Source organism: Pyrus communis, chromosome 3 (genome assembly GCF_041283825.1).
Source record: "Pyrus communis isolate YQ-2024b chromosome 3, ASM4128382v1, whole genome shotgun sequence".
Lineage (NCBI taxonomy): Eukaryota > Viridiplantae > Streptophyta > Magnoliopsida > Rosales > Rosaceae > Pyrus > Pyrus communis.
Genome location: NC_142567.1, coordinates 555,679 through 680,547, shown reverse-complemented (window position 1 = coordinate 680,547; position 124,869 = coordinate 555,679). Strand labels below are relative to the sequence as shown.

The 124,869-nt window shown below is 38.1% G+C and overlaps 21 protein-coding genes and 3 pseudogenes across 34 annotated transcripts; 9 read left to right on the top strand and 15 right to left on the bottom strand.

The window, feature by feature from the left end:
- Nucleotides 1-2,664: 2,664 nt before the first annotated feature.
- Nucleotides 2,665-4,828, bottom strand: ATOEP16-4 (Mitochondrial import inner membrane translocase subunit Tim17/Tim22/Tim23 family protein). 4 transcript variants are annotated; one of them, XR_011065626.2, is made up of 7 exons: nt 4,578-4,828; nt 4,432-4,483; nt 4,309-4,340; nt 4,187-4,220; nt 4,042-4,109; nt 3,199-3,402; nt 2,665-2,982 (listed from the first exon to the last, which is right to left on the bottom strand). XR_011065626.2 is itself a non-coding variant. In XM_068455428.2 (6 exons), exons 1-6 carry the CDS (start codon nt 4,647-4,649, stop codon nt 3,268-3,270), a joined length of 393 nt encoding a protein of 130 aa, XP_068311529.2. In that variant the 5' UTR covers nt 4,650-4,828; the 3' UTR covers nt 2,984-3,267. The 4 variants fall into 4 exon arrangements, 2 of the variants coding, with proteins under 2 accessions (XP_068311529.2, XP_068311530.2); XR_011065628.2 differs by having other exon boundaries at nt 2,930-2,982; nt 4,038-4,109; XM_068455428.2 differs by lacking the exon at nt 2,665-2,982 and having other exon boundaries at nt 2,984-3,402.
- A 105-nt stretch (nt 4,829-4,933) lies between these two features.
- On the top strand, nt 4,934-6,436 carry LOC137714835 (large ribosomal subunit protein eL22z). Its single transcript, XM_068453966.2, has 2 exons — nt 4,934-5,238; nt 6,063-6,436. Exons 1-2 carry the CDS (start codon nt 5,006-5,008, stop codon nt 6,205-6,207), a joined length of 378 nt encoding a protein of 125 aa, XP_068310067.1. The 5' UTR covers nt 4,934-5,005; the 3' UTR covers nt 6,208-6,436.
- A 2,519-nt stretch (nt 6,437-8,955) lies between these two features.
- On the top strand, nt 8,956-12,722 carry MHX (magnesium/proton exchanger). Of its 4 annotated transcripts, none has more exons than XM_068454277.2 (9): nt 8,956-9,282; nt 9,736-10,161; nt 10,730-10,905; nt 11,032-11,150; nt 11,277-11,437; nt 11,517-11,650; nt 11,734-11,950; nt 12,062-12,191; nt 12,298-12,722. In XM_068454277.2, the coding sequence occupies exons 2-9, from the start codon at nt 9,801-9,803 to the stop codon at nt 12,590-12,592; spliced, it is 1,593 nt and encodes a 530-aa protein (XP_068310378.2). In that variant the 5' UTR covers nt 8,956-9,282; nt 9,736-9,800; the 3' UTR covers nt 12,593-12,722. The 4 variants fall into 4 exon arrangements, with proteins under 4 accessions (XP_068310378.2, XP_068310380.2, XP_068310379.2 ...); XM_068454279.2 differs by having other exon boundaries at nt 9,065-9,282; nt 9,761-10,161; XM_068454278.2 differs by lacking the exon at nt 8,956-9,282 and adding an exon at nt 9,523-9,596.
- Nucleotides 12,723-13,047: 325 nt separating this feature from the next.
- PHR2 (photolyase/blue-light receptor 2) lies at nt 13,048-15,648 on the bottom strand. Its single transcript, XM_068454281.2, has 4 exons — nt 14,347-15,648; nt 13,688-13,917; nt 13,500-13,589; nt 13,048-13,359 (listed from the first exon to the last, which is right to left on the bottom strand). The coding sequence occupies exons 1-4, from the start codon at nt 15,328-15,330 to the stop codon at nt 13,284-13,286; spliced, it is 1,380 nt and encodes a 459-aa protein (XP_068310382.2). The 5' UTR covers nt 15,331-15,648; the 3' UTR covers nt 13,048-13,283.
- Nucleotides 15,649-17,059: 1,411 nt separating this feature from the next.
- On the top strand, nt 17,060-20,079 carry LOC137715241 (S-adenosyl-L-methionine-dependent methyltransferases superfamily protein). Its single transcript, XM_068454494.2, has 7 exons — nt 17,060-17,526; nt 17,709-17,860; nt 18,683-18,803; nt 19,086-19,210; nt 19,316-19,444; nt 19,537-19,701; nt 19,831-20,079. Exons 1-7 carry the CDS (start codon nt 17,331-17,333, stop codon nt 19,900-19,902), a joined length of 960 nt encoding a protein of 319 aa, XP_068310595.2. The 5' UTR covers nt 17,060-17,330; the 3' UTR covers nt 19,903-20,079.
- Nucleotides 20,080-20,184: 105 nt separating this feature from the next.
- GCP4 (GAMMA-TUBULIN COMPLEX PROTEIN 4) lies at nt 20,185-25,063 on the bottom strand. Of its 2 annotated transcripts, XR_015960417.1 has the most exons (17): nt 24,721-25,063; nt 24,357-24,627; nt 24,132-24,268; nt 23,920-24,018; nt 23,643-23,763; nt 23,192-23,464; nt 22,938-23,018; nt 22,780-22,863; nt 22,506-22,592; nt 22,344-22,399; nt 22,027-22,203; nt 21,614-21,839; nt 21,332-21,420; nt 21,069-21,222; nt 20,737-20,859; nt 20,487-20,646; nt 20,285-20,451 (listed from the first exon to the last, which is right to left on the bottom strand). XR_015960417.1 is itself a non-coding variant. In XM_068454493.2 (16 exons), exons 1-16 carry the CDS (start codon nt 24,876-24,878, stop codon nt 20,578-20,580), a joined length of 2,205 nt encoding a protein of 734 aa, XP_068310594.2. In that variant the 5' UTR covers nt 24,879-25,063; the 3' UTR covers nt 20,185-20,577. The 2 variants fall into 2 exon arrangements, 1 of the variants encoding a protein (XP_068310594.2); XM_068454493.2 differs by having other exon boundaries at nt 20,185-20,646.
- Nucleotides 25,064-25,848: 785 nt separating this feature from the next.
- Nucleotides 25,849-30,885, bottom strand: LOC137715337 (uncharacterized protein C57A7.06). Its single transcript, XM_068454628.2, has 11 exons — nt 30,449-30,885; nt 30,011-30,152; nt 29,358-29,827; nt 28,720-28,941; nt 28,240-28,581; nt 27,727-28,098; nt 27,556-27,636; nt 27,379-27,462; nt 26,909-27,292; nt 26,592-26,723; nt 25,849-26,375 (listed from the first exon to the last, which is right to left on the bottom strand). Exons 1-11 carry the CDS (start codon nt 30,764-30,766, stop codon nt 26,196-26,198), a joined length of 2,727 nt encoding a protein of 908 aa, XP_068310729.2. The 5' UTR covers nt 30,767-30,885; the 3' UTR covers nt 25,849-26,195.
- A 1,035-nt stretch (nt 30,886-31,920) lies between these two features.
- Nucleotides 31,921-34,012, top strand: LOC137714957 (large ribosomal subunit protein eL13z). Its single transcript, XM_068454139.2, has 5 exons — nt 31,921-32,098; nt 32,541-32,656; nt 32,767-32,900; nt 33,376-33,534; nt 33,625-34,012. Exons 2-5 carry the CDS (start codon nt 32,548-32,550, stop codon nt 33,844-33,846), a joined length of 624 nt encoding a protein of 207 aa, XP_068310240.1. The 5' UTR covers nt 31,921-32,098; nt 32,541-32,547; the 3' UTR covers nt 33,847-34,012.
- A 6,289-nt stretch (nt 34,013-40,301) lies between these two features.
- PARP2 (poly(ADP-ribose) polymerase) lies at nt 40,302-47,729 on the bottom strand. 3 transcript variants are annotated; one of them, XM_088690460.1, is made up of 19 exons: nt 47,516-47,729; nt 45,297-46,229; nt 44,911-45,208; nt 44,640-44,758; nt 44,457-44,538; nt 43,892-44,115; nt 43,596-43,722; nt 43,352-43,407; nt 42,862-42,935; nt 42,589-42,635; nt 42,450-42,499; nt 42,237-42,299; nt 42,052-42,132; nt 41,836-41,946; nt 41,614-41,689; nt 41,334-41,476; nt 40,980-41,053; nt 40,584-40,692; nt 40,302-40,470 (listed from the first exon to the last, which is right to left on the bottom strand). In XM_088690460.1, exons 2-19 carry the CDS (start codon nt 45,378-45,380, stop codon nt 40,378-40,380), a joined length of 1,911 nt encoding a protein of 636 aa, XP_088546586.1. In that variant the 5' UTR covers nt 45,381-46,229; nt 47,516-47,729; the 3' UTR covers nt 40,302-40,377. The 3 variants fall into 3 exon arrangements, with proteins under 3 accessions (XP_088546586.1, XP_088546587.1, XP_068312118.2); XM_088690461.1 differs by having other exon boundaries at nt 44,917-45,208; nt 47,516-47,727; XM_068456017.2 differs by having other exon boundaries at nt 45,297-46,220; nt 47,516-47,687.
- A 369-nt stretch (nt 47,730-48,098) lies between these two features.
- Nucleotides 48,099-51,849, bottom strand: LOC137715675 (U1 small nuclear ribonucleoprotein A). The gene is made up of 4 exons (XM_068455009.2): nt 50,139-51,849; nt 49,496-49,589; nt 49,262-49,350; nt 48,099-48,607 (listed from the first exon to the last, which is right to left on the bottom strand). Exons 1-4 carry the CDS (start codon nt 50,424-50,426, stop codon nt 48,320-48,322), a joined length of 759 nt encoding a protein of 252 aa, XP_068311110.2. The 5' UTR covers nt 50,427-51,849; the 3' UTR covers nt 48,099-48,319.
- A 2,108-nt stretch (nt 51,850-53,957) lies between these two features.
- Nucleotides 53,958-55,043, top strand: LOC137715583 (protein SENESCENCE-ASSOCIATED GENE 21, mitochondrial-like). The gene is made up of 2 exons (XM_068454926.2): nt 53,958-54,205; nt 54,576-55,043. Exons 1-2 carry the CDS (start codon nt 54,132-54,134, stop codon nt 54,805-54,807), a joined length of 306 nt encoding a protein of 101 aa, XP_068311027.2. The 5' UTR covers nt 53,958-54,131; the 3' UTR covers nt 54,808-55,043.
- A 7,004-nt stretch (nt 55,044-62,047) lies between these two features.
- Nucleotides 62,048-62,762, bottom strand: LOC137715453 (uncharacterized protein At5g01610). The gene has a single exon (XM_068454789.2). The coding sequence runs from the start codon at nt 62,751-62,753 to the stop codon at nt 62,244-62,246; it is 510 nt and encodes a 169-aa protein (XP_068310890.2). The 5' UTR covers nt 62,754-62,762; the 3' UTR covers nt 62,048-62,243.
- A 1,357-nt stretch (nt 62,763-64,119) lies between these two features.
- Nucleotides 64,120-64,948, bottom strand: LOC137714666 (uncharacterized protein At5g01610). Its single transcript, XM_068453821.2, has one exon. The coding sequence runs from the start codon at nt 64,793-64,795 to the stop codon at nt 64,283-64,285; it is 513 nt and encodes a 170-aa protein (XP_068309922.1). The 5' UTR covers nt 64,796-64,948; the 3' UTR covers nt 64,120-64,282.
- A 35-nt stretch (nt 64,949-64,983) lies between these two features.
- Nucleotides 64,984-65,852, bottom strand: LOC137714668 (uncharacterized protein At5g01610-like). Its single transcript, XM_068453822.2, has one exon. The coding sequence runs from the start codon at nt 65,798-65,800 to the stop codon at nt 65,318-65,320; it is 483 nt and encodes a 160-aa protein (XP_068309923.2). The 5' UTR covers nt 65,801-65,852; the 3' UTR covers nt 64,984-65,317.
- Nucleotides 65,853-67,368: 1,516 nt separating this feature from the next.
- Nucleotides 67,369-70,864, bottom strand: SEC15B (exocyst complex component sec15B). 4 transcript variants are annotated; one of them, XM_068454675.2, is made up of 2 exons: nt 68,354-70,848; nt 67,369-67,673 (listed from the first exon to the last, which is right to left on the bottom strand). In XM_068454675.2, the coding sequence occupies exons 1-2, from the start codon at nt 70,745-70,747 to the stop codon at nt 67,665-67,667; spliced, it is 2,403 nt and encodes an 800-aa protein (XP_068310776.2). In that variant the 5' UTR covers nt 70,748-70,848; the 3' UTR covers nt 67,369-67,664. The 4 variants fall into 4 exon arrangements, with proteins under 4 accessions (XP_068310776.2, XP_088546584.1, XP_088546585.1 ...); XM_088690458.1 differs by lacking the exon at nt 67,369-67,673 and adding an exon at nt 67,721-67,913 and having other exon boundaries at nt 68,354-70,849; XM_088690459.1 differs by lacking the exon at nt 67,369-67,673 and adding an exon at nt 67,828-67,872.
- A 774-nt stretch (nt 70,865-71,638) lies between these two features.
- On the top strand, nt 71,639-73,508 carry LOC137715503 (large ribosomal subunit protein eL18y). The gene is made up of 4 exons (XM_068454849.2): nt 71,639-71,770; nt 71,875-71,964; nt 72,069-72,380; nt 73,141-73,508. The coding sequence occupies exons 1-4, from the start codon at nt 71,768-71,770 to the stop codon at nt 73,297-73,299; spliced, it is 564 nt and encodes a 187-aa protein (XP_068310950.2). The 5' UTR covers nt 71,639-71,767; the 3' UTR covers nt 73,300-73,508.
- Nucleotides 73,509-74,759: 1,251 nt separating this feature from the next.
- LOC137714082 (alpha/beta-Hydrolases superfamily protein) lies at nt 74,760-77,241 on the bottom strand. Its single transcript, XM_068453370.2, has 3 exons — nt 76,700-77,241; nt 75,316-75,554; nt 74,760-75,206 (listed from the first exon to the last, which is right to left on the bottom strand). The coding sequence occupies exons 1-3, from the start codon at nt 77,162-77,164 to the stop codon at nt 74,960-74,962; spliced, it is 951 nt and encodes a 316-aa protein (XP_068309471.1). The 5' UTR covers nt 77,165-77,241; the 3' UTR covers nt 74,760-74,959.
- A 2,297-nt stretch (nt 77,242-79,538) lies between these two features.
- Nucleotides 79,539-82,496, top strand: LOC137714669 (RING-H2 finger protein ATL5 pseudogene; annotated as a pseudogene).
- A 3,178-nt stretch (nt 82,497-85,674) lies between these two features.
- Nucleotides 85,675-86,490, top strand: LOC137715783 (putative invertase inhibitor). Its single transcript, XM_068455130.2, has one exon. The coding sequence runs from the start codon at nt 85,743-85,745 to the stop codon at nt 86,334-86,336; it is 594 nt and encodes a 197-aa protein (XP_068311231.2). The 5' UTR covers nt 85,675-85,742; the 3' UTR covers nt 86,337-86,490.
- A 3,187-nt stretch (nt 86,491-89,677) lies between these two features.
- On the bottom strand, nt 89,678-91,911 carry LOC137715781 (putative pectinesterase/pectinesterase inhibitor 7). The gene is made up of 2 exons (XM_068455129.2): nt 90,801-91,911; nt 89,678-90,528 (listed from the first exon to the last, which is right to left on the bottom strand). The coding sequence occupies exons 1-2, from the start codon at nt 91,816-91,818 to the stop codon at nt 89,837-89,839; spliced, it is 1,710 nt and encodes a 569-aa protein (XP_068311230.2). The 5' UTR covers nt 91,819-91,911; the 3' UTR covers nt 89,678-89,836.
- Nucleotides 91,912-98,389: 6,478 nt separating this feature from the next.
- On the bottom strand, nt 98,390-100,761 carry LOC137716103 (putative pectinesterase/pectinesterase inhibitor 41). Its single transcript, XM_068455498.2, has 2 exons — nt 99,535-100,761; nt 98,390-99,231 (listed from the first exon to the last, which is right to left on the bottom strand). Exons 1-2 carry the CDS (start codon nt 100,445-100,447, stop codon nt 98,540-98,542), a joined length of 1,605 nt encoding a protein of 534 aa, XP_068311599.2. The 5' UTR covers nt 100,448-100,761; the 3' UTR covers nt 98,390-98,539.
- Nucleotides 100,762-113,233: 12,472 nt separating this feature from the next.
- On the top strand, nt 113,234-116,221 carry LOC137715788 (endoglucanase 17). Its single transcript, XM_068455136.2, has 8 exons — nt 113,234-113,860; nt 113,985-114,191; nt 114,290-114,490; nt 114,599-114,691; nt 114,790-114,951; nt 115,081-115,192; nt 115,282-115,445; nt 115,580-116,221. The coding sequence occupies exons 1-8, from the start codon at nt 113,600-113,602 to the stop codon at nt 115,910-115,912; spliced, it is 1,533 nt and encodes a 510-aa protein (XP_068311237.2). The 5' UTR covers nt 113,234-113,599; the 3' UTR covers nt 115,913-116,221.
- A 2,431-nt stretch (nt 116,222-118,652) lies between these two features.
- LOC137714670 (sucrose synthase 3-like) lies at nt 118,653-120,231 on the bottom strand (annotated as a pseudogene). The gene is made up of 4 exons (XR_015960273.1): nt 119,960-120,231; nt 119,225-119,869; nt 119,004-119,142; nt 118,653-118,876 (listed from the first exon to the last, which is right to left on the bottom strand). The product of XR_015960273.1 is annotated as a sucrose synthase 3-like (transcript).
- A 245-nt stretch (nt 120,232-120,476) lies between these two features.
- LOC148697701 (sucrose synthase 2-like) overlaps nt 120,477-124,869 on the bottom strand; it is a 10,188-nt pseudogene continuing 5,795 nt past the window's right edge.

Sequence of the window (124,869 nt, the reverse complement as noted above, 5' to 3'; positions counted from 1 at the left end):
TTATATTTTGTTAAATTTTTGTATTTCTTTAATATTTTTTTGTATGCTAACAACCTTAGAATTAGTTTTTGTATAATCTATCTTCTTTTATTTTACGATTGTTTTGATGTAAAAAATTCAAATTCTAAAAATTTTCTGTGGAACTTTTTATGGATTACATACAAATGGATGGGTATTCATAAATTTTTTATGTTGGATCTAATTTAGATTAATTAATAGTATTATTTTAACTATTAAATTTAAATTTGAGTTGTTGGATTTTTTTATTATTGTTAATTGATTAAAATGTATTTTTGCCATTGGATTTTAAAAGTAACCCAAGAGGCAAGGCTCATTGAATCATAACCCAAGAGGAGCGACAACCGATGAGTGGCAATTGTTAAGAAATCACATCCGCACATTATTTTAGTCCTATTGTGTGCCGCGCCACACTGGATTAGCCCGCGTCAATGGAATTGATGCGTAGGCCCTGCTATCCCCTTTTTTTACCTGGATTCATTGCCATAATGGCCTCATTTTCCGAAAATAGATCGTCTCCGGATCTCTTGCATCCAAAATCTTATCCACCCTAGGTGGACGCAAGACCCAAATACTCACCACAATCACAAAATCTTGTTTATTCCACCCCCAGAATACACCTCTTTTGATATTCTTTTCCACCGATGGGTTGGAGATAGTTTAAAGGCTTTATAATACAGTAACATACAATAAAGATGTTTTGTGCATTGATGTAATAATAATGCGTTTCTTAAAATGAAAGATTTCAAATTTTACTCATATAGAACGAGTTTAATATCTAATTATACATAATGTACTGATAGTTAATCTAAAAGTCACTTCCTCCATTGTCGCTTCATTTGGACCCAAAAAGGACAATGTCTTTTCCTCCATTGTCGTTTGTACAAAAAAAACTAAGCATTAGTGTCGTAACAATTATGTGTTTCGACGTTTGGTGCATCACGAGCCGTGAAAAAGTTGATAGTAAAGTTCACGGAAAAAAGAAAGAAAAAATCCTTAAAAATGTATAATTTGTATAGTTGGATATACGGGAGCACCATCTTTTACTTTTAGGTGATATGCATTTTGCTTTGATACCTATTTATTTATTTGTGTCACCAACCACGCACCAAACTTTTTAAAGTCATTTGATATAGTTGCTTTGTGCCTAATTAAATTTATAACATCATTTAATTTTTAGGGCACTATTTTCTACTTAGGTAGGATTCTCTGCCCTTCTATCCCCTCCTATTTAAACAGTTGCGATTACGCCACATCTACATCTTGTTTTGAATTTTTTATATGGAGAATAAGACAAAAAGAAGAGTGTGACATGAGAGGATGGAAGATGATGGTAATAGGAGGGGAGAGAATCATTCTCCCGCACCCTGTCCACTTAGGAAGAGGATTCTTTACCCTCCTATTCCCATCTCCTTTCATCCCGTCCTCTCAAACATTGTTTTTTGTGTCTTATTATCTCTATAAAAAAATCAATATAAGATGTTGACGTGGTTTAACCGTAACCGTTCAAATAAAAAAAACATGAAAGGGTAAAGAGATTAGGAGAGTAGAGAATCGTAGAGAATCCTGCTCCATCTACTTTAGGGCACCAAGAGATTCTGATAAGACTTTAAAATGACTTTAGGGTACCATCTACCATTTCTACTTTAGGGTGCCCTGTTTAATTTTGAATGGCGAGGAGTCCACCCACCACTCTTCTCTTTTTTACCCACCTTGTATTTTTAGTTACGCCCTCTTAAACTGCACTTTAATTTTATTTTGTCATATAACTTAAAAATCATTACTTTATTTTCTAAAGCTCAAAATACGTTTCATTTTGACTTGTATACTTTCTCTTCTCCTTGAAACTTATAAATCGCATCTTAAAACATATGTGAGATCCAACACCCAATAAAACTATGCCACATATGCAATAAATTTGATTATAAATCTTCATGAGTTAACATCCAACAATTAGAGAATATTAAGTTAAAAAAAAAAAATTTGAAGAGATAAAAAAATTAATTAGCCTGCACACCCAACTTAAACGCACACAAGAAACTAACAGTAAGGCATTGTGGAGCTAATTTAAAGTTTTATTGAAACGATTTTGAAATTTTAGAGAGCAAAATGAGATCAAAATCGAGTTCCAAAATGCAAAGTGGAGCAAACTATGAGTTTCAGAAAGTAAAGTAGCGATTTTTGAGTTACATGGAGCAAAATAAGATTAAAATCGAGTTTCAAGAGACATTGCTAAAAATAAACCTTATTTCTAATATCGGCCTAAAATATCTTTGTATAATATGAAAAGAGAAAAAAATACTTGAAATTAAATTTGATAATCTTTCATAAATACTTTGATATTTCACCAACCGCATAACCCTCACACCCAAAATAGGAACCAAATTATTGAGTCGTCACCTAAACAATTGACCTCGTATTCATTCATTCAACCAGAGACTGACTTCTCATGCTTTCTTCATAAAATTAGGTTAACAGGTAGAAGATAGTCACTCATTATCTTTCACATAAATAGCCTAGGCCCTCATTGGTTCCTAATTACCAAATTACAACCTACTCATCTGCTTCTTGTTAATACTTACATATCAAGCAAGAATCGTATCGAAGCCAACTCAAACAGAATCAATGATGCACGAAAACGCAATGTTCAAGTGTAAATAGTTATTTTATGCACTTGGTTTTGAGATGCTATGAACCTACGCGGAGTAGAAACTCCGTCTTTTATGCAATCACAAATAAACTTACAGACAAACGAAGATAAAAGCTCTATAATATTGCAGTAATGTCTAAGTTGACTAATTATAAACAGAGATTTGCCTATTCTTTCGTGTGTGTTTTTTGGTTTTTCGGGTATCAGCATGTACAGTGCTCACCTGGTTTAGTTTCACCCAGAATTCAAAGACTAAAGGGGTTTATCGGTTGAAGGGCATTCATTCTCGATTAAGTATGCATTAAAGGGAACATCTGCAACAACACTGAATCTTTATTATCCCCTCTACAGGTGTACAAAACAAACAAAAACTGAAAGGCATACAAAAGAATTGAATCGTCAATCAACAGTCGCTTGGTTCATAGACGCTAAACCTATAGACATAACAGAAAGCATTTCTTTGCTTAGTCATAACTAATGCTAGTGACACAGACAAATGGATCTAAGCAGGGGATGGAAAAGGAAAGTACATGATGTAAGGAGAGGAGAACAACCTCCTCTCAGATGCGCTCCTCCGCAGTTTTCCACCAGGAGGTATTTCAAATTGCTCTAGCATAGTCAGTGGCAACTTTGAAAGCAGACACCAGACAAGCCATAGGAATCACCTGCGTCCAGCTTCGTGTCATAGCAGCAATGGCTCCCCCTGCTACTGCACCAGCAACCAAACCATTCACCTGCCAGAAGGGGAAAAGTACAATTCTTTTAGCAGGCCATCATGCTTCTGCACATCATAATATTCTTCAGGTTATTATTGTCCTACTCCTACATATGCAAGAATATCAACGAGCGTGTCTAGCGATAAACATACAATCACAATCATACAAAAAATGTAAGCTGCCATTTCATGGGATGTCAGAGTTTTAAAGCTTGCTTGACATGTCCTTTAGCTTAAAGAATTAGCATTTCAAACTTTATTCTTTAGAGACTCAATGAAGATTCAAAATCCGGTTGCACCACCAATATAGACAAATTATCAAGTGCAACCTTTGCAAGTTTTACATAGAAATCCACTATCCAGCTGGCTAGCTGGTGAATCTAGTGTTGCCAGGAAATATGTTAATGCAGCAGCAATGGTGTGTCCTGGATACAATATAGAACTCGAGTGCAAGAGCTTATGAGCAATGCAAGTTGGATTACATTGCGCAAATTACTAACAATTGCTTCGTTTGAATTAGTAACCATAATCACGATTATCGTTATTTGGACTTTCCAAAAGCACATTTAGATCACAATGACTTTCTAAGAATTGGGTTTCTTCCTAAAACACAGATTACACACATTCGAAGGCAATGTCGATGGATATACTCACTAACCCAATCACTCTTTCCCCGATATCTTTGAAGCCCGCAATGAGTAACAGTACATATCCCAGCAACGAGTCCTGCAACCCAATGCCGCTCAGAACAATACAAACAGAAAACAAAAACAAGCAGCAGGATTTATACATCTGAGCTTTACCATATTGCACTCCACACGCTCCAGCCGACCTCGCCTGCTCACGGAACCAAAGAAAACGTATAACTCAAAGCTTTTACTAACAACACAAAAGACAACATATTTTTTCACGAAAGAATCTGTACCACAAAAGCCGCCTGAGCTGCTCCAGTCAAGCCTAAATCCGCGGCAAAAAGATACAGTGTAAAAAACCCAAAATTAATTTGCCATTTTTGAGCCAAGAACAATTGAAAAGTTCGGTACTTTACCTTGTTTACGAGCATCGTGGGGACCGGAACATAGGCCCCAAATTGCACCGGCCTGAAATTAATGGTATTTTAGAAGGAAGGACTTGGGAGAAATAGAAATTAGAGTAGATTGTTTACCACTTGAGTTCGGAAGGGGTTGGGTTTACCGTTCCGATGCGGAGGATGGAATCGACGGCGACGGAGGAGCAGGGCACGACGTCGTACGGCTCTCCCTCCATCTATCAGTTCCGCTCCCGCCTTCACAAGCAATACTCCGTTACTCAGGTGCCGAAACGACGCCGTGGACCCTTGACTCATCGTAACCAATCCGAGACGAAACGAAACGTGGGAAGAGAAACCACTAATACGACAGCGTTAAACCCATCCGGGCTTATGAGATGATTGGGCCGGGGTAGACAGGCCCAGACGTGTTTGTAGTTAAGTCTTATACTCGGGCTTTGGGCCCGTACCCGAAAGATAAATTAAAAACCCGCGAATCCAAAACCCTAGCACCTTTTATTCTACTGAGGGCTAACCCTAACATACGCAGCTCCCACACGCAGAGAGAGAGAGAGAGAGAGAGAGAGAAGCAAAGATGAGTCGTGGGGCGGCAGCAGGGACGAAGGGAGGGAAGAAGAAGGGAGCCTCGTTCACGATAGACTGCGCGAAGCCGGTGGAGGATAAGATCATGGACATCGCCTCACTGGAGAAGTTCCTCCAGGAGCGCATCAAGGTCGGCGGTAAGGCCGGCGCTCTCGGCGACTCCGTCACCGTCTCCCGCGAGAAGAACAAGATCACCGTCACCTCCGACTCCAACTTTTCCAAAAGGTACCAACACACACTCTTACCTTATTTTATTTATTTGTTTGCAAATACCATTTTGCTTTATACCCATTTGCAGATCTGAATTTTGATTAAAACCCAATGATTTAAACCTCATTTGCTTGTAATTATTTGTGGAATATGTTTTTTATTTGTATATTTTTGAGCAAATATTTGATAATGCGTTGGTTTGTTCTTCAATTTGAAGTTTTAATCTTTTGAATTAGTCAAGGTTTTGGATTATTGCATTTTACATGAGTGTACATTGAGGCCGAACGTAAAATAATTAAATTTTTCGCACCTTGATTAGTATTAGTTGCAATTTGGAACTTGATAATTTGCATATGTTAGGCTAATTGATGCAGGTGCTCACTTGTTTGTAACTAAATTTTTTTTCAACAATCGATATTATCTACACTAAGGGGAGGGAGTGGGCTTAGCCTCACAATGGGTTAGCAATAATGTGGTTCAAATTTGCATTTGGCGAGAATCGAACCTAAGATGTTTGTAACTAATTAACTCTTTGTAAAATGATATTCGTAAAATGATATTGTTTCGGTGGTTGGAAATCTTTGATGCCGGGAGTAGAATTTGCAATGGCTTATTTTCTCCATATCTCGGAATTTTAGATTTCTTTTCAATTGTATTTTTTTGGTTTGTTGCATTTCTATGAATGTAAATTGAAGTTCAGCTTAAAGTGTGTGAAAGTCTTATATCTGGACTGGTAACGGTTTCAGTTAGAAAAATGGATACTCTTATGTTGATTGTTGAGCAGTAATTGTCTTCTCTGTTTTCTTTTGTGAGTAACCTTTGTATCGCTCGTTTATCAGGTATCTTAAATACTTGACAAAGAAGTACTTGAAGAAGCACAACGTGAGGGATTGGCTTCGCGTGATTGCATCCAACAAGGACCGCAATGTTTATGAATTGAGATACTTCAACATTGCTGAGAACGAGGGTGAGGAGGAAGACTAAATACTTTGCCTCCTGTTTTGTGGCATTTCCGGTTGAGCGTAGTTGTTCTATAGACCGTCTTTTGCTTTTTAACCTGTCTTATCTATCAACTTCTGTTTTAGCTTGTTTCATGATTGATACTTCCTATGAAATTAAGCTTCTTTGAAGACTTTGTTTTGAAATTTAGAATCTGGTTGTTACATTATCTATGTGCCTGGTGCAATACATATTTCCTCGAGGAATTTGGTTATGGCGGATTGAATTTATCTACGGTGTTTTATGTACAAGATCTGTGAAAATTTTCACCTTCATTGAACTTCAAGTCGTTAATTGTAGGGATTGAGTTGGACTCTTCTTATCTGGTCGTTAATTAAACTCATGTTTAGTTGAGAGACTGAAATTGGCGTTATTCAATCATGAATCCGAGACCCCAAGTTTGATTATCTCATTCTCCAATATCTCTTGTATAAAAGAAAACATATATATAATCGTGATGTAGACATAAACTTAATCAATCAGATTGATTAAGTTTAGGTCGCTCGTATAAAATAAAACATATATATAATCGTGATGTAGACCTAAACTTAATCAATCAGATTGATTAAGATTATTGCTCGTATAAAAGAAAACATATATAATTGGGAAATTTGGAAAATTAATCAAAATTTGAATTATAGCTATCTTTTTAAATTTATAATACGTATAACTAAAAATTGGTATGAAAGTACTAATATACCCTTTATGATTAAGAGTTTTTACAAAATAAATTCAAAGCCTCACCTCAGCAACCCGACAATTCCAGCCCTCTCAAAAAACTCAGCCAATTTCTTATTATCAACATCAAAAGCTAACTTTCCAACAAATACCTTGGCCTCCTCCTGTGGCTCGACATTCGAATCGTCCTCTCTCTCTCTCTCTCTCTCTCTCTCTCTCTCTCCCCTCAAAGACCCGTTTTCCTCGTTGCCGTCGCTCCGTCAATGGTGAGCATGTTGTCTTCTCCACCCCAATTCAAGGTCTGGGCTACGAAGGCGACGGAGGAGAAGCGGGTTTTGCTCTTGAGGGATAGCTAAATTTCAGTCCTTTGTTTTCCACTCTAAAGTTCACTCCTTTTTCTTCTTGAGAGATTATATTCACACGATCCAAATTACTTGTCCCACACTTTTTTACTTTTTAAATATTTTTTAGATATTTTACACACAACTAACACTTGATAAAAAAATATTAAAAAATTAAAATGGTACGAGGGAAGTAATTTGGGATGTGTGAATATAATCTCTATTCTTCTTTCCCTTCTATAGACCAGAAAATCACTCAAATCACACGCTTCTTCCGAACTTAGCAACCAAGATTCAAATATGCATAAGGAGTTTCAATCAAATGAGGAAACCTTCAGTCAATTGAACCACATTCGCTTCACCCAAGAACCCACATTTACAAAACTCCAACTCTTTCCTTCTATTTTTTGGACTAAATTTTGTGTTGAAAAACAAGAACAATAAGAATCAGGTGTGAAGGAAAACATTGAAGATCGGGAAGCGTGGAGCAGCAAAATCATTTGAGTTTTGAGTCTTTGGATTTGTTTTGTAAAAAGTTACAGTCATTAAGGGAATATTAGTACTTTAGTATCAACTTTTGGTTATAATTATCATAAATTTTAAAGGTTGACTATAATTCTATATAAAGTTTAAATTTTGGTTATTTTTCTAAATTTCCCTATATAATCTTGATGTTGACCTAAACATAATCAATTAGATCGATTAGGATTGTGTGTCCACCGCATCATGTTAGTTTAAATTTTAGTTCGGCTAATTGCATTAAATTAGTAATCGCTTGAAAATATCAGATTAAAATAAGAGAGTTTTAACGAAACACTCTTTATATTGTTCACTTTTAACGAAATGAATATTTTTACTCTAAAAAGTCACTTCTGGTACCATTCACTTACAACACATTTTTATCATTTTGATTAAAACTCAAAGCTTTCAAGTTATTTTCATTAGTTTTCCTTTAAAATAACTACATTACCATGATTTCAGCTAATAATGAAACAAAAAAAGAAGAAAAATACATCTTTGGTGCCGCAACACTTTGACCTGATTCTTGCCTGCCTTTTTCTACGTTGATGCATCTGAAAAATGCAAAACAACACAAATCACAAGTACAGGTTGAGGCCAGACGTCAACAGAATAAACCCAAGCAAATAACACCAAAATCATTTAAAGTGTTTCCTGAAAGAAGCACATACGTACATACTGATTTTTCTTACAAAAATCACTTTAAGTGTTTTTTCAGGATTTACTTACATCTTTACTAAAAATTGGTTCTAAAAATATTTTCACCAAAAATGTTTTCAATCATTTTAATAGTATATCAAAACGAGCTTGTCTTACCATGATTTCAGCTAATAATGAAACCAAAAAAAGAAAGAATAAAAAGACATGTTTGGTGTCGCAACTCTTGACCTGATTCTTTCCTGCCTTTTTCCACACGATGCATCTGAAAAATGCAACACAAGACAAATCACAAATACACATGGTTGAGGAGAAATTTTTAGTTATGACGGGAATACAAGTGGTATACTATGTATTTTAATAAGAATGGTGAGAAATTTTATTTTTTAAGTTATTAATTTTTTTAGCATATATATTCCACCATTTACATAATAACACATAACGTACTATCCATATACCGATTTCCCTGAAAAATGTTGAGGCCGGACGTCGACAAAGTAAAGTGAATAACACCAATTGGGACAGTTATAAATTCTTAATCATTCGACTTAACAATTAATCTTGATTAATGGGGAAAGGTTGGGCCCAAAACCATGCACGTTTTCGTTTTCCGACTCCGACAAAAACCTAAAATAACAAAAATGGTCAACAGTAAAAATATCTGTTCATTTCACGGATTCCCAAAGCTTTCCGCCGATTTGGGAATTGAGACATTGATATCCCTCGTGACACCATTCATTTCCTATCGCAAATCTCCAACTTTTGATTTGGATTCGCACGCTGCCACTCGCCGCAGGAGCTTGGGCCGTCGGTTGCGGCGGCGCCGACAAGCCTCCTGCGATCCGATCTTACGTATGCTCCTCAGGTTCGTCCGTACATGTATTTATTCTTTTCCTTGTTAATTTAACTTTAATTTGTTTTTGTAATCGAACCCTTTTGTGAGATTCAGTTGTATGTTTGATTCCATAGCTAAAGTTTCTTACTTTTCGCCGTTCGATGATATCTCATGGATTTTAAATTCGTGGTAATGTTGGGTTTTCTGGGAAAATTGCATTGAGATTTATGTTGCGGAATTCAATTTAAAACTTGTTCTTCTTTTGTAACGGAGAAGGACTTAGGTGGTATGGGTACATGTAATCTTGAGTTTTTATCCACAATGGCGTGATGTACCCGTGTCATGTAAGTTGTACTTGTTGAGATGGTAAAGTGAAGCAATGTTGATTTTTGTGTATTAAGAGCTGAATTGCTCAGATGGCAGCTGCTTAACAGTATCTGATGTGCACCAATTTTTTTTTCCTTTTCTTTTTCTGATGATTAGGTTTTCTTACTTCACTGCTCTGTAGTTTCTGAACTTGCAAGCAATTTGACCAAACAACACAAACCATGTCTGGAATTTCGAGTATAGTTGCGCGAGAAAATTGCGAAAGCTACTTGATTTTCCAGGGTGAAACAGGCCTCGGGGCTGGTTTTCGGACTTTCTTATACTTTCTTGGTCTTGCGTATTGTTTCCTTGGGCTTTCTGCTATAACTGCTCGCTTTTTCCGGTCTATGGAGAGTGTTGTGAGCCACTCGCGGAAGGTGGTAGACATCGATCCTTGCACTGGTGCTGAAGTTATTAGGTATGAGAAAGTGTGGAACTTCACAATTGCAGACATTAGCCTGCTGGCCTTTGGGACTAGCTTTCCTCAAATATCATTGGCCACGATTGATGCTATAAGAAACCTTGGGAACCTCTATGCCGGAGGTTTGTTTTCCAAAACTTGCTGAGTTATTAATCGCATTGCTGACTTTGAGATTTTCGCTTCATGGTTCATATTTTAACTTTTTTCCCCGATGGACTGTATACTCTTTTCGTTGTTGCATGATTTTTCATGCCACTGTTTATGTATTGCTAATCATGGTTACTTTGAACATGTTATATTGTCAGAACGTTGAGTTACACATATACGAGTATACACTGGACGAAGCATGAGTTTTCTGGTAGTAGGTAGGATACTAACTTATGAGTTCAGTAGAATAGAGTTCTGTTGAGGGAAGTTCATGGTTTGTTATTCTTGTTCAGTTTCATAGACGTAAGGAGAAAAAAGGGAAGCACATTTCATCCCTTTCTGATGAACATGATCTCCAAAATCTTCCTTGTGGTTAGAGTCAGTGAAGGATGCACTGAAATGGTCATAAGGACAATTACCGAACTATGTTTTTTGTTTCTATTGCGTGTTTCTGCAATGATTTCTCAAGTTTTCCTTTTCCTCCAACGTAAGGCTGGTTACAAACATTATCCTCTACCACAGTTTTTCATACTTGATTTATAGGTTTGGGTCCTGGAACACTAGTTGGTTCTGCTGCATTCGACCTTTTCCCCATCCATGCTGTATGTGTTGTCGTTCCTAAAGCTGGAGAGCTGAAAAAGATAGCTGATATAGGAGTCTGGCTAGTTGAGCTCTTTTGGTCTTTTTGGGCCTATATTTGGCTATACATAATTTTAGAGGTAATTTAAAGGAATCTCTGTATGTTAATCATGTTTTTTCTTTCGTTTTGTCTATGAAAACATTTTGATTTATGACTGACATGTATTCAGAACTCTGTATTGAAATGTTTTTACTTAACGCTGCAGGTGTGGACACCGAACGTGATTACACTATGGGAGGCCTTATTGACAGTACTGCAATATGCATTTCTGCTGATACATGCTTATGCTCAAGACAAGCGTTGGCCCTACTTTTCTCTTCCTTTGTATGTTTAAATCTTTAGCATTTGAGATCTTTGTTGTCTTTCTGATTTTTCTTGGCTGCTATCGAAAAAAATAACTGGTTTAACGTTCTCTGTATTCTGCCTTCATTTCGTGTTGTATTTCCTAAGCCCAAGAAGTGAGAGACCAGAGGATTGGGTGCCAGCTGAGGTTGTTACGGGCAAGCATGATACTTATCCTAGCAACGAGTACTGCAATATACTTGAAGTTGATGAAGATGAAAAGAAGAACGTTGTTGACATTTTTTCCATACATTCAGAAAGTGGTTTAGGTACTAGACTCAACATTTCAGCAACTCACAAGGCAACTTTAAACTCAACATTTCCAATATGAGGATCTCTCTTTTGCAGGTCCAAAGTATCAAAAAGTTCCTGGAATTGATGAAACTCCCAAATCCTCAAACAAGGATTTCCAAGAGAATATGATATCACAAGACCATCATGTGTTTGCAATTTGGAGACAACAGTTTGTGGACGCAGTCAAGGTGTTGTGTTCTACACTGCATATGTTTAATTATCTGTATCAACATAGGCGTAGTTTGTGGTAACTTCCTTTTTTCTTCAACAGTTAGAAAGTACGGAATCAAGAAAACTGAAGAACATCTATTTGCGACTAGCCAGAATTTTGTGGCAGTTACTTCTTGCTCCATGGAGACTACTATTTGCATTTGTGCCTCCTTATCATATTGCTCATGGCTGGGTCGCCTTTATCGGCTCCTTAATTTTCATCAGTGCGATAGCTTACGTTGTAACAAAACTCACAGATCTCATAAGCTGTGTCACAGGTTTCTAAGATTTCAAACGATAACTTTACAGTTGACGATCAATATGATTTTGTTCATGATCTAGCTAGTTCTCTAAAAATCTGTCTTTCCTTTACTTGCTTCTTTTTTCAGGAATAAACCCTTACGTCATAGCATTTACTGCATTAGCAAGTGGAACTTCGTGGCCGGATTTAGTTGCAAGTAAGATTGCTGCTGAACGTCAGATTACAGCTGACTCTGCCATTGCAAACATTACTTGCAGGTTCACTCTTGATCATATCCATTCGATTTTATTTACTTCTTTTCAAGCAGTAGAAAGTACATCATGAACTCAACTTGCCTTTGTGTTTCCTCATGTTATTTTGTAGCAATTCGGTGAATATATATGTTGGCATTGGTGTTCCGTGGCTGATTGACACTGCATACAATTTCTTCGTATATAAGGAACCGCTGCGGATTGAGAACGCAGCGGGTCTTAGCTTCTCGCTGCTTGTATTTTTCTCGACTTCGGTGGGCTGTATCGCGGTTCTGGTAATTAGGCGTCTAACGTTGGGTGCTGAGCTCGGAGGGCCAAGGCTTTGGGCGTGGATTACCTGTGCGTTTTTCATCTTGCTTTGGTTGATTTTTGTTGTGCTTTCTCTCAAGGTTTCTGATATCATATGAAAGATTTTGGTTTTTGTTTTTCAATTATTTTTTGTAGAATGTATGTTACAATCTTATATTGTTTTTCTTTTCTTGATACAGTTGTATACCATTGTAACATTAATGAATCAAAATACAGAAATTCGCAAAATCAATGTTTTTGTTTTTCAGAAAACATTGACGGTAGGAGAGTTTTTGCAAAACCGATTCAAAACCGTGACATTTTCTCCTCACACCCCCTTTCAGCCTCTTACACACCCTTGTTTAACATTTGGTTTTCTTTTATTTTCATTCATTCTCTTTATATTCTTCCCCTTTCCGCATCACCCCCTTTCGTCCCTCCATTTTCCGCATAAACTTTCCTTATTTCTCCAGCACAAGGTTAAAAAATTAAAAACTAAAAACGAGATGATTATCAAACGAGTCTTTGAGTTGTACAGTTTCCTTACATCGGTCGATGAGTACAAACCAAAGAATGTAGAAAGCAGAAGTAGAGATGTGTTATTTATTCACAAGACAAGATATGAAGAATGGGGGAGGCAAATCTCCACACTCTAAACCATCTTATTTGGAGATGAAAACAAAGTTCAACAAGGAACAACTCTTTCACAGGAACCCTACTACAACATCTAACTGTTACATCTTGGAAAATTAAAAAGAGATGAAAATACGCCATATCTCACCATTTCCTCGTCCGATTTTAAGTTCTTCCTTAAGCAAGGGCACCCGTACACGCGGTGGCTGGAGCAGCGCTGAGCTGTTTCTTTGCAGAACTGCAAGTGACAAATCTGCATTGGCCAGTCGTGCAAAAAATTCAGTACAGAATACGCGTAAGAGCCAATCCGGTGGGGTTAGAATTTGAAGATATGGAAGACAAGATGAAATAATAGTTTCATGTGATTTGAGCTTTCGTGGTCTTTTTATTTACCTGAAGAAATCCCTCCACAGTAACTCAAACATCAACCAGTTCATTCCACTGCCACCGTCATCATTTCGGTTTGATGAAGCAGAAATGGTTCTATCAATCATAAAATATCATGTAGTAGTGAGCAGAGTAAATATCGAATATAACTTTTAGAAACTATAACACCGTTCAAAAGAAAGGCATTTGCACACCTGCTAGCCGTTTTCTTTAGCTCATCAAACATACTGCGAGGAGAAAGGCATCCCAAGACCAACCACGGCGAGACTTTGCACGAAAAGTTGGCACCATAGATGCTATCATGGCTTCCATCTTTACCCACCTTCGGTGGCTGTGCTTGGCATTCAGCAGTATACTTTTTTAGCCTTTCTAGGGCTTCAGTTTCCCCTCCCACCGCGGAAGCAATGGCAGCAGGCCTTCCATCCTACAAGACAATAGAAGAAAACATTGTCACTTTCTTCAGGGACATGTCAAATAACTCTATTAGAACTAATGAAATCAGAAACTAAAAGTTTCCAACAAATGGCGATATTTTTGTTCTTCGAATCTATTTTATGCTGACCAGCAATGGAGAAAGATCGAATTGCTATACAAATTTACAGAACAAGCTAGAGCCGAACAAGATGCATGGTTTTTTACAAATTCGATCGATACTGCCCTTTTCGTGCAACAATTGTTAGAAATAACTCAAGCTGCTGTGAAAGATTGCTCATTTCTAATTAATTTACAACCTCGACATCATACATTCCAAAACACAACAATCTCTAATCCATCCAAATCACATTACACGAAAAAGTACATGATCAACTTAAACATCAATTCATACAAAAGCTCCGAAACCGAAAACACATACCTGAGACGTAGTAGCAGAAGGATTAAGCCCCAAGTCCATCAATGTTGGAATATCACCAGGCTCCACGTCCCCACGAGACGGCAGCCCCTTCATCTGATCCAAAGCCTCAATCGTCTTCCTTACCTCCAATCCCTTCACCTTCTCTCTGAAATCGCCGTATTTCGTCGGCATATCCTCCAACTTAAACGGCAAATCCTCCGCGTGGTACAGAGTGCTTCCCCAAAAGTACTTGACCTCCACATTCTCCTCCTTCATCGCTGCCTCAATCTTCTCCTCCTCCTTAACCTCGTCGCGCGAAACCTCTCTGTGCGCATAAATGGCGTCAGCGCCGATCGCCTTCGCCAGCTCCACCAAAACCGTCTCGGGCTTCCCGATTCTGACCACCAGATCGGACCCTCTCGCCTGGAGATTCTTCCGGAGGTCCGCCACCGATTCGACCAAGAACGACGCCCGGTACGGGCCTGCCTTATCGAACCCAGAAGAGGATTTCCCGTAGTCCTTCGGATCGAAGCAGTAGACGGGCAAGACCGATACGGACTCGTTATTGGCCGAGTTGAGGCACTCGTTGTCGTGGACTCGTAAATCGTTTCGGAACCAGACGATGGAAGCTCGACGGATTGCGGCCCCACTGGAGGGGTCGAGGGGGCGGCGCGGACCCAGAGAGAGGGGGCTCTGCAGAGGGTTGGCGGAGATGGTGGACTTGAAGGAGAGCTTGGGCGGAGTTACATTAGCCGTGGAGAGAGAGAGATGGGTCAGGGACGATGCCTGCGTGGGGACCTTGACATTGGTCGGCTGGGAAGAAAACAATGTGGAAACTTTGGGTTGCTGGAAGAAGTGGGTGGGGAGAATCGTAGAGAGAGAAAGTGAGAGGGAGGCAGTGGCGAAGGGAGGAAGTGCGGCGGCGGAAGGCACAATGGCAAGTGGGTTTTGTTCCTCCTGCGATTTGGATTCTGGGTTTTCTGGGATTTGGGAGTTGGTGGCCATTTTGCTAGGCTTTTGGTGGAGAGACTGAGAGCTGGACGTTGAAGATAAGCAAATGGCTGCCTCTGGTTTGCTTCCTCCGTCTCTCAGTCACTCCTCTTTCTCTCTCTAGATTGTATGACTCTGTGTTTTTTTCGCGGTTGGTGGCATTGTGTGATTTTTGAAGGGGTTTATAAAGGATTTGGTCAAGAAATACATCCAATGCGTTGTCTAATGTGCACTTTCATATCTGCCCGCACACCTACCACTTCTACACTTTTCAACTCAAGCAGCCCCTCAGTCTAATTTGAATGGTTAGACGGGTGTTTACGATTTGGCTTCGATACTTACTACTAGGACCAGTATTATAATTATTTGGTGGTTAATTCTATTGGCCATCGTACTAATTACTTGTAAGTACTGTGGGCAGTTTCGTGTATTTTATAATAACTTGTTCGTTAATCTTGTGTAATCTTATGTTTTTTTATTTAGGATTCAACTGCGATAAGAATGAAACTTATGTTTCGTCTCTTGAAAAATGTAACGCAAGGGGTTCACACACTGTTTATTTGTTGAGTCATTTTGTAATTAGTACTTGATATGTGTTTGTAGAGTAGAAAGATCAATAAATCAATTTGTCTACGTAATACGTGTTTGTATTGTACTTAATATAGTACTTGTAAGTATTGTAGATAGTCTCGTATTTTTTTATAATAACTTATCCATTATTCTTGTGTAGTTTTATGCTTTCTTATTTTGAATTCAGGTACGATAAGAATGCATATATTTCGAAACTTATGTTTTGTCTATCAAAAGTGTAGCGCAAAGGGTTCATATACCATCTAGTTAGACTATTAGTACATTTGCCGGGTCATTTTTCGTATTTAATACGTGTTTGTAAAACAGAAAGATCGTTTGATAAATTAATCTATTTACACAAATTTGAAATTCAACTACGATACAAATACATACTCAATTGTAATATTTACAAACACCATTATCGTAGCTCGTTGGTTTTTTTTTTTCCCTTTTGAAAATTTTATCACCACTTCAAGGGCTATTATACAATCAAGTTCAATAATTCACTATCCGCTTAGTAGTTTGTAAATGCTAGTATTTAATGCATGTTTGTAGAGTGAAAAAAAAAAAAAAAAAGAATTGATCGATCCCCACAAGATTTGGGGTTGTGGATCAGGTATTTGTTCACTGGGCTAATTGGTTGCCAAGTCTCTCAAAGTGTTAGGTGCATTATTTATTTATTTTTGAGTCGAAGTGTTAGGTGCATGTCAATTCATGAATAGACATTTTAGGTATCCTAATAACTTTCCTCACAACCAAACATCGTTTTGGACACTCCAACCCTGTAAAATGGTTTGAGAAATCTTTTGAAAGTGAGAGTCTACGTAAATTTTAAGGAATTTTAACTAAAATTTTTTAGTATTGTTCATTTTAATGAAAAATTATATTTTTATACTAAAAAGTTAATCCTGATATAATTCACTTTATCTTATATCTTATCATTATCATTAAAACTCAAAATTTTCAAATCATTTTCATTAGTTTTTCCTAAATTTTATGCAAGCTCTTAGTTTAACATTAATTTTTACATTAATATTATAAAATATTATGTAAAATATATGAAGTAACGGAACGTTTATTATAGCCGCAATTTTAAAAGAGCCCTCTTAATATTTATCCTCTAATACTATATTTAAAAGAGAGAAATATAATTGAAATTTAATTACTAATCTACACTCTTGACAAAAAAAATAAAAAAATAAAAAAAATAAAATTACTAATCTATACTCCTCTGATTATCCCAAAACCGTTTGATGGCAGTTAAACGCTGTGTCGTTTTGGGCTTTGTTGACCGGAGGTCGGGTCGGATGCGCGCATCTCGCTGAGGCGCTCCTTGCGCAGATTAAGAGGCTGATTACGACTGCAACTCAATACTGAGCTCATCGTGCGGACGATGATCGCTCCCATTCTTTCGTAGGCGGAGACTGAAGACTAATCTGAATTGTATGGACTGTTTAGCGGGTTTTTCACATGCTCCGGCTACTGCTATCTTGCGCCGACCACTACTCTACACCGCTTTAAGAAGAACAGGTAGAAATGGCGGGTTGAAATTGCGAGCCAAAATCGTCGAGGAAAACGACCCAATACTGAAATCCGCCATTGATTCAGCTTCTCTTCGTTTCCGAGAGACCCATCGACCAGGTAAACCCATATCCTAAAGGATTTCGTATTTGTTACTTTGTTTTTTTCATTGGGGAATTTATCAAACAGTTGGATGGTTCGTGTTGTGGGGTTTCGTTGAGACGCAGAGTTTCGAAAGATGAATTTTTTTTTATTTAAATTTGTGTAATTTATAAGTTTTTGATTAATAATTTCATGTGCAGAGCCTCTGTTTGTTGATCCGTATGCTGGGTGCTTTGTTCCTCCTAATGTTCAGATGGATATGAAGCAATGCTCACATCATTATTGCGTTGCTACCAAATTCGTGGACGATAAGTTGCTTCGAACAGTAAACCATATTGATGGACTTAAGCAGGTAAATTCATGGACGATAAGTTGCTCCTATCGCAGTTTGGCACGCGTTCAGAAATTTAGGACATTTTTGGTATTCTATTTGAAATTTTTTATCATTTCACAAAATTTTAAGAACATTTCTTGAAAACAATTTTCTTTAAGACTCAAAAATTTAATTGGTTTGTAATTTAAAAATTTTATATCTTACGACTTAAACTAGATAAAGAGATCTAAAAAGAGGGGGTCACATGAGAGGGAGAAAGAGGAAAGAGGAGGAAAGAAAGTAAGCGATGATCGAAGAAAAGAAAAAGAAGAGAGAGGATCAGACGAGATAGAGAGGAATATGAGTAAGAGAAAGAATCGAGAGAATGAAGAGAGTGGATTAGAGAAGAAACGAAAAAGGTAAAAAAAAAAAAAAAAAAAAGAAAAAAAAGGAGAATAAAGAAAGAAGAAAAGAGAGAGATATATTTGGAGTGAGAAGGGAGGAGGGAGAAAAAAGAAATGAGTGAATTTAAGTTTAAAAACTCAATTTTTATGTTTTTAGAGAATAGATTATATCTTTTAGATAATCTTAAGTTCAGTTTTTGAAAATAGTCCTACAAACAAGTTTTTAAGGTTTAAAACTTAAAAATTATTTTTGAGTTTAAAAAGTTGGATTCAAGTAAAGTACCAAACAAGCCCATATCTTTTCGTGTTTTTGATGAGTTATTTCTACATATGTGGCAAAATGCGTCTTTAGAAAGGAGGAAGGGCTCCTTGAGTGTCCTTTTTGGTTGTTTATGTGGAGATAGGTGAAACTTCATGGACTTCTTCTTTATCACTCGTAGTGTTCTTGGTGATGCAGGTTGTTTTGCTAACCGATGGAATGGATACCCGTCCCTATAGGCTCAGTTGGCCAACTTCAACCATTATTTTTAATGTTTCTCCGGAACGGGTGTTCAAAACAGCAACTGAGAAGCTTCGAGGTGATTGCAAACTTACAATATTAACTATATGACAATTTGGAGAAGTTAAAGATTTTGCAGGCTGATTGAAAAAGGACATTATGTTATTGGCATAGTCTTGAGTTCATTCGCTTTTGCACGTCTTGAAAAGTTACTCTAATATCATGGAAATCGATTATTTTGTTTATGCAGACCTTGTTGCATTCTAAATCATCGGATAATTTTTTTACTATGCATTATCCGCTTGTAAGTAGGCATTAAGCAGTGCAAAAAGTTCTTATCGCACTGTCTTTAATCCCTCAGGCGTTGGGGCTAAGATTCCAAGAAGCTGCTTATCCCTTCATGTTCCTCTGGAATCCTCCAACATACAGGAAAGTCTGCGTGCTAAAGGGTTTAATGGCAACCGGCCTAGTATTTGGGCCATGCAGGTATCTTGATTTATCTGCAAATCATTCATTAGTTATATTCTTGTGTGTAGCTATAACTGTTAGTGTTTTCGCGAGTAGGAAAATCATGTCGCTGTGTTATTGTAGGGGCTGCCTTTGATGACATTAGCAAGTTTTGAAGACATTTTGCTTACTGTAAGTGGTTCAGCGATGAACGGATGTGTTTTTGTGGGAGAATTGCCGGCTTGGTTGGCAGAAACTGAAGTAGGGACCAAGGTGAGTTTGCTTATATTAAGTGTGTTTCAATATCGTAATTGCTTCTCTGTCAATAAATAAATACATCGCCTGTTTCCTTCTATCTTCAACAGACTAGTGCAAGGACATGGTTGGAGAAACTATTCATGAACAATGGCTTTCGGGTGGACATGGTTTGCTATGAGGAAGTTGCAAGGAGTTTAGGCAAGGATTTAGCACCAGGAAGCTATAAGAATATACTATTTTCTGCAGAACAACTGCGGTTTTCTGATGATCAGGTAACAAGCTTCTCAATTCATCCTCTCTTCATATTCCGACTTTATATGTTTTCCCGCATTTCCTCAAAAGTTACTCATTCGAATCAGTACCGTTAGTCCATGAAATCGCTGTCCTTTTATCGTTGACAGATGGAAACTTGGAGGAAGGAATTCCGAAGAACCGAGGAAGAAGGAGATGAGGAAGGTTTCGAAGAGCTCTAATATAACTAGGTATTTTGGGCTACAAGCTTAAGATGACAGATTTTGCTTCTTAATTTATGGTCTTGCTTTTAATTTAGTCACGCTACGTTGTAAATTAATTTTTAATCAAATTTTGGTTGATCTTTCTCTTGCTTTCTTGTATAAGTTTTGATGTGAATAAAACTTGCTGGTACACTATTTGTTACACGTGTACAACAAAATCTTATATGTAACGTACACAACGGACGTTGGAGTCGATTTCTTAATTGTGCTACGAAAGGAATTAGGAGAATATGCACAAACTGAACCAGTTACAAACCCGTTTACAACCCAGTAAATTCGTTCTCTTACAAGTCGTTCACGCATAAATATACAACGATTCTGAAGTGTATAACTGCAAAACTGGAAAACTGCATGCAGCAACGTTGGACTGTTAAGCGCCCCACACCAATCAAAATCACCATCCTAATTGCCATTTTCCATAAAGTCGAGAAGCGAACGACACAAAGAAACTGAGTCTCGGAGCTTACCAGAACCGTTCACTCCCAAGTCAACGAGCATGGAGTTAACAAGAACACCCTCAAGTCAACGAGCACGGAGTTAACCAGAACACCCTATAACCCCACCCCCTAAAAAAATATTGAAACTGTAGAAACTAGCAGGAGGCACTTTTGAAGCAGTTGAGTAGAAACGATGCTACTGTTGATTCAAGACAGAAAGTGTAGGCCGCGGTCTGACAACATTCAGCACGCCTCTCGCTGTTGCCTGTGAGAAGGAGGAAGAATGAACGCTTAGGAAACTGCGGTGCGAAAATTGAAGAATCTAGGATGAGCGACGTGGTATGGGATTGATTACCTCAAAGAAGGAGTTGAAGTTGAGACGCATCAGAAACCGCCTCAGAAATGGGGCTCGCTGGCTCCCGACAAGCCTACTACTGCGCAAGATCGTGTATAGGGAGTTTGATTTCTTGTTAAATTCCTGAACAATGGATAAGAAAACGAATTGTATATGAGTCCACATATACATATAACGCTCAAAGCTATGTCCTTAGTACACTATGAGTCTGGTGAAAGCAGAACTTGTAACCTAACCATCAATTTATGCAGGGTTAGTCAATTCCCAGGATAGTTGCAGTAATATGTGAAAATTATTCTTCACCATAATTTCAAGAGAATATTTTCGCAAACCTCTATAATGTGTTCCAATTCAGATGTATTTGCACTGCTTTCTTGGTTCTCGATGTTCCAGCAGAACTGAAGGCAAAGTTTCATTATGCTGTCCAGAATCCTTGATAAGGAGCCAATGTCCAAGAAAGATTGTGAAATTAAAGCTGATAAATACCTGTATGAAATATAAGAATTCCGTGAGCATATGCTTCAATATAAAATATGGACACAGTATGACTAAGGGAAATCATACCAGGAATGACGAAATCATTTATTCGACTTACTCCTGATGGATGGCCACAAGTCCAGTAAAGTCGTGAGAGTCTTGGATATGCTCTTGCAAAACATTCCATTGGGATTCTATGACATCCACCTGAAAAACAGAAAATACTATAGGTTCTGCACTGATTCTGTTCTATACTGCTTCGTTTTCTACTTCAGTTAACATGTAAGGTGAGAATAACAAGAGTGAAGAAAGTATGAAGCACTTTTCCTCTGCATGGTTTGTGTGCAACCAAACAATTATGACTATCCGGAAGTGAAAGTTATATGGAATAAACCATAACCTGTATATAAAATTGAAGATTTCTAATCAAGAAAGCCATGTGCTCTCTAATACGCCACATTGGTCTAGATCGCTGCCTTCGCTGCTGAGATACTGAGCACTTTTCATGATCATTCCGATGTTTGGCAAAATCTGTGTGATCTTGTTGCATCACAGAGGCCCATGATTTCTCCAATTCCATTTGTGTACGCTTGAGCCTCAGTAGATATTGGAAGACCCTGCAGTATCTGGGATACATTTGCTGTTAGCATGCATGCACATAAAAGAAGTTCAATAGTTCAGATAATAATCAAATATTTCAGCGAAGAGAAAACTATTGTAAAGTTTTAAGGACCGTTCCCCAACGATATTGAAACTAAAAGAATACAGAAGAAATAATGGCATCCACAGGTAGCACTAGCAGTAGAGTCTTACTTAGAGAGCACATCCGGAGTAAAGAACAACTGTAAGGGCCAATCAACAGAGTATTCAAGAGCAATTCCATCCCAACAGTCAAGAGAGATTTCTGAGGAAGCACTTGGGCCTGAATTCCCATCTGCCTTTGGTAAATCTCCTTGGGAGGATCTTACTGTCATTCCAAATGAAGGCATCCTAGCAGATACAGGACAGTTAACTGACTAAACACCTTTTATGAAACCTCAAAGTGAAATGACTGGACTGGTAAAAAAAATGGCTATGTGATCAAAATTTATTTAATTCAGACGCTAGAACAATCAAATGTGGAGTCTAACCTCAAGGATACTCTTGAGAAATACTTGTCTTCCTCACATATAGTCTTAATTGCAGCCTGCATTGGAAGTAGAGCCAAATAATTTGATTCAAATGACTAGAATTCATTTGAAAATGAGCCATGTTGACGCAATTAATACCTCACAATTTCATAGTAATCTTACCAGCTGAAATGGGACCATAAGGTCAGCCTCCGCAGTTGACTGGCGAGGAGGTAAGCGCATCAACTGGCGACTCTCTTCAAGAAAGCACTGGCATAATGAATCAGGTCTAATTAGGAAACACTCTAGGTGTTCACAAGAATTATCAGAAATAGCAATTTCCAGTTTCGTTTATATGTTCAGGGAAGGAATACACCATCACCCCTGCCAAAATAAAATTTGAACTTTGTACTTAAAACATAGAAGTCAGCAATCTTTATATATATTCCAACCTTACCTGAAAGAAATCTCCTTTTGCCAAAAGAAAATAGTCTTTCAGTGCCTTCAGATGGCCATTTAAGTCAGCGCGCACAACCACAAGCTGCAGAAATTGAAGGAATACATTAAATTTTTTGTTCTACGACATGGTAGGACCAAAATTTTCACATTCAGCACCTGCCAAAGATGACTGGCAGCAATAGCCCTAATTGAATCAACAGCACATTCAAAAGATCTTTTGTGAAACTCAGATGATTCCTGCACATAATGAACAAATAAATTTACCATAATTGAAATTCCTATTAAGAGAGATATATCTTACATAAGGACACGAATATAAAGATTGTCAATTACATCTCACACCTTATTTCACATAAGCGGTGACATGATAGAGTTAGTAAGCATACGAAATAAAGATACAAATGGAAAACCTTTAGTTCCAGAAGCATAGTTTCAATCTTATCAGCCTCAGACTGTGGAAGCAATTCTTCTCCAATCAATTCTTTATCCGCAAAAGGGTCCTTGAGGAAAGGAAATCGTCCTGAAAATCCTTGAACTTTCTGAGAGCCTTTAGCCACCTGTTGAGGATATACAATGTCCTGGAACCGAAAGGCATGGCTAGGATTGCGAAGAACCCTGATGGCCTTTCCAGAAAATAAAATTGATTCTGCAACACGCATATGGATATACTCGGGCAGCATATCCTACGAAGAGAAAAGGGAAGATTATGCAACGTGTAAGTAACAAAGTTCCACACTTCGGTTTCTCTTTGAGGCAGTCATAACAAAAATTGAAGTCCTTGCTAAAGGGGGAATAGGAATAAAATGTCAGTTCTGCCACGCATATGTATTGTATAAATGCAGTAAACCAGGTCAGCCATACCAAATAAATATGAAATCCCAAGTGCCAATCTGTTAAAGATGTATCATCCGTTGACATCCGTGCCAACTTTTCAGATATGTCTGGATGAGATGAGCCATGCCCTACATCCTTATCTTCCTGCCTGAAAAGTGATACAACCAGCCATATAGGCCATTTGAAGTTGTGTACTTTTGAAAGAAATATCAGAAGGGAAGAACAAATGCATTAGAAATATTGTGGAAGTTTCACAAATACGGACAATGCCAATTTTCTAACAAAGAGTATCTTCAGTCTCTACCTCCTAATGAAAAACTCTCCATGCTGATCTTGAAGAATCCCGTACACCACCCACGCTGCAAGCTGGTTGTACATGACCTGATGTGCATGCCAAAGAAGCCTGCGATACCAACATAGAGAAATAAACGCATCGGTAACTGATCAGCTAACAATCCCTTTTCCACTAAAACATAAAAAACAGTTACTGACAGTTATTGTCAAGGAGGCATATACCTTTGAATGCACGTTTGCAACTCGGGAACTCCACAATGGCATCTTTTGTGCAAAAGGTTAAGAAGCTGACCACCGCGAATGTCATCCCGCTCAATCTCCAGAACGAGCTCATATAACGGCGGCAAAAGCACAAAAAACTAACAAAACCCAATTGATCATAAGAAAACACAAACAAATATTGCCATCAACAAACAATGTAGCAGCATACAAATTCAAAAATTCAACCTTGTTGAGTCCTTGAGTGACGGTTGCCAGTATGGGGACGGAGTCCGCCAACAGTTTCTGCTCAATGTGGAGCACAGCGGACCGATAGACAGACAGTATCTCCACAATGCCATTGGCAATGGCCCTCCGGTAAACGCTAGGCTTTTCGGTATCGGAGGCCGCAGGACTGGCATTTGCAGACCTAATCCAGCTCAAATTCCGGCACCTGACAGAGAAGCGGTCGAGCTCCCTGTAGTAAAACCCTAATGTGATGATCTTCTCTACGAGATCCCTGCAAAAAGTGAAGCAGAAAATGATGGGTGTGAAATTGGAATATGGGAAAGTTGGAGGGGTTTAGGTGAAATATATTTGGGGGTGTATGCACCTTTCGCTGGGTTGGATGAAAGAGATGTCGGAAGCGAGCTTGAAAGTCGGCGAGGAGGAAATCGGAGCGTCGATTCCGAGCGACTTGGAGTGCTCTCTGTCGTCGATTATCAGATCGCCGGTGTAGCCCAGCAGCGCGAGGAGCAACTCGTGCAGCATTGTTGCTTCTGCTTCCTCTGCGAATTCGAATTGAGCGATTGGCTGGACTCGGACACTGGGCAGCGGGAAGATGGAGACGTACGAAACGGCGCCGTTCGCCGGCTAGTTTGGCGGGTTCGTGGGAACTGGCCGTATTTTACTTGATTGAAAAGACGAGGGAGGGCTTTTGGATTTTCAACCATTTTGAGCGGGTTTATTAGGATTTTAATTTATACTTCTTTCGAAATTTGTTTTCTTTAAAACTAACTAGCAAAGGTCACTTTTTTTTTTTTTTTTTTTTTTTTTTTCAAATGATAGATTTTGTTAGATTAGTTACCGACAAAGTTTGAACTCACATCGTCATATAAAAGGCTCAACATCTTTCTACTATTGTGATAAAGAGTCACTTGTGCAAACTGCAAAGATCACACACTCTCACACTCTATGTGTTGAGAAATATATTTTTTATATTTTTAAATAGGGGTTGGCAATTAGAGAAGAGAGAGAATGAGTTGAGAGGTACTGATAAAGTGATAAAAACTTGTTTGTACCAAAATTACTTTAACGCTTCTTATTCTTTTTCTTTTTATTTTATTTTTATTTTTTTATCTTCTTTCATTTTTGTATTAAAGAGTAGTAACTTTATTAGTTTTTGATTGACAAATATTTTTTTTTTTGAACAATTTATATTATCTACAAGAGAGGGAGTAGACTTAACCTTACAATGAACTAGCAATAATATAGTTCAAATTCACTTTTGACGAGAACCGAACCTAAAACCTCTCACTTAAAGTGAAGAGGAATAACAGTAGATCGTATTACTAACAATATTTTATTCATATGTAGTTTAAATATTTTCTTCTAAATCGATTTACAAAAAAAGATTCGAACTTGATAACGAAAACACACTTCCCTAATCAACCGTTTACTTAAAATTTGAATTCAAGAAAAATAAATTAATGAAAACATGTAAGAATTAAGCGATTGGTCATACGAAGAAAGATACAAGTGACGGATTTATTTTTTCCTCTTGTAGCGGCAATCGAGTCACAAGGGCACCCCAACCAACCCACAGGGGTAGCAAGCTACAACGACTAACGTGTTATAACTTAAACAAGAACAATATACTGTTTGCATCACAGGAGAAATGAAAAGAATAAAAGATACAAAAGTTATGGCAACTAAATTTCAACCGGCACGTATAGCTTAAGTTTCCCTGCTCAATCTGTCCTCTCTTCTCATTCTTTCATCTTCCACGACGTAGAAAATTGATGACGCTTACGCCATGGAAAGAATGGAACTGGAAAAAAAATGTACCCGAAAATAGTTTTGCATTATTCAACTCTTGAGCTTAGTCTTCACCTTTGTCACAATTTTGTCGCTGCTGCTTCTACTCTTATTACTCTGATTCCTCTTTTTCTGTTTCTTTCCAATCTGTTTGTGATCCTCTACTTTTCCTTGAGGATTCACCTCCTCAAACTCGACCGGTCTTATAATTACACCAGGTCTCTTCATCACCTGCACACAATTGCATTTAAGGTAAGGAATGAGAAGCGTCGTAGCATCCAACAACGGGGCCTAAGGAAACAAAAGACAGATGAAATTTGGTATTGCATAACTTCATCATTGGATGCAACCTCGAGGATATCCTTATGGCATGGTAAAAGATGTAAAAGAATTACAATTCACTACAATAATTGTCGATCTTCAGAAGAATTGTAGCGAGGCACTTACTTCAGGCCGATTAAGAGCTCCAACCGCACTTGCAGGGTTGAATTCAGGACCCAGGGGCATGCGAATGCTCTGTTCAAAAACTTCTTTGGATGTGAAAGGGTAAGGTAATGTTTTTGTAAAAAGTTTCTCCGCCTGTCAAATTCAAATACAAACAACCAGTTCAGCACCAAAGCAGAATCGCAGACACTTGACCATTAACCATTGCTCTCTGTCTACTAATTCCTATCATTCAATGTTTCCTGTGAATTCAAACATTAATTTCTATGCGATATCACCAATATAATGAAAAGCGAATGCTGCTAGGAAAAATTCCGAACCTTTTTATCCAACTTTTCCGAGATAATAACACGTTTAAGATGTGCATCCTTCCTTTTTTTAAGGGTTTCTTCTCTCTTCTTCTTGGCATCTTCGTGTTCTTTTTGCATCCAAGAAGGTAAGCCTTTCTTTTTCTGTACATGAGTCCACTGACCCCAGCCAGGGAGTAAAGTAGGCTTTTCAGGTTCAGGGTTTTCTTCATTCAGAACTTCCTGTTTCTCCTTCTCAAATTCATCCTCCACATCATCCGCCGCAAAGGCTTGACGAATTAGCTCAGCTTGAGAAGGAAGGCGGTATTCATCTTTTGGATTTGAAGAAAGAATGCCATCTACCATCTGCCCCTCGCTATCTGCATCACTATCCTCATCCAAATCCTCCACAGGTTCCTGTAATAGGAACGTGTTTAAAGAGTTAAGCAGGGCAATCAACCATAAATGTAGGATATCTAAATTTTATAAATGCAAAGTCATACTTGCAAATTTTGATTGCGCTCAACTGATTCCACGCGACAAGTAGACTTTTTACCATTTGCATCCGCACTATTGCTACTTTTTATCTGCACACATCACACAAACACTGGTAATTACCAAAAAGCCCCCGGGGGGTGGTGGGGAAGTGCGCATATTCATCAATGAAAGACAAAACTAACCTTTTTCCATGAGCCTGAAGCAAAAATAGAAACCTCATGTGTTGTCTTTGGACCTGGGTCTTGAACAATATCACCGAAGTTCTGTTGTAAACAACACAACATAGCAGATTTCATGCTCATGGATGAAAAGAGGGGTGTTCAAGGATAGGAAAAATTAAGAAGCCTCATTACCTTGAAAAGAGAATCTTTATGATTTTGAGAATCTTCATGAAGTAACGCAGTACTAATGTTGACATCCTTGTGAAAATCACTACTTCTGTCATTCTCGACATCAACATTTTCTTCGGGCTCCAAGTCATCTTCACTATCACTGTTAGCATAATAATTATCTGTTCTCATTTTATTGTCTGTTTTGGTCTTATTACTTGATTCTGGAGCATTCTTTTTAGATCCATTGAAGACCATTCTACCACTTGGAAGGCCCACATTCAGATTATCTGCCCCACTTGAATCCTCCAACGGGTTTGACCATGATTCGTACTCTTGAAGAGCAAGTTTAGCTTCTTCAGCAGCTGCCTCATTCCTTTTTTTCAATCCACGCACCTATGTCAAAACAAACCAGGAAGATATTTTAATTTACACGCATAAAAGCATCCGACTAACAGCCCTTCGTTCTGTGGTAGTTGTAAATTGCTACTAGATTTTTTAATATTCTGAAACTAGAAAGAAAATCCAAAGCTTTACCATGAAAGGTAATGAAAGCACTCCTGAGTTAGGCACTTCATTTTCATCATTATCTTTTAGCACATTACGTGTCTTCTCCTTGGCTTTTTCTAACAACTTCACTGCCCTAGCATGGTCTGAACCAGGTGAATATACATCTATATCATCCTCATCACTACTGTCATCACTGCTGCTACTGCTACTACCATCTTTCATAGAATTCATTTTTCTTGTCAGCTGAGCGTGCAGGTGCTGCTGTTCAGCTATAGCAGCCCGAGTACCTTCATCTTGGACATCTATACCACGCTCTTTGATGCGCTTTGTCCACTTGGAGGTACCTTTATGCCTCAGAGTCATTCTTTCCTGGATCAAGTTGAAAAGGGCCAAAAAGTTAACACATGCCTTGTTGCTTCAATAATCAAGAATGTTTCTTGAGGAAGTAATTCAGTAAAGACACAATACAAATAATCTACCACCTATATATGGGGAAAAAGCAATCACCTTTGCTCGTTCATACTCTTGCTTCATTGCAAGTTCTTTAGCAGTGTCTGGATCCATTTGACTTTGTGCAGATGTTGCTTTCACTCTATCTTTCTTCAACAAACGATGATAAGTTTTGGATTTGATCTTTTTTATGTGCTTTGACTTCATTTCATGACGGAAGAGAAGGCTGCGCATTTTGGCCATTCGATTATGGCGGTCTCTTTCATCTTCAGCAGATACCTGCCAAGCAAACAAGAACAAGAAACGTTCAAGGAATTTATATTTAGGTTGGTGCAAGCATAGACTAGTTCATTTTCAATAGAGATCGTAAAAGACCAAAAAGTAAAAAATAGTCATATGAACATGAGAAATTATTGACAACCATACAGAGGATACAAAAAGCTGAAAAGTAAATTAATACAAATCGTAGTTAAAATCGAGGAAGAACAGGTGCCACTTTGTTACCGATCAAGTTAACATGAAGGTTTTATCAACTATCACAATCTCATTTAAATCATCTCATAGAGCTTTAGTGTCAAGTCAACAGTTGCCAGATGAATTAACAACTGTGAAAACAATAGGTGACACTTAAGTTTCCGAAAATTATCTTATAAAACAATAATTAAATCAAGTGTACTCGCCTGTGAGATACATACCTTATTTAATTCAAGAAGCCTTGAACCGTCTTTTAGGTGAGCATCTTTAACCTGGTCATCATAAACTAATGAAGCAATTTTCTTCTCAAATTCAGTTCTAGGTTTGAAATCAGATGCCCTTGAAGACCGTAAATCCATATCATCATCAAAATATATGGTAGGCGCCTCCCTGTTCCTCTTAATGATTGGTTCCCACTTTCGCAGTTCTTCCTTTGATTTTTCATGTGCTGCCATCCTCTCCAATTTCTCTTGATCTGCTTTTGGAAGTGGAGCTGGAGTAGGAACGGATTTCTTTTCAAGATGATGTATTCTCTTTCTCAGTTTGCTATAACCAGATTTTCCGTGTAGAGGATTCAAAAGGTCTTCAATATTAACGGGCCCTTCACCATCCAAAGTATCACGAGTAGGGTTATACTCAGACTCGGGATATGCCTCTGATACAACAACATTGGTATTCCTCTTCTTCTTCCCTGACAAAGACATTATATTCACAGGCAGTCAAGTCACTAACAAATATCCTCAAGTCATGAGTAGTTAACTCTGAATTCATAATCAAAGATTTTAAACAAATCCTGTCTTCGAAATTGCATCCATTTTGTTCTAAAGCATAAACACAAAGTAAATTTGGCTGTAAAGTGTAACCATTGTCTTACCTTCAAAAGCCGGAATACGTGCGATTCCTTGCCTTCCATCATCATCATCATCATCATCCTCATCCTCATCCTCATCCTCACCCCCACCCTCTCCAGCGTCCCCCATGTCATTGTCATCATCATCAGATGACACATTTTCATCCTACAATCAATACAGATGGTATCAAGGACAGAAATTCGAGAAAACCGAGCTCAAATTCTTGCTATTATACAACGCAAGAACAAGCTCTGCAAAATAAGATACATTCTCGTCTTCGAAGAACATATTTTCCTCCTATCGTATAATTATAAATACAGATAGTATTGATAACAGAAATTCAAGAGAAAATAGCACAAATTCAAGGTACTATGCAAATCAAGAACAATCACTACAGGGCAAAATATTACAAAAAACACACAAATACACGAATGAGAAATTATAAACCAAAAGTAGCGAACCTCAAATTCTTCAGGAAGCTGGTACTCGAGGTTCTCGACCGGGTCGAACCGGCGGTTCTTCCTTTTCTCCTCCTCCGGTAGCTCCTCTTCGTACTCGTAAAAGTCCCGGCCATAAACCTCCGCCTCATCGGAATCAATCTCTTCATCTTCGATAGGGTTTAAGCGTTCGACCTCCTTTCGGAGAACGTTGGGCAAACGAGGGCCTTTTCTCTCTCTTGCATCGGCGCCTTTCTGCTTCTTGCCGCCGGGCTTGTCTCTCTTTCCCTTTGCCTTGTCTCCGCCGCCACCGTCCCTGGATTTTCGCTTCGTCTGCGCCATGTCGTCAGTGTGAAGAAAGGAAGGCACGGTTTCGGGCGGCGTATTTGCAGCTTATTTGTGGAGTGACGGTGAGCAGTGAGGACTCGGCAAACCTATTACTTGGAAACAGAGTCAACAGACCTCCAATAAATTTAAAAATTAATATTAAAAGTAGAAGAAATTTTATATTCACATATTTTAAATTACTTTTTTCACACATTTTTAATTTTTTTAATATTTATTTATTAAGTGTTAATGATGTGTAAAAAATATTTTAAAAAAATTTAAAAATAAAAGAAATAATTTTGAATGCGTAAATATAATCTCTCAATAAAAATTTGACCCAACCTAAAGAAGTGGGCCTTCTCAGACTCATCTAGGCTCGTTTTTTAGGCTCACATCTCGGCCCATGTATTTTTCCCTTTTTAATAAGAACCCAAGGAAGTTCTGTCTTGTTATTTACTTCTTTTTTTTCTTTCAATAGAACTACATCATCGCCGCGTCAGTGATTTAATGGTAAAATATAACGGAATTCGGATCCCTTATTCTTAATCCACCAAATCAAAAGATCTGTGTTGTTGAAATTTGATATAACGGCTATAAACATGGGCCCACTTTAAAAGTTATAATAATCAAATTTTAACAGCACGGATCCCTTAATTTAGTGGATAAGGAGAAAGGGATCCTCTCATCCCTTTCCAAATATAACGGATAAGAATTTCCAGAGTGGAAGGCATGATTAAGTTTATTTTGTGAAGTTCACATTGTATAGTTAAAAAAAAAAAAAAAAAGTAATATATTTTGGAAGCGGGAGGGGGTAATGGTCACCTTGGATTAGGGAATGAGTGAATTACATATATTTCCATAGTAAAATAAAAAATTTAGTAGCGGATTAAATAAATAAACATAATCAATAGCGCAACAACAACCACTAAACTTTATCTCATTAAGTGGCGTCAGCTGTATAGATCCTAAAACGTCACTGCACTCGATTTTGCACCAAGTCCTCCGTTAACCATAATGTTTTGCGCCAAGTCTCCAGAATCAACAAAATAATTAAACAGCGTGTGTGTATAAAGTTGAAAGAGAATGTGTATTTCATTTTCCATCACTTGAATTGCAATTCACTCTGTACAGCAAAAACAAACGTAGTATATGTTTTGGACCATCTTTGTGTATTGGGCCTTCATGGGCCTTAATCAACTGCAATTTAAACTGTCATGAGCATCAAAGCCTGGCCCATGACCCGAAAAGACTCAATGCCATCTTTATAAAATCCAAAAACCCTAGCACACCAGTCTTCCTCACTGCCGCGCGAGAGCGAGAAAGAAGAACATCCGGCGATTTCATCAGGTTCTCCCTCTATTTTCTCTGTCCCTATCTATTTTTCTGTAGAAATCTATGACTATTTCTGTCTCGATTCAGTTTTATTTTCATTTCGATGTGTTTTTTGGGTCTCCAAACGAAGATCCAGGTGTTTTAATTTGCAAATCTTTAGGGTTTATTGTTTCTGTAATCTTGTGTATTTTCCTTAATTTTAGTTTTGTATCGGTTAGGGCACTGAGCTCTTATCAATATATTGATTGAACTGGAGAATAATTTTATGTTGGAATCTGCTTCTGCTGGAAAATGTATTGCATTTTCTGAAATTTTTGTTTTGTTTTGTTTTTTAATATTCTGAGCTTTTTGCATGATTTGTGCATTTGGATTTCTTTGTGAAGTTGCAAAAATGAAAATTATGTATTTTGCTTCCATGGAGGTTGGTTCTGAATTATGAGATTCGATTGCGTTATAGGTAAGCCATGGTGAAGCACAACAACGTTATCCCAAGCTCTCACTTCAGGAAGCATTGGCAGAACTATGTCAAGACCTGGTTCAACCAACCTGCTAGGAAGACCCGCAGAAGAACTGGTGAGTGGCAGTATATTTTTGTCAAATATAACACGAAAGTCAAGTCTGCTGAACTTTGTGAACTGTAATTTGTAGTACGACTGACTTTGAGTGTTCTGAAATTTCATCAGCCCGACAGAAGAAGGCTGTGAAGATCTTCCCCCGTCCAACCACTGGTCCGCTCCGTCCCATTGTTCATGGACAGACATTGAAGTATAACATGAAAGTGAGGGCTGGCAGGGGCTTTACTCTGGAGGAGTTGAAGGTCGGTTGATTTTACGACAATGCCATAACTTTGTGGAACTAGTGTTATTTCTTATGGGTTGCTGATATGTTGCTTACAATATGCATGTGTTATTTCTTATGGGTTGAAGATATGTTGATTTTGGTATGCATGTCTTAACGTGAACTGCTTCATTTCGTTCTTTGGTTTTTTTCCCACGTCAATTATGAAAACCAGAAGTTTAAACATATCTGGGGTGTATTACGTTAGGGGAATGATTTTCTTTGGTTTATTCAATCTAATGGCTAGAAATTGATAGGCAAGTGTAGGAGGTATGTGGAGATCACTTCCCTTACATTTCAGTTCCATTCGATTATTCAAGAATGCATGCTATAAATATGGTCTAAAAATTGGAATTCGCAATTCAACTTTACTTTGGTTTAATTTGCTTAAGATTTCAACGAATGCATTTTTATATGATGGTTTTAACAAGTTGTTTACCTTTCTTGCTTATCAGTCTGCTGGGATTCCAAAGAAACTTGCACCAACCATCGGAATTTCAGTTGATCATCGCAGGAAGAATCGTTCTCTTGAGGGACTTCAAGCTAATGTGCAGCGCCTGAAGACATACAAGGCCAAATTAGTGGTCTTCCCAAGACGTGCTAAGCAGTTCAAGGTGATGTTAAGTGGTTGATGTAGATTAATTGAAAGCTCTTTTTCCGTGTGCATGGTATCTTATCTACATGTGTAATTTTTATTGTTACAGGCTGGCGATTCTCCTGCAGAGGAGCTTGCCAATGCCACCCAGCTCCACGCCCCCTACCTTCCAATTGCACGCGAGAAGCCTACAGTTGAGCTTGTGAAGGTTACTGATGAGTTGAAGTCATTCAAGGCATATGACAAACTCCGTGTGGAGAGGATGAACAAACGCCATGTTGGTGCCAGGCTTAAGAAGGCAGCTGAGGCCGAAAAGGAAGAAAAGAAATAGAGAACTTTTACCCTTCAACGAGCCACTAGAATCGTCATCTGTTCTCGAAGGAGTTTTGTTTTAGTTAATTACCTGTTTTCTGAACTTTTTACTTGGATCCATTAATGTTAGATTTTGTAATGTCACTTGAGTTGGTGGAATTTAAAGAGTTTATGCTTTATGTTTATGTGCTCGGTTCTTATCGTCAGATTTGGCCTTCTGATTGCACCTGTTTTGGATTTTGATATCTTGAATGCATTAGTCTGAATATGTATTGAATATATATCGTTTTAAAGCATTTTAAGTGATTTTTGGATGGAGAATGACTTATACTGAACAAGTTTAGTTATTTTTCGCCTTCGGTTTGAATAAATGTCATGCGTAAAAATATTTAAATATGACATTATATAACTCACTCACGTTTTCAAAACGATTCTGGGTTATCGTCAATTGTAAAGTTATATTAAAATGTCTTGCAACATTTTCTTAGTTCCCACGCAAAGAACTTTCTAAAACTAAATATTTTATTTTATTTTTTTCACAAAAATTATGAGATAAGTTATGACCCATGTTTTGATAACGATTCTGGTAATTTTTATAAAATTCATTATAACTTAAAATTGGAGTCATTCTTGTTCATGTTTCCTCAGATTAGTTTAGAACGTTCCAAAGATTTCGACACATAAAAATATATTTGGGGGGCCCTCTATTCGTTTATATATTTTTTTTTTATATATATTTTTCAATTTTAAAAATCAATAAAAAATGGTTTCAAGACCACATAAATAGTAGAATCAAATCCAAAGTTCTTATAACAATTTCCTTAGTCCTTGTGTCCCACGCAAAATGGTTTCTTAAACTAAAAATTTCAATTTTTAAGTCAAAATTCAAGTCATTCTCTTCGCACCACCTGTTGCCTATTATTTTAATTTAGAACATTCCGAAGTTTTTTTTTTCTCATAAAATATATTTGGGGGTCCGTTGTTAGTTTATATAATTATTTCTACTTTTCAACTTAAAAAATTAATAAAAATAGTTGTGGGATCTAACAAATTGTAGAATCTCATCCAAAGATCTCGCAACATTTTCGTTAGTCCCCACGAAAAGCATTTCCTAAAAATAAAATTTTCTATTTTTCCCATAAACGGTGAGTTATAACCCACATTTTAAAAGTGATTTTGGGAATTTTACAAGATTTATTATAAGTCAAAATTCGAGTCATTCTATTTCTCGTTGCACCACATGTTTCGTGAAATTACTCAAGAAATTTCAAAGATTTTAGAGAAATAAAAATTTATTTATTTGTTTATTTTATTTTTATACTGTTCAAATTAAAAAATTAGTAGAAATTAGATTTAGGATCTCATAACTTGAAGAATCACGTAAAAAAAAAAAAGTCTTGCAACATTTTCCTTAGCTCCATAAAAGTATTTTCTAAGACTAAAAATTTCAATATTTTTACAAAAAATCGTAAGTTATAACCCACATTTTTAAATTGATTTTGGGAATTTTTACAGCATTCATTATAAGCCAAAATTCCAGTCACTATTGTTGCACCCCATGTTTCTTGAAATTAGTTTAGCACAATCCTAAGATTTTCGACACATAAAATATATTTGGTGGACCCTCTATTTGTTTATATTATGTTTTTTTATTTTCCAACTTTAAAAACCAATAAAATTAGTTTCCAGCCCACAACATTTTTCTTACCTCCCAATCAAAAATTTCTTAAAATTACTAAAAAAAAATTTCACAAAAATTGTGAGTTATAACTCATGTTTTCAAATAGATTTTTGTAATTTTTACAAGATTCATTATAAGACAAAATTTTAGTCATTCTCGTCGCACCACATGTTTGCTAATATTAATTTAGGACATTTCGGTTTCGACACCTTAAAGATTAAAAATATATTTGGGGAGCCCTTTATTATTTTATATAATTTTTAAAGTTTCAACTTTAAAAATCAATAAAAAATAGTTTTGGGACCACATAAATGGTAGGAATACATCTAAGGGTCTTACAATATTTTCTTTAGCTCCCATGCAAAATATTTTTTTAAAACTAAAAATTATTATTATTTTTTTTTCGCAAAAACTGAGTTAAAACCTGCGTTTTCAAAGCGATTTTGGAAATTTTTACAAGATTTATTATAAGCCTCCATTTTTTACAGTGCTTATTACAAATCTTGACATGCAACGATCATGTCAATGGCAGTAGATCCTTTCTTCATGGAGACATTCATCACTAGCTAGGTTTCAAACAAAATGCTAGAAGATCCCAAATTATTTATGATTCAATCCCATCCTAATGAGGTAAGGTGAAATCCATCTCAAACAAGCAAAGTTTTAGTTTATGATCCAACGAAAGAGGAGAACACCAACCTCTCTTGTTTTCTTATTCCACAATACCTGGCCTATACAACCTGTATAAATTCTAATTAATAGTCAATCTTTTACATTAGTCCTTGTATAAGTACATAACTTTATAGTATAAATACATCAAAATAACATGAACTCGTCAAAAAAGTTGAATTATATCTACAATCATCACGCGGTGTTAATTTGTTTGAACAAATAGAATTTATTCCAATCGTAAAGATTACCACTTGAATTGCATTTCACATTGAAAATCACTTGAAATTTTAAAAAACGTCTGGGACATCTTTCTTTGTTCTTTGAAGTGCTCCAGAATCTTACAATTTACTGGTCGGTCTACCAAGTCACAGTGCAGATTAATAAGCTAGGGTCCAGAAAGTTGTGTACCAGTAAACAAGTAAATGAAAAATGTAAAGAAGAGAGGGAAAAAAAAGACAATTGAATTGCATGGGGCATACGCTTGCATGCATCCGATAGTAAAAAATGCATGCATACACGATAAAGAAAAAGTATAACCCATTAAGTACTTACACAAATTTTATAGACACCTGCGGAACTTGGGAGCAAATAAATTACGGCATAAGAAAGAGTAGAATATATGTTACAATTGTTTGAGTGGTTCTGGATATTACTTGCACTGTAACAGCGGGAGATCAGGAACTTGCATGGATGTCTGAACTCTGAGAGAGAGATAAGCAATAGGTGAGGAACCCGTGTTGGAGAGGGGGAGCACGTGCAAAGAACTTATTCGCTCGCATTTGAAGCATAGCCAATGGGGTTTGCACGTGCCCTGCTTCTCCAACAAGGAGTCTCACCCGTTTGAAGCCCTAGCTACTACAATGGAACTCTACTCACTCACTGGAATTGGATGAAGGAAGGAAGGAAGAAGCATACGTATTTATAGCTGCAAATGGGGAGAGAGAGAGAGAGAGAGAGAGAGAGGGTTTAGATCGTGTCATCATGCTAAGAGATGAAGGAAGGAGGTATGGCAGAGGAGTAATTAAGATGAAGGTACTGCAGTGCATGGCAGGGAGGAAAGCTCTGTCGAGCCACTCCATGCCATGATGTTAAGATAGTACGTGAAGATAATAATAAATTTTCAAAATAGAGATATCAAAGGAGAGACCAAAAGTGAGTCCTGTCTGCCTTTTTTCTCAAAATTCATACATGCGATTATTTTGTGTGGTTCCTTGGAGTCTTGGAGGATTCAGTTTCAATGCCCTCACACAAAGAAGACAAACACAAACCTTTAAAAATTCAATCTCTTCCTTCCGAACCTACCAATATTTTTTAGAATATCCAAATATTGTTCAATCTTTTATTGCTAGCTAGCCTTGGAAATCAAGAACCTCAGGCCATGATGTTTTCCAAGGCCTCTTAGATCACGAGAATAACTTACAAGATACGTTATTTCGGTAATATTTTAAATAAATCACATATTGTCATGTGTTTTAACTTTTTCACATTCCACTGTGTAACAAGTTTGAAATAATGTTATAATAACATTCTCGTTGCATAACAATCCTGGATCAATCAAGACTATAAGCCATGATGCTTCCAAGGCTGCCCTAGATTACGAGAAAAGCTTATAATTTGTTGTTCCAATAATATCTCAAATCAACCACGCACTGCCAGCTTGAATGATATTGTTACAGCAACTTCCTTGTTGCATGAAAGTTTTCATGATCATCTATTGGAATTTGAGTGGGGCCATGTAGAGGTTGAGCTAGCCTTTTCCTTTTGGTTGGGAAGAAATATAGTGCAAGCATGGGAAGAGATGAAATGAATAATGTAAGGAGTGCACGTAGGGCTTTGCGTGTAGGGCTCAACCTTTTGAGTGTGGTATTAATTTTATTTATGTTTTTGTTTGATGAGTTTCTGAAGTAGCCAGCTAGGGTTTCCCTACTCCCTACATAGATATATGATCATTCCCTATATACGTACTAGGCCTCATGCATCTTTTCCCCTTCCAGAATTTATGCTTCTTTCTTTCATAAATAAGGACCTCAACAATGTCACACCTCCTGATCATGGCAAAGCTCCTTCTAATGTAAGCATTAGCTCATACCGTATCCTTGTATTCTGCGACGTTGCAAACCCTGCTACTGCAACAAGCGTGCATTTGTTCAACCCCCTCACCACTCTTTCCTGCGCCACGCCAACATTATCAATCTACAAAATCTTTGATAGTATAACCTACTAGGGTTACCCAACTTAATTTAGTGGTGAGCAGTGACGGATTCAAGATTCTAACTTCGGATGGTCCTAATCAATGAACATTAGGCGCTAGTCCAGAGGCGGGCTTGAGCCTCCTATGCGCCTAGATGGAGTCTAGGCAAGGGCATAGGTAGGTTAGGTGATTTAAGTAAACTTACTACATATTATATAAGTAAGTGCCTATTTACACTTACAAAAATATATACTTGTATTGAGAATTTAAAGTTTATTATTCAATATATAACATACAAAATATCAAAATTTTTGCTTTAGTATTTTAATGAATTTGATGGTAGGAGATGAAAGTGATAGGGACTACGAGTTCATAGTACATTACGAAACACTTTTCAGAAGTTGTATGAATTTATAAAGCACTTTTAAAAGTAACGGTGTTAAACATATGATATAAAAATATTTGTTGAGTGATGCACCATCCGTTTGCTAATTAAAATGCTAGGGTTGCACAAGTTGATGGGACAACAATTAAAAAAAAAAAAAGAGTGTTGGTCACTTGGGAAATGGAGAGAAATTTCCTTCTTCATTGTAACCAAGGTCCAAGAACAGCAGAGCTAAGGTGGTCTTCTGTTTTCCACTACACGCTCACACTGTTGGGTGGTCTTTAGAGGTTCTCACATGCGCTTCTTCGGACGTCCGGGTGGTCTCGGGACCATCCGGGTCCAGGATTTTGAGACTCTACATTTAACAATGGTTACGCGCATTAGACACCAATGTTAAATACGGAGGCTGGGATGTATATCGGTTACAGCACTGGTTTAGTGCAAAACCCTTGTACCAGTTTTCAAGCTGAACCATCTATATGTCCGCTCTTTTCTTTCGTTTTTAATGTTGTGGGGTAAGGTAAACTGACAAAGTTGAATATGTAGAGGTGGAGATAGATTTCATTTCGTGTTGTTGTGGGGTAAAGCTAAACTGACAAAGCTGAATACGTAGAGGTGGACATAGATTTCATTTCGTGACACTAATGTAAAATTCAGTTTCAGTCATGATGTTTGTTCTCTCTTGCTCTTTTTGGCTTTAGCATCCCGGATTATAGTACACAACCGGAGATATTTCTTTCTTTCTTCAATCTCTCGCATCACAAGACCTAATTTCAGTTTAGCAGGATAATTCCATTGTTTATTCACTAACCGGTTGTTCATCTTCTTCTGTATCTCTCACCATCGCATATGTTACACTCGAGTTTTTCTTGTTCAAGTCTGATACCGAGGCCCGTTTTTAAGTCAAATTTGAAATTTGAGGTCACCCTCTGAAGCCACAAAATTGTGTTAGAAGAACATAGATTCTGGATGAGGTCATGATGAAATCTTAGGTGTAGGAACATAAATACTTGGCGTGTGTTTGCACCCAGTGCTTGAAAAATGGGTTGTCGTAGTAAATGCTTTATTTGGTCACACACTCATGTATGTATCTAGAAGATTTGAATGTGAAACTCAATCATGCTTCCTGCCCTTCCTTCCCCCCATAAACTTCAATTTTTTCCACCCTACTTGATTGATATGTTTGACTTGGATTCAAACACTTAAAAAGAACAGCAACAATACAGAAGGTACTTGTGGTGGTCTGGGTAGGTGCCATCTTTATTGGGATTTCTTCATTTTTCTTATCCATTTTTTAGCTTTAACACCGACTAACTATTAATCTACTAATATTTCGCTCAACAGAAGTACTCTTAAAGTGGAATTCATGTTTAGAAAGAGTAAAAATATGAGATAAATACTTGTTTCTTTCCGTTGAAATTAGGCGTTCCCACTCTCTGTCAATCACAATACGACATACGTGCACAATTTTTTCTATTTGTGTTTTTCATGAGTAATATATGCATGTGTCAAAATGTGATTTGTAACGAAAGAACGGAGGAGACAAGTCGAAAAACAATGATAAATAAATAAAGGCAAAATGAACACCAATTATATCTAGGTCTATACATCCAGATGCTAATCATATCTTGAAATTGAAATTAACTTGAACAACGTAGCGCATCCTGATCTGTTCCACATTGTAAACTATGTACTCATTGTACAGTAATGAACCCTGCAAGGTGCACGTAAACGAAGATTAATTTACAATGAAGCTGCCTGCCTGGTTCAACAGTTCCAAATCAAATTCACATCCAAAGTAATTCGAAAAAAATGATGTATTTCTACCTTCGGGCGGCTTGTATTCTCTTTCGGCTTTCCTAGGGGAACCACGACACCATCATCTAGTAACTGAGCTTCTGAAAAATCTGGTTCAGTTCCCCCAACTCCTTTAGTGCTGCAATATTATGTTACATGCCAGATTAAGTCAAGCAATACACGTCTTAGTTTCGAAAAAATGGAGATAATGCAACAAGTTTTCGTCAAAAGTTAATTCTCTCACACAATGCAGATAAACTTCTGGGTCTAAACAAACACAAAGATTATACGGAAAGGAAGATAAACTTCCAATGCAAAATACCAAAAGCATAAATGACCAGAAGAAGCTTCATCGCTTAAAACAGTTTAGTTATTACTTATGAGCAATAGATGGGAGGGTCCAATAAAGATAACAGAGACGCAAACCTTAATTTTCCTACGGGTAACTTGTCAGCATCGTACTTAGCGGTTAAAAGCTCGGCCATGTCGCCCAGCGCAACCTAAATAAACCATAGTTAAAAAGTATTTAGAACATTTAGTGCGAAAAAGTCCCTAGGTATTCAGTTGGGCTTTCAAGTGTAGCAGATATGCGGTAGGGGAAATTCAAATTTTAATCCAGAAATATTTTTCTCGTCTCTCGTATAAATCTTGATCTTAATGATATAAAATGCATTGAAGGATATATTCGATAATCTGATGCCAAACCACTCCTAACACCAGGTATTTTTGTTTTTAGTATAAAATTTATGTTTTTTTACTTGCTGAAACTTGAAAGACTACCTCACATAGAAGCAGCACCCCAGATGTACAGCCATTAGATGCATAGCAATAATTTGCGCTTTTGGAGAACATGTCTGCGAAGTAAACTCCTTTCCCGAACATGTAACCAGTCACTGGGGCTTCAGGTGGAGCTATGCGCAAGCCTGGGTTGTCACGACACATGTTTAACTAAATTATTAAGCAGTAAAACATTCATACTGTATCTGCACGAGTGTGAAACAGTGACACACACACGCAAACACACCCACCCATGATTCGAAGCTAAATCATAAAGGATCACCTTGAGATAATATACCAGCCCAATTTGTAAGACGAGAACCATGCCATAAAAGCATTCTATTTTTCGTACTAGAAAACTGCTCACAAGAGTAAAACACAATTAGAAATTGCTTAAAATAAAAATGTAGGATATTCAAGACCAACATGGAAATTTCAAGTACTTGTAAAATTATCCAAGATGGCTGAAACATTTTATCAAAAGCCTCTCATAGATCAGCCTAACCTTTCTGAAGCGTTCAACTTCACCCTCTTTAGATGTGCGGAATATTTGAACGATATCAACAGTGTAAGTTGAATGTGTTTTTGCATGAGTATTATGCAAATATTTTGTAATCTGACAACAGCAATAAAATTCACGAGAATCAGTACCAACAGTGTAAGTTGAATTAGCTTAATTTTGTTTGTATTCGAATTTCCATTGCTTATAACTCATAGTTACCATATCAAATTCATGAGAATCAGCACCAACCGGTGTCAGCTCACAATGAAGGCGTCGATAACTGGAATACAAGGGATCTCCCTATAATGGTGGCAGAAAACAGACATTAGTAGGAAGGATAGATAATAGGACAAAAGGGCAAGTCCGCAAGTGAACCATGAGGAACAAGACTAAAAGAGATTTACCTGCATTCCTGTGTCATCCTTCAACAATTTCGTTGCAACCTCAATTTCACCTAGTGCTTCAACCTTCAAGTAGAGAAGAGTTAATAAACACACAAATAGCACTTGTAGGTGGCACGATACTTATTCAAAGGAAAATAACCCTTGATTTAAGTTTGGAAGTTCTTAGCCGAACTATCCTCACATATACATGAAACAAATTACAGAAAGACTTACCATTTCTAGCTTGTGTTTCAACTTCTGAGGAGTATCAATCACAAAGTTATCTGCATTACTCATATTTCCAAACCAATTAGATGCCTTCTTTTACAATCACAGAGAGAGAGAGAGAGAGAGAGAGAGAGAGAGAACTCACGCATTTTTTTAAACCCGAAGTCATGAGGAATGACAGTGTAGAACTCTCTGCAAAAGGATGATGCCCATCAAAAATTGGAATTCCAAAATTATTTAAAGCTTAAGGTACCAAAGGAAGAGAAGAAAAGAGGTAGACATTAGTCAAGCATTTTGTTAAAAGTATATTTTAAAGAATTAACAAATGAAATCACTCTTTTGTTGGGGTTTTGAAAGGGAGAGAGAGGAGGGAGGGGGGGGGGGGGGTTAGGGAGGGAGAGATAAAGAGAAACCTTACCCGCTTAATTGTTCGATTAATTTCCTGTTAGATGAGCCAATCACATCAGAAATCCTCTGCAGGATGTTATAGCCCTATATGTTTCCAAAAAAAAAAAAAATTATTGGTTCGTTGAATCTTCATGGAGAAACGGATTGAAAGAGAAGACACCATACACGAAACTTCAATGTTTTGTACCAAAATTCATACTGAATTGTTTCAAGTTAATTTAGAGAAAGTCCTGACAGAAGTTTTAGGAAATATCCTTTTCAGTTGTTCAGCTTAACTAGTAACTGAAATACAATTATGGAAAATACACGCCCCCTTGCCTTGGAAGTAGCCATTCCTACTTGCAAATCTTAGTTTGACATGCACACAAAACTTTTTCTTTTCTTGCATAGATGTCAAAATGTGATCTAAAGGAGCCTAGCAATTTCCTACAATTAACTTTCAACAACAAAATAACTAGCATGAACTGGAGGAGACTTCACTTCATAGGCCAAAATCTTACCTTTAGAATTGTTGATTTGCTAAGCTTACCCAGAGGCAACTTATCAGCGTTGTATCCTACCAAAGAAGAAGAATGTGTCCAAATAAGGGAAAAAGTACATCAGTTAACTAAACAGAATACACCGAAAGAAACTTTCGAGTCTCCAAATAAAATTATTATTCCAATTTAAGCATCTGAACAGCTTTAGATTATTATGAGCTGTAATTTGCAATATAATGTCTTTTTGACAGTGAATCAGACTAACCTATTTCCATCATATGCTGCTTCATCATGCCGATGTTGCAAATAAGAGATATAAACTTTGCAATGCAGGGCTCAAGTTGTGTTTCCAAAGGTTGACGTCCTAAAGCAGAGCCATTCTTTTCTTCGACCTGATAATCATTATCAAATAATAAGGAGGAGTAAGCAAGATAATTTTCCTTTTCATTAGGAAAGACATGTCCTCAGTAATTTGCAACCAAGAATCACTTCAGGGAATAAAGAGTATCTCCAAAATTCAGAAATTTATACAAACATAAACCAAGAGTTGTGGATACTCACAGCTTCCTTTTCATTGTAATCCATTTCTATCCACATATAGCAGGATGGGATAGGCTGGAACATTTTTCGATTGGACCAATCATTCCTGGTTTTGTCATAGAATTTCTGTTTAAACTCATTGATCGCACTCTCGAGGGATGCGTGAGAGGCTAGCTTGCTCTGACCCTTAACACCTACTCTCCCCCATCTATAGTAAATCATGAAACTTCCACCAACATCAGATTCTGCATGTTACAAAGAAATAAAATGCGGATGAGTACACATAGCCTGAACTTGTGTAACGCACCAATGCCATGAGGATCATAACTCAATGGAGCAGATGAAACTTTATTTATGGAAAAAAGCATAAATGATGTTTCTGTAATTTGTTAAACATTATAATCAGTATTAGTTACAAACTGAAATCGTTCTCAACTTCTCAGTGAAATTTTCTATAACTTGATAAGTTTGATTGCTAGAATCACAAGTGTCACCCTAACTCCATCTGCATTGCCATGAATTCAAAATTACGACAATCCAAAGATCTAGTTGACTAATTATTTGTTGAAAGGAGGAAAGGGTTTACCAAGAACTTGAATCAGATAGAACTTGTTGTTGTTATGACCGACATTGGTCTGGTTTAACATGGCATCGTATATATCATCCCCCTACACCAAAAACATCATTAGATAATGCCTAATTAGAAACAAATGGAATTGACACCAATTACTAAGCAAGAAATGAAATTGACTTATCAATATAGACTTGCCAGTTGCAAAACATGATAATGTGCCTTTATGTCATCCGGTAGCCACTGATCCAGTACCGCCGCACCCTTTTTGGTTGCGGTTACTATCTTCTCCTTGCTGCCATTTCCTTCCTCATTAGCTAGCATCAACACAGAGCATAACAAAATAAACACCCAGTTGTAATTCGAAAAACAAAAAATCTTCACTCGGATAAAAATTGAGATATCTATTACTAGTCATTTCCTACAAAATATTTCTTGGCAGCCAAACACAGAATGGGAAAGCTCATACCTTTACCTAGAGGAATGTCATCAGAATGTTCAGAAAGCCTCTGCAGCAAGTCTTTTTTCGACCCAGATGTCGAAACTCCACGAAGAGCGGCTTCTTCGCGCAATTGCTTCACGCTCATGCCACTAAACTTTTCGGTGGCCTTCATTTTCTCGGACACAGTTGACTCCCCACCTCCCTCCTCTTCAATTAACTTCCTTTTCCTCTTTCCACTAACCAGTGAAGCTTCTGCTGCTGAACCATCACTTGCGCCTGTGGGTTGCTTCTTCTCCTCACGAAGAGCAGAATCGAGCCTCCGAACCTGCAGAAATTCAAAATCAATATACCAGATAATCTTGGAGAGAGAGAGAGAGAGAGAGAGAGAGTAGAGAGAGGGGGTGTTGTCAGACCAGGGTGGGCTTCGCTCCGGTGGTGGGGAGACCACGCTGAGCCAATTCGTTTCGGAGCTCTTCTACTTTGAGCTTGCTTGCCATTGGGGGAGAGATGGTTGAAACTGTGAAGCGGAGGAGGGATTTTGAAGCGGGAGTTGCAGTGTGGAGGTTTTCTTTCTCCCCCGGCGTCCGCAGCAAGCTTCTTTTGGCGGGCTTTCTGCGGGCTTTTACAAGTTATTTGATTTGTGAGCAAAGTCCCAATGTTATGATCAGGCCCACTGGATTTGGGCCGAATTAATTCGGGTCTTATATAAACCGAGTCAGACAAACACCAAAACGCCATTGGAATCAACTTCCCACTCACATTCGTAACTCTCTTTCTCTCACATTTCCCGCGCCCTGTTCTTCGTCCTCTCCCTCGCAAATTCACAGGAGCTTCAGACCATGAACACGAAAACATGAGATGCTAATGGCGGTGGAAGGTGGCGGTACGAGGACCTTAACGGATTCAGGATAAAGGGATGGACTTCGATCTCAACAAGTCAATGCAGGTTTTCATGGACTGGAGAGGCTGATAGTTAAGAAAACGGTTTCCCAGGAATCATGGTATCTGTATATCGGACAACGTATTGTACATCAAAGTCTGTAAATCTGTTCAAAGATGATGGTGCTTCTAGTTGTGAAAAACGCATCGGTGGAATAATCGGGTAGAACAAACTGGTAGTGTGCTTGAAGGGAGTATGGAAGGTAAAAAATGCGTGACAACACTGCCATGGATAAATGGTGACGAGACCATTAACAAGATTTTCGACATGGGACTCAGACGGTGCCTTCTTGGGATTGTGATGCAAAGTCCAGGAATTTTAAGAGCTACTTTCACACTTTGTTCATGGCTAAAAAACATTCCTTTTGCTGCTTCATGGTTCCTTTGCCTCCGATAACCTAGAGGATCTAGCAATGTCATACAACCAAGAAATAATCGGTCTGACGATCATCGTGCTCAAGAAAATAGATTTTACTGCTAAGTTCCTGTACATATGTCGTAAGATTTTTCGCTTATTTTGTCATCGTTTCAAATGTTATAGGATGAAATTATCCGGAAGATCGATATACTGAATCCACATGTATACTGATAGAGATTTTACCACCTGAAGAACAAGGGTTAAACCATAGAAAATTCTTGCAAGAGAACAAGTTTTTGTAGTATAGAGTGGTTCAAGTAAGGTCGATCTCCTAAGGGACTGGTATAAACAATTTATGAGTTTTTGGATTATTTGACTTAATTAACTCTAAGAATTGTACTAATTTGACAAAACTGAATCCTACTGTACGTGACTTAAACAAATATCGAAAATGGGAGTTGGCTTATAGAAAAAGTGATCCAACTAAACAAAACAAGTAAATGTAGAAACTCAAGATAAAATAAATAATTGAAGAAAATTAGATTGACAAGGCACTAGAGTTCAACCTTTACCAACAACACTCCTATATAGCTCTTCCAATTGCTTAAGTAATCGAAAGCACACATGCTTTGAAGGTTGGGTTTTTCCTTGTGTAGTTTTACTTGTGACATTCAAGCTAAAACGCATACCACTACATACAATTCATCCATGACATTTGGATTAAATATAAACATGAGTGATTCATTAATCTGTTAGACGAAGTCAAGTTTCCTCTTCAAACAGAAACTCTTCAGTTGGTTTACTCAGTCAACAACACTTATCAAGTGGAGCTTCTGTTAAACTCATTTGTATTTTGAATATTTGTTTTATCAGAATTAGTAAAGTATTTGAATTTCGAAATGTAAGCTTGTAAATAGGGTTTTTGAAACCCTGATGTAATCTGAAAGGTGATTATAAAAAGGTTGCTCCCTACAATGTTGAGGGCATGCAATCACAGTGAAAAACCTTGTGTAGTCTTATAGCTTTCCAGCGTGTTTTACCTTCCTGCAATCCTAGTTCTTTTATAATCTTGGTGAAAATCCTTTTGGTAAACCATGTAATCCCTAAAAGTATGATATTTACCTTAGGAGAAATTACAATCCTCAATCACAAGAAGCATAACCAATTTTAACGTGATACTCGTTCAAAATTGCATCTGATGACTTTTCTAAGTATCATAATGATGATCAAGCATCAAGGCACACTGATAGTTTAATTCAGTGACTAAAAATATCTAAGCAAGCATGTAACAACACTTAAGCAATTATCCATTAAAAATCAAAGAAAGAAAACAACCCTCTTTTACAAGATGAGATCTCCGATCTTCTCCTCAAAGAGAGGAGCATGCTTCTTTCTGCTCTGCTGCTTCCATCCTCACTCTCTGTCTTCTCTTGCTCTCTGCCTTCTCTTTTGCTCTCTCTGCGAACTCCAAAACAACCAAAAACCCCCTCTCGTTAGTTTTGCTCCTTCACACCAAAACTCATCCGTCTGCCCTTTGAAAAATGCCCAAAGGAAAAAGGAATTCCTTTTTCTTTTTCTACAAAACATAATCATGATGCCTCCTCATCATAATGTTACCTCATCATTCCTCATCATTATTGTTGTCCCCCTTCCCTTTTTTTTTTTTTTTTATTTATTTAGCCGAGAGCTTGTCTGGAAGACCAAGCCGAAGGCCACAAGCGGAAGACAACATTTTAAGCTGAAAACTCAATATAATTATCTTCAATCTCTTGTGAATCAGCTCCAACTATAATTATTCAAAAATTTCACCGTTTACATATTTTTCCATCAAACTCGATCTTGCTGCTCCTAAAAACACAATATGGCAAAAGTATCACAAATACTTAAAACTTCCAACTAAACTAGATAAGAAAATAAATATAAAAGGGCGAAATATATAGTATAAATATTGGTTTATCAAATGCCTACCCACAATTCCTTGCATGACAAGTTTATCTACCGATATGGTACGCCAACTCTTCCTTCTCTAATATATCCCGGCGATAATAATACATCGAAGCATTGGTATCTCAACGGATTAAAAACATTCTAGTTAAGGATCCATGGCTGCAGCTTACATGAATAGCGAAGACCTAAATCCTACTTTTTGGCATAGGTAATCAACATCGAACTCTGCGGTGTCAACTTAAAAGCTTGGAGTTCCTGCATTGCTACAGTGGATTGCATCTCATCTCCATACTCCACAAAAGCAATACCAGGCTTAGCTTCAACCATTCTAACCTCCTTAAAACCAGCATACTGGCAGAAGAGCATTTGCAGCATCATGGGAGTTGTCTCCTGCGGAAGATTCTGAACAAATAGTATGTTGTTTGGTGGAGCAGGAGCCTCGGGTAACTTCACACCACCAGGATACGGTATTTGGGAAAGCTGCACAAGTTTGTGAGAGAGAAGACTGGTCAAGGATTGCACAAGAGCATATAATTGAGGGCAAAGTTTCGTCATTTTAAAATTAACCAAACGGGCTAAGCCGCAGATTATAAACTCATCCAAAGAGCATGCTTGAGCCTAGACTCCCACTTAAATGCATAATACAATTTTCAAGCCAGATTTAGATAGCAAAGTGTAACTAGTAACAGTGAACTCCATGATTCGATAACCCAGCACAGTGCTTTCTACTAATTTCACGTCAAATACACCAGTTTCAATGAACTAATACAAACTTGGAGTAGATAAACCATGAAGGGTACTACTTGAATGAAAAAAAATTTCCAATCACCAAAATAAACCAAAAAATTACTTTTATCTGTGTATTTTTCATAACAGTTTCTAGCTGTTATACACCTATCTAATTTGTTTACGTTCCAAGTAACTTGTCAACTTCCCAACTTTTATGAGTCACATGCAATTTTTCCACCAAATAAACTTCAGAATCAGTTAAGAGTTGTTTCAGTTCAAGCAACACCAATCACAACATGTAATAAATGATCATAGATATCCAAATCAAAACTTAAATAGTGAAGGTATAAACAAAGCTGAAATTGGGAGTAAGTTATCCCTCAATGAAACAGAAAACTTGCTTACCGGAGGTGCTGAAACATAGGGACCAGCATAAGCAGGAACGCCACCCATTCCGACTTGGCTCGCATCATGTTGCTCTTTTCGTTTTCTCCCTGCCACATAAGGAACAGAAAAACAAATTTTAAGACCATAAAAAACAAATGCATCAATCATACATCAATACCGCAATTTTTTTTTTTTTCCAAAAGATATATCTTATTGTCATATCGCTTATAGAAACGAGAGAGCATGTTTTACCCTTTTCCTCATGCCTCTTTCGTCTTTCGCGTGGAACAAAAGTACCATCAGCCTTTGCTATCACATCCGATTTCGTCTTGGCATATTGTATTCTCTGTATTAATCACATATCAGTCAGTAAAATGATTCCAAAAAACAAAACAAATTAAACAACGGGAAAATCTTTCGGTAATCACAATTCATTATATCCATCTAACTAGGATAAAGAATGGTTGTTGAAACATAATCCATCCATCACATGACATGCCAATGTGCTTATTCACCGATCAAAAGGCCAGATCCTAGACAATGCAAAAAACCAATCATATGAATGGCAGCGAAAACCTGCCCTAACCTAAACCTTCCCAATCTCCCCTCCCCACCCGCAGTCCCTATGACATTGACAGCATGTAGCCGGTCGAGTTTACGCGTTCGGGCATCATCGATATTGACTAATAACCAGAGCTGGATCATGCTTAAATTTTCCCAAATTTGATTTTACAACAAGCAAGATCCTTTTTTCTACCATTTCAATTCACCTAATTATATACTCCTTCTGCACTATGCTAACAAAACAAATGGAATTGGAATAACAAAATAAAATCAAACTAATATTAAATTTCTAAATTAAACAACTAGATAAAATTAGGTTAGAATTGCATACCATGGGCTTGTCGTAAAAGGGGAAGCCCTGCATTTGGTGAAGGGCTTTGGTGGCGGAGGAGACGTCCTCGAAGACGAGCCAGGCTTGGCCCTTGTGCTTGAGCGTCTTGAAAGCCAAGACCTCCACAATCTTCCCGAACTGCGAGAACACCGCCAGAAGCGACTTTTTCAGTTCCTCCAGCTTTATTTTCTCGTTCAGGTTGTTGATGTAGATCGTCTGGTTCGCCGAGACTTCCCTACCATCACCAACGCCACCGTCGCCGCCGCCGCCGCTGTTGTTCTCGGCCATGTCTTCTTTCTCAGTTCCCGATCTCGGATTTCGTTTTGAAGCCGCGGTGGAGATGGAAGGGGTTTAAGCTGACTGACGAGCTCGACGGCTTCGCGGGCACCCACGGCGCCAGGCCTTTAGCAAGGATTTAGCTCGATTAATGGGCCCTAATTTAACTTTGGGTCGATTAATGAGCCCTCACTTTTTGCTACTAGCTATTTAATGCCCAATAGTTGAGATGCTTTCGGCCCAAATAATTAAAGCCTCGTTTGGCATGAAGATAAAATCGAATCGGATGCCTCGCTAGATCTAATATATATTTGAGGAGAAATAGATGTTAATTTTCAATTTGAAGGTAGAAGACAGATTAGTTGTGGATAAGACTTATCCCTATTACAACATGTTTACTTATTAGAACGAGAAAATTCATGAACTGGAGAAAATAAAAAGAAATGAGAAGGGATCAACTAGCCTCTTGAATTAATAATGGGTTTCCAAGTATTGGATTAAGAACTTTAAGGCGTGACACACAATTTTTTTCGACTTAATATGTGCTGGTAAATGTAAGGGAAGTTAGTAATTAAAATGATTATAATACCATGTTTAGTAAAGACGTGGAAGTAAAACATTGAAATGATTCCAAATCTCATTCCCTATAAGTAAACTTTTCATGAATTCCCACCCAAAAGAAAAGATTGAGATGGATAAATTTTCATCTATCTATACGAGACTTGTAAGGCACAATATGATAAAGATAAACTGTTGTCCAATTTAATAAGGGAATTGTTATTAGCACTCAAAAAATTTCATTCTACACTCCAAACTTTCTATATTATGAAAGAAAAATACACTTGTGAGAATTGTAGAATGAGATTTTTGCAGTGCCAATAACATTTCCCTTTAATAATTCCATTTCGAACACTCATTAAGTTTGAACTCTTCGTACATTAATTCAATTTATATAAATAGCTCATAGCCACCAAATCATTTCTAACCCAATGCATTCGTGCAAGCATAGCCATTAGAAACTTGGGTGTTTATTTTGTTCAAGTTGAAATAAACGAAAGACTTGACGTAAAATTGAGCTCAATAACGTTGTAAAATTTATACAACCAACTTCACTTAGTGAAATAAGACTTTGTTGTTGTTGTTGAAACAAAAACTAAAAAGCAACTCTTAAGTTATCACAAAAAAGAACACGACTATTCATGTACATATGCTTGTATGTGGTTAAGTTTCATTGTTATATGCGATCGACGCCATCAGTGCTTTTTTGTGATGAATGTTCATGTGTCTCTGATCATATGCATACAACTCCAACCAATAAAACCTTGAAAATGACACAACACATAATGCATGCCAGTGACAGAAAAGTAACCTCTTTCCTTCTCCTTCCCATACATGTGAGTACATGACTTGAATACACAACGTAACTTTTTGTGACAACAAAACAACACTGTTGATGAAATTTATATGTACTTTTAGATCAATCACTAACATAAAACATCACGATATTAGTGCACCCCATCTACGTAAGGGCGAAAGAAGTGATTGTTGTGGAGGGTCCTTGACCTCTCCCGCTAGGGGCACTTGCCTGCCCTCATAATTTAACCCCAACCCTTGTGTTCGTTGTAGAGACACGTTCCATCCACTTGGCTGGAAATGGCTGTATTAGAACAATAGAAAAGGAGAGTATACATACAAGTGAAAATTGTTGTTTATCCAGATTCTAATAGTTTATTAAGAAATATTAAATCGCGTGCCACCATGTTGAATTGATGGACATGGTCCCTGCCTTTTTGAAATGTTCTTGAAGTATCTAGAAAAAATAACACGGTAAAGATTTTATTTTATATTTTTCTTAAGTGTATTTTTCTTTATAATTATAAAAAATTTAAAAAGCAAAATAAATGATCAAATAATTCCACCAACTAAATGGTACCTTCTTTTCTCTTTTGACTAATGCATATACATATTTCCTAGGGTTTTCTAGAAAGACTGACAGGACGTCTCCGACGAAACCGAATGATTCAGCGAAGGAAAGTAGAAGAGAGCCGTGAAAATAACATCACAAATTTGTGTGATTAATTTGAAATATCTTTGATTAGTCGGTAACGAGATGCATGACTAATGTCGGTAGGAGTAGGACCACGCACACGAGTGACTTGGCACAACACGCAATAACAAGAAAATATGTGAAAGATGCATGCACGGCACGGCACGGCGGCTGGTGACGCTTTTGCTGCTCTTGCTGCTGGTGGCAGCTGCATCGATCTAATTCCTTTTCGTTTGCACAGCTGTTTAAAGGAAAGAAAAAAATATAACGATAGATAACGACGAAGACAAACTTGACAAAAGTTGGAACTTTGTTCGTCATCACATCACGAGAGTCATGACTCCTAACCCTAACAAGTAAGACCCTTGACTTGGACCCTTCCATAAATCACGAGGCCAAATTGCCTAAATCCTTCCAGAACATAGCAAGGAAACTCCGCCACCACTTCCCCTTTCTTTCTCCTGCTTGGGACTCTCATTTCATAGTTATCCATCTGTTTAATATAGATGAACAATATGGTTTACTATATGTTTACTAGTTTAGTTTAAAAATAATACTAAAAAAATATGATGTGACGTGTTCCGAAGAGATACTTTTTAAAAACAAATAAATTGCTACAACGATAAAAGTGAAGATACTATTGTGGGATAGTGTTGTTCGTATTAAGTATTTTTATTTTCACACATTATTGTTAATTTTTTGTCATTAGTCTTCTTGAACTCTTTTGATCCGATGGTAGAAAAAAAAGGGGTGCGTCATATGTAAAAATAGATGTATAGATAATCTACAATTTTTGTATTATTTCCACAATTTTTTTTTAACAAATAATATTTACTACACTATGAGAATGGATGAGTGGGCTAAATTAGGAACAGTCATGATAATGTGATTTAAATTTAAATTTTCCATTTTACTAGAATCGAATCTATTTATTAAATAGTTATTTGCACAAAATATTAGAGTGAGGTGTCTAATCTTTCTGCCATCGACGGCCAATATCTTGGGAAGAGATTCGGTCCGGATCTTTCCCATCAAAAGTTCATGATCAAGTGATCTGAACCATTAAAATTTGATCTAACGATTACAATTATTATAATTTTTAAAAAGAATTTATATTTGTAGTTGTTAAATCAAATTTTAACAATCTAAATCACTTGATCTGAACCTTTGGTGTGAGAAATCCGAACCGGATCTCTTCCCCAATATCCTACACATTCTAGACTCACACACTCACGACGACCTTTCCTCACCTTTTGACGTTGCCTCAGGTGAAACTGAAACGAAATGTCCTCCACTCAAATCCCCACTCCCTCTCAACCGTCCGATCTCAGTTCCTAAATTCGAAATAGCAACGGCACTTCGCTTTGATCCCACGTGGCAACAAACTACAGGTTAGTCAACTCGCCGCCCCATTTTAACAGCGTTTTCTTTTCTTTGGATCCCACGCGTCTCTTGTTTTCCTCCCTATATACACACCTTCCCCCCACCCCCCCTCTCTCTCAAAACCATCTTCGCAATTCCAGAGAGTTTTTAGAGAGAGAAAGAAAGAGCCGTAGCAAAAGAGCTTCTTGTTTCTTCTCGCTGCTGTAGAAGGCGAAGGTTTTCTCTGCTACTAAGCTTTCTGCAGCGGTGTTTAGATTCCGATCTCTTTCAATTACCAAAGAAAAACAATGGCTCGTTCTTTCTCCAACGCTAAGTTTCTCTCTGCTCTCGTCGTCGACGGTTTCTCTAGCTCCATCTCCAGGTACTAACCATTTCTAACAATCAAATCCAAGTTTTGTCGTTTTCGATCTCTTGTAAGAGTGAGAAACTATATCTTTGCGATGGCATCTTAAGTTAATCATGCGCGTCTAAGTTTCGTTGTTGTTAATTTCTCCCCGTGAGAGAAATCCCATGTTTATAATGGTATCCTGTATTATTCACGCACCACCATTCTCCGGCGAAGAATTAGTAATTAATCGGCTGTTAGTTTCGGTTTTCTTCTTAAAGCGGAACACTTTCGGCGCACGTTAGTCCACGTGACGTGAACCGGAAGCGATTAGTTTATAAACGTGATTAACGCTTTGAAATTTATATCAATTAAATGTTAATGATGTTTTTTCATGGAAATGCAGACGTGGATATGCGGCGGGTTCGCAAGGAGTTGCGTCGAGCGTGGTGAGAGGAGGTGCTACGAATCCCAGAAGCGTGAACATGGCGAAGAAGAATTCCGGGGAAGAAAAGGTGGGCTCCACCTTCAAGGTCTCGTGGGTCCCTGACCCCAAAACCGGGGTTTACGGACCCGAGAACGGTGCCGAGAAGATCGACGCCGCCGAGCTGCGCGCGGCGCTCTTGAAGAAGCACTAATAAGATTAAAGATCAAAACAAAATTCTTGAAATTTTTCTGGTGGAAAAATACGAGGAGATTTATACGAGGAATGGGCTGTCGGCGTGTTTGTGTTTGAATTCTTCGGAGTTTAGACTTCGCCGGAAAATATGTATGATTTGTTGTAATAGCTGGGTTCCTCCGTCCTCTGATCCGATTAGAGACTTAAGCGTGTATTAATTTATATTTGCAATAAAAGGTTTATTCAATTCTCTAATCAATCGTTTTAATTTAATTAATATTTTAAGTCACTGCACATCCTTTTGTGTGATTGTGATTCGTACTAGTTTTGGTTTAAAGAAAATGGTAGATTCTATTCGTAGTGGGGAATGTCTTAGAATTGGGGAGGATTTTCAAGAGTGCTCGGAAAATATTCATTCTTTTTCAATCCTTTTATTATGATGTACCGATTTGTGTTCTAGATTGAAAAATTATGTTCAATTTCAGGAAAACCTAGGCCTGGTAAACGGATCATGTTTGTCATGTTTGTGTTGTTTTCGTGTAACATCTGGTATCTTAACAAGTCATGTCGTGTCACACTTTGTTATCTTAACGGGTTCTTAACTAGTCGGGTCATTTTACCCAACGACCCATTATGACATGTTAAGAAAAATATTTTTTTTCTTAAATTTGCACATACCACATATTGCCACATAAATATTATTTCAAAACATTAAAACACATTTGTCATTTAAGTACTACATCTACACTAAAAAATAAGAGCCTAATAAAAAAACATTCATACACTACTGGTCTATTACAAAATATTAAATGTGCAAGGATATGCAAAATGAAAGGGTTTTTGTTTTCAAGGTTATGAAGTCTTTCTCAAAAATACAAAATTCATACCTTTGGTGTGTGCTTGCCTTTGTGTGGTTTTCTTGTGGCTCCCGAAGTCGAGTTGAAGGAAGTGAACAAAGGAGGATGTGAGAGAGATGCGGATTAAGGAGACGACGTGGGAGTAAGTCTGGACTGGAGATATCAGAGTGAATGAGAGGGAAGAGAAGGATAGCCTCCAACCTAATGCACAATGAATAGTTGAGATTATGGTCAACCAATTTTTTTAATTTAATTTAATATATATATAATTATTATAGTTTTTAGGGGTATAAAATTGTTAAATTAATATATATAATAATTATAGTATTTTTGTAGGTTATAAAATTATTAAATATATTTTGTTTGTCGTGTATCGTTTTATCCACGTGTATACCCGAACCAATCCGTTATCTTAACAGGTGCTTATCGGATTACCCGATAACGACTTGATTCATTATCGTGTCGACCCGAATACTTGTTAATTTCGTGTCGTGTCCCACAAGGATGAAGGATGGATGGGTGCACACATATTTTCCTTATGGGTTAATCCAAAAAGCTCCATGATTTAGTTGGTTATTTAAGTTTGTGGACTTTTATATTTAATTAGGTATTTGATTAAGATGTATCATCCTGTATAGTACCGGGACATGAGGGTACTAATTCAACAAGAACAATTGCTCAAATAGAAGAGGAGAAGAAGAATAATATGTTTACTCATTTAAAATGAGATAAGGTCATGTAGCTATATTTAGTAAAGATTTATAATACGTGTAGAGGGTGTACTCAATGTGTGTGTGCCTGCCCAACAAATGTATTAGAAGTAATATCTTGGGACGGATGTAAAGCGAAGCAAATTGACCCCCCAAGAATAGAGGACCATGTCAGTTGCAAGAGATGTGAATTTGCCTGTCCTGCAAATTTGTTAGAGAAATCAGAATTAGTTTTAATTTGGAATGAGCAGATCAAGTAATCCTATTATGAATTTAATCTCTAATTTTTCAAGCATTTGATCACGTATTGACGTAAAAGTAAAACTCATATATTTTCGATCTAATAGACGCATTAAAAAGTAATAATCAAAATTTCAATACTAAAACTTTAAAAAGTCATGAATTAGACTATTAGAGTCAAGTGCATGTCAATAAGCATATGCAAGTAGGGTTGATGCGTACACGTAATATAAATTTGAAGGTATCTCGCACCACATAATTAAGGAGTTGATTAAGTTGCACACTAAATGCTCTTAGTTAATTCTATATGGTTTAGTCTATATAAAGCAATGATTGTGGTGGGAAATGATTGTTCGGGAGTGCCAGTCGATCAGCTACGCAACCACCGGCCAAATATCAGGCGGCACCTTCTGCGGCCGCCAAGTGTGTTATCATGTGCCGGCAGCCGGGCCAAGTCTAACCAATTAAAAAAAAAAAAATTAATGAAAATGATTTGAAAATTTTGAGTTTTAACAAAATAAAGGGTAAAATGAATAGTATATGATTAACTTTTTAATGTAAAAATATAAATTTTTTATTAATATAAACAATACCGAATGTTTTTCGTTAAAATTTTCATTAAAAGATGTGGCCAACTATCCAAAAGCAAGATCCACTAATAAAATTCTTCAAAATGGTTGGTAAGTGCGTAAAGAATAAGGAAATGGATTTGCTACTGTTCAATTACGGCCGACAATTAGTGGCTTTTGCTTGTTGGGAGATTTTTAGTTCACATTATCTTTTTAATACAGGATCTAAACGATCTTAGTTTTGAGAGAGTTTTAACAAAACACTCTCGGTACTGTTCATTTTTAACGAAAAATCACATTTATACATTTTTCTAGTACTATTCACTATACCTTTAAAAAAAAGCTTTTCATTACAAGGGAAGTTTTTTTTAACTTTTCGTTAGTTTTCTTTAGTTTTTTTAATTTATTTTTTTTGCAGAGATGATCTTTACAATTTGATTGATAATATGAACGGTTTTGATTATATGCACAAAACTCTGTGATTCAAATACTAACAAATTTTAGTAGGAGTTTTTACTCATCCTTAAGTAGTCAAGTAATGTTTTTACTTAAATTATATTTACATTTTTTATATATCCGTAAGTATGAAATATTAATATTTTCATCTACTTCTATTTTAACACATGAAGTGAAGTAATACATCACAAACGCTTTTGATACACAAGAAAATAGTCTCATGAGTAGTGGTAGAGCCAATACAGAATGATTAAATGCTCAAAACCCAAATAACTTTATAATCGCAATGTATATAATATATTGGGTAAAGTACAAAAAATTACTTCAACTATTGGAATCACGACAATTTCATACCTCATCTTTTAAAATTTACAATGTCATACCGAATCTTACGAATTTGTGACAATGTCATACCTCCGTCAATTTTTCTGTTAGTTTTTCTGTTAAGTGTTGACGTGGCTTGATTTGGGACCTACTTTCTATTAAAAAATTATTAAAAACTAAAAAACAATTATTTAATATTTTTTAAATATTAAAATAATAATAATAAGTAGCAAGATAAAAAAAAAAAAACCCTCATTTCTTCCCTCCCCTCCCCCTCCTCCCTCCTCCCTCCTCCCTCCTCCCTCCTCCCTTCTCTCCCCATCTTCATCTTCTTCCCCCACCTGCAAATCCCAACAAAAAAAATAAATCCAATTTGTCTTCCCCCACACCCACACTCTTCTTCCTCCTGCAACCCAGAAAAAAAAAAAAAAAAAACACAGATCCCGTGGGCGGGATCTTGGGTGCACAGAGAAGGTGGAGGATGGGTGCAGAAGAGGATGTGGAAAATGGATGAGAGTGGTGGATTTGGGGTTTGATGGGTTTTCAATTTTTTTTTTCTTTTCCTCTTCTTCTTCTGCAGGGGCGTTGATGGTTTTCAATTTTTTTTTTTTTTTCCTTCCTCCTTTTTTTCCTCTTCTTCTTCTTCCTCCTCCTTCTCATTCTCCTTCTTCTTCTTCCGCAGGGGGGTGTTGATGGGTTTTCAATTTTTTTTTTTTCTTCCTCTTCTTCTTCTTCCTCCTTCTCCTTCTCCCTTCTACTTCTTCCGCGCCGACCCGGGGGGGGGGGGAATTTTTTTTTTTCCTCTTCTTCTTCTTCCTCCTCCTCCTCCTCCTTCTCCTTCTTGTTCTTCCGCAGGGGGGGTTGTTGGGTTTTCAATTTTTTTTTTTGTTTTTATGCAGGTGGGGGGAAGAAAATGAAGATGGGGAGAAGAGAGAGGAGGGGGGAGGGACGAATTGATGGTTTTTTTTTTTTTTTTTACTTTTTATTATTATTTTAATATTTAAATAATATTAAATTTTTTATTTTTTTATTTTTTAGTTTTTAATAATATTTTAATGATTTTTTTTAATAGAAAGTGGATCCCGAATCAAGCCACGTCAGCATTTAACTGAAAAGTAAACGGCCAAGTAACGGAAGGTATAACATTGAACCAAATTCTAAAGATGATGTGTGACATTGTTAATTTTAAAAAGGTATGAAAATGTTATGACACCAATAGTTGAGATAATTTTTTGTACTTTACCCTAATATATTACTCTCTACAAGCTGAAAGAATGTGTCAAAAACACAAACTTTCAACATGCTACTTCTTTGTCTTTTTTTTCTCTCTCTTATTTCTTGTATAACCTATGGTCTGCAACAGGTATTTGATAAAATGCTTCACTGAATAGACCTCGAAAGAATTCAAAAGAACAGATAACTCGACAGCTACCCACTAAGGACTCCCGCGAAATGATCCGATGAAGTTTACTTTAGCCAAATTATGACCACATTGTTATAAATACTGGCTCCGCCGCGGCCATAAATAATCTAATCATGATAATGGAGAATTATTAGGTTAGGTACAAAACTATTATAGGCGCAGATAGAATAGGGAATCAATATCAAACTATGTCACCTTGTTTGCCAATGCCAAAGATATTATAAACTTTACGGTAGGGCCAAATTTGAAGCCTCATATATAAATACAATGTGTATGTTGGCCAAAGCCAGCTACTGGTTCAGCTAGATGCGGTGAATTGTCGAGTCTTTGCCTGGTTTGAGTTAGTCAAGGGGAGATGACGGAAAGAGGCAAATACATGACTGTATACACTCGGGTTCTTTCAAGTTTTACGACGCGTGTAAGTTGTCCACTTATTTGCCACGAAGAACCAAGCCAAGCAATATGCTTCGACGTTGACGTGACAGATTCATTTACTGGGTTGATGTTATTTTTTTAAAGAAGTTTAACGAAAAATTCTTGGTACTGTTTATTTTAACGAAAAATCACATTTTTATTTTAAAAAGTCAATCCTGATACTATTCACTTATAACATTTTTTTGTTATTTTCGTTAAAACTTAAAATTTTCAAATTTTTTTCATTAGTTTTCCTAATTTTTAAATCCAATGCTTGCAATTTACATATGAAGATGATGAAGAATCACCAAGTCAAACGTTATCCACACTCGAAGAGCTAACCCAACATTACAAAACAACTTGTATGAAACGGCTTCACTGCCATGTAATGTCCCGGTTCAAAAGTTCATGCCATTGTGAAGAAAAACTTACACATATATGACATTATTGGACCGAAAGAACTAGACCACGTCATCCATCAGAAAGCTCCCGCAAAACTGTACCCTGCATAATACAACTCGATACTATGCTTGTCCCTCCTGTGTGAGAGTTGTCCTGGCTAGACAAATTTTTCTCCCTTGCAGAATGTGGATAATCCTACATTCGGGTGGGAGGAGTTTTCTTAGAGAGTTGTGGGTGTGCTTGCCACACGACTAACAAACGAGAAAGACACACCATCTAAATTCTATTCACAATTTTTTGCTCCTTGTTCATATGACTTGCTATCCTTGCCCAAAATTACAAGCATCCGTTGTGTGGAAAGAAAAAGAAACTAAGCACGTAGATATACTTGTTCAATGACACCAACCATAGCCAGAAATGATCACCCAAACCTACTAACAGACACCGGAAGAACGGTTTCACGCAGCAGGGCCACGACACTTGCTTATCTCTCGAGGATGTACCTATTTCACGCGAAAAAAACTAGCAAAAGCTCAAGACCGAGGGACACTGTACGGAAACCCTTGCAAGGCAAACCATAATCCCAATTGACAAGGCTCCAACACAGCTTGCAAACCGCTAGGGAAAACAAATGCTAAGCAGAAGTAGTTTCTTACACCCTGGGAAAACAAATGCTAAGCTAACAGTGGTAAGAGTCGGAACTGAAAGACTTTTACTTAATGTATCGAACCTGAATTCCATGTTCTCTGAAACCAAACTACGAACTTCCTTAACCAAAATAACAATCTCCAAGGTATATCAACCCTGAAGGTCCAGTTTCTGCCTGCGCAGTTACCACCTGAACTCCAAAGAAGGCCATTTTCACTGATACATTAAAAAAAAGCATGAAACGCGAACATACTGTAATCTGCTCACTACATCCCACGAACTCTTAAAGTCCATAATGCAAACCCAAACCTAATATGAAACTCTCAAGCACTCTCAAGCAGGGTCCTATTCAACACGCCCTTCTCCATCACCACTGAACCCACATTTGCAAACTAGCCACAGAGTATACGACACTAAAGAAACATGAATTAAAATTCCCTACTAACATAAAACCTATGAACACGCATGCAAATCGGGTTACTAGACAAGTTCCCTCCTGAACCAGAATAATATGAAAGTGTAAGACTTCCAAGCGAAAGAACAACACAAGCAATGTATCGCTTGTTTTGGCCTAAACCATATTGCATAAAGCTCTAACAATCAAGATACAAGCTTTTAACTCTCTAAAAGCCACCATAACCACCATATGCGCAACTGATACAACACAATTACGCCCTAAATTAATCAAACATAAGATCTAAGAATCAAGTTACAAGCTTTTAACTCTCTAAAATCCACCATAACCGCCATAGCAAATCTATACAACACAATTATGCCCTAAATTAATCAAACATAAGATCCAACAATCAAGATACAAGCTTTTAACTCTCTAAAATCCACCATAACCACCAAATGCACAATCTATACGACGCTGTTATGCTGTAAATTAATCAAACATAAGCTCTAACGATCACGATACAGCTTTTAACTCTCTCAAATCCAACATAATCGCCATATGCGCAATCAATACAATGCTGTTATGCCCTAAATTAATCAAACATAGGCTCTAACAATCAAGATACAAGCTTTTCTCTCTAAAATCCACCATAACGGCCACTTGTGCAATCGATAAAACGCTGCTACGCGGTAAACTAATCAAACATAAGCTCTAACAATCAAGATACAAGCTTTTAACTCTCTAAAATCCACCATAAACCATATGCGCAATCGATACAACGCTGTTACGCATCAAACATAACTGCATTTTTTCCTTCACTTGAGACAACTGAACATACATTATCATTAAATCATTAATTTTCCACAACAAAACATGTCACAAACGCATAAACGAAAATTATTGAAAAGCATAAAATTCATAATCTTTAAGAAATCAAGGTGCGAACGAACACTGAACACTACCCGTAATTCCAAACCCCTAAAATCCTCCCTCCTCTACAGCCCCAATTATCGATTTAAATCGAAGAAACAAGAGGCATTTTAATCTTCCTTACTTGTCCGCCATTGACGCAATCCAACCCGCACCCGCACTGCGGGCACTCGTAAAAATTGTCGATCGGAAACGCCGCCGACGCGATCCCCACCGAGAACTCGAGGTTGTCGCCGCTTCGGGTGACCTCGACGATGTCGAGCCACAGGAACAGGACCTTGACGCTGACCCCGGTCAGCGAGGCGAGCTTGTTCGGGGAGATTGTGCCGGTAATGGTGGATTTGTACTTGAGCTGGTACGAGCCTTCCAGCGAGAAGCTGCAGGAGCCGTTCAAATACGCGCGGAATCGGCCGTTGCCATTGTCGAGCTCGTATCCGGTGACGCCCTTCGGGAGCAGACCCATCGGAAAGTTGAAGTCTTGGATTGCATCGTACACAGACCGCGAGCCGTCACCGTTGGAGGAGGCGGAGGCGGTTGATGACGTGGAGAACGGCGATAGGAGGACGAAGACGGCGAGAATTGTTGCGAGAGACATGATTTTTTTTCTTTTTTTTTTTTTTCTCTCCGAAATTTTTTGTTTTGTTGTTTTGTTGTTTTGTTTTTCCGGGAAAATAGTTTTGTTTGGCACAGAGAGTCGGTTAGGTGGGTTGACTGACAGCCGTGGACAAGATAAATTTGGTTGGTTGAAACGACGACGTAGAAAGTGGGCACGTGGTGCTGCATTTTCCAAGCACGTGATGACTTTTGCGGTGACAAGAAAGACGCGCTAAGGATTCTCTGACCTTGTTTTTTCAGATTGAAAATCTTGTTGGAATTTTCTTTATGGAGATCTAGAAATTTTTTTAATTGTGTCTGTTTATTGTATATTATATGATCAGTATTTGTCAAATATTGTTTATATTTAATTTTAAATAAAAATTTTAAAATAATTTATGATCACACGATGTACAATTATAATTAAAGAGAACTTTCGTACGTTTTTATCCCTCATCTCCTATTTAATAATCAACGAAAGTAAACTGTGGACCAACCATCTGATTTTCAATATAGGAAACAAGATTTATATATTTAAGAGAGAATTTTATGTTTTTCGGATTTGATATGTGTTGTATAAAATTTATTACGTGAAGTATAATAATATTGGTATTTCACACGAAATTTTAGAATCAATTTTTTTTATGAAAAAGTAATCTATTTTTCTTTCAAGTATTACATATTTCTTAATTTTTTTCTTCTTAATTATATAAATACTAAAAAAACACGTAGGAATTAGGAATCCAAATAATTCAACAGGAAAAATGATAAATGCACATTCTTTTGTGTATCACGCACTCTTATGTCTTATTATCGTTGTTTTCGATTAATTCAGAGTGATACTATCTACACATTTTCATTTTTACTTATTAATTTTAATTTTTTAATCTTCTTCAATTAATTTTATCCGACTATTGTAAATTAAAATGTATATAAAAGGTAAAAATGAAAATATAAATACCATTATTCTTGATTATTCAATACAACAGCCATAAATAAAATAGTGTAAGAAGCTAACATCCACTTTTTATGCATGTTGATAATTAACCTTTTTCTTCCTTTCTTTTTTTCTTTTGACCTTTTTGAATAAGGATGCATCTCTGGATTCTCTTTGTGAGGATCATGAGGATCCTCAAATCGTGTCCGTTCATCGTACTTCGTGCAATCAATTTTCGTCAGGTAAAAATATTTAAAATGATTTCCGACTGCACGATATACGATGAACAAACATAATTTGAGGATTCCCAATATCCTCACAAAGAGGATCCAGAGAAGATCCTCACCCCACCTTTTGGCCTCAATTGCTAAACCTATAAGTCTGCAAGCCAAAATGTTTTGCAACAACCATTCAAACTAGTATACTCAAGTTCATAACCTTGGCGGCCTCCAGATCGGAGCTTCATAAATCATACAGAGAAGCAAGTAAACATTCACGAACAAGTGACATAGTCGTACATTTATTTATTCTCAAATCATATTTAATCTTAATTTTGATCCAACAACATCATTGCCCAAACCCACATTTTGGCACTAGAAAGCTAAAGACTGACCTAAAAGAGCAGACACCAAATTCTTAATCATTCTTTTCCCATTCACACAGTCGAAACCACAACCACAGGTCGGACTTTCATAGAAATTACTCACCGGAAAGTTTGCGGAGGCGATGCCGACCGAGAATTCTAGCTCATCGTCGTTACGAGTCACGGAGACAATGCTCAGCCACAGAAAGAGCACCCTAACTTGGATGCCACTCAAGCTAGAGATCTTGTCAGTGGTTATAACACCCGTTATGGTGGACTTGTACTTCAGCTTATACGAGTCGATGGTAAATGTACAAGTGCTGTTCAAGTGGACTGAGAACTTACCTGTGGAGGTGTCCAGCTCGTAGCTCACTACGCCTTTGGGGAGAATGCCCACCGGGGAGTCGTACTCCTCGAGGACTTCGTAAACCGTCAGCTCGTCGGCAGCGAAGGGCGAGGGGATCGAGAAAGAGAGCAGAAAGAAGAGAATTAGGCTTGGTAGCAGTGTTGCCCTTGGAGACATGGTTCGATCAAGTGTTTTGACTGTTTGGTTATGCAGTCTCTAATGGTAGTTGGAATATATAGAGAAAATTTGAAGGGCAAAACCAAGAATATTCCATCTAATTCGTTTGAACATTATTTGCATACAAGAAAGCGCCACTCTCTCATAGGCTAAATTTTTATTTTGATAAGCGATATTTGGAGACAAGATTCGAACACAAGACCTCAAATGCTAGAGAAAACACTATTAACTATTTGAGCTACAGTTCTCTTATTCTCGTAGACTAATTGGTTATTACGTGTACAAGAATTAAAGCACTAAAGCTGAATATGAACATTCTTTAAAGCATGCTAAACAATTTACGGCTAATTAACGATATATATACATAGAGCTAGCCCTACTCTTACGCGGAGAATGTATGGATCGAGACACGCAGCTTTGACAAGTCTTTCTACCAGATACTGGGAGATGTCCAGCTTGCTAGTTTGCCACAAATATAATTCCTGCTTTGTTGACTCTTTTTTTTTTTATGCTAGGTTGGATCTAGGTCAGCGCAGTTCTACTTGTAGAGCTAGCTCTACTCTTACAAGCAAATCCACACCCACACTGCGGACTCTCCTCAAAGTTGTCAATGGAAAAGTCTGCTGAAGCAATCCCCACAGAGAATTGTAGGTCGTCGCCATCGCGAATAACTTCGACAATGTTGAGCCAAAATAATAGTATCTTAACACTGACGCCATCCAAATTTTTGAGCCTGCCCTTGGACAAAACACCAGTTATGGTGGATTTGTACCTGAGGTTGTATGAATTTTCAATGGAGAAGCGGCAAGTTCCGTCAAAATAAGCCTTGAAATTTCCAGATTCTCTGTCTAATTCGTACCCTGTTACTCCTTTGGGAAGAAGGCCGATCGGGAAGTCGTATTCTTGAAGCACCACGTATGCCGATGGGTTGTTGTCGCCATAGGTGAACGAGGATGAGAGAATGGCCACGAGAACGGCAACGAGAAACACCATTGATGGAGCCATGAGTTCCAACTTGAAGCAGCTATTTGGTTTAGTAGAAGAAGTGAGCTATGGGAACAGACGGGACGTGTATATATCGATATTGAGTGGGAGAATGCTTTTCATATGTGTTATTTGTCACCATTCTAATCAATGGTTTGGGTCTATTTTGTTGAACCACATCATCTGTACGACCAACACACTAACAATCTCATCAACGCTCACCTCCTGTATCCCTGTATTCTGGCCCCACCCACCGTGTCTTTAGTCACCAAGTGGCGTTTAAACCAAAGACTTTCTCGTTGGTCGGAGGTATCTTGATCAGATACATCCTGAATACTATTGGAAGTTACTAGTGTAACATCTATGCAGACGCATGCATGGTTGTCAGCAGATAGTGATTGGCGAAACCTCACACATAATGCTTGCTTATCAGTCAATTCATCAATGAAGGGAGAGAGAATGACGATGTTGGAGATAAAAATTGCCTTCGAAGTTGTAAATTAAACTCATTTTAGCATCGGTGTATCCTATATGTACTCTGGTTTATTCGAAGTATCTCATTGGTAACGCCGTTGGCCCATCAGACTATCAAAAGATGAACTAAAATGGCACTGATGTCAACTAAACGCCTCGCTAAGTTGCATTATCTAATCCTGAGTGAACGTGTGGTACTAGCTATCGACGCTTACTACTTCAGGCTCTCGCTCTCGCAGAGAGCAGCGTTCTTCGTAGCCCCCTGCCGCCGACTCCTACATCGCCGTTTCGTCGATCTCCTGAAGAACCAGGTCGGACTGTGAGCCGCCGACACCCAAATTTGAAACTCTTCATACATGTTGTTCAATTCAATTTATGACTTTGGGTTTGATTAATTTGTTAGGTTCGCTCCCATTTGTTCCACAGTAATTTCTTATTTCCTTGAGTTTTGCTTCCCGAAGAAGAACGGCTTTGAGAAAGAAACAATGGTCTTTCTTGTTTGATGGACATGATTTCGCATCTCCCAGCGAGGAAGAAAGGTTGATGACTGATGTTAATTTATTATTTTCTTACTTTTTAATTTTTTTAAAGGCAAAAGTAAATTAATAAATGGTCAAACAATGTTTTTGACAGCGATATGCTATTCACATTTATTTTTACTGTTTTCATGAACTTTTGTTAGTTTTTTTGCTATTAATTTTTATTTTTCAATTCAATTGATTTGACAAAAAAAAAAGAGATAATTAAAAATGGATAGGTAGATAGCACAACCCTTTCGATAATTAATTAGGTTTTTAGAAATTGGAATAACTACAAAAAACAATTTAATAATAAAACAAAATGAATGTTTTTATTGTCCATCTTTTTAGGGTTCATTTGGATGTACTTTTAAAATGACTGAAAGTGCTTTTAGAAAAAATATTTTTAGGTTTCAAAAGCACTTAAACTCGTGAAGTGCTTTCTACAAGAAACATCAATTATGTGTTTATTCCAGGAAACACTTTAAGTGCTTTTTCAAGATTAATTGGCATTTTTATTAAGAATTGTTTCTAAAATTTTTTTCACTGTATATGTTTTCAATCATTTTAAAAGCACATTTAAACAAGCTCTTAATCTTGCACTGCAACAAACTTTCACAATTCTTGTACATGTCAAGTCAATTCAACTTAGTCCTTAAAGTTGGTTCAGTCCGAGATAATTCAGTACAACAAACTCACCCTCAACACGTAAGCTTCGAAAATCTAGTTAGATGGGCCAAAAAATGGTTATTTGCGAATAGATGGACTCACTTCTGATCCTCTGAACAATCCCCATAGAAACCAGAAGCAGCCCACTTATCATTTTTACCGTGACAAAAGTTATCACTGTTGCCGGATCTTCCAACACCTCAAAACACTCGTCCTTTGAGAAATTATGCCATCTGCATATAATATTTGCAGGAAGAAGATCTTGATGTAAGACAGATTCAATAACATTACCAACCGATCCTCACTCCAACAAAAAAATCATCTCAAATGTACGCACGGAAGCAGAACTGTATCAGTTTAAAAGATAAACGAGACTGGCTCCGATGGTAAGTAGAACAGTTACTCGAAGGTATTGCTTGTTGTCCGCCCCGACTGATTTCAATTTTCAGAGATATAAGGCAAATCTTAAACCACTTCAAGAAAAATAAATCATCAATACAATAACCAATGAGTAACTATGAACCTGATACATACAGAAGAATCTATTTGCATGTCCCGTGATACATTCCGAAGACAACAATTGGCATCCGCAAATAATTTGAATGTGTTTTTAAAATGATTGAAAGCGCTTTAGTGAAAATGTTTTTAAAGCCAATCTTTAGTAAAGATGCAAGTAAATCCTGAAAACGCACATTACTGGTGCTTCTTGCAGAAAACACTTTAAGTGCTTTTGGAACCCATAAACATTTTCTTAAAAATCGCTTTTAGTCATTTTAAAAGCACATCCAAACGAGCCCAAAGTTAGGAACAAAAACGCTATGAAATAATTCCAATCACAATCAATAAGGGAACTTGTAGGGGAGGGGGGAAGGACAAGGATCATACGTACAACTATATAAAAAAATCAACTCACATCCTTGAGTCTTTTAATCAATGTATCTAGAGATTTCTTCTTCGGGTTCTGCCTGCCTCCCCGGCTACTAAAGGTTCCAAATAGCCGCTCTGAAGGATCCCTCAACTTTTCTGAAATAAGCACTACTTTTCTGTGGTCCAAGGTATAGTAACTCCTCTCCCTGATTACCGGATTAAGAAAATTCTCTGGATGATTGCTCAAGAGTAAATTAACTAATTGCCTCGACTCAGCAACTGCCGTTTTCAACTGATTTGCTTCCTCATCTGAGAGTAGAGGAGCTTGATTATCTGCAAAAGATTCCAACAATCGAATATCTACATCAATGCTCATAATTGCTTGTACGGTAAACCTCTTAACTGTGTCCCCAAGTAAAGCCCCGATTATCTTCTCCGATATGTGAGAAAGGACATCCTGCAAAACTCGTTTGAGAACCTGAGGAGGCAATATTTGCTGAGCAGTGGAAACCAGAGTTTCCAAATATATGATCACCTCGTTCACATATTCATTCCCATTCGGTAAAGGCTCATCAGCCATCCAGTTCACATTCTCAATCAACATCATGAAGCCATCCACTTTTTGTTTAAGCAACCCAGAGAGTGTGTCTTCAGCTGCATCACGGGCTTTGCATAGAGGAAACTGCCTCCTCCCTCTCTCCACCATTCTCAAGGGAACACCAGAAAGCTGAGCAGCATGTCGGAAGAAGAAATCGCAAGCCCGCTCCATGACAGCCATATTAGCCGCCACCTGCATTGCCTGGGAGACCCCATGGATAGACGTACTGATAAACTTCAAAAGAGCCCCATCCAAATCCTCACTTAACAGCCTATCTAAATACTTCTTCACAACATCAAAGAAATCAAGCTGCCCGCCATACGACATGAAACTCACAGAATCTTCAATAAAAGACCTTACAATGCGGCAACAATCAGGCACTGTCGAACTAAATGGTGCAACGTAAGGAAAAGCCGGTATGATATCAGACGTCTGTATCTGAAACGAAAGCACATTCATGGAATACTCATACTCTTTCTTCATCAACATCTGATCGAATTTATCAGCGGAAAGCGCCTCAGCAATCTGTTTACGACAATCTGACAACAAGAGCTCATGGTACTTATCCCTATGTTTGCTCAGAACATCAAGCAAGGGGTCAACCAAATATCCGTAGCGACGCAATGTTACACCTAACAGGCTCACATAGTCCTTAATCAACAACAAATGGTTGGCAGTTTGCATCCTAGAAAACTGATCCTCTAAAACAGCACACATTTTACTCACAGCAGTTTCCCACAAATTCTCAACCTCCAATTTCGATACCAAACCGCCACCGGTCCTCACAATTCGATCCTCAACGATGAAAAATCCGGCGATTTGGGCAAAGAAAGTTTGATGCGATTCAAGAAACGGAGTCATGGAAGATACCTGAAAGTCGGAAGTGAGCTGAAGCTTTCGATTCTCGTAGTAATACTGCTTGAATCGGTCTTCAAGCCCTAGAGTCTGGTGTATATGATAAGCTCTGTACAAGGGAGTCAAATCAAATCCACCTCCGCCATTCAAACCGTCATCTCCAACCCCACCGCCGCCGAGTCCGTCGTCGTCCTCTTCCTCCAAAGCGTACACACAGTCTCTGAGGCTGAGGCGGCTCTGCTCCTCCGCTTGCCGCTGCTTGATTCTCAGATCCTCTTCCCGTTGCCTCGCCGATGAAGCTTGACCGATCGCCAATTGACCCAGGTTCCGACTCACCACGCGGATCTCCACCAGCCAATCGCCGAACTGCTTGCTGACTTTCCGTTCGATGTGCAACCGAATATCTGGAATCTTCTTCTCCAGCATCCGCTTCAGCGTAGACGACGGCGTTTTGACCAGGAACTCGGACTCGATTGTGTCGACGCACTTGAGCGCCATGTAAAAGTTGCTGTTGGAAAGATGGTGATTGGATCGGGAGCAGAGCTCCAACAAACGACTACAGTTTCGGACCGATTCAAGCGCGAGGTTGACGTTTCGGGAAACGTTTCGGGCTTCGACGAAGGCGTCGAGGGAGGTAAGAAGAGGGAGGCCGACGGACTGGAGCTTGGCGTTGGAATCGGAGAGGGAAGACTTGAGGGAATCGACGTCGGAGAGGAGAGATCGGAGGTCGTCCACGGCGAGGATGAAGTCTTGGTAGTGGGCCTTGCAGACCTCCTCGATTTCGGACTCCTTGGAGCGGGAAAAGTGGCGGAGGTGCTGGAGCAGCGTCTCGGGCTTCCCGGAAGTAAAGGCCTTCCTGACGAATGGGCCCACATCCTCGCCGTTGCAGATGGCGGCGGAGAGGAGCAGCTGGTCGAGTTTTTCAGCAGATTCGCCGTTTTCCGCAGCGGACGGAACCACTTTCCGCCGAGATTTCGTGTGCTGCATCGTGGCGATGTGAGAGAACAGGGCGGGGAGAGGATTTAGGAAAAATGGAAGAGGGAGAGAGTGGGGTAGTTATTTGGACATTTGGGGATTTTTCGTTGTTTGACGGAAATGCCACCCCTAACCAGGGAAATATTATGTGGAGATTGAAGGTAGTAGGTGCTGGTGGTTGATTGCTTGTTGTGGGTACTTTCGTAATTAGGAAGATAGTAAAATTCAACGGCGGTTCTGACAGAGCAGTGTCTGACGACTCGGGTGGTAAGAGTGGACCGGTCATGACTGGAGCCTCCCTCCTTTTTTTTTTTTTTTTTTTTTTTTTTTTTTTTTTTTTTTTTTTTCCTTCTTCTTCTTCTTCTTCTTCTATGGTTGCGATTAAATTTGAATGTTTTTACATTTTAACTGTTAAATTTGAATCAATTATTATAACTGAAGAGTTAGACCTCAAAAAAGGGGTTAAGAGGGGGCTACATTTGGGCAGTCTGATGTCCTTTTAGCCAAATAATTACCTGAGAACTCCAAAAAATTATAGTCCATCTATTAGTTGAAGATGAATTGTTGGAAAAATCAGACCAATTTTGACTTTTGAACCTTTAGCTCATTCTATTGAAAATTTATATATGTTTTTGGGATATGCTATCCACACACCATTTTTTACTTTTCACACACTTATTTTTAATTTTTGTTCATTGACCTTCTTCACTTCATCAAATCCAATGTCCAAAAATTAAAAGGATGTGTGAGAAAAAAAAAAGTATATGTAGATATCTCACCATATTTTTTAACCTCTTATTTAAAAATGAAATAAAATTCCGTGTCAACAAAAGTAATAAAAGAAATTATTGCATGTGGTCTCGTGGGCTTAAAGAACAAGAGAAACAAACAAAGCCCAAACCCCTTAAAACTGCATAGAAAAAGCCCCATTTTATATATAAAAACCTAAAGAAAAGACCAAGTTTGGTTTTCCCTGCAAATAAACCCTACACCCCGCCTCTCTGCCTCAAGAGCATCAAAGCAGCAGCCGCAATGGTAATCTCTTCCTCCAAACCCTAACACCGCCGTCTCCATTTTCTCCTCCTCCACTCTCTCACTCTCTCTGACTATCTCTCTCCTCCTCGTGTCTGTATTCGCAGGGTATCGATTTGGTCGCCGGTGGCAAGAGCAAGAAGACCAAACGGACAGCCCCAAAGTCCGATGATATCTACCTCAAACTCCTCGTCAAGGTCCTCCCTCGAATCCAAATGTTTCTGGGTTTTTGTTATTGCTTGTGTTTATGTTTCCGAATTGTATTTTATGGGTATTTATGTTTTTGGATCTGCGTTTTCAGCTGTATCGGTTTCTGGTGAGGAGGACCGGCAGCAAGTTCAATGCCGTGATTCTGAAGAGGTTGTTCATGAGCAAGGTGAACAAAGCCCCTCTGTCCCTTTCCCGGTTGATTAAGTACATGACCGGAAAGGATGGTAAGATTGCCGTGGTGGTCGGGACTGTGACCGATGACATTCGCGTTTACGATGTTCCTTGCCTGAAAGTGACCGCCCTCAGGTTCACCGAGACCGCCAGGGCTCGGATTGAGAAGGCCGGGGGCGAGTGCTTGACTTTTGACCAGCTAGCTCTCAGAGCTCCTCTTGGCCAGAACACGGTACGTCGATTTGATAGTTGCATTTGGTTTGCCTTATATGTGAATTGCAATGTTAGGAGGCTGTGTTTAGTTATCGAAATGACATGCGAATTCGCGGGATGGTTTAAATTGGTATTGAGTATCATAGCTGGGTTTGATTGTTCAATTATGCGTTCTTGCCTCCAAATGTGCACAGAAAACTTGCGGAACGGTAGAATCTGATGGAAAGTAACATGATCTTGTAGTCATTTAGTCATAAGCCATTTAAAATCGAAGAATGGGGCAAATGTTTAAAACCTGTGGTAATTATACTGGGTTCATAGAAATGGTTACGTTTGGGTTTTGGGTCGTGCCGGTATTGGTGTGCGATATGCTATGATGGCAACCTTAGCGTGGTAGATAGTTTACATGGATTTAGTTTAGTGGTCGTCATGTAGTTGACTGTTTCATGGTGATGAGAATCATGAACTACGTGCTGCTGGATGTAGGAACCATTACGTACTGAAATGAATAGAAGGTGCAAGATAGTGGTGGGTAGAATTAAGAGCCATCAGCAATACTTGGTTCTTGTTTTTGTTGTATGCTTGTGGAACTTTCGAGTTTGTTCCATTGTAAAATAACATTACAAATCTACAAGAGTATATTGTTTTGCAATACGAGACTCATTCCCCTAGGCCGTTCTATGTTCTAATAAATCTATTTCTATTGATCATTTTTTGTTTAAGGGAATGTGTGAATAAAAGGGTTCCGTTGACTGATAAGCGTTAATCTTTTTCTGCAGATTCTTCTTAGAGGGCCTAAGAATGCTCGTGAAGCTGTGAAGCATTTTGGACCTGCTCCTGGTGTTCCACACAGCCACACCAAACCCTATGTGCGATCAAAGGGCAGGAAGTTCGAGAAGGCCCGAGGAAAGAGAAACAGCAAGGGTTTCCGTGTTTAAGCTTTGCAAAAGGAGTTATATCCCTATTTTCAGTCTTGCTTTCTTCACTTTGTGTTTTTGGTGGAACTCTTATGTTATCTATAGCTTACCTTCATCTGTATTTCGTTATTCCCTACGACTGTTTTAGCTTCGAGAGGAAGATCATTAGATGTTTGAAGGATTAATGGCTACTTTAAGGAATGTATGCTATATGTTAAGATTTTGTTGAATTCGATTTTGGTTCTCAACTACACGTGATCTTAATATTTTTGGCGAAGCAAACTTGGGTTGATCGGTGAATTTTTTTCCGTAATCTTTGACAAATCTAACCAACTTATGCGATGCCTGTTAAAAGGCTGTGTCGAAATGAAAAAAGGGCCTCTGGTGCGAATTAGATCCCACCTTGCCCCACTTTCGCGGACAAAGATGACGAATTCTGATTCATCGTATCCTAGAAAGGGACTGAAGGAGATGAAATCTGCAGCTCCCCGCCGTGACTGGGCAGTGCTGAAATCTGCAGCTACTGTCGGGACAGGGTGGTGTGGAACTCTTAGAGCAACTCCAGCGTATCAAGGCCCCTTAGGGCAACTTCCTATTGAATAGCTTTCAGACTTCAGTGAACAGTAACTGCCTTTAACGAACAGTAATTGCTTTTTACATCTCCACTCCTAAACCGAATAGCCATGGTAATATGCAATAAAATATTAGTATTTTTTATTTTATAAAATAATAAAAAATAATTTTATTTCAAATTTCGGATATGATTTTTAATTAGGTCTCGTTGTATCACGTTTCATTACATACTAAATTACAACCCAAAATATTTGAGAAAATATAAAATTGTGGTGTAAGGTGGAAGATAATGATAAGATATTTATAGAAAAATTAAATTTTTTTTTAATTTTTAAAATTTTGGATTTTTTTTAATTGTTTACATTTTTTAAAAATTTTATTAAAATTTTTCATTTTTTTATTGCTTTTTTACATTTTTTTTATTAATTTTATAATATGGTTGATGTCATTTTGACGTTAGCCATGCATCATATGGCCTCAGGCTCTTGGGCCACCAATTTGAACTGGGCCTCTCACTCGGGCCTTCCTTGCCCAATCCCTCGCATGGGCTAGAGAAGGTAGCTGGGGCTATTGGATCATCAAAGTCGCCGGTCCATCAGGCTCCAGCTCCTGCTGGAGTTGTTCTTAGGATCGGTAAGAAGTCTGTTAGAATCATCTCCACTACTAGTTATGCCTCCCTACCAAAGCATTCTTCCAAGTTCCAACCGAGTAGTTTTACCATCTCATGAGCCTCGGACGGTTTACAAATCATGGTGCCATGCGCTCTAGTTCATCTTTTTGTGATATAGATTGGCATCTTGCTATCGGGGGCTAGGTTCTTTCTAATCGCTTCGAACGAGAGGTTAGGTGCAAGTAGTAGTCCAATTACTTGGTCCCGGTGTAACAGAGAAATGAGGCCACCAGCATAATTGAAAGACGGAACAAGCTCTGCATATTATTGCATGATTGGGGTGACAATTACAGAACAGGCAAACCCGAAGGACGAAAACCTCAAACACAACTAATTTCAGACATCATCACCCTAACCTGTAAGGGCGTAGAAGAAACTCTTCAACTGCAAAGAGAAACAAACTAAAGGACGCTGGCGTGCTCATCTAGTTAATGGAAATCAGAACTTCTTGATGAAGTCGTAGACATGCTGACTGACTTCGTCTGGCTTTTCCTGGTTAATGAAGTGAGCTGCATCTTCCATCACAACCACCTCTTGCAGAAACGCGACATCTCTCTTGAACCCACCTTTATGTATGTAGTTCTGGATACCTGGAATATGATAGGTGATGTCCAGGTCCCCCACGATAAACTTAACCGGTACCTTGATTTGTAGCCCCGTCCATGGTCCAGTAAGCTCCCAGGTTCTGCAACAACCAACGAACAAAGTACAAAATTACTTCTTCAATCTTAAGAAAGAACCATGCTTTTGATAAATCGAAACGAATTCACAAGGGTATGTACAATTGTACATACAAGTTCAAAGCTCGATAGTAGTTCAATCCCCCAGTAAATCCTGTCTTGCTGAACTTGCTGGCAAAATAGTTAACGTCCTCTTCTGTCAGCCAAGCGGGCAAGGTCACTGGAGCTGCCCAAGATTTTAATCCTTGGTCCTTTGGTATGCATGGAGGCTTTGGACTGCGGCCGGTGAGAAAACGTTTCATGACCGCTGCAGTATCAATGCTATCGAAATCTTGTTCGATCTCTCCCGGTTCCTATAACACAAACAACAATTTTTTTTTTTTCAATTTATAAGTTAAAATAAGCATTTGAGTAACAAGAGCGATGCCGCAACAAAATCAGGAAGTAACAAACTTGAACATATTCAGTCCTTGACATTAACAAGGTTACAAATTAGTCCCAAATGGGTCAGATTAATTAATCTCCAACTGTGTTTAGCCGACGAATTTTCAGCATTGAAAATACTCCATAACATGAAAATGAATTGGCTATGATCAATCGATCTTCTACTTTAGAGTAATCTAAACCACGGGAAGGGGATCACATCCGCTATGGCCAAATGTGGCTATGCCCGTGTCTGCAAAACCAAAATTATATAGCTAAACAATAGCATTCAGTAATTCTGAATGCCTGAGCAATACTAACTATAGTAAAATGTATATTCCATGAAAGTTATACCATCTTGGTAAATATTGAGATTTGACTATCTCCGTATGAAATCAAACAATTTTAGAACTTTACTATGTTTAAGCCCTCACATTGGAAAGAGATTAACCAAAAACAGCCAAAATAACAGAACTTCCTCTTTTGTGTAGAGAAAAAAAGGGAAATTGGAAAGATTTGTTACTATGCACTACGGTCGGTGGGATTCCCTCCGCCTGTAAGTGAGAGCAGGGCAGATGGACAAAAGGACCAAGGTGGTCCCAGGACTGCCGGAGTTGAAAAATATACATGTGAAGTCTTCCGAGAATATCAAATATTTGGTATGGGTTTTTTTTGTGCCGACCAAATGTTTGTGATGTAATGTTTGCTAGTCATATTCCAACAGGTTGGGCACAAATTCTGTAAATATCGATCATCAAATTGCTTCACCATATGTTGATATGTCGTATCTGTTGACATGTGCGGTACATGATTTGGTTGACAACAACAAATTCGCGAAGTCTTGGACGAAACTCCTAACTTGTACTTTTAACACTGGGACCTAAGAATTCGAACGCTGGATCCACTACGTGGGAGGTATGAGGTTTGACTCCCACGAGTTACATAGCTGATGTGTAACTTAGTCCAAATCCTGCGTCTTAGTGTGCAAATATATTGTATTACAATAATTCGCAAAAGGGTTAAAATTTCCAGATCAGGACGAAGAAGAAACTAAAAGTTAAAGGAATCTGATTACCTGAAACCTACAAATGTAGTAATCGTCGCCAAACAGTGCCCTGAAAGTATCGATAGGCTTTCTTTTAGGGTTCCTGGGACTGAAAGCCACGCTCATGTTGACCAAGGCCTTGACACGGTCGGGCCGGAACAGGCAGAACCACCAGGCCATGACGGCACCCCAGTCGTGGGCGACCAGGAAGACTTGGTCAATACCCAGATGGTCAAGCAGCCCGATGAGGTCGCCGACTATGTGCATGGCCGTGTAGGACGTCGGAGACGGTGGCGCGTCGGTGTCACCGAAACCTCGGAGGTCGGGGGCTATGCAGCGGTATCCCAAGGAAGAGAGAGAGAGGAGCTGGTGGCGCCAGGAGTACCAGAGCTCCGGGAATCCGTGGAGGAAGAGCACCGGTGGGCCCGTTCCGATTGAAGCGACGTGCATGTTTATGCCGTTTGTGGGCACCATCGTGTGCTCGATGTTCTCCATTGTTGACACTGTGTGTGTTTCTTGTATTTTCTTTTTTTGTCGATAGTGCTTCTTGGTCTCTGTTTATCTTCTCTTTTGTGCTTGGTCTGGTTCTGTGGGTATATATATGGATGAAAAAGAATTGACTTTTCAGATCAAATTCTAAAAATGTGAGCTATCTTTTCTATTTGTTTTTTTTTTATGTGCTTTTTTCACTCATCATTTTTATTTATTAAATAGATTTTAAAAAATTAACTATTTTAGTTGTATTATAATAATTTTTTTTAGTACCTTTATATTTTTACACTAAGGATTGGGGAGTTTCGTTAAACCACATAATGGACAATTTAATTTGATATCGAATTCATAATCCACGAGATTCGAACCTAAGACCTCTCGTTATTTCATAGACACGCACGATCCTTAACATTCTCTAAGCTTTTTCTTAATTTAGTTTTTCGTCGAGGCCAACTAGGTTGTGGTCATACTTGCTAAATTTCGGGGCACAATATACTTGCATCATAACTAGTGAACATTCCCACTTCTGATATTAAGATGTAGCCATGCACACCATATGCACATTATAGAAAAAATTCACAAATTTCTGCAATAGGACACTGGAATCACAAATTGTTCTATCCCAGTTTTGTAGCACATCAAAACCCAAAATTTATTCCATAACCCACAGGCCTTAACATGAAACACAAACCCTAATTTAACTTCAAAGTATTAATTCATCTTACAAATAACCTATTTATTCCATAAATCATTGATGAAGGAACTTGGAACTAAACATCCTACTTTACTATGCCTGCCTAAGCTTCAATCGCCAGAAAAAAAAAAAGAAACTTTCCAGCTAAAACAAAAAATATAACATTCTAATTACATGCAAGCTCTTTTCAGATTTGAAAGATAGTTGATTCGAAAAAAATCCATCAGTACTCTTCGGATCCTACCAACGGAATGAGATTCTCAACGGGTCCCTTTCATCTGTACTCTTCGGATCCTACAATTATGAAGCTGAAGAGATAGGTATGGAGAAGAGAGAAGACGATGAACATGAAAAGTTTGAAAGTGAATAGAAAATTAATTCCCGACCCACTCCAAGCATTAATAAGTTAGTTTCCCGAATTTATGAGCTTGGCATGCAATGGTCAGTTGTATGCCTAGTAAGCTAATACTACGTGTCAAAATGGCAACACCGTTCTGTCGCTGCCACCAGTACTCATAAAGAGACCTTCAAACCATTGTCCATCATGGCGAAGCAGGATAGGGTTGCCCGGACAGGCAAAAATGCGGTAGATAGAGTAATCAATGCGAGATCAACTTGTATAACACAAGTGTACCGTCGTGATAGCATTGTGTTTTAATAATATAAATATATGTAAAGAGAAACTAACACATGTTTTTTAATATGGCATGGGACACTACTATATACGACTCATTTCATATAATTATTTTTCTATCAATACACATCATGCAAACATTAATAGACTGAATTGAATAAAGAGTGACCTCGAGCCAATAAGACTTTCGTTTGCAAGGGTCGGAGGAGGATGAACTTCTATCGAACAACTGTACTCTTGTTTTGCAAACACCACAATTCGAACACGTAACATTTTGAACAAAAAAGAACAACTATTTCATTGCACCAAGGCTTGCTTTCAATTTACTGAATTGAAAGCATTCAATATCTTCTTAGGTGACAGCGGTTATAGGCACTTAATAGTTTATGGCCAGGATACCACCCAACACACAAATTATTTGAAGTTTAATGCATTCATATGATTTTGCAGAAGATAAAATTAGGTTCGTGATTTATGCACATTCAGTATTTGGCCCAAACCCACATGTATCGGGCCGGGTTCAGACTTGATTTCACTTGAAAATCTGATGAGGTTATGTTGGGGAAGTGTATTTTGGCCCAAATCAATTTAATGAGCATAGGCATCCCATCCCATCTGTACTACTGCAGTTATTGACGCAGGCCTATTGCATAGTTTAGTCCTTAGTTGGACTGAAAAGATATTTCACAATACATCGAAATTTCGAGTTTGATTTTTATAAATTAAAATAATAATCACAGAGTCAGTCGAAAAATTTAACTTCTAATAATTTTTTTTTTCAATTATATAATAACATAGTACACCACCTCATATTTCGACCATACTGAAACATTTTTCTGACATGCATGCATATAAGAGAAATAACTTTAGCAAGAGCAGCTAGCTTTCGTCGGCACATATGCATGCCCAGGTGCTGAGGCTCTTAAAAACAACCCACCAAACTCAAAGTCCCAACCTTTATCAGTCATCACTACCAATTGCAGAGCCAACAACCCTTCCTCTTCCCCCATAACTTAAGCCCCATCCTTCTCCTTTAAGTTTCAAACACAATGTTTGAAAACTCACCCACTCCATTGATCCACAAACCCACCCACTACGCTTTGAATGGCAAGATCATGCTCTGCTCAGTCATCATTCTATTCGTTGTAGTCTCCACCATCGCTTGCTTCTAATAACATAAATGTTAGTATTGTTAGAAGGGTATTATTATAATCGGGATATATGGCTATATAAAGGATTGTATAGCTAGTATTTCATTACGTTCATTTGTATACATTTTCTTCATTCAATCAATACAATCTCTCTGGTTTTCTCTCTATCACTTTTCTCTTCCTCTGTACCAACTTCATCTTTTACAATGTAGTTAATATGGTATCAGAGCCACCAAGGCTCACACCATGGATCTTGGTGGTCGATTCCTCTTCTTTCTCTCTTAATTACTTTCTTTCGTTTCCGCGTATTTCCGTATTCGTAATACAAGAGCTCTTTCTTCCTTTCTTTCTCTGTAAACTTCTCTGAGATTTCACATAGATTTTCTTTGATTTCATCTGGGTTTCACTGCAAATTTTGACTGGGGCTTCGAGCTCGAGCAAATTGGGCTGCTGAAGAAAGATTTTCCTGGAAGCAACACAGGGTTGCTTAATCTCTACTCCGAGAGCTGAACCTGCTTCCCCGGCTTGGCTAGTCAGACAACTGTGGGCCGCTTGATTATGTTGTCAAGCATGGCAGCGTCCATTGCTCCTTACCTTTGCGATGCCATTCGATTGGGTTCTCAGATCCTCCCTCGAATGGCTCGGATTTCTCCTCGCAAGAAACCCTAGAAATCCCAACTGCGAAAAAGGGTTGGTCTGATCCTTATTGATCTTTCATTCTTCCGCCGCATGATTTGTAGTTGATTGGTTCTTGTGGACGATTTGCTGTTCTTGGTGGAGTTTCTTGGTGCTAGAATTATGGGGTTTCAGTAGAGTAAAGGTCTGTGCATTCTACCTGTTTGTTGATTTGCGTCAGTGAGAATTTCTTTCTGTTTGATGAATTCCAAGGTCGATTGTCATCGTCAACTAGTTTTCTTGTTGGTTTCTTGAAGAATTGTTGATTGTGGAGGCTTAAAGATTTGGTTTTGGTTCAATTTCTGGTGCAGATCAGGTGATTCGGTTCTTCGAATTCATGCATATGTCTATAATATTGTTGAGACGATTTACTGTGTTCTGGGTAGTGCAATTTCTGTGATGCCTTCGATTTCTGCAAAATCAAGGGTTTTTGTGATAGTTGTGATCTTGAGATTTTCATATGATGAAGTGTAGTCTGGTGATATAATGTATATTCATCCCAAGAAAGTGTCATTCCTTCTTGGTTAAGTGTAAATTCTGGGAAGTGCACAGGAGTATCAATCTCTTGTTATATCATATTTGTTTTACTATCAAAGAAAGTGTCAGTCTTTCTTGGTAGAAATCGATATAATTTTTTGTTAAGTTTCATGTCAGTGAAGTGAAAAGGAGTGTCATTCTCCTTGGTTGTTTTGGGTTCTTGGAGTGTCATTCTCCTTGGTAGATTTAGTTTCTTGGGAGTGTCATTCTCCTTAGTTGATTTGGTGCCAGTCTCTGTAAAGCTTCAGTTAGTTCACGATATTTTTTTTTGTTTTGCTCCAACTCCTCTGTAGATGACAAAGACTTCAACAGATTAGGATTAGAAATTGTATTGTGCATAACATTTTTAGCAGCAACATAAATTTCAGCAAGCCTCATGGGTTGATCAATTGAGCTCTCTGAAATTCCTGGTGAAGAGTAATTAATTATTCCACAGAATGTTCCACATCCTTTGAAATTACAGAATGATGGTGTATCGGTGGAGTAATTGCACTCCTGGAGGAGAGTAATTGACTATGGTATTTGTGGATTCGTGTAATGGTTTTCTTTTGCCAGCACCTCAGATGAAGCATCTGGTGGAAATGAGGGCCAAATTGCAGACTTTGGCCAGGGAAGCATGTTTAGTGAAGCACTATTTCCTGCTCATTAATGTCAACAACTCCAGACTATCATACACTGCTCCAAACGGCATAAGACAGGGGTTTGGGGTTTTATGCAGTGTTTAGCTTCATAACAATAATTGCAGATGTATTTACCAAAGGATTGCACAGTCCAATGTTCTTGAAGCATTGCAGACATCTTGGTCTTGCAGTTCCATATTAGTTTCAGCGCTCTAGCTACTTCAAACTTCACTTGGTCCCAAGTTCAGTTTGAGGGGGGAGTAATAACATAAATGTTAGTATTGTTAGAAGGGTATTATTGTAATTGAGATATATGGCTATATAATGGATTGTATAGCTAGTATTTCATTAAGTTCATTTGTATACATTTTCTTCATTCAATCAATACAATCTCTCTGGTTTTCTCTCTATCACTTTTCTCTTCCTCTGTACCAACTTCATCTTTTACAATGTAGTTAATAGCTTCCATAGGACCACAGCTCCGTCGTAACGTCCGCTACTTCTTCCACCACCGCCGCCGCCAGCAATGACGTCTTCGCAACCACCGCTCTTTTACCTCCCTCCTCGAAACCACTATCTCTTCAATTACCAATCCAAAGGCCTTAGATCCCTTTCTTCTCAAAACCTTACCTCCTTGCACTTACTCTGCCACCACCACTGCTACAGAAAACGCCCTTATAACGCCCCTGGAGTGCGTAGTTTGCTTATCGGACTTCGAAAACCAACAGCAAGGCCATGTACTGCCCAAGTGCAACCATGCCTTCTATATCGATTGTATCGACACTTGGTTTCAATCGCAGTCCAATTGCCCACTATGCAGGGCGCCGGTTCAACTCGATATTCCAGATTCTAAGCCAGAGATTTTGCCCGAAATATCAATCAGTGAATGAACCAGCCGGTTCGGAGCAAGGGAAGAGTGAGGGTAAAATGGGTTTTTCGAGACTTGCGTCATGGACGAGTATATCACCGGAACACTAGTGTTGACTTTGGGAGGAGAGCAAAGTGTTGGACCGCATAGGGCCCTAAAATTTAAAAGGTTCCCAAAACAATTTCATATCTTATATACATAGCATTATTATATTTGAATGTGATAAAAAAAAAAAAATTTCAAGTGTCCTACAATATTACAAATTATACTTGCGATCAATCATGTTGCATGAAAGTTAAATGAGTTTGCTTTGATATGTATTGAAAGTGGTTTTGTAGACAAAATTGATTATGAAGGTTTACTTGATGAGTTTGAGACAAAGAAGAACTATTTTTAAGTGAAACTTCAATGCTGGATTTTTTGAAGCTTTTGTTCATTTGGTTTCTTAAGATTGAACTGATTGTTGATTATTTAGTAATATTGTAATATGGTTTCTTAAGATTGAACTGATTGTTGATTATTTAGTAATAGAATATCTCCAAAGGAGATGTCAAATATAGTATGTCAAAATTTTATTTGATAACTGATGTGGCAAATTGAATATAAATGCTAAATTCTCTTCTTTTCCAATGGATGTATCAAATATTTATTTTATTATTTTATTGGACCTAGAGTTACATTATCTATTAAAAAATAATCAAAATTAGTTTTAGTTTTTATTCTATTGGTTGTTAATGGGACCCATGCATTAAAAATTAAATTAAATATATTTGACTCATTCTTTATTTGCGGCCAAAAAAGACAGTTAGAAAGTAAGGAGTCAAATGACTCACATGCCACATCACATATGACATATCCATTGGAGAACACTTAAATGTCTTTCAATCCTATTTGGTATATTAGACATCTCCTTTGAAGATGGTCTAATATGGTTATTTTTTTACGTTTATTTACATATATTAATATTTGAAAACTGTTATTAGTGTGAGTTCAAAAGTTTGCATCACTTTTAGTTATTGTTTTTTAGTATCAATACATTGTTTAATTTTTTTTAAAAGACGGTTTTAAGAAGGGTCCGATGGGGGAGGAAGCCATTCAGGAAGGTGGTTGGGGTATCTGTGGAGGAGGTGCCTAACCGTATCAGTTTTGGTTCACCAAGAAACAATTACAGTGGACAAAAAAGTTCGGGTTCGTGAATCGGGCACCCATATTCTGTCCTTAAAGAGGATTTGGAGCATAGTGATTCAGAACAATCTGATCCATTTGGATTTTGGTACTTTTGCACTTGGCAGTGCAATGGGGAAATAATCTTATTGGCGCTTTTGTTTTTCTTTGGCAGCGTTTTGGTACACCTTGTGATTGTATTGTATAATTTGTTTGTATACAAAGTGTATACACTAACTCATGTAGTCAAGCAATATTCTTTTCTTAAAAATAATGTTTTTGCTTTTCATTTTCACGTTTGAGTTTTATACAACCCGGTTTAGGTATCCGAGATATTGATCTTATGATGCTTTCATCATTATTAATAAATTATCATTTGCCAACATTTATTGTTTTTTTAAAGGTTGTTTTGCCTCATTTTAATTATCTTGTTTGAATGGAACTTGAATAAAATTCACACGCAAAGAGTTCACGTCACACCTTGAATTTGGCACAAAGTAAACTTAAGTAGGTGATATTTCACGTTACTTTAAAAAAAGCGAAAATTAACTATTTTAAAGTCTCCAAAATTGAATGTAAACAATTTCGTTACCACTAAAAATAAACCTCAAAATGAAACTACAAAGGTTCGAAAATCTAGAATAAAAGTACAAAACATCAACGTACACTGTGTTGTCAAAACAACTACAAGAACATCTAATGTCTTCCAAAATGAACTCAAATCTTCTACAACTCTTTAAAAACATCTTAATCATGTCAGCTTCTCACCCAAGCTGATCGAAAAGGGACGAAATGATTCGAATGGAAGATCAAAGGAGTTAGATTCAAGAGCTGCAATACAATGAACACAAGATTTTAGTGAATCAATAACAATACAATTAGGTTATGTAATTCCTCAACCGTAAATCTAATGAAGCCTTATTCCCATGGTGGTCACATGAGCCTTATTACCAAATAATTAAAGTTCTAGACTCTTTCAGATGATTCGAACGAACTGAATCAACCACATATTCAGATGATATTCGATGTTCGATTACAAACACTTTAAACAATGAAACAAAGGCAATGGCATCTGAATCAACAATCAATTGAGGTTCAAATATCAATGGAGGAAGCTGAAAACTGAATCACAATACAATAATAGTAGCTCAGAAATTCAGAATGATGGAAGCAAAGCAATGCAAAGCTAATAACACAAGGATACTTACACGATTCACTATGCTTGAACCATGGAATCCAACAGTTGAGTTCCTTAACTTAAACAAATCTTTCTCTCAAACCCTAACCTCTTAGTTTTGGTACTGAAATAAGCAAAATTGGTTGAGAGAAGCAAAAGCTGTCAATAAAAAGGAGACAACTTTCTTTAAGCAGATGGTGGAGCGTTACTTCAGTTGTGGGCTTGCTTGTTAAGAGGTGGTAGCTTAGTTCAAGTAAGGGTTTTCTTCAAGAAAGTGGTGGAGGTTAACTTTATAAATGATGCCTACTTGTTGTGCTAAAATATTTAGTAGAGCAGACCAACCAGCCAATCTTATAAAGGTTAACTCTCGTGCATTGGAAAAGCTACGTTATCAATAGTCGGTCATGTTGTTTATCTAAGGGAGAGTTGGATAACCATTTTGTTTTCAATTTTCAATTTTTTTTAAAAAAAATAAAAAAATGGTAACTACTTTCCGTTTTCTAAAAAAGTGAAAACTAAAAGTTGAAAACAAGTGGTTTTCAAACGGCCCCAAGGTTTTCTTCAACTCCAAGGCACTCTCATGTAATCCCATTCATTCAACAATGGCGAAAAATTAGTCTTTTACAATGTTAATAATTTAGTTATACGACCAAGCCACCAAACAAAATACGAACATAGCCCAAGCATACCTAGGGCTACAAACCTCTAAGGAAATTTGGAAAGCTATCATAAGTCAAGCCCAACATACAATCCCGATTTCCAAATTGCGTATGTTCAGCACAAGCCGCATAACCATACATGTGTTAAATTTAGAAGAACAAAATCCACCTTCGGTCCCAGTCGTTCAAATCAACTTCCAAAACGCGTTTAAAAAATTAGGAGAAACCCGTGAAGGTTCCTCATAAATCGCAGCATTGAGAGGCTCTCCTCTCACAAAAACCGACCACCATTCCAATTCCTCCTCATTTATATACTCATTCTCCTTGTTTTCTAATTAAATAACCCCCTTCTATTAATTTAACAACAACCAAAAAAGGAAAAGGAAAAGAAAAAGAAAAATAATGAAGCCAATTGCAGCAGCATTTTTCTTCCTCTCAACATTGTGTGCCGCAAGATTTGTCGTGGTCGCCGGTAATGGTCAAGGTCAAGGTGAAAGTGAAGGAAGCAACACCGCTGCCGCCGCGGGGGAGGTGAATATGAAGCTTCTTGAACAAGCGTGCCAGCATTCACCCAGGAAGGACTTATGCATCGAATCCCTAGAGAAGGACTCGAACAGCAAGGGCGCTGACCTCATCGGCCTTGCCTACATTGCCGTCCGGCTGGCAGCGGCAATGGCCGCCGACGTGGACGAGCACATGCGGTCGTTGCTCATGCACAACGCCACCTCCTTGGACCCCGTGATTCAGCAGGGGTTGGCGGACTGCGTTGAGCACTACTCCGATGCCAACGACCAGCTCGACGACTGCACCGCCGCCATCTCGGCGAGTAAATTCAAGGACGTTGAAGTGTGGGTCAACGTGGCGATTTCTGACGCCGACTTCTGCGACAACTCTCTTAAGGGACAGGAATCCGTGATGGTAGAGAAGAACAAAGCGTTCCGCCTGTTGTGCAATAATATTTTGTCCATAATCAAGGTCTTGCCAGCTGAAAAGTGATTTTCTTGAGTCCTCATCGTACGGATTTAATTAGTAGCTAGCTAAATATGGTCAAATTTTTAAACTTATGTAATTAATATAAATTATAAATTACTAAAATGTGTCAACTTTGTGAATGACTCACAGTTTTTCAATGACAATTGTTGGTTATATATACCGCGCAACGATCTTATTAACAGTTTTTTGTGAAATTTGAACTCAACATCTAATTAACGGCTATTAAACCAAATAATCATGTGCAAATACGTAGCGATGCATCCTTCTCTGAGTTCTCTCTAATAGTTTTTGCCAAACTCAAAGCAATGTCTGCCGTCACAAGATGGTATAGCTATATCATCAAGTTGATGTGATCTGTCAGAAACGATTAGAAGAGCAAACCTAGTAAATTAAATGTTCGTGATTTTGTTTAAGTAGAGATTAATAAGATGCATGAGAGTTCCAAGATATAACGGAACACATGCACGTGAAAGAAGGCGGTTCAGAAGAATTGCTTTTGGTAACTCCTATGTAGTTGTCTTCTATGAGTGGCATTTACTTTCGTTTCAGATGCGTCATAGCAAAGATAAGGAGCAGAAACAAAAAAGAGTACAAGGACGCAATCAATTTTGTTGCTTGTGTGGAGGCTCTCTCAAAGTGAGACTTCCTATAAATTCTTTGTCATCTCGTTTTTTTGGTATACAGTTTTATTATATTGGCACGAGAATTTCACAAAAAAAAATAAGGTGGCGGAGAGTCCCATAAGCGATAAAATTTTCATTGTGATTGGAACACAGGTGGTACACCACATGTTTTTATATAAATGATGTGAAATTTTATTTTTTAAGTTATTAACTTTTTAACACACATATCCCACCATTTGTATAGTAACATGTGATGTACCACTCCGTGTACCGGTCACACTGAAAAATCTCTTCCATTTTTAGTTTTCTTAGCATTTCTCAATGCTAATTAAGGAGACTCTCTCAAAAGTGAGACTCTTTATGTACTCTCCGTCACCTCATATTTTTGATACAATTTCTGTGTCAACATTAGAAAACTTTTTGCAAAAAATATGGGATGACAAATAGTTCATGAAAAGTCTTACTTTTGAGAGTCTTCTTCTCCATGTAACAAATCAAAAGAGTCTAATAGCCCATAATCTTGTGATATATATTTATAAATTTATGAACGTCGGAGTTGGCAGTTTGGAGTTTTCTCTTTCACTCTTGGCTATGTTCGCGGAGTTTTAGATAAGATAAGCAACTTTAAATCTCTCTTGGTATTCCAATCAAGTTATGTACTGCTCCTTTTATTGTTCTCATTATTTGGCACCTCCGTATGATTGGGCTAGGGAGAATGCGTATGGGCTTGCTAAGGGTAACTCGGGTCGTACATCTTGTCAGCAGGTTATTTTCTTGGTGGTTTCTTTCAGAGTTTGAGGCATCATGTACTTCTTTCTATGCAGAGCTTCATGTTTTCATCCTTATTGTGGAGCTGGCCCACTCGCGGGATGGTGAAAGTTGTGGCTCAAAAGCGACGCTTCCAGTGTGATCTTCTGCTTTTCTTTTGACTTTTTTCTTTTCTTTGGCAGCTGTGGATTCGTTGGAAAAAATGTCTTTCCCTTTTGAAACACATGATTTTCCTGTGCTCTCATATTTTGTCGAGAATGGAATGCGATCCCTGATAAATTAGCAAATTTAGGGTTACTTTCATCTTTCCCCGTATGGCATGCGGTTCCACCCATGGAGATTCCCTTTTCTTCATATGAATTTTTGAGCATCCCGGCCTACAAGTTTTTCTTATGTCTTTCCTTCTTTTTCATGTATTTTTTAATTTATTTTTCTTGCATTATGATGGTAAGGTTTATCTCCTCCTGACTAGGTATAATTTCTTTTTTTGCTATCAATACAAATCATCTCGTATTGCCAAGGTTTCTCAACATAAAATAATTAAAAAAAATTAAAAAAATTTCTAAATTCTTTAACTTGTTAGCTTTGTGATACAACTAAAGGTCAGTAGGTCAGATAAACCGAAGTTAGTGTTCAACGTAGAGCATTCTTTACACTGCATTATGTCAAAGAAGTAGAGCCATTGAGATTAGCAGACCAAAAGAACAAAAGCAGAGTGTCTCAAATTAATATCTTGGCTTTTAGACCAAATTTGAGTCATATAATTGAAGCCATAAATCGCTGCCTAATAAATTGGGCATCTAAACTTGTAATCTTTTGCCCGACACGAAACAGAGTACTCCTTCATGTCCTTCATGTCAATTGCGTGGATGGCTTGGGATGTATGCTTAAGTATGGAAAGCTGTTGGAAACTAACAACCAACAAGAGCGAGGGAAACATGAGCCCTGGAATTGATATGGGGCACATAGTTTACGTATCACATGCTATACACCTTCACTTCCTGCAGCTTGTCAAATGTCGAAGTTAGCTTAGATCTAGTCTTTCTTGTTCTGAGAGAGATTTTTGTAAGAGTCACTCTATCAATTTCCCAGTGGGTCATCCATCCTAGGATTACTCTCGCCCTGCGTAACTTTGGAGTTCCGATGGAATCCGAAGCCAGTGAGTTCCCAAAAGGCCTCGTGCTATAGGGAGGTGAGCATGTACATACAAGCCACATCACCCCCTCTCCGTTGGTTGATGTGGGATATTACAATCCATCCCCCTTAGGGGCCCGACGTCCTTGTCGGCACACTCGCACTGAACAGCAAAGTGGCTCTGATACCATTTTGTCACATCCTAAGCTCGGCTCTGCCGTAGCACGATATTGTCTGCTTTGGGCTTGCCATTCCCTCATGGATTTGTTTCTAGGAACTCAGACGAGAACTTCCTAGTAGGTCACCTATCTTAGGATTGCTCTCGCCCGAACTCGCTTAACTTCGGAGTTCCGATGGAATCTGAAGCCAGTGAGTTCCCAAAAAGCCTTGTGCTATAGGGAGGGGAGCATGTACATATAAGGCACATCACCCCCTCTCCATTGGTCGATGTGGGATGTTACATATGTTGTTACTAGTTCATATATTATAAAATGGATGGACATCATGACATAATCCCACCCATGTTGGTATGTCAAGGCACTACACTACAAGTCGATATCTATTTTAGGTCAAAAACGTTATAATAGGATGCCATAGCCTTATATATAAAATAAAAAAAATCTAGATCAGCCAACGCTATATATTCAGGCATTTCTCTAGCATTTTTGGAAGTCACATTAAAAAAAAATTTACTAACAACGAACTACATAAAGTGTAATCCAATCTTTTGATGTATATGCTTCAAATTTGACAAATTGTATTAAGAGGTATCAAGAAAGTTTCTTCTAACATGATTGTTATAAAGCTAATCAGTTACAATACAAAAAATAAAACCATTTATAAATTTAAATCCGAAGTTCTAAATTGAGAATGCTTAATTGGGCATTACATGCTTATTACTTCACTTTAAAAAATGGCAAGGAGAAATAATATAGTAAAAGAGAAGATGAAAAAATGGTTTGCAATCCAAGAACTTTATCAAATTAATCCGCCAGTGTAAGGCACTCCGGTTTGAGGCAACCAATCATCTCCCAGCAAGAAATTAGTCACCGTGAAATTAGCGGCGTCGGTAGAATTAATCACATGATAACCGGGCCATGTAACTCTGTTCGTAGTGTTCGATCCGGGCCCAGTGTTGTTGTACTCAGCGTAATACAATGTGCTTAGCGCAAAATCTCCGTCCCAAGCGCGCCAACCAACAGGTTCCACCAAGCTATCAATGTAAGACTGCATGTAAACTGTCCTAGAATACTCCTTCCATGGCCTGCCCAAATAAGTCTTTGTACTGCTGTTGCTAGAGGCTAAATCATCGGCGGCACGAATGGTGCAATTATGAATCGAAGTGCCTGTGTTTTGGTTCGGATCTGTTCTACCCTGAGCCGTAATGGCGTTGAACTGACCGCTCATCGGCAGCCGGGGATAAATGTTGCAGTTTTGGAAAACCACTGCAGCATTTCCAAATATGAAGTCTACGGTGCCGTATATGTCACATTCTCTGTAGAATTGCCGAAGAGAATGTGTGTATAGTGTGTCTTGGTACGCTTCAAAGCTGCAACTATAAAAGGTGGACAGATCCGCCCCGCTTCGGACTGCAACGGCTTGGTGCTTGATTGCTCCGGCGGTATTGCGGAACGTTATGTTCACCGCTACAAATCCAGGTGCAACCACAGCTGCAATATTTATCATATTCGAGAACTTGTAAGATACTAATTCAACATTATATAATGATTACTGATATATTAAAGCACTTTTAAATGTTTAATGACATCGTTTTCTGTCATGCTCATTCAAAGCAACTCTCTTGAATGTTTAAGAAAAGTCTTAATGATTTTTTTAATAAAAGTATTAAGGTGTTACGTAACCAATCTCAAATAGTTAATTGTGTTGTTAGACCGTCAATTATAATATAGTGAATTTTAATTTCTTGTTTAAGACCTCTTACCAAATGTTGCAGAGTTGAAAGTTGTCCATCCATCAACAACGCTCCGGTTACCGGTGATAATCGTCTGGTTAATGCCGTCTCCGACCATCATTAAGTGCCTCTTATTTTTAGCAACCGAGACGTACTCTTCATAAACACCGGCTGTGACATAGATCAAGAAGTACCCATCAGTTGGCGCAGAGTTGTTTGGGGCCGCCGCAATGGCGTCATTGATGGTGGAGAAGTTTCCGGTTCCATCCGGACTCACCGTCACGATCTCACTGACTAACACCTCATCGTCCGCCGTCTCCGTCTGCAGCATCTTCCGCTTGCTCACGCTCTCGTAAACGGCACGCATTTTGCTCGACATCTTCAGCGGCAAGCGTCCGTTCTTGAAGCCCCGCTGCTTCCTAGTCGGGCGCCACGCGACTTGTTTTTTCTTCTTGGGAACCCACCCTTTGGTAAAAAGTGCTAGCGAAACGCTGTAGAATTTCGTGTCGTTTTTGAGGGGGACGGAGAGGCCATTTTTCAGACTCCACGACGACACGGTGGACTGAATGCCGTCGAAACATGTTTGCTGGTTGGTGAGAATGGCGCTGAGGAGGGTTTGGACGTCGTCGGCTTTGAGTGTGGAAAGGGTTTTGCTAGTTTTATTGACGGTTTCATAACTGTTGAGCAAAAAGTCCATGTTGAGGCCGGCAAGCAGCCGGCAGTCCTCGAGGGCTCGGACGGCGGTAAGTGACAAAGTAGAACGTCTTTGGAGATACTTGTCAATAAGTTTCAAGAATTTTCGGGATTGAGATAAAGACTTTCCGACGGAGAACCGGCCGTAGTAGTAGACATTTTCGGGGTTGTGGTTGTGAGGGAGGACAGATTTGCAAAAGGAAGGGTCGGGGGTAGATTTGCAAATGGTTCCGGCGGAGACTGTGGTTGAAGAGTTATCCGCAGCTGAAGATAGAGAGGCAAAGAGTGGAACGAGAAGGATGAGAAATGAAGCTAAAAGATTGAGGGATGAGATTAGCTTAGAATTATAAGCCATTTGGATTGGAATTTGAATTAGTATTGTATGCTATTTAGTGGAGTTGATGATTGGTGATAGGCTTGATTCATATATATATATATAGGAGGCGAGAGAGGGAGGTGAATTATTTTTCTGGATTGATAATATGGTGGTTGGAGTGAACAATTTTTTTGTGGGTATTCGTATTTGTGAGGTCAACTGAATTGTAAGACTTTGTGTACAAATACGCGTTAGATCTCCGACTTGATGTTATTGTACATGCAAACGTCGACTAATCGTAGTATGTAGTCATCCTAGCTAGTTCCATTCATCCAATAGAATAATGTGGCCTCGTTGTTTTAGCGAGTGATTTTTTGGAAACATAGGTGCCAGTCTGTTAGGTCTTTAGCTTCTGTTGCCCTTGTAGCAGATTTATACCAATTTCTCTTAGTTCATATGGTAATCATATAAGAGTTCTATATTACCTTTGGTACGTACTCTCTTGTATTTGTTTGGTTCTCACAATGAAATCACTCTATATTCTCGTAAAATAAAATAAAATAAAATAAAATAAAATAAAAGATATATGATTTCTTGAGTGGGTTGTCCAATAATAGCTCCTAAATTAACTTTATATTTCACTGTATTTTGTTATTTACTTAGAAATTAGATGCATTGTGGCATTTATCAACGGTGGGGCAGGTGCCCAAGGGAAGGGGATTGGTGACATCGAGTAGGCTAGATATCAATCTTCAGGCATGATTTGTATTCCAGGAGTATCCTCTTTGCAAGGATCTTGAAGATTATCAAATCGTGTCCATTCATTATATATTGTGTAGTCAATTTTCATCAGGTACTATTCATATTGAATTTAAAATAATTTCTGACTGCACGATACATGATTAATGGATACAATTTGAGGATCCGGGGATCCTCATTCATTTATATAATAATTTGATGAGGTATTTGCATATAAGAACTTTCGGCCAATTATATTGTCGCATTTGCTACTTGGAGAATTTTCAATTCGATATTATTCTGGTAGTGGGTGTGTTTTAAATTGAAGGTGAAATTATTGTCAACTAACCCAGAAGATATAAGATTAGAGAAATGCTAAGAGAACTCTCTCAAAAGTGAGATTTTTTATAAAATTTTTTATCACCATATAGTTTAACGTCAATTTTCGTGTCAATATTATAATATATTGTGCAAAAAAATAATGAAGTGACATAGAATTCATGATGAGTTCCACTTCTAAGAGAGCTCGATAAGTATTTCTCATGCCATTATATCCTGCCTAGCTAATTGGATTAATAAAATAAAACCATTAACACGATCAGTTTTGATGAGTTTATAGTAAACTAAAAGGAAAGTTCACTCGAGTTCAATTAGTGACGGTGGGTTTTGAATATTTTCCTTTTGCTACGTTGCATTGACGAGTGACGGCAGTGTGTTTTGGAATTATACATGCATGTCCCCAATATGCCAAAGCAATGCGAACCCTACATATCACTTATGCTTGGGTTTAAACAATCATATTAATTTGTAGTTACGGTAAATATCTGTTGTGGGACAATCTCACATGTTAATTTTCAGGTTCTTTAAGGGAATAGATCTTCATTCTTTTTAAGAACGTTTTTGCTATTAACTACATTGCAAAAGATGAAGAATTGGTACAGAGAAAGAAAAAGAATTGGCAGAGAGAAACAAGAGAGATTGTATTGATTGATCAGGCAAAATGTATACAACTGAACTTAAGGAAATGATAGCTATACAATCCCTTATATAGCCATATATCCCAATTACTATAATACCCTTCTAACTATATTTTTGTTGTATCAGTTATTACTCCCCCCTCAAACTAAACTTGGAGTATCCAAGTGAAGTTTGAACTAGCCAGGTATTTGAGATTGATTTGGAACTACGAGACTAAGATGTCTACAATGCTTCAAGAACATTGGACTGTGCAATCCTTTTGTAAATACATCTGCAATTACAGTTATGAAGCTAAACACTGCAGAAAACCCCAAACCCCTGTCTCTTGCAGTTTGGAACTTGCTGCTCAAACTTTCATTTTCCGTGAACTCGTGACTGCAACAAAGAACTTCAGGCCATAGTTTTTCATAGGGGAAGGGGGATTTGGGCATGTATACAAGGGGCGATTTAAGAGCACTGGTCAGGTGATTGCTATTAAACAATTGGATAGGAATGGACTTCAGGGCAACAGAGAATTTCTTGTTGAGGTTCTCATGCTCAGTCTTCTGTATCACCCTAATCTAGTGAATCTTATTGGGTACTGTGTTGCTGGAGACCAACGGCTTCTTGTTTATGAATTTATGCCCTTAGGATCATTGGAAGATCACCTTCGCGATCTTCCACCTGATAAGGAACCATTGGATTGGAACACACGAATGAAAATAACTTCTAGTGCAGCCAAAGGATTGGAATACCTTTGATACAAGTTCCACTTTTGATGCTGACAGTAACCATTTCTGATAAATTTGATGATCTAACATTGTAGTACTTTGATTAGAATCACCAACTTTGGATTAACCTGCTGCTAACAAGAAAACACCCACAAAACCGATCACCAAATCTTCTAGCTTTCCTAAAACCCTGAATCAAATAAGTGCACCCCATGACACCTTTGTAACTGCTGACCAAAAGATTACTGAGAGCTTTTGCAGCTTCTTGAAGAGTTGAGACATAAGACTACAACTTATGTCGTTGGTGAAGCCACGATGAAAGACATAAGTACAATCTAGAAATCAAAACAGATAAATTCTTCTAGGTAGCAAGAGAATGACACTCTTGACAAATTCTAAGGCAATAAGAGAATGACACTCTTGACACAAATGTTAAGGCAACAACAGAATGACACTCTTGACAAATTCTAAAGCAACAAGAGAATGATATTCTTGACAAATTCTAAGGCAACAAGAGAATGATACTCTTGACAAATTCTATGGAATCAAAGAAAGAATGATACTTTCTTATCCATCAAGAAAAAATGACACTTTCTTGAAATCTTGTAATCTAACCAAATCACCGAATGAAATAGTAGTTTATCTTAGACAATTCATCCAACAAACAACAAAACAACTTGACAAACATGTGTCTTCACTAACTTCACACAACTTAAGTTGTGCATTTCTTCAAACATGTGGACTGCACAAAGTTGAGAAATTTTCTCCACAACAGAGAATAGAACATGGATCAAAGTGCCAGATACAGAGCACAGAGTACACAAACGTTAATCACAGAATACCCTAATCACAAAGTACATAAAACAGTAAGTCCCTTGAGCAGCAACCCCAAACTGAACACATTGTAACCCCAACACCATCTCTATGAATCAAAATTACTAACCAAGTAATTAGCAGTAGCTTCTTCATAAACCCAATTGATAAATGAGCCCCAACTTGCAGGTTGCCACCTCCATGAATCGAAAATTGTGTTAATCACCTACTAATCAAAGCACCTAATTGAACTCAATTCATAGTCTACTCTACTGATCAAAGATCTCTAAGAACCATCCAAGAATCAACAAATCGAGCTACCCAGTAATGAAATTAAGCAATTGAGTCGGAAATGCAACGTTACCAGGCAAGTAATGCAAACACCAAGAATTGCCCAACCGCCATGATCAAGATATCAAAGAGTCATCTATAGGCACAAGAATCGCTTCCACTTCCTCCGATAATTGCTTCTTTTTCGCTTCTAGGAAGCTCTGAGATTCCGCTGCTTTTTCGATAGACTCAGTTACAGACTCCGTTTATTGAAATTTCATTGACGCATAAGATCGAACACGTGATAGGCAAGAACCCATTAGAGAGAAAGAATACACAAATTCCAGATTCCAACAAACAAGAACCACAAGATTCTGGTGAAGCAACACCAAATTTTGAGGAAAACCCAGATCCTGGTGAATCAGCAGAACACTGTCACTCCACTTCCATATTCCAATTTGATCCCACACCCTGAGCGCACGGCGCCGTTTTATTTCTGGAGAATGCAGAATCAGGATAGGGTCCAAGTCGATGGGGAAGTGGAGTCTGCAGCATCGGTTTCAACACCTGAGTTTGACGAGACTGTTCCGGTTTTCATTGGACAACAAGCACAAGTAAAGCCACTAAGAATCAACTTCAATGCGTCCGGTTTTGGTGAAGCGAGTGAAGCAGAAGTGCCAAAGCTTATGAAACCCAGAAACCCAATGAACAAGAACAAGAAACCCAGAAAGTAATAAAACGATTGCGGAAGCACACAAAAATTTAACGGAACATCTAATGAAAATTTGGAAAGAAACTAAAGCTATAAATAGATGAAAAATAATGGGAAGTTGAACCACCAAAATCCATGGCGTGAGCCTGATGGCTCTGATACCATATTAACTACATTGCAAAAGATGAAGAATTGGTATAGAGAACGAGAAAGAATTGGTAGAGAGAAACAAGAGAGATTGTATTGATTGATCAGGCAAAATGTATACAACCGAACTTAAGGAAATGATAGCTATACAATCCCTTATATAGCCATATATTCTAATTACTATAATACCCTTCTAACTATATTTCTGTTATATCAATTATTATTTGCGTCGGTTGTGGAGGCTCATTTTTAAGCGTTTGGGATAGACGGCAAATGGAGTTTTTCTGCGTAGTGGCAGAGCTCGTATCTTCTTTCTTTTATTTTTTTAATTTCTAAATAAAATATTAAATTAATAATCTTCTAATTTTTGCATTATTAATAATTAAATATGGACTTAGTGCTTGTCACATAATCACTCAACATCTAAAAACAAATTGATTAACAGTTGTATAACATTAATATGAAATCATGAGCCGTTAGTATGAAATTAAAAAAAATTAAAAGATGTTTTATGAATTGAAATTAATGGAAAATCTGTGAGATAAAATGTGATTTGATCAATTTTTAAAATAACATAAATGTGCCAAATAAACTTAACAAATGACACTTTCAAATAAAAACTTTACTAACTTTTTTGAAGATGGTCTATACCGCTCACTATATTGACTTGCTAAGGTATGCTCTATACCTCTCATTATATTGACTTTCTAAGCTATTGATGTACATGAACAGAAGTTAATATATATTTTAAGTCGGACCAGAAACATATGCAGTCTGTAACCGCGTTGAAAAGTTAGCCGTTGGGAATTGACACGAGCTGTTTCAAAGACGGTGGAATAATCAGACACCATACACTGTACACAAGTCCTCAGCTTCCTCGTTGCCCTACCTTAATTACAAGTTGGGTGTATAGATAAAGTGACGTGACCAAGTCAATGTTTCGTACTTGCATTCCTGCGGCGCTTTCCAGCAGCTTCCTTTCATAACTAAAATTCTACCTTTTATGTTAATCCCACTTGGTTGATAATTATCATAGAAATAATGATGATTGACAAGTTCAACGCCCAAATTAAGAGAAATTTTTATTGGAACTAGAAAGTTTGGGAACAAAAATTGTGTGATGTATTATTCTGCTTGTTGTATTAAGAGTGAACACATATTTAATATGTATCTCATTTTAGAAATCTTGTACTTTAAGTAAAAATGGTAACATTATGCAGTCATCTTTCTTTCCCAGTTTAATCTTAAAACTCTGCTATATTAATAATGCTTGATGAGATATCGAGTCGTTAGAACTAGATCAAATTGACAGGCATAAAAAAAAGTCAAATTAATATAATGCATGAAGTTTGAATTCAGACGTTGGACTTTTCCTTCACTTCAATTAATTTGTGAGAAATATCTTATCATTTGTCTCCACAAGTTATTTTTTATTTTCATTTTTATTATTATTTTTAAAAGAGGAATAACCGGTGGCAAGTCACAGTTATCCAAATTTTTCGGACCCAGAAAGGTTATGAGGAATTTCAACCTGCATGTGGCCATAGTCAAATATACTCACTAGTTCGGCACATCAAACCCAAAACCTTCCACCTTTTTTTATTTATTAGGGAGCCACAATCCTACTAAATTAACATGGCTTATTATTATTTGTACATACAAGTGATAACGGAAAGAACAAAATCAAATTTGGGACACCAGGTTTAATATTAATACAAACTACGCTACAAGACGCTTACATATGCTATAGATGTTGAAATGCGCACAACTTTGATATATATAATTGATGTTAACATTTGCCAATGAAGTTATAGTAAAATCTGTCTAAAGTTATATATAGTTGGGACTAAAATAATTTTATAACTTTAGAGAGGTTATTAGTTAAGATGGCGCCAAATATTTTATTTCTTGCATGTTTTAATTTGTATTCATCAACAATATGTGGAGGCATGTTTCCTTAAAATGAGACACAAAAAAGTTATAACTTATTACAGTGTTGAGTTTACTCTAATACATAATTGAAATATTATTTATTGACTTATTTATCCTTAATGAATGTTGTATTTTCTAAATAGGATTATGTGGTAGCAAGTATTTTAATTCTTGCATATTTTTGAACTCATTGACAATTATAACCATATGGATGTGTGTTTCCTTAAGATGAGATCAAGAAAAATTATAACTTAATACAATATGAAGGTTATTCAAATTTCCAATACATAAATGGTCTCAAATTGGGACATAAATTTTTTATGACTAGCGGTTATTCCATTACAGAGTTTACTTTAGAGAAATTTTAATGTATTTAAAATCATAAAACAACAATCAAAATAAGCTAATTAAATCATAATAATTTTAATTCCAAATCCAATTTACCATATTGTTTGTAATATTAGTATAAGCCACCAGAAAAAGGCACTCCAGTTTGAGGCAGCCAAGCATCTCCCAGCAAGAAATTGGATACTGTAAAATTTGAAGCATAACCAGCATCAATCACATGATAGCCCGCCCATGCAACTCGGCTTTTAGTGTCCGAACCGGGTCCACTGCTATCGTACTCCGCATAATACAAAGTACTCAGGGCAAAATCTCCATCCCATTCATGCCAACCGTCTTCATCAATCAAACTATCCATGAAGGATTGCATGTAAATTGTCCTAGAATACTCTTTCCATGGCCTTCCCAGATAAGTCTTTGTACCACCGTCGCTCAAAGCCAGATCATTGGCAGCTCGTATGGTACAATTGTGAATCAAAGTGCCCGTGTTTTGGTTCGGATCAGTTCGACCTTGAGCCGTGACGGCATTGAATTGGCCGCTCATCGGCAGGCGGGGATAAATGTTGCAGTTTTGGAAGACAACTGCAGCATTACCAAATATGAAGTCTACGGTGCCGTAGATGTCACATTCTCTGTAGAATTGCCTCATAGAATGTGTGTATAAGGTGTCTTGGTACCCTTCAATGCTGCACCTATAGAATGTGGATAGATCAGCCCCGTTTCGAACCGCGACTGCTTGGTGCTTCCCGGGCCCGGCGGTGTTACGAAACGTCATGTTCACTGCCACAAACCCTTGTCCAACTACAGCTGCAACATGAATCAATTGGCGTACAAGTTATAACAAAACTCGCTCGGAAATATATATGCAAAAGTAAAATGGGGGTTACAAAGTTTTCATAAAAAATTCAAAAATTAAACTAGTGCCCTAAACATACAGCAAGTTGTATATAAATCACTATAGTTCATATTTTCTATTTTTTCGTTAAGTGTTTGCACCGAGATATTTATTTCTTAAATTCGTTCAATTAAATTTACTTGTACAAACTTAAATTAATTTGAAGCTGATATGTTAACTTAATAATTAACCGAAACTTGCTGATTATTTCTTACCAAATGTTGCTGATTTGAAAGTTGTCCAGTTTCCATCTGCAACATTTCGGTCGCCAGTGAGGACAGTCTGATTGATGCCATCGCCAACCATCATGAGGTACTTCTTTTTCTTGTCAATGGTCACATACTCTTCATAAACTCCTGCCTTTATGTAAATCAAGAAGTAACCTTTAGAGGCTTCAGACTTGTTTGGAGCGGCTGCAACGGCATCGTTTATGGTGGTGAAGTTCCCACTTCCGTCCTGACTCACAGTCACTATTTCCTTGACCAACACGTCATCAACGTTGATCTGATTATCAAGCAGTTTTCTCCCCTTCTTCTTCTTGTTCTTAGGCACCCATGCCTTGTTGAACAAGGCCAGAGAAACACTGTACAGATTGGTGTCGTTAGAGAGTGGAACCGAAAGACCACTTTTTACACTCCAAGATGAAGCTGTGGCTTGTATGCCATCCAAACATGTTTGCTGGTTTGTTAAGATGGCGCTGAGCATGGTCTGGATGTCGTCGGTTTTCAAGTCAGAAAGTGTTGGATAATTGGTGTTGTTTAGGGTTTCCAGGGAGCTTGCAAGAAAATCTACATTGAGCCCTGCAAGAAACTGGCAATCCTGGAGAGCGAGGACCGCGGTTTGTGAGAGAGCGGCGGAGTGGCTTCGGAGATACTTGTCCACCAAGTTAAGGAATTTGAGACTCTGTGATAACGACTTTTGCGCAGCATAGCGGCCAAAGTCGTACGCATTTGAGGTCTGGTTGGGGAGGACGGAGTTGCAGTATGTAGGGTTTGGGGTGAATTTGCAAATGGTTTGCTTGGAGACTGGATTTGCATCTGCAGCTAAAGATGGAGATGCAAAACACGTGGAAAGAAGAAGGATGAGAACCGAAATTTTGGACATGGAGAATAGTTGCAAATTATCCATTGGCTCGAATTTGGTGCAATGACAGACAAGTCAAGTGCTATATATTAGGCATTCTGGCGTTGTATTTATATAGGCTGAGCTTCAACAGAATTAGTTTCATGTCCATTTGCTGAAGCCAAATGCAGTCAAAAACCTTGAAAAATTTTCCTTGTGTTTCCTAACATTAGGCAAAGTCCACTGTCAACTTATTTCAACTATAACATTTGTATATGTACTATATAATTATTCTAGTTTTCCATTTGTTTGAATAAAAGTTATAAAATCCCTTAATGTTAATTTATAATACTTTAATTTTGTTGATTAATTGGTAATTAACCAGACTGAAACCAGCTAGCTTGTTATGCAGCATCCATGCTAGCTGACAGAATGGTTCATATATACTTAAAACCTTGTGAATACCAGCAGTAAGGGTTACCTATTTCACAAGGTTCGATCTTTGGAGTAATCAAACTTTAGATGCAATTATATGTGCGTGTGTGTATGTGTGTGTCTATATATATATATATATATATATATATATATGGTCTTGAGTCAAATAAGAAATGGTCTACGTACGTAAATTAATTTATGAACTTGGTTCTTCTAGGTCAAATTAAGCAGCAAGTTAAATTCCTCGGTAACCGAATGTTTGAAATTGGAAGTTGTTTTATTTGGTATAATGTCATTAGTTGAAAAGAGCCATTATATAGGGTTATAATAATTAATTAGTTTCCAAATTTCAGCGGTAATTTAGTGCAAGTTCTAAGCTTTCAGCTCCTAGCCAAAGAAAATATAATTAAGATGCATAGCCTTTGACTGAGACGGAGAGGTGGCATAAATATACAGAATAGCTGCACATTTTCAACTGCTTGTATAGAGTTGCTTCGGGAAAAACTATTTACTACTGTACAATAACAACAACAACCCTTATCCCACTAAGTGGGGTTGTCTGTATGAATCCTAGGACGCCACTATCTCGGTTTTGTGTCAAGTTTTCCGTTAACTCCAAGTGCTCCATGTCTTTTTTTTAGAGTCTCTTTCCAAGTCTTTGTAGATATGTATATTCACTACTATACACTTAAGTTATAACTCTTTAGTTATATATGTTTTTGATAATTTATGTCTTAGGGTTGTCTAGTAGAATAAATTTTATGATTGCTTTCTTATGGTTTACTAAGATTTATGATTGCTTTCATGTTTGTTCAGAATTAGGGTTTCATAAATACACCTTGTAAAACAAGATCGAAGTGTAGTGATTCGTTTTCTTCTTTTCTCATCCCCTTGATTCGGTAACAAATTATCATTTTAAAAATAGACAAATGATGTATATTCAACCTCTTTGATTCCTCCAGTTTAGCCAAGTGTGATAAACATTAGATGCTCTTTTAATAATGTTTATTTTTAATTTTAATTTTTCACCATTTATGCTATCTAGAGAAAATAGATAAAAGAAATGTGTGAGGAGGAGAAACTATAAAGATGAAGGAATATAAATAAAAATTTTGAAAGTGAAAAGCTGAAAATAGTTTTGTTTTTGTTTTTAATGTGTGCCTTTTCTTATACATTTCTTATCTCTCCCACCTTCATCCGTTCACTCTTATTCATCTCTCATTTCCATGTCTTTTCCTTCTATCACTAACACAAATATAAAAATAAAAGATAAAAAACTAAGTGATTATTAAACAAGTCATGGATTTGCTTAACTTTGAGACTTACATTTTCTATATGCAGCCAACCCATATACATATAGTATAGCCCTTCTCGAACATCTTTGCTTCTGAACAAATCTATTATAAGGTCTGAATATAATTGCACTTTGATCGTCAAGGTGCAGCCTACTTTGAGTACAAACAGTTTATTACTCCATTTCACAGTAGTAAGGTTAGATTCCATTCCACCGATGTACTAATTAGAGAGTGCTTTTAAATGATTAAAAGGGCTTTTAGAAAAGAAAAAAAAATTTATAACCAATTCTCAGTAAAAAGCACTTCCCAAACATTTTTGTTAGATTATGGAGATAGAAAGGACGGTTGAAACACAGATCATCAGCTTAACACAAAACAAAGGAAAGATTTTGAGCCTGCATGTATCCCCATTAAGGACAAAACTTAGAATTTGGATCCTCTCCTAACATTAGTGTACGAAACCTAAGGACTAGGAAATCCGAGTCCTTGGTTTGTGTAAAAGAGAAATCGAAGCTCTTAATTGGTTTGCGATGGTGGGCTAACGGAATGAGTTAATAGGGACCGTAGATGTGAAACCCTGTTCCAAATTATATGTATTTTCATATTAACGGAATTATGAAATTACTATTTAGTCCCCTCATCCCCTCATCCTATCCGGATCTCCCTTTTCCCTTTTGGGATATTTTCCCTATATTTTACTATCATTTTTAACACTTTCTCTCTTCCTTGCATGCCACGTGGCACACCAACCCCATTTCTCCCTTTCTCTTCTTCTCTCTTCTTTCACTCCACCCCCCCCCCCCCCCGAGTACACTCTCTCTCCTTCTCGTATATCTCTATATCTCACTCTTCTCTCTCCCACAAGGACACACCCACCCACAAAGGCAACGAAACCACCCTCCACCATAACCTCACTCCGTGCTCTCTCTTTCTCTCCCCTTTGCTGTGAAGCATAGAGAACCCAGGAAGCTCTTCGACGAGCCCCGTGGCTTTCGAGCCAAACTCCGGCTAGCTCCGGCCACCACACAGCGTGTTTTAGGTATGAATCTTTTCCTCTCATTCTAAAATTCAATTTGGTAGTTAGATCGCACCTTGGGGTTGAGTAACGGAGTCAATCGGAGCTTGGGAAGCTTAGATCTTCTCCCTCGTCGAAACCCAACCTGAGATCCTAAGGCCTGGATCGAAACCTAACCCAAACCCAAAGCTTTGGGCCGGGCTTCAAGCCCAAAGCCCATTAGAACCCCAAGCTCAACCCATTAAACTTGAGACCCAAACCAGGCCTTTGGGTTATAGAACCTTTGGCCTAGACTCTCGGCCTAGGCCCAGTGGCCCAGGTTTTTTGAACCTAGGCCTTTGGGCTGTGCACCTTGAGCTTTTGGCCTAATGAACACCATGCCCAAATCCTAGGGAGCCCAAGCCCATGACTCAAGCCCAGACCTGACCCGGATCCAGCCTAAACCCAGTCGGATCCCAGAACCCAGGGCCCACGTGGGTCTGCATGTGGGAGCACATGAAGGCAAGTCTTGGTTGGCTCGTGAAGCACACAAGCCTCCTCCGTCCACGGCAACGTCGGTGACTTTTCCGACCAACTTTTTGGCGACTCATCTCGGCGCATGGTCGGTGCATGGGGGTACCCGAGGTTCCCCCTTATGTTTTTCGACGTCCTGAATCCGTTTATTACGTCCATTTTTTGAAATTCAATCGTTACGGTAGAGTTTTGTGAATTGGACCCTTTAAGTGCTTAGGTACGTTTAGTAGCGGTGATTATTTCCTTCCTATTTCACACGGCTCTTCGATGACGGAGTATCTGTGAGTGGACCCCTTCCAAAATGCATAATTTTGCTATTAGAAATGCATACATGAAAAGCATGATTTAATGATTATTTTTTTATGAGATATCATACTTTACTAAGAATATTTTGGAATACTATGCTTTATCGATTTCATGTTCTTTGTAGTATATATGATGAATGACTATATACTATGAAGATATTTTGAGATATGATGTTTGAGCTACTGAGCTTCGTTGAGATATATGTACTTATATTGGAAAGATTATATTCAATGTTTTGTGCTTATCTAGTGGTCATTGTTCTGCCTACAAGCATATGTTTTGCCTACGGGCATATGTCCTGCCTATGGGCACGTGAAAGGGAGCCTTCGGGCGATTATGATACCACTAGTTAGCACACTATATATGATAAATGTTTTATGAAAGGTTTTATGGCATGCTAGGGGTTTCGGAAAACCTATCACATATTATGCTATTAGTTTTCATAAACTTTGGGGGTTAGTATGTTATGGAATAACTATATTTGTACTACTTATATACCAACTTGGTCCACTCATATTTGTTTTGCGCCCCCTCAGGACATAAGAACGAGGCGTACGATCCGAGCTACGAGGCATTCCCTTACCAGTGATATCGTGTCATCCTCTCTGCTTTGACATCACTTGTAATAACACTTTATGTTACACCTTCCGCTTGTATTCTGAACTAGATGTAGGCTTTGAAAATTTCATGTATTATCACTATCTGTTTATTGACTGCTGCATATTATTATATTATTTTGGATAAGGTTTGTATATGAAAATTACATTGTGCAATTAGAGAAAAATTTGTATGCATGTTTCACATGTTCTCGACATATGCATTCATAAAATGGATTGCGTCACCGTTGGATGTCGGTCAGCACATGGCCATCCCGTTGTCCCCTTGATATCGGGATCGGGACGTGTCAGTCGAATTCAAATTGAGTAGTCTTGATTCTCTAGTTTTTGCGCTCCGGAATGTGAGATCTGAAGTGAATCTCTGTCCCAAAACTTGTACTACATATTGTGCTTCAGCAATCGATAATCATGATTCATCAAGATGATGGAAATATTACCATTATAGCCCTGGACCAGTAACTAGCTTTAACCTGCATAATCTATTTCAAATTTTGAACAGAGTTTCCTCATGGAAATGTTAGGTAGACTATTTTTTAAACTACATTTGTAAACTATGTAATGCGTTATCAATAAGAAATATGTACATTAATCAAATAATTAAGTAATAATCTAATTATCAACAACCATGTCGTATGCTTTACAAAATTTTATAGAAGTATATCATAATTTTAATATACTTTAAATAGATAGTCTCCCTAGCATTCCTCTTTCCTCACTATTCTTTCTACGTGGGCGAGGTTAGCAGCCATCTTCCTCCATGTTGGCTAGCCTGGTGTTCTCTTCTCGTCTTCTCGGTTTACTAGCTCCATCAGGGCCACTAAACTTAACTCTTTCTCTCGCTCTTCTGCTTGTCATAGTACTTGGGGGAGTATGTATGACTACTTGGCACGATACATGTTTAGCTGGGTAGAAAACACAACCAATTTGTATGCGTTTCTCAAAGATGGCACCAAACTGTTAACGCTCAAAATTGGAGGTAAAAAAAGATCAGTATGGCCAACCGTGGTTGGACATAGGGTAAAGGCTAAATGATAGACAACAAAACTTAAGTGGTTTACCTCAAAACTAGGCTATGTCCACTGTAGTGATATGTATATATTTGATGTGGGTTATAAAAGTACTTTACAACAGTCTAAACTTTTTTTCGTCTGACCCCTTACAAGAAAGCCCTCTTATATAAGCCTTTTATGAACCCCAAAAGTCTTGGGATTTCAAGTACTTCACTGCCTTAACATTAAATGAACTAAACGCATAAACGTAACTTGCTGGCTACTCGTCCATTATCCAATCAACATATGGAGATAAAGTGACATTCGTTCAGGGCTAATTGCAAGGCTTATTAGGCTAACACAAACCAAGCATTTTGCTTGACCCTTGAATAGCCGAGAAAGCACTTTCCTAAGTGCTAGGTCTGACAATCATTGCATCCCTTCATAGACCTCTGATCTTGTTGATAGCCAACATATGTCTTGGAGTTGATGTCTTGGTAGGCCTGTCTCTGAAGCTTCGTGTCATAAAATTGTCAATATTGCTAACTTACTTGAGTGGGTTGAAAGGTACTTTGTGATTAAGCGCTCATCTTCTTTTTCGAGAGTCAGTCAAACTGATATATGGTCATTTATAGCTGTGGTCATTTTGTTCTTATGATAGTGCTCAGTCATCTATTTTCTTCGGGCTGGCTCATAGACCCAAGGCTTTGATCTTCTCCTTCTCTTGTTGGCCCTCTATCTTAGCCCACTTTAATGGGTCCAAAATACAACTATATACTATTTTAAGGTCTAAAAGGACCTTGCATTACCTATTACTTGCAAAAATCATCATTGATTAGTTCGAACAATTCTATTCTAAATAGTTCAACTCTAATTTTGATAGTTCCGATACTATTCTGGATAGTTACTCTCTAATTCTAAATAGTTCCAATTTGATTTCGGATAGTTCCACTCCACAACAAAATGAGTTGGAAATTGATTTTGAATAATCTTGAGAAAGACCCTAAAAAGAAGATTCCTATGAAGGATTATCGTCCTATTATTCGAGATGAGGTTCGAAGATCATATATATTAATGGAGCATTTTGGTCTTTGTAGCTTGTAATCTTGTTTGTATAAAGATTATGAATGAAAGGTTAGTAGTTTATCCTTTCATTTTTAATGTTATATTCGTTTTTTTTGAAATTTTTATATTGAAACCACCTGATGTTAGAATTCTGAATTCACCACTGATTACAAATGGATCATGCAAGATGATCTAGCAAATGTATATATATATTTTCTTTCCTTTGGTGTCAGCTTTTTTGGTCATCGTTGATTCTAACCTTGTGTTTTACAGAGAGGCGATGCATGAAGCATGAAGAAGCTGATGAAGATGCATGAATACATGATTAAGTTTAGCATGTGGAGAGGGGTACCACGTATCAGAGAAACCACGTGATGATACAAATAAGCCCATTTCCAGAAACATGCCCTCTCACTCTCACCCGTCAAATCTGGGCCATCGGTTTCTGACTTAGAAGACCAAGCTCCATTATTGGATGGATAGATCATCATCCATTCTACTTTTCAATGATTATTAATTCCCTTTCGTCCAACAGGTCCTCTTCAATCTTTCAATCTATGCTCGACTATTAAAAAGAAAAGATAAAAACTTAACATAATTCGTTATTTTGAGTATAAAATAGGCTTTTAGAGCTTGAATTTTAAGTTTCAAAGATCACATTCTTGAAAATTGAATACTTAAAAATCTAACATTGAAGCGATTAAGTAACTTGAGACTAGACTCTTAAAATTTGAGTTTTGAACGATCATTGTATATATCCTAAACAACTAATTTTGTTTCATAAATGAGACCGAAGTTGAAGAGAAAACCTCACGCTTCATTTTTTTTATTTTTTTATTTTTTTTTTTTAATAAAAACATTCTTTTTAGAGAATTATTTGTTTGGGGTAACATGGTTTTGGATCCTATTGATAAAGAGAATATTCGAAATGCCCTACCATGCAAGTATAGTGCTGTAACGCATATGCAAAACACAAAAGCAGGCCCTTGATCTGATGATTAAAAGGAAAATGGTGTTGGAAAAAAAAAAAAAAAAAAAAAATTAAATCACCTCTCAACACAACACTTGTGAAATGAACTTTATGACTGCACATGCTGTTGCATATGTTGGCGGACTAGGATTCTCTCCTCTTCTCTTTCCTTCTCCTTCCATCTCTTCCTCTCACATTCTTTATTTTGTCTTTCTTTTTTCTATATAAAAAAATTAATATAAGATGTTGATGTGGCTTAACCGTGACCGTTCAAATAGGAGTGGAGGGAAAGGGAGGAAAAAAAAGAGGGGAGAGAATCCCATTCTTCCTATGTTGGCTTCGTGATATTATCTTTTGCTTAAGTTTATTCTTGACAAGAGTTGGATGCTGGTTATAGCTTCTAAAGTTGCTTTTAAACTTTCGGCATTTGAGTTTTCAGTAACACACTTCAAAGATATACACCCAGTCACAGTAAGATTATGTCCCGTCAAAACAACACTCTTTTGAACTCTTTGCTCTACTCCAATTTTGTCGAACTTACGAAATGCTGCAATAATATATTTCTGCTCCAATAATAACAATGACATTGCAATAAGCCGACTTTGAAATTAGGGTTCGACTACAATGTGAACGCTTAAAAATACCATTATCGTATCATTTTATTGTATGTTTTGACACATTTACCACACCATATGATGGGTCTCATGCACAATCTAATGGATCATTTGTAAATTTATGTACTTAATACATGTGTCTGTCCGTACCTTAAAAAATCGATGAAACTAAGCAAATTTGATATCGTCAAGTCAGGTGCATGTCACTAACTAGTAGTAGTACTACACGATAGAAATGGTACTGTTCCTTCAATTTGTGAACTCGATTTGGACTGATGGATTGGTATTGGTATTATGTGAATTGGGGATTAGGATTTAGAACCAAAAGTTATCCATATTTCTCGATTCAAGAGTGCTCCATCCCAAAAACTACAACTAGTACACATATATGTGCAGGGAACAGATGGGGCTTTATTGACCGTTTTGTGACTGAATTGCAGAACTCAAAGATCTTCACGTTTAAAGTCACTACTTTCCTCCGACAGCATATTTCATTTCAAATAATATCGATTTCGAACAACCCATCTTTTATATGTTCATCACCTTTCTGAATCTCATCTGACTGTAAATTTTGATTCTATCTGCCACACGGTATGGGCAACTGCTCCTCCAACCTAAGTCCTAAGTAATTGAAGCATAGTTCAGTTGTAACTTGTAATGTTACCATAGGAATTGACCAGAGTTCAAAATCACTTCATCATATATGTGATAATTGGTTCACTTACTCATTCACGGTCAGGAACAATCAAAGCTTTCATTACCCAGTAACATGAGATTATTCACCATACAATAAAGATAATTCATACAATTCTCTCTATCATCATTTAAAGATCTTTTATTAAAAAATTCACTCGGTTTAAAGATCGTTTGTCATTTATATATATCAAAGAAATTGATGATTCATCATGAGGTTGTTACTTAGTATCATAACTTTTAATTTCCTCAACACATATGGATGTCTACATGGTTTTCAAATTGAATATGTTGATGCACAAAATCGGCGAGAACTTTGGTACAACAGAAAGTGTCAAGTTTGTGACCTTCGCTAGGTTGCCCTGGTCATTAGTGTGGATAAGTATGTAAATGAATAGAGACAGGGAAGCAAACAACACAAGATGTACGTGGTTCACCCAGATTGGCTACGTCCACGGAGTAGAGGAGTTCTCATTAGTTGTGAAGGGTTTACACAAATACATAGGTTGAAGCTCTCTTTTAGTGAGTTCTGGTGAATAGTTTAGTACAAATGACATTAGAGATTATTGTGGGAGAATGATCCCCTTTTATACAATAGAGTTTCTAGCTTTGTTCTGACATTGACACGTGTCGTGTTGTGATTGGCCTCTGATATCGACACGTGTTGCGCTGTGATTGGCTTCTAATACCGACATGTGTCGTGTTGTGATTGACCTCCTGGTTGGAGGAAAAGTCTTGTGGGTCCTTGAAAGTATGTTGTTGACCGGTGCTTAGTAGTTTCGGGATTGGTCAAGTATGGTACAAACATAATAAATACTTTTAAAAATAATCTTTAGATGATGATAACGAGAATAATTATCCATATCCTTATAATCCGATGAAATGATGTCGCATTAGTTACTCCTTCAAGGGGATGAGTAAAATATTGTCCCTTATTATACTTGAATCAAAAAAGCAGTGTGCCATCCACACATTCCTTTCTATCTTTTACACACCCTCTTTTAATTTATGTATTGTAATATCCCACATCGCCTAGGGGAGTGATCCTTATATGTATATTCCTATCCCTACCTAGCACGAGGCCTTTTGGGAGCTCACTGGCTTCGGGTTCCATAGGAACTTCGAAGTTAAGCGAGTAGCGCACAAGAGCACTCCCAAGATGGGTGACCCCATTAGGAAGTTTTCGTGTGAGTTCTCAGAAACAAAATCGTGAGGACGTGGTCAGGGCCTAAAGCGGACAATATCGTGCTACGGTGGTGGAGTGGGCCTGGGAAGTGGTCCCCCCCCCGGGCGAGGATGTGACAATTTGGTATCAGAGCCTAACCCTGGCCGTGGTGTGCCGACGAGGACGTAGGGCCCCTAAGGGGGGTGGATTGTAACATCCCACATCGCCCAGGGGAGTGATCCTTATATGTATATTCTCATCCCTACCTAGCACGAGGCCTTTTGGGAGCTCACTGGCTTCGGATTCTATGGGAACTCCGAAGTTAAGCGAGTAGCGCACGAGAACACTCTCAGGATGGGTGACCCTATTGGGAAGTTCTCGTGTGAGTTCCAAGAAACAAAACCGTGAGGGCGTGGTCGGGGCCTAAAGCAGACAATATCGTGCTATGGTGGTGGAACGGGCCCAGGAAGTGGTCCCCTCCGGGCCGGAATGTGACAATTTTGATATTCTTCAATTCATTTGATTAGACGGCCAAAAATTGAAAAGAGTGTGTAAAAAGTAAAAAAAAAAGTGTGTAGACAACACTACCCTTATATTAAATACTCTATTGCTTAAGTGTATATGAACACAGTCAAATTGACATGAGCAATATAATTAATATATGGACTCAGATTCAAATCAAACTATCCATAAATTAGATTAGGTTAAGTATGACTCATGTCATCAGGATTCTCCAATCTGTAAATTAGCTTCTTAATTAAACTAGCTGCAGTGCTACTTTGGTGCAGCTTCAGTAATATTGGACTGTTCAGCTTTTTGATAACGACATGGTCATAACTCATAAGTTCCATAGTAATTCCTCACTGCAAATAATTTTTTTTCGGGTCAATATACACTATTTTATTAGGTATCCTTAATGTGCGGGAGAGTTTTAATGGAATTGGATCCTATATGGATTCAAAGGGATCTTCACATTTTAGTCATTCATTGTGTATCGTGTAGTAAAAAATTATTTGATTTTTTTATTTAAAATTAAATACAAATAATATATAATGAAAATTGATCGCATTATATACGATGAACGGCGAGAAAGATCCTCATAAAGTAGATCAGGAGAGAATCCTATTCCATTTTTAATTTATTAAACCAAAGTTCAAAGATTCTTTTGGAATAGAGATATGTACATTGAACCAATGAGAACATTTCTGGTACATTTTGCATCTGATGCCTATTGCAGACAATGGGTGATAGGCTTTGAAATTAAGGTTAAATAAAAGGTACTTGTCATAAGTGATGAAATTAAGATTTCATCGTAAAATCAATTGATAATATGGGAAGTAACTCAAGATCATATAAGTACATAACAAACCTTGTTCCTCACCAATGTGACACAACTCTCAACACGCCCCGCACGTGTGGTGGATTTTCAAGCCTACACGTGGACAACAACTGGATGACGTGGAGCGCGTGTGGCCGTTGGACTTCACACGTGGACAACCTTGCTCTGATACCATGATGAAATTGAGATTCCATCATAAAACCAATTGGTAATATGAGGAGTAGCCCAAGATCATATAAGCACATAACAAATCTTGTCTCTCGTCAATGTGGAAAACTCTCAACAATAAGTTCATAAAACAAACTCACTGCACTTGTACTGTAATTTCTTGATAAGTAAGTAAACAACAAAAGGTTTTTTTTGTTCGAAAATTAACATCCATTAAACTGAAAGAAGATTTACACGAGGCCAACCCAGAGAAAGGCAAAAACCTAACACATATTGAGGAAATCCATATACACAAAAAGCCGCCCAGCCTAATACGCAAAAAGACAAGAAATTAAAAGAACTCTACCAAATGCAGACTTCAACTGTCGCCGCCGCCACAAACGCCTTGCCAGCAGCCAACAAGGCAGCAACACTGGAGAAACGATTGAGTGGTCAATTCGACCAAGACATCGCAACACAATGTTACAAACCTGCAACCAAAAGTATACCACAACCAGAATCATCACCATGAACACCACACCAAGAGATAGCCATAAGATCCAAATCGGCTTCACTGACCCCTGCAACTATATATAATACATATACAATAGCAATTGGACGAGGGGTGAGGCTAAAGGGGTATGTGAAATGCCCTTACTTTGGCCGAAGCTCATACTTTGGCCAAAGCAGCAGATCTATTGGCCTCGAAGGAAATCCGGCATGCAGGTCGGGGAGGGGCAGTAAGGGGCGAAAACAAATTTAGCATCCCTTTTCGATTCAACACTTGTGGGTTTGCGGAAAGGTTTTGTTGGGGATGGATTATGAGGATAGAAGGTAGAGGAAATAGATGGAGACAGAGTAGAGGTATGGGTTTGAAAAGGGGCGACGGGAAGAAGAAAATGCTGGAAAACTAAAGATAATAAAATAGAAAATGGCGACAATAAATGTTGGGGAAGAGGCGAAGAACCACTAGGATGCATGCCACCAACTCTCAAAACGGAAACCGGAGGAGGCAATCAAGGGCGAAGCATGAGAGGGTGACAACGTTTCATATAGGAAGGGGGAGGAGGAGGCTGGAGTGAAGGAGGTGCAGCAAAAGGGAGGGGCAGAAGAGACCGAATGAGGGAGTAGAGGGAGAGGCAGTGGATGCCGCCAAATCAAGCAAGACCAAGGGGGCGGCGGTTGTGGTGCTCTCTGATCTAGGGTTGAAGGGGCGGCGACTTTCGTTTTTTGAGAGAGAAAAGGAGTAAAGCGATGAGTTTTCGTACCTAACTGCTGTTTACAGGAGAGACTCCTCACCAAAAAAATTTACATGAGCATCAGTGAAAATAAGACCCCATGTGACCAGTCTTGTTAATTAAGATAAGAAAATCCACAAAATATAAATGAACTTATATATCAAGACTCAAACGATCAGGCATTGTTATACGTTTTAACATTCTCACATATTAGTGTATGATTAGTTTGTGTGTGCAATTGACGTTGTATTTCAAACCAATAATGCAATATTGTGGAGGAAAGTCAAACCACATATAATTACATTATTTGTTTGAGATACATACATAGTGGCGTACCTGGTGAGTAAATAAAACTCTTCACGTGAATGATTTTGTTAATAAATATATAGCGAACCCCAAAAAGAGATAAAAACTTATGGTATACGGTTATGAGTTTTTGGCAGTAGTCAATATTGTGCCAAACGTTTTACCTTTTTAACATGACAATATATTACTAGTTTATAGGACGGTTACAATGAATTTCGTTGTATGGAGAAAGGGCACAATGCACAATGAAGCCAAACAGTGACAAAAGTGCCTTATAAGATAATCCAAGTTAATTAACTCAAAGCAAAAGCCGTTGTTGGAGGATGTGGAGCTAGCTATGATTAAGACCTAGCACGGTTAAACAGATGAGGGCAGCAGCTTGCAGTTTATAAATACAAGGGAAGGAGAGAAGGGAGAGGTGTCTGCTTCTATTTACTGCGGCTTTGCAGGTTGGCAGTTGGCTTGTTAGTTGGCCTGCATTGTTATTTCTTCTACTTTTACTTCCCCCTTAATGGCTCTCTCTTCCACACTTGGACTCCTCCTCCTCCTCTCTTACTCCACCACTCTCCTCCTTCTCTGCAATGCCAACCCCATTCCCGGCCGCCACCGCAGCCCAATCAACCGCCACCCTCGCTCCGCCAGCCACAACTACAGAGATGCCCTCACCAAGTCCATCCTCTTTTTCGAAGGCCAGAGGTCCGGAAAGCTCCCACCTAACCAGAGGGTTTCCTGGAGGAGAGATTCTGGCCTCTCCGACGGCGCCGCCGCACACGTATGTAAAACAGACATATTCTTTCCATTTTTTGTCCTTTCCCCTTCTGGGTTTCGAACTTTACCTCAAAATATGCAGTGGGCTTTTACCATTTTATGATTTCTATGTGATTTTCAAAATGCAGGTTGATTTGGTTGGAGGGTACTATGATGCAGGGGACAATGTGAAGTTTGGGTTTCCCATGGCTTTCACCACCACCATGCTTTCATGGAGTGTGATTGAGTTTGGCGGGTTGATGAAGGGTGAGCTGCAGAATGCCCGGCAGGCCATCCGGTGGGCCACCGACTACCTCCTCAAAGCTACTGCGCACCCAGGCACCATCTATGTGCAGGTAATTTACTCTGCCCACCCAAAGCATTCTTCAAATTTCTCTGCTTTTTTTAGAAAAAAAAAAAAAATTCTGAGCCAGTTTTGTGGTTCTTTTGGAAGGTTGGTGATGCTACAAAGGACCATGCTTGTTGGGAGAGACCAGAAGATATGGACACCCCAAGAACTGTGTTGAAGATTGACCAAAACACCCCTGGTTCTGAAGTTGCAGCTGAAACGGCTGCTGCTCTTGCTTCTGCCTCTTTGGTCTTCAGGAGATGTGATCCCACTTACTCCAAGCTTCTGGTCAGGAGGGCAATGAGCGTAAGTTCAAAAAACCAAACTTTAAATTCCAACCAAAGGAAAAAAGTAGAAGGGTTTTCTTCTAATTTTCCCAAAGAATCTGAGATCACGTTTTGCTTCTGGGTGTAGGTGTTTGCGTTTGCCGACAAGCACAGAGGACCTTACAGCATCGGATTGAAGAAATTTGTGTGTCCCTACTATTGTGATTACTCTGGCTTTCAGGTTAAAGAATTTCACTTCTTTCAAATTTGCCAACTTTTTATTGCTTATTTCTGCAAAATGTGGCTGAAGGTGTTAAAAATCTTTTTTAATAATGGCAGGATGAGCTGCTGTGGGGTGCTGCTTGGCTGCACAAGGCCACCAAGAATCCGATGTATCTCAGTTACATTCAGGTTAACGGTCAGATTCTCGGGGCGGCGGAGTTTGACAACACGTTCGGATGGGATAACAAGCACGTCGGAGCAAGAATTCTTCTCTCCAAGGTCCCCATTTTCTCAAAATTTTGTATTCGATATCAGTTTTTGGTATATTCTTGAGGCTCCGATTTTATAGTAAATTAGAAGAAAAAAAAAACTCCCCAACAACTATAACGTGGGATTTTGCTTTTACAGGCATTCCTCGTCCAAAAGGTGAAATCCCTCCATGACTACAAAGGGCATGCAGATAGTTTCATCTGTTCAATCATTCCAGGAGCCTCTTACTCTTCAGCCCAATACACTCCAGGTACTCTCTCTCTCTCTCTCTCTCTCTCTGAAAATCAAGATCATAGTGGTCCTGTTCATAACGGCTAGTTTTGGTGTTTTTGGATGCAGGTGGTCTTCTGTTCAAAATGAATGACAGCAACATGCAGTACGTGACATCCACCTCGTTTCTGATCTTAAGCTATGCCAAGTACTTAACCAATTCCCGCCAGGTGGTTAACTGCGGCGGCACCGCCATCACCCCGAAGCGGCTCCGAGCAATTGCCAAGAGACAGGTAATCGTGTGTCACGTATTGGCCCTCCCAAATGCCATGATAAAGACATTAATTCCTCTTGTTATAAATTAATGAGAAAAATAGAGCGTAATTAATCTCTTTTTAATCGTGTTTATGTTAATGGCTTCTATCAGGTGGATTATCTACTAGGAGACAACCCAATGAAGATGTCGTACATGGTGGGGTACGGCCCAAGGTATCCACGGAGGATCCACCACAGGGGCTCATCGCTGCCGTGCATCGCCGCACACCCAGCAAAGATCCAATGCTCGTCCGGCTTCAGCGTGATGAGCTCCCAATCCCCCAACCCCAACATCCTGGTGGGGGCAGTGATCGGTGGGCCCGACAAGAACGACAAGTTCCCAGATCAACGGTCAGATTACGAGCAGTCGGAGCCAGCCACTTACATCAACGCACCCCTCGTAGGATCACTGGCTTATCTTGCCCACTCATTTGGCCAGCTCTAAGCTAAAAGCTAAAAGCTGAAAGCTGCTTCTGAGATTCTCCTCCAAGTTATTAGGTGTTTTTATTTTAAATTAATTATTATTAAGCACTGCTTTTTAGTAGTAACTGGATGGAAAGTGCACGTGGTGATAGGGTCGAGAGCAAAGAGCCCCAAACTACGAAGCACAAATGTCAAGGTGTAGTTGGTGTTGTTGGTTCATATGTCAGGGTTCATAATTATAGTATCGATGTCGTAATTTGCCAGAAACGGTGTTTACATGTGAGAGCTTCATGGACTCTTACTACTATTCTACTTTGGTAGTTTTGTTTGAGTGATTTGTCTTCTAGTAAGCAATACCGTTTAGCATGATTTGAAAAGAAAATTTTTGAACGGATGTCTTGTTAAGACGTCTCTTCCAGTTGCACTGATAGACTGATAGTGAATAAAACTAAGGTTTTAAAAGACGTTAAGCGCCAGTCAAATGTGCAGGGACCTAGTGCTGAGGTGCGAGCCTCAAAGTTTTTATTTTATTTTTTATTATACAACATATAAATAAATGTCATACATAATTATATTGAGATACATGAATTACAAAATATAATAAAATATATATTATAAAATATTACAACATATTGAAAATATGGGGAATAAGTATAAAATGAGTGTTCATCTAAGTATTCAACAAACTCTTACAATTTATTGAAAAATAAAAGGCAAAATTTTTTTTTTCTATTTTTTGTCTAAATGAAAGTCGAGACCTATGCGAGCGTTTAGACAAGTCTAGACGCCCTTTCTTAATTATCAAACATCTAGGATTTATCGGAACAGTTATCAGCCACTGCTTAGATAGGATCTAAACTGCCCTGGACGGAAATTTTTAGAACAATGACTAAAGTAGAAAAGATTAGGGTGTAACCAACTTTCAAATATCTCATGTATTTGTGAGTTACTTTATAGACATGGTCAGAAACTCTAGTGCCTCACTGACATGGTCGGACACCTGAGCTTTTTACTTTGGTTTCCGATTAACTAAGTTGGAGATGGATCCGTAACTCAGTAGTGTAGTCTAGTGTCATTCTTGTTGTTAAGATATGTTTAGTCGAGTCATTTTATTAAAATACATATAGGTCCATCAAATGGTATTTTTTTAAAGTGATATAGTCGGGTGGGATGGTCTACCTAAGGAGCTAAATAAAAATAAGAATCCAAAGACAAATATTTTGGATTAGATAATTACAAATTATTATCAACGATGGTCCCCAAAACAACACAATAATAAGCTTCTTTAGATTCAAGGCACATGACTTAACAATTATACCTTATAGTTTAATAAGAAAAAACACAATTAAGAACAAAGAGAACGGGTGAATGATAGTAATAGGATATGAATTTTCTCCTCTCTTATTTTCCCTTCTCCTCTCTTTTTTTCTGTTTGAACACTCAAGATTAAGCAACATTATCATCTTGTTTTACCTTTCCAATAGAGAGAATGAAAAAGAGAAAACTAATAGAGAAGGAGAGAAGGGAGAGAATTCAAATAATGCCTAACTAGGAAGTGATTAAATAAATTATCGTTGGGGAAGTAGTTTTAGCGGTTAACGAGTAAATATTTGACCGTTGAAAAATGAGTGCGGAAAAAGGTAGTGGAAGGAAGATCAAGAAACAAGATTTTGGGTAAAAGCATGTGAAAGTTTGGCGGGAAGGAGTGTGTGGATCGTTTGGTCAAAAAAGCTGCTTGTATATAAGTATGCAGGTTTGTCAGATATGGTCAAGTGTCAGAAAGGGATGTAAAACGCGAGAAAGTGGCTACGGGAAGTAGTCCTTCTGACAAAGTACACGAGATATGTCACATGCTCTGCAATGCGGAAAGTGATCATCTTCGAATATTTTTCGTCTAATCCAACAGATAAATTTATTATAATTTTTAAAAAATTTAATTTTTGTAGTCATTGAATTAAATTTCAAAAGCTTAGATCCTTTAATTTAGTAGATTTAGTGCAAGGGATCTGAAGAGGATCATTTCCCCTACAATGTTGAGCTTGAGTGGCTAGGTCGAGGTTGAGGACTTTCATGCCACATGACAGTAATACTGTTATCATGGAGAGATTTTCAGTGTGATCGGGACACGAAATGGTATACAACGTATCACTATATAAATGGTGGGATATGTGTTTTAAAAAATTAATAACACATAATGTATCACTCGTGTTCTCATTACAACAAAAAATTTCTCGTTATCGTGATGTTTTGAAATTAATAATACAATATTATGTTTAAGTTTTAATTTATATGACAATGCTCGACTGGTTCAAAACGTTAAAGGTATGTACTCGATCTAAGTTGACAACTTGCTATTGTCAAGTTGAGAATAGCAGTTAGCAAGTTAGTTGAAACTCAAAAGGGACTCAGCGTTCAAAAAAACAAAAAAAAAAAAACTCGAAAGGGACTCCCAAGGGACCCAAAAACATTCCAAATGTGGCGTCGGATTGGATTATAACAAGTATCTGAACTGTAGATCGACTGAACCACATGAGATAGTGTATTGGACCAATTAGATGGTGTAGTAAACCGTAGAAATGGACTTACACCACTCAATCACCATGATGGCCCAACAAGTGGTATTTACAAATAATTTGTACTGAGTATGTGTTCGTAATGTAGCCGGACCCCTAAAGAAAACCTTAATGCATGTATTCTTCGTCTTGCGATTGGAGAAAGGAAGGAAAGTAACCGAGTGTTTTTCACCATGTTTACCAAATTCGTAAAGGATGACAATGTCTTGCATATTATATTAATCAGTTCAGAACAATACAAGATCAAGAGCTTCTGTACAATTCTACATTCATACATGCACAAAGGGTAACTTCTAGTTCATCTGTACAACCATATTACCTTGCGAATCACCGAGTTACGGACTCAAAGCCTCCGCAGCTGAGCAGGTTGTAGCTTAATGTGCATCGTCAACAGCTCGAGAAACAGATTTTGCCTGAAACAATGCAAGCATAATAAGTCCCATGAAAGGAATTTATCTATCTTAAGCAACGACTGTCATTTATCCTATCAAGATCGTCCATTGATGTAGTTTAAAGCTAACAATCAAGACAGAAACTCACCAAATCACGGAACTTTAGAATGTGGAACATCTCCAGATATTGTCGGGTCTCACGCCTTTCAAGCTTTGACACAAACTTCCAGAAACCATAAACACCAGCCAATGTCATTAGCCTTCCAGAATAAATCTTCCATGTGTACCTGCAATGTTACAAAAACCCGTCAGTTCAGTAACGCATGGCTAATACGAAGTACTATTGTACAACTGTAGAAAGATACTAACTTTTCATAAGTTCTTTGGAGGCCTCCATCTGAGATTGTATTCCAGTAGCTAGGATCCTCCTTGCAACGTTGAAAGAAATCTGCCAAAAGTGCAGCAGCCTTCTCGGGATGATAAGGATCGATGTGTCCTGATACACCATGCTCAATAATCTCCGCAGGGCCACCATGGACAGTGGCTAATGTTGGAAGGCCGCAAGTCATGGCCTCCACAACCGTGAGTCCAAAAGCTTCATAAAATGCAGGCAGCAATTATAAAACTAAACAAAGTAAATTAAAGTACCCTGGGAGTTCTCTTCAAAACAAAATGCAGAAACACCTACGTACCTGAGCAAAAGCACCTCTTGTGTCTGCTATGTAACGATAAAGTTCACCGGTACTAACTTGATTAGTTTGGCATGAAATCCATCGAAATTGACCATTTAATTTGTACTCCTTCATGAGATTATGCATCTTCTCAATCTCTGCAATCTCTTCTCTATCCCGTGATTTGTTTGCGTCAATGTAACCAGCGACTACGACAAGGTTTACCAGATCCCTCAGTTTGGAACACTTCGCATAGCACTCAACCAACCCAGTCATGTTTTTCACCTGGTTGAGCGTTGCCATTGAAAATATTATGGGCTTTGATCGATCGCTTAGGGTGCCACTAAGCCAATAAAGAAGAATATCATATTATCAAGTGACTGCCACAAAATAATTGCATTGTCACAGTTGATTATACTATGAACGCACTTACATATGCACATCATTCTGGTCAGGATCATATAGCAACTCTTCTAGGGAACCATGGAGGCCGGTAAGTCTCTTTTGCTTTTCAGAGTATGGGAAATAAATGGTCATAACTGCTCCGGGAGACACGATATTGAACTTTGGATCAAAGACATTAATTCCATGAACCACTGGGTATTGCCTCAGAAGAGTGAAAGAACTGTGGCTCTCATACTGACCAACCGTATTCTTACTGAAAGATCGAGCGGAGACAAAAGTTAAGGAACCAGGAAACGAACATCAGTAAACAAAGAACAACCAGGAAACGAACATTAGTAAACAAAGAACAAGGCAACGATATATATTTGGACAAGAAATTTCAAAGCTCCAATTATCAAAATCAGAAGTACCATTGACGCTTAAGTAATGATGTAATAAGCTTATTTATATTCCATTTCCAGATGAAACTAAACACAATTGAGCTGACAATCACTGTACTAATAAAAAGTAGAGCACGAATATGACATTCCAATGTACCGGGAGACTTATGTTCCTGCAATCTCTTGGTATGTGCTGGTGACTATGAAATCTGCATTATTCATGACTATAAGATCAGCCGTGAACTGAGTTGAGAAATGGTATTTCTCCTCAAATTTCTTTCAATATATATCAGAATCCCGATAGTTTGTTTTCTCCACGCATGCGCAATAGTACACTGAACAGATTAGAACTTCAGATAACATTCTCGTTAGATAATATGATGAAATTTACAGCTGCAAAAATATCGAACCTGTGTAACTCCCATTTTATAAGCCAACATAGATGCAACAAGATTCCCATCACTGTAATTCCCAATAATAAAGTCTGGATATCCCTGTAACTCAGCAGTAATTTCACCTGCAACATCCTGATCACATGAGAAACAATGACTATATCAGATGGCAAAGGCTGAAAAGCATGTAAGGATTAGTTAATCGGAAGAGAATACAATTCTGTAGTATTCTGAATATGCAATTAGTGAACAAAGTCATGTGCTACTTTCAAAGTAAAGGGGGGCAGTTGTGGTCATGGCATCAGTGACATCAGATGGGTAGCAAGCTATGATGGGAATGCACATGGACAGACAAAATCCTCCACTTAAGACGGTGAAAGAGGCACAAATTTGCAGATTTAGTAGCTGTAGATAAATAGAGTTTACATGTTATCAAAATTTACCTCAACAAAGGTCTCCAAATAAGGCCAATACGTCAAACCTTGATATCCACTTATGAAAAATCCCTTTTTCTGATCTAAAAGGAACTCTTAAAATATGCGTGTACTCGGTTCCAGTTATTTTTTCCAGCCTCTGGTTGCATGTAGTTCCTTTCGCATCAGGTATTAGCCCGGTCACCTTGAACCCACCAGTGAAAAAACCCATGAACTTTTACATACCAAAAAGCTACCGTAAGGATTCCCACTATAAGGATAAAAACACTTACAATAAGGATTCTTGGAGTGAAATCTAATCCTTGCCTGCGAATTCTTTCGAGCATTTCATTTTCGAGGGCACGCACTTGGTCCAGTATATAGACAATCTGCATATAAGTTATGCAAACTTCTCGTTTGTTATATTACAATCACGGCTGAACATATGAAAGCTCACTATAGAAGTTTACAATGTACCCTAAGTATAGGTAAAAATTGGTAGTGGAACAAGACAAGGTTAACTGATGAGTATCGTAAAGTTTGCTAGTCATTTAAAAAGAAAAAAAGTTGACAAGTAATGCCTGGCCTGTTGGAAATTCAAATCAAAACAGGTTGCTATTGTTGAAAATCAATGTCAAAGTTAGGCATGGAAAGTTAGGCAATGTTAGGTATGGTTGAATAAAAATTATTAGGTGCAATTAATGTGTTTTGTGTGATAATAAATAATCTTAGTTTAATCATTTGGTTTGCTATAAATACCTAAGTTCTCAAGCATTGTAAATCATCCCATTCTAATCCCACTTCCAATTGTGAAGAAGCTTGTAAGCTTTCTTATTCCAACAGTTTGTAAACCTTTTTTCATATATCAAAGTCCAAGTGTTTTGCCAAAGCTTGTTGCTTCCCTCCTTTCTCTATTTCTTTCTTTGTCCAATTTTATTTGAGAGTGCAAAGTGAAAGAGGTGTGATAGAGTTTGTAAACTTATCACCCACATATTTTGGTATTGAGTTAGTAAACTGTCAAATACCAACAATTGGTATCAGAGCCAGAATACCATTCTGGCAGATGCAGCAGTTATGGCGTCCAACTTAGTGCAACTCCAAGTTCCCACATTGAAGAAAGAAAATTATGAAAGATGGTGCATCCAATTCAAAGCATTGTTTGGATCACAGGAGCTATGGGAAGTTGTCAGTAGTGGGTATGTTGTACCCACTGCCGAGCAAGAAGCCGTATATACTGCGGATCAAAGGAACACTCTCAAAGACTTACGAAAGAAGGACCAAAAGGCGCTGTATCTTCTATACCAGGGTTTGGAAGATTCAACGTTCGAGAAGGTTGCAGAAGCAACAACGAGCAAGCAAGTATGGGATACACTCAGTACAATCTACAAAGGAGTAGATCGAGTCAAGAAAGTGAGGTTACAATCACTTCGAGCAGATTTTGAAACTGCTCATATGAATGAAGGGGAGAGCATCTCCGACTATCACTCAAGGCTCATTGTGATAGTAAATCAGATGAGGAGAAATGGCGAGAGACTCGATGAAGTACGAGTTGTGGAGAAGATACTCCGGTCACTCACATCTAAGTTTGAGCATGTGGTGACTGCCATTGAGGAATCCAAGGATTTGGAGGTGATGAGCGCAGAAGAGCTACTAGGATCCCTCCTAGTTCACGAGCAACGCATTCAGAAGAATGCAAGCCCCACAACGCTAGAGCAAGCTTTGGAGTCAAAGTTGAATATTGACAAACCAAATAAAGGTCGTGGGCAGTGGAACTCACGTCGTGGGAGCTCATCCAACCGTAGCCGAGGACGAGCCCGAGGAAGAGGTCGAGGCTATGCACAAAATCAAGGTCAGTCTCAGGAGTGGAGATCTACTCGAGGAAAGGCGCATATCCAGTGTCACAACTGTAAGCAATATGGACATTATGCCAATGAATGTTCACATAAAAATGGTGAGCATGTCAACATGGCAGAATCAAGTGGAAATACTGATGAAGAACTTACAGTCTTACTAGCACACCATGATTCCAGTAGCCAACAAGATGTTTGGTATTTGGACTCTGGTGCAAGTAATCACATGTGTGGAAAGAAGGAGTTTTTTGCCGAACTCAAAGAAGGGGCCTATGGATCTGTAAGTCTTGGTGACTCCTCAAAGTTGCCAGTTGAAGGCAAAGGGAAGATCAAGATCATCCAGAAGGATGGAAGAGAAGAATACATCTCCGATACCTACTACATACCAGGTATGAAGAGCAACATTCTGAGCATTGGTCAACTGCTCCAGAAAGGGTACATTATACATATGGAGAACATGCTTCTCACTCTCAGGAATGCAAGGAGAAAGCTTATTGCACGTGTTCGAATGTCAAAGAACCGGATGTTTCCGTTGAATTTGAACACAAAGATTGGAAGCTGCAACATCGGTGTAATGGAAGATGAGTCATGGAAATGGCATCTTCGATTTGGCCATCTTAATTTCAATGGCCTAAAGTTGCTGTCAAGTGGAGGAATGGTTCGTGGTCTACCCCAGATTGAAGCCACACGCCAAGTATGTGAAGGTTGTGTGCTTGGCAAACAAGCACGACTATCGTTCCCTGTTGGTGATACATGGAGAGCAAAGGCACCACTGCAGTTGGTGCACACAGATATATGTGGTCCATTGGATCCCATGTCTTATGGAGGTAATAGGTATTTTATTACCTTCATTGATAATTTCAGTAGAAAGACTTGGGTCTATTTTCTCAAGGAGAAGTCAGCTGCCCTAAAAATTTTCAAGGAGTTCAAGGCACTCACAGAGGCAGAAAGTAACCACAAGCTTGTGGCTGTGAGATCAGATAGAGGTGGAGAGTACACCTCCAATGCTTTCCAAGCATACTGCAAGGAGCAAGGAATTAGGCATCAACTTACTGCTGCCTATACCCCACAGCAAAATGGGATAGCCGAAAGAAAGAATCGAACCATCCTTGACATGACAAGGTCCATGCTTAAGGAGAAGAATTTGCCAAAAGAGTTATGGGCAGAAGCTGTAGCTTATTCGATTTATTTGTTGAATCGATGTCCAACAAAGAGTGTCAAGAGGATGACACCACAAGAGGCTTGGAGTGGATACAAGCCGAATGTTACACACCTAAGAATTTTTGGGGTGTGTTGCATATGCTCAAGTTCCAGAAGCCAAGAGGAGGAAACTTGATGATAGAGGTGAGAAGTGTGTGTTTGTGGGCTATAGTGAAGAGTCCAAGGCATACAAGCTCTACAACCCACTAACTGGCAAACTAGTGGTTAGTAGAGATGTCATCTTCAGTGAGGAAGAGACATGGACGTGGAACAACAAAGAAGTCAGTAAAGAGAAGATCGTCTCCACTGATTTTGAAGAACCAGAAGTTGTACCACCGATTGAGCAACAGCCTGCTCAAACAATCACAACAACTCCAGTGCACAGAATTGCAAGGAGTGGTCCTACATCTAGTGAGGAAAGCAGCTCCTCAACTCCAGTGAGGTTAAGGAGTCTCACAGAGATTTATGGACAAGAAGAAGAAGAAGAAACCAACCTTTTCTGCTTGTATGCAGACCACGAGCCTTTCTCATTCAATGAAGCTGTGGAAGAAGATTGTTGGAAGAAAGCCATGGAAGAAGAGATCCATGCCATCGAGAAGAATGACACTTGGGAGCTGACAAAGCTCCCACCAAATCAGAAGGCTATTGGTGTCAAGTGGGTTTACAAGATCAAACGCACTGCAGATGGGAGTGTGGATCGATA

What these genes read in the sequence shown, in the direction of transcription:
- LOC137714957 (XM_068454139.2), top strand. Translation starts at nt 32,548, where the DNA reads ATGGTGAAGCACAACAACGTTATCCCAAGCTCTCACTTCAGGAAGCAT. An exon ending in GAAGACCCGCAGAAGAACTG is followed by an intron (nt 32,657 to 32,766) that starts GTGAGTGGCAGT and finishes AAATTTCATCAG; the next exon opens with CCCGACAGAAGAAGGCTGTG. An exon ending in GACGTGCTAAGCAGTTCAAG is followed by an intron (nt 33,535 to 33,624) that starts GTGATGTTAAGT and finishes TTATTGTTACAG; the next exon opens with GCTGGCGATTCTCCTGCAGA.
- SEC15B (XM_088690458.1), bottom strand. Translation starts at nt 70,747, where the DNA reads ATGCAGCACACGAAATCTCGGCGGAAAGTGGTTCCGTCCGCTGCGGAA. An exon ending in TGATTAAAAGACTCAAGGAT is followed by an intron (nt 67,914 to 68,353) that starts GTGAGTTGATTT and finishes TTTTTCTTGAAG; the next exon opens with TGGTTTAAGATTTGCCTTAT.
- LOC137714082 (XM_068453370.2), bottom strand. Translation starts at nt 77,164, where the DNA reads ATGGAGAACATCGAGCACACGATGGTGCCCACAAACGGCATAAACATG. An exon ending in ACTACATTTGTAGGTTTCAG is followed by an intron (nt 75,555 to 76,699) that starts GTAATCAGATTC and finishes TTTGTGTTATAG; the next exon opens with GAACCGGGAGAGATCGAACA. An exon ending in TACTATCGAGCTTTGAACTT is followed by an intron (nt 75,207 to 75,315) that starts GTATGTACAATT and finishes TGGTTGTTGCAG; the next exon opens with AACCTGGGAGCTTACTGGAC.
- LOC137715453 (XM_068454789.2), bottom strand. Translation starts at nt 62,753, where the DNA reads ATGTCTCTCGCAACAATTCTCGCCGTCTTCGTCCTCCTATCGCCGTTC.
- LOC137715503 (XM_068454849.2), top strand. An exon ending in ACCTCAAACTCCTCGTCAAG is followed by an intron (nt 71,965 to 72,068) that starts GTCCTCCCTCGA and finishes CTGCGTTTTCAG; the next exon opens with CTGTATCGGTTTCTGGTGAG. An exon ending in CTCCTCTTGGCCAGAACACG is followed by an intron (nt 72,381 to 73,140) that starts GTACGTCGATTT and finishes CTTTTTCTGCAG; the next exon opens with ATTCTTCTTAGAGGGCCTAA.
- LOC137715781 (XM_068455129.2), bottom strand. Translation starts at nt 91,818, where the DNA reads ATGGCTTATAATTCTAAGCTAATCTCATCCCTCAATCTTTTAGCTTCA. An exon ending in TTTCAACTCTGCAACATTTG is followed by an intron (nt 90,529 to 90,800) that starts GTAAGAGGTCTT and finishes TAAATATTGCAG; the next exon opens with CTGTGGTTGCACCTGGATTT.
- MHX (XM_068454277.2), top strand. Translation starts at nt 9,801, where the DNA reads ATGTCTGGAATTTCGAGTATAGTTGCGCGAGAAAATTGCGAAAGCTAC. An exon ending in CCCTACTTTTCTCTTCCTTT is followed by an intron (nt 11,151 to 11,276) that starts GTATGTTTAAAT and finishes GTATTTCCTAAG; the next exon opens with CCCAAGAAGTGAGAGACCAG. An exon ending in ACATTCAGAAAGTGGTTTAG is followed by an intron (nt 11,438 to 11,516) that starts GTACTAGACTCA and finishes TCTCTTTTGCAG; the next exon opens with GTCCAAAGTATCAAAAAGTT.
- LOC137715241 (XM_068454494.2), top strand. Translation starts at nt 17,331, where the DNA reads ATGGACTGTTTAGCGGGTTTTTCACATGCTCCGGCTACTGCTATCTTG. An exon ending in ATATTGATGGACTTAAGCAG is followed by an intron (nt 17,861 to 18,682) that starts GTAAATTCATGG and finishes TTGGTGATGCAG; the next exon opens with GTTGTTTTGCTAACCGATGG. An exon ending in AGCAACTGAGAAGCTTCGAG is followed by an intron (nt 18,804 to 19,085) that starts GTGATTGCAAAC and finishes TTAATCCCTCAG; the next exon opens with GCGTTGGGGCTAAGATTCCA.
- ATOEP16-4 (XM_068455428.2), bottom strand. Translation starts at nt 4,649, where the DNA reads ATGGAGGGAGAGCCGTACGACGTCGTGCCCTGCTCCTCCGTCGCCGTC. An exon ending in CAGCTCAGGCGGCTTTTGTG is followed by an intron (nt 4,221 to 4,308) that starts GTACAGATTCTT and finishes TTCCGTGAGCAG; the next exon opens with GCGAGGTCGGCTGGAGCGTG. An exon ending in AGCGTGTGGAGTGCAATATG is followed by an intron (nt 4,110 to 4,186) that starts GTAAAGCTCAGA and finishes ATTGGGTTGCAG; the next exon opens with GACTCGTTGCTGGGATATGT.
- LOC137715783 (XM_068455130.2), top strand. Translation starts at nt 85,743, where the DNA reads ATGAAGCCAATTGCAGCAGCATTTTTCTTCCTCTCAACATTGTGTGCC.
- LOC137716103 (XM_068455498.2), bottom strand. Translation starts at nt 100,447, where the DNA reads ATGGATAATTTGCAACTATTCTCCATGTCCAAAATTTCGGTTCTCATC. An exon ending in TTTCAAATCAGCAACATTTG is followed by an intron (nt 99,232 to 99,534) that starts GTAAGAAATAAT and finishes TTCATGTTGCAG; the next exon opens with CTGTAGTTGGACAAGGGTTT.
- PHR2 (XM_068454281.2), bottom strand. Translation starts at nt 15,330, where the DNA reads ATGGCCACCAACTCCCAAATCCCAGAAAACCCAGAATCCAAATCGCAG. An exon ending in CTTCTGCTACTACGTCTCAG is followed by an intron (nt 13,918 to 14,346) that starts GTATGTGTTTTC and finishes ATTGTCTTGTAG; the next exon opens with GATGGAAGGCCTGCTGCCAT. An exon ending in CTAAAGAAAACGGCTAGCAG is followed by an intron (nt 13,590 to 13,687) that starts GTGTGCAAATGC and finishes TATGATTGATAG; the next exon opens with AACCATTTCTGCTTCATCAA.
- LOC137715583 (XM_068454926.2), top strand. Translation starts at nt 54,132, where the DNA reads ATGGCTCGTTCTTTCTCCAACGCTAAGTTTCTCTCTGCTCTCGTCGTC. An exon ending in TTCTCTAGCTCCATCTCCAG is followed by an intron (nt 54,206 to 54,575) that starts GTACTAACCATT and finishes ATGGAAATGCAG; the next exon opens with ACGTGGATATGCGGCGGGTT.
- LOC137715788 (XM_068455136.2), top strand. Translation starts at nt 113,600, where the DNA reads ATGGCTCTCTCTTCCACACTTGGACTCCTCCTCCTCCTCTCTTACTCC. An exon ending in CAGGCACCATCTATGTGCAG is followed by an intron (nt 114,192 to 114,289) that starts GTAATTTACTCT and finishes TTCTTTTGGAAG; the next exon opens with GTTGGTGATGCTACAAAGGA. An exon ending in GTGATTACTCTGGCTTTCAG is followed by an intron (nt 114,692 to 114,789) that starts GTTAAAGAATTT and finishes TAATAATGGCAG; the next exon opens with GATGAGCTGCTGTGGGGTGC.
- GCP4 (XM_068454493.2), bottom strand. Translation starts at nt 24,878, where the DNA reads ATGCTGCACGAGTTGCTCCTCGCGCTGCTGGGCTACACCGGCGATCTG. An exon ending in CAAAAGGAGATTTCTTTCAG is followed by an intron (nt 22,593 to 22,779) that starts GTAAGGTTGGAA and finishes TCATTATGCCAG; the next exon opens with TGCTTTCTTGAAGAGAGTCG. An exon ending in TTATGGTCCCATTTCAGCTG is followed by an intron (nt 22,400 to 22,505) that starts GTAAGATTACTA and finishes CTTCCAATGCAG; the next exon opens with GCTGCAATTAAGACTATATG.
- LOC137715675 (XM_068455009.2), bottom strand. Translation starts at nt 50,426, where the DNA reads ATGGCCGAGAACAACAGCGGCGGCGGCGGCGACGGTGGCGTTGGTGAT. An exon ending in CCTTTTACGACAAGCCCATG is followed by an intron (nt 49,590 to 50,138) that starts GTATGCAATTCT and finishes TGATTAATACAG; the next exon opens with AGAATACAATATGCCAAGAC. An exon ending in AAAGAGGCATGAGGAAAAGG is followed by an intron (nt 49,351 to 49,495) that starts GTAAAACATGCT and finishes CTTATGTGGCAG; the next exon opens with GGAGAAAACGAAAAGAGCAA.
- LOC137714668 (XM_068453822.2), bottom strand. Translation starts at nt 65,800, where the DNA reads ATGGCTCCATCAATGGTGTTTCTCGTTGCCGTTCTCGTGGCCATTCTC.
- LOC137715337 (XM_068454628.2), bottom strand. Translation starts at nt 30,766, where the DNA reads ATGGCGCAGACGAAGCGAAAATCCAGGGACGGTGGCGGCGGAGACAAG. An exon ending in CGGAAAAGTTGGATAAAAAG is followed by an intron (nt 26,724 to 26,908) that starts GTTCGGAATTTT and finishes TGAATTTGACAG; the next exon opens with GCGGAGAAACTTTTTACAAA. An exon ending in GAGCTCTTAATCGGCCTGAA is followed by an intron (nt 26,376 to 26,591) that starts GTAAGTGCCTCG and finishes AATTGTGTGCAG; the next exon opens with GTGATGAAGAGACCTGGTGT.
- PARP2 (XM_088690460.1), bottom strand. Translation starts at nt 45,380, where the DNA reads ATGGCAAGCAAGCTCAAAGTAGAAGAGCTCCGAAACGAATTGGCTCAG. An exon ending in CTTCGGGTTTAAAAAAATGC is followed by an intron (nt 42,500 to 42,588) that starts GTGAGTTCTCTC and finishes TGAGTAATGCAG; the next exon opens with ATAACTTTGTGATTGATACT. An exon ending in AAGTTGAACGCTTCAGAAAG is followed by an intron (nt 41,690 to 41,835) that starts GTTAGGCTGATC and finishes TCTTGTGAGCAG; the next exon opens with TTTTCTAGTACGAAAAATAG.
- LOC137714835 (XM_068453966.2), top strand. Translation starts at nt 5,006, where the DNA reads ATGAGTCGTGGGGCGGCAGCAGGGACGAAGGGAGGGAAGAAGAAGGGA. An exon ending in GACTCCAACTTTTCCAAAAG is followed by an intron (nt 5,239 to 6,062) that starts GTACCAACACAC and finishes CTCGTTTATCAG; the next exon opens with GTATCTTAAATACTTGACAA.
- LOC137714666 (XM_068453821.2), bottom strand. Translation starts at nt 64,795, where the DNA reads ATGTCTCCAAGGGCAACACTGCTACCAAGCCTAATTCTCTTCTTTCTG.